We start from the raw sequence: 144,179 nt of genomic DNA, 5'->3' as shown, positions 1-144,179 counted from the left end.
CCTGCTTCCGTACATTTAAATGCCTTAATTTTCATAAAATTTGTTTGTTTGGGTTGTAGTAATGGTTCTCCCACCGGAGGGTTTGTGTGGGTGCCAATCACGACGGTCTGGGTCGTGACATTTATGTTTGATTTCTTTACTTGAGCTATTGTTTTTTTTTAGTGACAAATTTGCATTAGCAGATACTTAATAAGCTTGATCACTGCTTTGGTGTTGTTTTGTTGGCACTACAATTAAATTTTTACCGATTATACCCAGAACTTGGAGCCAAGTTGCAACAATAATTGGTCATCCACAATTATATCATGCCTAATCTGGAATTCATGTTTCGTCTTCATATGTTTGCACCTTTTTTATTGTGTTAAGTTATTATGATCCTTTTTCATGTCCTAATCGTTATCATCTTGTCTTCTTTGCATGATTTCCCTCGAATCGAGTCCATGGTAGGCATCTCCTCTTTGCATTTCCGAGTTGAGCCATAAAGGCTCCATTTTTTTTCTCTTGAGTCAGCCAGGCCATCAGGCCATCGGGGGGAGACGTGCAGGTCGGAACCATACGACAAGTCTCGGAAAGCAGAAAAATGGGTTGTATACATACCGATATACACTGGTATACACTGTTGTATACATACCGATATACACTAGTATACACTGTTGTATATGCAGTGATACATGGACAGAAATAGGCTGAAAAGGCCCAGGTGCAACAGCAATCCAAAAGAGGACTAAAATTGGCAAATTTCAAAATAAACATGGATTGAAAAAGGGCCCAAATGATGCAGCCTTGATAGAATTCAAGGCAGGTGGAAGAGTGGACATATTTGCCCAATAGCCTGAACATGGGCAAAAGCCTAATTCTGTTCTCTCCTTTACTTTGCATTTCTTATTATTATTGTTCAACTCTAACTTTAAAATTGTTAATTAACTTAATTAAATCCCCAAAAGATGAACTACATTCTTTATGTTAGTTTATTTTAATAAAATTTCATTATTATCAACTCTTGTATTTTTTTATTAACAATCATTCAAAACTTTTTTACTTATTCTTCAATCAATTTAAAATGATTTTCATGCATAAATTAACCAACTTGGTTTAATTTATTATGTCTAAAAAGGTTAAAATAAATTTTAATTAATCTGGTTTTGTTAAAATCACTTGTAATTAAATTTGAATGTTTCAATTTAGGTCCCTTTCTCTTGAAAAAAAAAATGTTCTTTATTTAACTACTTTTTCAAGTTAATCGAATGTTGTAAATTATTATCATTATTATTATATAATAAACCATTTTCATAAAAAATAGTCAAAATATATTCTAACTAAGTCATAGGATAATCGCGTGTTAGCAGACGCTTCAAATGCTTTAAAAACCTTCTTGAAGCATAAATAAGAACTTCTTACCCATTTTTTCTAAATTTATAAAGACTTAATCTGTTAGAGTCTTTTTTAAATTAAGTTTTTTAATTTCTTTAAAAATTAAGTGGCGACTCTTTTCTAAGTATTTTTCAAAATTGTTCTATTCTTAGAACATTTCAAAAAATTATTTTTCTATAGATAGTAAAATTACGCATAACACTAATATAATGTGTATATTCACTTGCAAAGTTTTTTTAACTTTAGTTTTTTCTTTTTTGAATATATATAGATGACACGCAGAATCCAATTGACCAAACAGTCGGTGGTGTTTCTAATGTTGACATACCTGGATCATCCGCTTCAAAACCACCAAGCCTAGATGATTATCCTGATTTGACCATGAAATAGATTGTTCAACTTGATCCAATACTCAATGTGACAACTACTCCAGATGTGCAACCAATAAATAGGAGTCCGGGCAAGTATGACACATCTCCGTACATTCGGTTATCGAAAGGCGAAAGCAGTGCAATAAGAGGTCTTATTTTCCCTCATATCAAACATTCATTTGAAAGTCACAATGGGTTTGAGGTTGAAGCTGATTTGATCGATGAGTTTAACAAATGGGGTTTCAAAGATGTTTCATCTAGGTGTGGCAAGTATATATGTAAATAAAGCCAATTTTATTTTTGCAATACTATCCAAACAATGCATATATAATGTTTTTTATTTTATATTTTTAATGTACATAGGAAATCTGCTTATTCCAAGGTCAAAGTTAAGTTTGAACCTCAAATGAATTTTGGTGGTGTGAAAGTTTCAGAAATGAATTTTTTCAACATAATGGTTAAGATAGGCCATGGGAAGACGAAGTAAGTCATATCTATTAACTTTTTTAATAGTTAATTTGTAACTCATATTCCAGATTTTTGTAATTACTTTTGGAGTTTTTGTTTTTAAATTTGTTATGAAATGTATTTTATTTTAAATAAGATTTTACATATTTAGTTGGCATGAAATTGATATCCATTTTGTATAATTTTCTTATACAATAGCCATCATGTATGCATTTTGAATAATTTCTGAATAACTTTGGTATAAAATGTTCACTAATATGAACAGTACCTTATATATTAAACTGACATTAATTTGATATCCAATGGGTATTTATGTATGCAATTGGTATGATTACGAAATGAATTTGGTATAAAATGTCAACTTACATGAACAGTACATTTAACAAGTAGCTGGAATGAATTTGATATCCATTTTGTATATATTTGAAACCTCTTTTTGTGGCTTGTTTTTGGTAACAGCATGTTAATATCATTATATATTATCTGTGGAAGAAGGCAAAGTATTCTCCATAACCACTATCATACAATATAGTTAATTGTTGATATATGTCGTGGGTTGATAACATTGAGAAACAGTGGAGAGATTCCAATTACGACATAAGATCCATTTCTTCCGACCACGATGTTGGACAGTGCATTAGAGGGTTCAAACTACTTGCCAACATTTCTTGGGACAGAGTTGACGATGTCATTATTCCTGTCAATGTTAGTACCGCATTTCATTGGTTTTTGGTTGTCTTCCGAATCATGTTTAGATGTCTACATGTATATGATTCGAAGAGGGAAGGAGCTCTTCACAACGAGAATGTCAACATAGTTGTTGACAAACTTGCCACAATGATACCACTATTTTTAACGAGCACAAAATTTTATGGTAAAAGGCTTGATCTGTATGCCAATAAACTCCCCGAATATGTTGACAAGTCTCAATCCGACCCACTTGAAGTCAAGCATATGACGAATGTGCCTTAACAAGATGAAAGTTCAAAATATGTATTTCTATCATTTAGTGATTTCATCAGAAAAGTTAACTCAATTTATTTCTTAAAATTATTTTTCTTTCAAATTATTTTTCAGTGATTGTGGCAGGTACACATGTCTATTTGTTAAATACATCAGCAATGGAGTTTTTAATATACGTTCCATTGATATCAATTCAAAGTACCATCGTCAGAGGTCTGTCACAATCATATGACATTATGGAAAAACAAAGAACAATGATGGCGCGATCAGTGAGAGTGAAGTAACTGAAACTGTTGCTAGCAAATTTGATGGACCCCGCATAGCAAAAGAACATGCTCTGGATACCAGCAATTATCCTACACCAAGACCACGGAGATCAAATTTGAAATAGTTGATTGCAGCTTAGACTCTTTAGTATTACATGTTTTTTTTAACTTTTGGACGATCTATATTTGTGTTTGATACAGTTTTAAGTATTGGATGATATATAATATGCATTGTTTTCTTCCAGTCAGATATCAACTATATATGAATTACAGATTAACTATTATAATTTTAGGATACTAGTTATATACAGACTGCATACCAATTGGATACACCATTCAAAAGATAAATTACACATTGTCTATAATAATTTCGGGATACCAGTTATATACAAAATGCATACCAATTGGATTCAACATTTAACAGTTTTAGTTTTGTTATTAACGCGAAACCAAATGAACACCAATTTAGAGTTCATGAACTAAAAGTGTCTTATAATTGGTATCCAAGTTGTATACATTTGGTTCCAAATTCACACATGATTGGTATTTTTTACTTCATAATCTAAGACAAAAAATTAAAAAAAGAAAAAGAAAAAAGGCATGAAGTTGGTATCCAACATGTATAAATACCTTTAAGAAATGATTCTAACAATGTAAAATAGTGATCATTATATCTTGTACCAACCTCAATTATATCTTGTTTTATATTATTTTTCTTACAGTTGGACACCTTAATGGATATCAAATTAATACTAATTTTAAATTACATTGTCTTAACAAGTGTGGATTAAGTTTTTAAAGATGTATGAAGTTGGTATACAATATGTATAAATACTGGAAGAAATGAATCTGACAATGTAAAACAGTGATCATTAAATTTTGTACCAACAACAATTACATCTTGTTTTATTTTTTTTAGAGTAGGACACCAGTTGGATACCAAATTAATACTCATGGTAAGTTCCATTAAATAATATCAGTGTGTATTCAGTTGCATATCAAATGGATACAATAATTACCTAATAAATTACTTAATAAATATTATTGGAAAACAATGAATACACTGTCACAATCAAAACAAAACATGAGTCTAAAAGACAAAATAAAATAAAAAAATAATTTTATCACAAACAAATAAACTATGATTTTTTTGGCGTAGGATAATTTGAACATGTCTTCCTGTTATGGCATTCTCAGCGACATGTACTGCAAGTAACTTTAGACCTTTTGAATTTCACATCAACAAACACCTTTCAGCGTTCAAGTTGCAATCTTTCTAACTAGACAACATCAATTTAGGCTCAGAAACATAACTTGGTATATCCCATGTACTCTCACATGGGAGAGGTTCAACAAGGATCGCATATGCATCTTCAAAATTCTTCAAGCTATATAAGGAGAGCAGTAATCTGTTTCATGCATTCTGTACCTAAGAACTGCTATTACATGCCCACATGGTATCTCATCATTTTAAAATCTTCCGCAACTACATTTTTTGGTTCTTATGCACACTATGTACCGCTTTGGTCCATCAACAACAGCATGCAAATAAAGCGTTGATGGTATTACCTAACACACATAAAAAAATGGATTTAAACATAAAAATGTCCAAGTTTATCCAGCATAATGAATAAAGGAAAAATCATACCCTCATACTGATAGACAAAGCAACACTTTTCTGGAGCTTAAGATCATATTTTTTGTTAGCTCTGATCTAGTTTTTGCAACCTCCTCGTTGTGCTTATGAATCCATGTTTGAACTGTTGTCCTCATAAATTCAAGAAGTGATACGACTGGAAACCTCTTTTCTAACCTGTTAACATTATTTAAAGACTATGTTTGAAGTCATGGTCCATGTTTGCTTCCATTATTAATGATCCCTTGACCACTTACTATACCTGATATCGAATAAATAACCTTTTATCCTTGGATTTATCTGGTCTATTCTTGACATAAACTCCTCAAATTGTTGTATTGTATATGCCTTTGCCATGAAAAAAATTCTTCAAATCTTCAGTATTCCTATGGAAGTTCTTTGAAACATTGCAGCATAAGTGTCATATGCAAGCATAATGTTCCAATCCAAGATATACTCTTGCAGTTCCTTTTCATATGCTCTCATTTCTATCTGACATAAAACACATGTGTTCCCTTTCTTCATACGCGTCCCTAAATCGTTTAAAGAACTAGGTCCACAATGCATCATTCTCAGAATTCACTATGGCGTAAGCAAGTGGAAGTATGTGACCTGATGCATTATTTTTTTAAAAAATCATATAGATTGGAAACACAACTTATATCATAGTTATATTTGCATATAAATATAAATATTCAAATCATACCTCTTGGATCCATGGTACTTGCAGTCAACATTGTACCACCATATACGCCTCTTAAGGCTATCCCATCAACCACTACAATTGGCCCACAATACTCCCAACCTCTAATACATGCTTCTAATGCAACAAATGTATATAAGAAGCTCTCACCTTCTTTTCTTTTCAAGCTCAAAACATAACCAAGATAGGTCTGCTCCAATATGTATAGATAACCTGAAAGTTGTTCAATTATTACAATTATTTTTATAATTTGATAACTACATATCGCAACACAACAATATATTAACATAAACAAAATGGATACCAATTAGATTCAAATTGGATACAGTATGGATATCAATTGGATACACAATGGAAACCATTTGAATACATAATGGATACCAATCTGGAAACAAACTGTATGTCAAATGGCTACCAATATTTTGCTTTGCTAAAATGCATACCAATTTAGTTTCACTATTAATTTACATTTTGATATCAATTAGAGATAAAGTAAAATTAAAATTAAAATTCAGAAAAAACCTGGTAGTTTAGCATATGATTCAGCCGGATCTCCACACAGTATTTTTAGTGTTTTTTCTTTAGTTCGCCAGGCCTGCATGTATGTTAGCGAAACATCATGTAATTTCAACATGCCTTTGACTATATCTTTCAGAGTGTATACAGTTGTTGGATCAACAAATGTATCTAGTATCATAACAGCTACAACGTCAGTGATTCCTTGTAGCCTTGCATAAACTCTATCTCTAACCGAACAAGTGTGATCCCCACATTATTTTTGGATCTTGAATAGCTCCGATTGATTCAAACTTGATGAACTCATTAACCAGGAATAATTTTCAGAAGGACGCTTTAGGTAATAGTTGTTTCAAAAAATAAAAGAATATTAATGAAACATTTATATACCAAATTCATACAAAAATAATTACACATACAAATAAGCAAATATATTATTACCAAGAAGAACTAGAACGAGACACAATAAATCAGAATGTTTGGACAACTCCATAATGTCACATCACCTCCATAAGTGTTCCCTTATCTTTGTAAATTTGATTTTCAGTAATTACCATATTAGTAAGGTCATTGAATACTTCATGTCCTTCATCATAATTTTCATCAACAATTCCACCAGAATTCATTCCTATCAAGCGGATTGAATTATTTGAATATAAATTCACATTTGTTAGTGGTCTACTAACATCACAATCTCTTCTATCCACACTACTCTAGAGTATGAATTATCCATGGTCATATCCTTCAAAGTTATGCACAATGGATATTTTGTAAAGACATCAACATTAAATTTCTTTTGATCCAAAAATACTTGCACACCCACATCATTATGGATACAAATCGGTGGGCATCGATCGCTAACAATATATTTAATCTCAATGTCATTAATAGTAGCATCTATTCTAAGTTGCGAAATTATCACATTTATTAGCCTACTATATAGACTTGAAGATTAAAAAATAATTCCCTCCATCTGAAAATCAACATAGTTCCTTGTTTCATTAAGAAATCACAGTCAGTTATACACAACACATAAGTAAAAATAAATGTATTGTATTTATATTCAAATTTCATATCAACCTAATACAAAGTTCATACAAAACATCATACTTCTCATACATATTTTTTTACGATTACTTATTCATACCACTATCATGCCAAATAAACTACCAAATTCATTCCAACTTATACATTTTAGTTATATTTTCATACAAAAAAACAGTATCCCAGATTATACTTTTAAACAATATAAGGAATCTATTTCATTATTATTATTATTATTATTATTATTATTATTTATTATTATTATTATTATTATTATTATTATTATTATTATTTATTATTATTATTATTATTTTTTATTATTATTATTATTATTATTATTATTATTATTATTATTATTATTATTATTATTATTATTATTATTATTATTATTATTATTATTATTATTATTATTATTATTATTATTATATTATTATTATATTATTATTATTATTATTATTATTATTATTATTATTATTATTATTATTATTATTATTATTATTATTATTATTTATTATTATTATTATTATTATTATTATTATTATTATTATTATTATTATTATTTATTATTATTATTATTATTATTATTATATTATTATTATTTTATTATTATTATTATTATTATTATTATATATTATTATTATATATATTATTATATTATTATTATTATTATTATTATTATTATTATTATTATTATTATTATTATTATTATTATTATTTATTATTATTATATTATTATTATTATTATTATTATTATTATTATTATTATATTATTATATTATTATTATTATTATTATTATTATTATATTATTATTATTATTATTATTATTATTATTATATATATTATTATTATTATTATTTATTATTATTATTATTATTATTATTATTATTATTATTATTATTATTATTATTATTATTATTATTATTATTATTATTATTATTATTATTATTATTATTATTATTATTATTATTATTATTATTATTATATTATTATTATTATTATTATTATTATTATTATTATTATTATATTATTATTATTATTATTATTATTATTATTATTTATTATTATTATTATTATTATTATTATTATTATTATTATTATTATTATTATTTTTTTTATTATTTTATTATTATTATTTTATTATTATTATTATTATTATTATTATTATTATTATTATTATTTATTATTATTATTATTATTATTATTATTATTATTATTATTATTATTATTATTATTATTGACTAAAACTATACCAATTTCATACCAATGTTACAACACATTTCATACATTTTTTATCACAAATTTCATAACTTTACAACGGTAACACTATTACTATTTCATACACTGTTATTTATCAAGAAAACAGTATACAAATCATTCAGATATTAATCCAAAATCGCACACATCCATGGTATAAACAATATACAAAATAACCAAAAATAAATAAATACAAAACAATTTGTACCAACATTTATTCCAGTTTCACAAAAATGATTACGTATTATGAACAAAAAAATGTTCATACAAAAAACATCAGAACTTAAATCTAGTATACACAAACAAAATCAGAAAATGTCATTTACAATTTCATTGTTCTTATTTTTTTTTACGTTTCATTAATATATAAATATAAATAATAAATCGTAAAGAACACTAACCAGAAGGATCTCATCTACCAGCATGTTTAATCAATATAGATAAGAAGTCGTCCAATAAAACAAAATGAAGATTATTGAACCAAAAAAATTTGGAACTAATCATGAATGATGCCAATTTCAGAAGAAAAAAAATCGAAGAGAGAAACGTTTGAACAAAAAGAAGAAAATCTGTTTTTTGAATTACTGTCAACTAATTTGAGTAAAAATAAGAAAACAAATATTCCTATTTGTTTTGAATCTCCTAAATTTATGACAATTATTAATTATCATTAATGTATTCAAATTAATTACTATACCTTTATCCATTTTTAACTTTTTATTTTTAAAAAAATCAATTTTTTTACTATTAATTAAAAACTTTTTTTTATAAACTGTTAGTACCTGAATTTTTTTATTGTTACAACTTGAAAGAATTATTATACTATCATAACTTGAAATTATTAGTATTATAAATGTCATTTATAAAATTTTCACATTAAAATTTAACAAAATATTTATATTTTATTTATGAATACTATATAAATAATTATAAAATTTATATATCCAATTTATGGTTCGATTTGGTTATTTTTGTGGTTGTTTTTTAGTAAAACTAAAACCAAACCAAATAGTATATGTTTTCAAAACTCAAAATCAAACCTAACTGAATATTGGTTTTTTAATCGGTTTGGTTTAGATTGCGGTTCGATTTGTTTTTTTAACCATAACCATGAACAACCCTAACCACGGGTGTACACAAATCGAGTTGGTTTGAATTTTTCAAATACCAAATTAAATAAGGATAAACTACATTTAGACATACATCACTCCTATACCACATTACCACTTTTAATATTTTATATCATATATTAATATATTATTGAAGATACAACTAGATACTCACATCTCTTAAAACTAGGATTGATTAATTATCTGCTTAATTAACTCTTTCACTCCAAATCAACCACTCTCTTAATTCTCCCCTCTCATATTTATCACCAGTTATCTCTCCTCCTTTCTGACCAAGATTTCATCGTACAATTTCATTCCAGCAATGGGTAATCTATTTTCTTCTTCTCAATATATCATCACCATGACCGATAAAATACGCTGAATCCAAATATTATTCCGTATTTTATTCAGTTATAACGGGACCAAATCAAAGTAAATGTTACAAAGAAAACTTTTGAAGTGGATCTTGATTGTTTGTCTCTTGAAGAATTGGATCTTTGTTTTGATTATGTTATTCCACGGCACAAAAGGATCAAAGGGAGTATTGTAGAGAGTTTTTATTTGTTGGTGTTCTTCTAAGGCTTTCTTGGTTATTGTGACATGGATGTGGTAGTACCAATATTATTGTGATATAGCCCTTGAAACATGTGTATCCAATAAGTAGTAATCTTAATTAAGATCTAAGTTGTATTTTTAGTAATGGGATATCTGAACATGTATATGTATCCATCATTAAATTTTAGATACATGATTTTTAACAACACAATGGTATTAATGATACAACAGATACTCTACCGTCGTGATTTGTTCCTAAATTCATGTTAGACACATTTCATATTTAGATACACATAATTAAATGTATATGCTTATTATGTATTCATGATACATGTTTTTGGATATAACATATGAAATTTAGATACACATAATTAGATGTATATGCTTACTATATATTCGAAATATACTAGATACATCAAATTAATATTAGATACATATAAAAGATACATGAAATTAATATTAAATCATAAAAAAATAGATACATGGAATTAATATTAGATCATATAAATAGATACATAAAAACTAATACTAGATACATATAATAAATACACGAAATTAATACTAAATACTTCTATGATACATATGAATTGAATGTACTTGTATGACACTCATGTATCTACGTGTTTAGTTTGTTCGATATATCATATATTGATAATAGATACATCAAATTAATAAAATTATTATTTTAAGAGTAATAATTTGAAATTAATCAAATTACATCACCAAAATCTACATGTTTTGTCTTTTATTAATAATATATTAATGAATTTATTTTCAAAAGAATAATAAAATGGAATTAATTAAATATAGATATACTCCTTGATTTCCATCTTATATTAAGAGATTCGATTAATTTAAATTTCCAGATTTAATTGTTTATGTATGTTGAAAATCCTCAATTACTCCTCTAATTAAGGAAATAAGTTACAACCAATTGATTTAAATAAATAACATATGTTTTTTGATTTTAAAATTTGACAAATACATGTATCTCATGGATTCAGACTCATGTATCCTAAGCACGAAATATGGCAAAGAAAGTAATATTTGAAACTATCGGGAATCTTAGTAATTAAGACCTAAACTAGTGAGATTTATGTAGTTTGTCCTTTAAATAATTTGTGTCCAATTTTTAAATTTATAAACTCAAACAAAGTAATAAAATTCGGGGTTTTCCTGAAAAAGTATTTATACAAATATATAATTAACTTGTGTGTCAAATATTTCTTTAATCCTTACCAAAATATAACTATCTAATATATTTCTTAAAAAAATAATACAAGATATAATATGAGTGATGACACTGAAATATTCAACAAAAATTAATAATGAAATCGCATAAAACAATTATTGCAAATAAATAAGATATAATGAAAATAATCATAATTTTGAAGAAAAATTAAAATTAGATTATGTACTTTAATTGTCTAAATAAATGTAAAACTAAAGAACAAATACTCAACATTATTGTTATTTTTAGTGTTCAATTGATTTTTTATAACAATAGTATTGCTTTGATTTTGACTTGACTTTTATTAGAGGTACCAATATTCTATGAGTTATAACATTTATTGGACTATTTAAAATTTTAAGTCAAACTTGAAATAACATGTTAAAAGATAAAAATTATGAAAAGTACAAAAAATATTTATAATTATATCAAAATAAATAATTACATATATAAAATAAATTTTAACAATTATATATAATGTCGGGTTGATTTGATCTCGAATCGACTTTTTTAAAATTAAAATCAAATCAATCCAAGTATAGTCCGATTCTTTTTTCAATACCAAAAACCAAGTCAAATCAAACTGGTAGTTGAATTTATTTTTTCTCAATTTGTAGTTTGATGCGATTTTCGATTTGATTTTGTTCACCCCTATTTTTTTGTTCTAATATTACACTAGTGTTGGGGAAATGTTGACTCCTGGCGATAAGGGTCAACATAAAATAATTGGCTAATGTCTATAAATTGATCAGAAGTGCAATGACAGAGGCATAGAGCTATATTTTGAATAGGAAATGGGAGAGAAGTAGAACAAACAGTTCAACATCCAAAGAATTTTGTTGGCATAAAAAATACTTAAGTAAAAGGGAAAGGCCTTTCAATTCAAAGTTAAAAAGTATTACACACCAAGAAAATGTTCATGTTTGCTGCATTTGCTTCTTGAGACCTCCAAGAGGACCATAACCTTTCTCCTCTACCTTTTGCATATGACAATTACACCTACTGACATTAAGATTAGCACCACATTTCAGACACAAACCTTTGCACTTGGGATCACACACAGCATTAATGGTGATTTCAATGTGCACCAGATCTCTAATTTGTTTTGAAATGTCAATCATTTTTTCTTCACCAGGAAAATACAGCTGGTCTTCTAAAGGTATCCAACCATCATTCTCCTCCATTTCCTCTTCCACGTTTACAAAACTTTTGAATTTGTCCTCTCCAAACATTATACCCATATCCAAGGTCTCTGGTTCCTTTATAGGTTCTTCACTCAATAGGAGCGAAAAGTTTGAAAAGATACTTTCTGCAGCTGGTTCGCCGCACCTTCACAAGTACAATATTCACCCATGAGACAAACACCAATATTTGTGCTTTGAAGTGAAATGAAAATGGAATTTGACAACAAACAAATACTGAACATTATAATTAAAAGGAAGAGTTTTCAGGTTATATATACGTGTAAAATAAGAATATTTTTATTTTCTGAACCATTTTTAAGACAAAAAGATTATCTAAACAATACAGAGAAGACCTTTTTTAAAAGGTGTGTTGAAGTGTGTGATCATCTCATCTAAAGGCTTAAGTGGTTAGAGATAGCATACATTTATTACTTAATTAAGTCTTAAACAGGCCCTTCACGTGCGGGCTTGATTCATTTTTTAATGAGTAATGAACATGAAAATTCTTTTGAATAATAGGTGGTGGGGAGACTCGAACCTCCACTCTAATACCATGTTGAAGGCGTGACTGTGTGAGAATCTCACCTAAAAGCTTAAGCTGTTACAAAGATCACACTCTTATTTACTTAATCATGTCTTCAACAAGGCCTACATTCAACTAAACTGCACGAAAAGTAAATGTCATGTCAAGAAAATCTTATGCGTTTTGGTCCCCCTGGAGGCATTGTAAGTTTTTGGAGAAATGGGGGATAGTTCAGGATTATTTCAATCTTTTAGTTTTGGGTTAAATGGGACTGTTTCGTCCATTTCAGTCAGTAGCCACCAGTTGACCACCTTACTCAGATGTAAAACTAGGTACTACTTTTACAATCTCTAGGTAACACAAATTATACAATTTCAACGCTAGTCATCATAAGAGACTCTCTTCTCTTCTTTTTTTTTTTTTTTTTTATGGATGAACAAGAAATTCCCAAGGGCCAGCCCCTCTACCCTTCTCCACCTAAATACCAACATGTCTATGGCACGGTTTGAAGCCGTGACATACACCTGACTCACACATCACACGGATGTGCTGGCTCTTCCCACAAACCAAAGCCATTGGGAATTCGAGGTTGGACATCATCAAAGACTCATGCAGCATTTCTTCCAATTTGATGTACATCAAACCTTTTTGGCTTCCACCATGGCAGTGTTGTCAAAGGCGCCCTTTAAGCACGCTTAAGCCCTGAAGCGAGGTTCAAAACGTGTTGAGCACTTCACTCGCTTAATGTGTGCTTCAGTGCCATCATCAAGGTTCTAAGACATACTTATCCTTGCCAGTGAAAACAATTGATATTTCACTTTATTGTAATTTCTTCCCCTTTTTTACATGTATTTGTCATTCACGCTTATAATTATTAATAAATTAAATCTTGGAATAAACATCTATATATTTGTATTTTTACTCCCTTTGCACCTTTTTTCTTTAAAGTCCACGCTTTAGTTGCGAGTTGCGCTTAAAGCCCCAACATGCCTTGGACCTTTTTTGTGTTTTTTGCTTTTTATAACACTGCACCATGGCTAGTATTATCAGAGGCCATATACTTGGAAGTCATTCATCAAATCATTCATCTGTCCTTGTGTGTTGGCAGAAGAAGTTTTATATGAACTTAGGAAGGAGGAATCAATTAGCAGGATCATATATTGATTTCCAGGCATTCACTTCAGCTCAAGAAACACTAGGAACTCAACAGAAAGAAGTAAATCCCACGCAGGTCATCAGAACTACGAAAGTTGCAGAACTCACTTTTTTGCTTTTTTGTGACAATCGTGTCAAAGAAAATCATATAAATTACCAAAATGAATGGATCAGGGCAGGTTTTAAGAAATGAATGTGAAGGACTGACAGTTCAGAGGTTTAAGGAAGAAGCAAAACTTCTCATGAAGAATTTTAGATAGAAGAAAGGAGTATCTCCCCCCCAACCACCACCACCCCACATGCAGAAACCCCCTTCTCCTTCTTCTGATGGCTACAAATTCCTGCCTGAATCAGCTTCGCCCTTGGAGTTCAAGGAAGAAGCTTGGATACTACTAAAATACAGTCTATCTAGGTCAATATGGGGCTAACCTACCAAATGGAGGAAACGAAGAAGAAACAAGTTGAAAGACAAAAGGAAGGCAGTGCGCGATCATGCAGCCAACCGCACAGGTGAGGCAGTGAGCGAGAAAAGGCTGCAACTGCTGCGTGGTCAGCCGCGCGTTTGAAGTTCTAGCTGAGCGAGCGTACAACTTAAGGAGTGCAGTTTTAAATCGAGGGCAATTCTGGAATTTTGTTTGACACATCCCCATGCTATGTAAATTACAAACTCATCCCAATTTAGAGCATCTGGGTTTGGAGTGGAAAAGATGAAGAATGCAAGGAAGATGAGGTTTAACGTTTTCTCCAATCCAAAATGGAAGTTTGGGGTTGAGAGATCGGTTGTAATGTCTTCTTGCTTTTGCTATCATTTTGTGAACTCTTCCTCCTCTATGGAGTAAACTTTTTATAGGGAGTTCAGCCGAAACTATATGTAATCAATAACTAGATTTTATACGCTTTGATCGGTTGCTGAGATTTTTCTATTGTTTAAATTACATTGTGAATTTGTTCAGCATAACTTTCTATTCGAAGGAAGGATCATTAGATAAATTAATTCATATACTTGGTTAAGTCTTCTTGCCCATTTCTTTAAAGTAATTGAAAGAGCTTGATGATTTAGACGTAAAGATTTATTGATAGAAAACAATTGGAAAGCGGTTTCTTGGATCAAGACATGTGACATTATAGAGGCAAACATATACGTTTTCTTGGATTAAGACATGTGACATTATAGAGGCAAACATATACAGTTCTAGTACTATTGTATTCATGAAGTGCAGATTATTTGAAAGAAGATCTTGCTTCATTAAGATACGATAAGTAACGATTGAATTCGCATGAATCAATCATAGCTTAGAGTGAGCGTCGATCTAGAGATACTATTTCTGTTAATGAGAACATATATGTTGATTGTCAGTCTCCCTCACTTCTCATATTGATCAGAAAATTCAGGAAAATCTACCTAAATAATACTGAGCAAGTTTTGTTGATGTTACTTACTCCAATCCCTGAGGAAACGGTAATCTATATATATTATGTTTGACTAGCGAAGTGCTTAAAGCTATTGTGTGTTTTGCGCTCGTCAAATTTTGGCCTCCATTTCAAAAAGAATCTTGTGTATTAGTTCAGACTTTTTATTTATTAACATTTCAAGTTTGTCTCTGATCGCTAAGGCAACCAGTATTAGTCTCTAACTTTGGTGTATGACACGATTGTCATCAAAAGAAATCATTCAGTACAACCCCCATAGTTGGAAAAGTTTTTATGCCTGCTTAAGAAGGAACTTGCAGAGTGAGTCTCAGGGCAGTCCTACAGTCAGACCATCATGGCTGAGGATGGTTGACATGATGCACTTGATGATCCACTCAACCCCAATCATCAAAATCGTCCTCCTGGCATGGAGGATGATGTTGAAAATCAGGGAGTCGTTAACCGTAGAAACCCTCACCCTCCTACAGAAGTGGAGGACCAAGTGGATCAAAACAATGGCAGGGCAGGGAGATTGTTGGGAGATTATGCCAGGCCGAACTACAATGGGATACAGTCTAGTGTAAGATGACCTGCTATCTCGGACAATAATTTCAAGATCAAGCACAGTGTTCTCCAAGCAATTCTAAACAATTGTGTGTTCAGAGGGAAGCAAAATGAAGATTCAAACAGTCACTTGATGGATTTTGATGAAATCATGAATACTTTCCATTACAAAGGGGCATCCGACAATGCCATATATTTGAGGGGCATCCTCTTCTCTCCAAAAGATGAGGCAAAGATCCGGGCTAAGGAGCCTACCAACAGGATCAATCCGCACCTGGGATGAAATAACCACAAAGGTTCTGGATAATATTTCCCACCAACAAAAACGACAAGAATGAGAAAAGAAATCAGCAATTTCGGACAACACGAATTAGAAACTCTGCTTGAAGCATGGGAGAAGTTCAAAGATTGTTGAGAAAATGGCCCCACAATGGGATAGAGCCATGGATGTAGTTGACCAATTTCTAGGAAGGGTTGTCACTGGCCTCACGGAGGATACTAAATGATGCAGAGGGAGGGTCCTATCATAAAAAAAGACAGTCGAGGAAGCAATTGGTATACTGAATGAACTTGCAGAGGATGATAACCAAGTGGGTACACCCAGAGGATGCGTACACTACATTACAGACTCAAATCGCTTCAATTGTGAAGGATGTTAAACAGCTCACTATAGCTCAAGTACAGGCAGCACCAACATCGAGGTATGAATTGTGTGGACAGGGACACCCTACTCACAAGCGTCAACAGGGACCCATGTCAAAAGAAGAGGTAACTGAGGCAGGTAATTTCAACAGAGACAACTATCAAGGAGGGAACAACTTAAATTATATGGGACAAAGGCATCCTCGATTTTCTTGGAGCTCTTTAAAGGGTAGTGCTAATCCGTGACAACGACAGCAAGCATTCTCAGGGTTCCAGAATCAGCAGAGGCAGCAATATCAGCCTCCACAACATAATCAATCAAGTCTTGAACAACTGATGAAAGCTTTCATCACCAGAGTAGACGAGAAATTTGCTAATCAGGATGCAGCTATACAGAACTTCGAGAAGCAAGTAGGGTAGATTGCTACCACTCTATCTGAGATGGCACAGGGAACTCCTAGAGGTGACTCAGACAAGACTGCACAAGAAATTGTGAATGCAATATCTCTAAGAAATGGGAAGTTGTTGCCTACATGTAGAATTAGGCTTTTCTTCTCCAATAAATCGTCAAAAAATTGTGTCATTTACAAGTACTACTTGCACCCTCTGTCAAATGTGATAATGATCATATAAATCATTCTTGTGTGATAGCACATCCATCGTTGTTTATATCGGTGGTGTCTAAACTAATTTGTTCACACCTCGACTAATCAAAACGGGAAACTTGTGCCAATAAATAAATATAGGTGTTGGATAAGCCCTATGACCAAGGGTAGCTCTAACATAGGATCTCAGATTATTCTTAAGCCTCGACCACTCAGCCATCTCCTTGGGGACATGATGATACATCTCTCTCAACATTTGCACCTATTGAACATTCATATGTTGGATCTTAGAAGTCCAATATTTTTCTCTCAAATAAGATTGTTGGCCTCATAATTGTTTTATACCTTTCACATTGTCGCATATCTTGTTATAATGTATCATTTATGTTATTTAATTTCATGTGTTTCAGCCTCAATTATCATTATAATTGGAGTGTCAATACAAATTATGCTAGGCTTGTCCAGTTGTGTATAACCCATCTTGCTTTAACTGACTATAAAATACAATTGAAAATTGTGAAGGAAACATAGAGTTGAATTTTGCAATAAAAGGAGCAGTGAAGATGGTGGATTGATAAATAAAGTAATAGATAAGTAGAAACAGACCTGTTGCAAGGGAGTGCAATGACAGTCCTTATGATTCCGTCGAGCCTCAACTTGTGCTTCTTCCTTGTGACATCAAAGGAAACTAAAACTGGAGTTCCATCAGGATAATCATTGACTTGTTTTGTGACCCTCAGTCCCATTACCGAAGCTCGACACTTTGAAACCTTTGTGGAGAGCTTGCCCAACCCCAGCCTTTCTAATGTCGTACAATACTCCAAATGTGTAACCGAAGAATTTCTTTTATACACAACTGCGCCTTCCCACGGCGAATCTTGGTCTTCTTCCTCATACTCATCCTCATCCTCATCCTCCCAATCAAAATCAACAAAATTACTTTTCTGCTCTCTCACTACAAACTTTGACCCCTTCTTCCTAAAATTAAGTCGTCTATGACAATCACAGATTTTCCAAGGGTTCAAACGGACCTTGGTTATGTGCTGAACATTCTCTAGGTTAAGGATACCACACAAGGGGAAAACTGATGTTGACAATACAACACTCATTTCTAACAACTACTAGGCAAAACCATCAGCAATAATCAGCCCTCAAAATTATTACAAGGTTATCACTTCATCATTATCATATCATACACAAAATGACAAAATGTATTTACTTTATTTGTATTTCTTTACTCTATAACAAAATATGGGATCATTTTGATTCTTTATTCTAAACTTCACATATTTATAAAAAAAATATTAAATTTAATTATAAACCTCATGTGGCTAATAAAATAAAGCATTACTCATACATGACCATTTTTGTCATTTTCTCTCATATATATATACACTAGACATCGGGGCCCGTGCTAGCACGGGTCCAATATGTATCATTTTTTGTTTCAATTTATGTGACAAAGACAAAATTAAAGAGTTAATCAAATTTGAATATTAATTTAAAATAGTTTAAATTTTTAATTATTGTTAACTATGGTAAAAAAAAAATTATGTCTTTTAACATTCTAAATTGCTAATTATTGTTGTATGATTTGTAATATCTTTTACGCAATTTTCAAATAATAAAGGTTATTTATTCTTTCTCAATTTATGTGGTACTAATAAAATTTTGAGATTCAATCAATTTTTTTTGTCTTTAAAATATTCTATTGTTAATTATTGTAAATTATTGTACTTTCTAAGTAATTTTCAAATAATATATATTATTTCATTTGTCCAATTTATGTGTCACCGATGAAATTTGAAGAGTTAATCAGATCTTTTACATATTTTTATATCTTTTGAATATTTAAGTATATAATTATTGTGATTTATAATATTTTATACAATTATTTAAAAAAAATTAAACAACAAACAAAACGAATTCAGCATAGGAAAATTACCAAAGCATCCTTCAATACATCAATAATGGGTCCCACTTTTTATTTTAAAAAATATGCATATTGGGAGGATATTTTTGTCCAAAGTGGAAATAGAATAAGTATAAAGCATTAAAGTATTTTAAAATTTTAAATTGTTAATTCTTATTGTATGATTTGTAATACTTTTATGCCATTTTCAAATAATAGAGGTCATTTCTTCTTTCTCAATTTATGTAGTACTAAAAAAAATTTGAGATTCAATCAATTTTTTTTATCTTTGAAATATTTCTAGTTGTTAATTACTGTAATTTATAGTACTTTCTAAAAAAATTTCAAATAATATATATTATTTCATTGTCCCAATTTAGGTGTCACCGGTAAAATTTGAAGAGTCAATCAGATCTTTTATATATTTTTATATCTTTTAAATAATTAAGTAATTAATTATCGTGATTTATAATATTTTATACAATTATTTAGTATAGTAAAATAAATTTAAAAGAAACAAACAAAACTAATTCATCATAGGAAATTACCAAAGCATCCTTCAATACATCAATAATGGGTCCCACTTTTTGTTTTTAAGAAATTGCACATTCGAAGGATATTTTTGTCCAAAGTGGAAATATTGTGTAAAAAATGTGTATTTATTGTGATTTTGTATGTTTTGTGGGGTAATAGGACGCACGCAAAGCTAAGGTGTCTTTTTGAAAATCTAGGACAACTTCAAGTATCACTTAATGTTTTTTCTCAAAATCTAATTTACTTTCGTAAATTATGTGTCAGATCAAAATCAGATTAACAAATTCAAAAGAAATGAGTAATAAATAGCTCATACAATAACATATTTATTATTTAAAAGAAGTACTCCTTTTGGTTGAAAGCTAACAAGATAGTTACAATGTAACTAAATACTATAAAAATCTTTTCATTGTAGCTTATTATATATAGATAAAATGAGACGATTCAGCTAAAAGAAAGGTACAAATATTACATAATTTAGTTAGTCTTTGCTACTTTGGAGTTTTGCGGAGAGATGGAAAAATAATATCAATTTGAATCTTTTTTTTACTTTTCGATCATCATAATATTATTTTGATTTTCTGATATTTATTTGATTTGGTTATATGCATGCATCCAGAAAATACGAAGAAAACATATGGATTTATGAAATTTTTAGTTCGAAGTTTTTTCATGAAACAGGTGACATATGATATGGGAAAGATATGTGAGTTATGAAAATTTATGAAATCATATGGTCTTCCACTTTTCCTCTATATGTATTTATATAAGTTTATATCAATTGAAATCTTATTCAGTCTATCAAACACGTATTCTTGAGTAAGCCACTTTTTCTCACATGAAATTTACTTGACAAATATCAAACTTCAAGTGAGATGACTGATTTAATTTAGTGTATTATTTTTTTTGTTGGTATTTTCATTTTTTATTGTGAAAAAGTTTGAAGTAGATATTTGCAGAAGCACATTTGATCGATGGTAATGGGTTACTCAGTAAAGTATGCCATTTAAATTATAATTCATTTTATTATTCGAGATGGTTCATTTGAAGCTATAAATTCTTGCAACTATTTAATTTCTTATATATCGAACTATACGAAGATCTTATAATATATTTTTTACATAACTAGACAAACCCGACTTTTTTTTGTTGCTATTATTATCTGGTAAACTGAGTCTAAGACTTAATCCCAAATCTTTAGACAAACTCCACTTAGACCCAGTTTGAAATGATTTATTTTAAGTGTTTTAAAGGTAAAATAATTTTTAAGCTCTTTTATAATGTTTAGGTAAAATAAACAAAATGTTTTACTCATAAAGACAAAATAAGTCATAATTTAGGATTTCTAATTTAAAAAATTATAAGCACAACCATCTATTTATTTTTATTTAATTCGTCTCCTAAACTCACACTTCTTCATTATCATAATTTATATTCTTAATTAGTATTAGTAATATCTATAATTCCCAAGTTTAATAAATTTGTAATCCCCAATTACTCAATGTTCAAGTTTATAACATCTTCAAATCACATGAAAATAATATTTTTATCCAAAAATATTTATTTTGAGCTTAGTTATTCTCTACATTAATTTTGTAGTGCATCAACAAAGACTACTTTGTGTAGTTAATTTTATTTCTAAGGAGGATACAAAATAAAATATATATAATAGCGAAATCATTTGAAACTTTTCAATGAAATTATAAAAGCAAGATCATTAATAAAAGTTAGCATCAAGAATAATTCTTGAAAAAACATTAAATTACGTTCGCTGGTGCACTTACTGGTGAGAAATAATCAAAATTATTATGAATTTATTTATAGATTTTTAATATAAAACATGAATCATGAAAATATAAGAAATTTTAATGAAGAGAACTGATTTTTGACATTTTTCATAAATTAGTAAAATGTTAAAGATAAGCTAACTTGATTATTTTAAGGTGCGATGCTAATTATTGATGTTTTCTTGGTGGAATTAAATAAGAAAGATGCAAAAAAAAAAAAGAAATGAAGGAAAAGGGGAGAATCAAAAAATAATGTTGGCATGAATACAAAGAAATTTTATTAAGGATTTTGCTTTTTTAAAAAATAGACTAAAAAAGGGGAAATAATCAAAAAGGTTAATCAAAAGGAAAAGAGAAAAAAAAAAATTCAAAAAAGTAATGTTGCGGATGTTATAATTTATTTATTTTTTTAAAAAAGATTTAGTTTATTTTTTGTTAATTGAATTCCTAAAATTGTGAAACAACTTTTTGACTTATAAATATTTCCTATATCTAATAAATAATATACAATAAAACCTCACTAAATTAATATAGCTGAGACCATGAAATTTTATTATTTTGTAGAGGTATTATTTAATCGATAAATTAATATTTATTAATTTAAAGAGTGTTTTGAGATTCAACCTTGTGATGCTAGGATAATAAGAGCTTTCAAGATGTATTGTCGCAATAACTTTTATAGTAGGATATTCGAATGTCAGGCCCCGAGTCTACACCCTGAACGTAACTGGCACTCGAGAACCATTATTGGTCCCCAAGCGAACCCTTGGCCTGACTCAATACTCAACGGAAGACTTACTCAACAATATATGAACTCAAAAGTATAGGTTTCTCAAAAGTCTCAAAATAATTAACTCAGAATATTTAAAAACATTCATCTGGCCGAAAGATGCAACTCAAGTCTTGAATATTAACAATTGAAAATGAAAAAGACTCCTCAAAACACTATTGTCTACGAAGCCTTTAATAACTATCAGGGAATTCGGGACAAGACTCATGACCTCCTAACAAAACTGAAAGCAGATGGGTAACCCTCCGAAGCAAGGAGGCTCAACAAAGCAACTCTGGAACTGCAAGTGGTATCAACGGAGCACCTATTGATGGCCCTGACATGAAATATGCAGGCCAAATGGCGTTAGTACATGGAATGTACGAGCATGCAAGGGGAATTCTAAAGCACAGACATAAGCTTGAACTGATAAAAAGGAAAAACATACTCGCCTCATCTCAACTTAACTCAACTCAAGGATACTCAAAGATACTCAAAATCAGAAATACTCAACTCAGTTCAATATAAAAGCAACAATAGATATGCATCATAAAGAAAGCTTTTAAAACAGCAGATAATAATTTCATGTATTTAAAACTATAATAATAACTCTTACTCTTATTTGGGAGATTCTCTAACCGACAACCATCATTATGAGCTATGTGATGATATATCGTCTCTCCCACGCTGTTAGAACTGTCTTATACCTTGTTGGAGTATAATACATCCTCAACTAAGTGAATCAACTAAGCTATTCTTAAAAGCAATTAGAAATCATCTAAAAAGTATGACCCTTTACCCATGTTGACATACATGGTTTATAAGGACTTTGAATTGTCTGAACTCATCCCCATATCAATGTTCAATACTACTCTCAATAATACAACCCATGTTCATATGTTTAAAAATATTTCCGCATCCTCAAACTATGAGATTATTACTCAAAAGGTTCTCTTGAAAGAGATAGTGCTCAAAACTTCTCATGAACTCATTTGGAAATCAAAGTTTCCTCTCATTTTAAATGTAAAAAATTTACTCTTGGGAATACTTAGTTCCCTTATATTCATTTTAAAAACATGAATTCAACTTTCCTCATCCTCATCCTCAAGTCTTAAATCAAGTTTTAAAAGTTTGCAAAAGACTTATCAAACGACTTGAAAAACTCCCTCGAACTTTATCTTTAACTCTATCTTGAATTTGTGATGTGAATTCAAGAATTATGATTTTGATATATAGGATTTCTCATTAATTAGATGTAGTTTGGATAGTTAAAATCTGGAAGAGAGCGAAGATACATTTTAAAAGAACTTAGACCGAACGAACGACGGAAAATGAACGGGGGCAGATGACCCTGACGCAATCCTAGCGCAAGGCGCCAGCACCACATCAACTGCAGCCCATTTATGGCACACTGCAGGCGTGGCGCGCTAGCCCTCCTGAAGCATACATCACGCGTCGCACCACCCCTTCCCTAGAATGTTCTGACGAATTTTTCTTCTTGATTTTTTACCCCTATTCACCTAGAATCGATTGATTTCTTTCAAACTCTCTTAGATTCGTATACCTAACATAAGTAAACAAAAACCTACTCAAATCTCCTCAAGAACAACCCTGGCCTCAGAACTCATCAAACTCCAATAATAAAGATTGAAGAATGAAACTTCAAGAAAACTCATCAAGAACCTCATTACATGGATATTCATGCACGGAATTTAATCAAGAAACTCATGATTGACGTGAGGGTGAACGAACCCATCACTATGAAAGCTTACATAACTTGAAAGAATCAAATTCTTGGTGAAAATCCTCAAAGCTTGCAAAAAAATTGAACGTTTGAAACTTTACTCCTTTTTTCTCCTCTTGAACTCCTCTCAAGAACCCTAAGTGTGTTTTAGAAATAACTAAAATTGATTCCAATCAGTTTATATCCCTAAAATATTTAGAAAAACGAGTTAGGCTAGTGGGGGTAACGAAAAAACAAAATACCCCTCCTTAAAATGGATGAATTGCCTTAACTAAGACAAGCTGCACTCAAACAGACATATCTCCTTCATCCGAACTCGAAATTTAGCAAAATCAACGGCGTTGGAAATATGACTCAAATATATTATATTTGATATCTCATGAGCCACCTAAATAATTCTTTACTAAAAGTTATGATTGTTTGAAATTGACCAAAAATTCACAATTGAAGTCTAACTTGCACAAAACTCAAATTAGCTCATTCCAATTTAGTTCTTTATAAAATTAGCTCTTTCTAAGACCAAGGTGTTACAATATCACCCCTTGGGAACATTCGTCCTCAAATGAGATCACTCTAAATAGGACTAAGGGTGGCAACATCTAACACCCAACATGCAATTCAACACAACATAGCATATCAATTTAAAGAGTGTTTTACAAAATGTCATTACTTTGGTCTGGAATTTCTCCGGAAGAAAAGAGATATGGGTATCTATTCTTCATATCCTTCTCAGCCTCCCAAGTAGTTTCCTTAACAAACTGATTCCTCCATTAGACCTTGGTTGATGTGATCTTCTAGGTTCTCAACTTGCGAATCTAACGATCAAGTATCTTGATGGGTATCTCCTCATAAGATAGGCAACATATAAATGTGAAACATCGGATGGGCTGCTGCTAACTTTAGCGGTAGCTCTAATTCATAAGCTACATTGTCAATTCTCTTGGATATCCTGTAAGGAAAAATATATCGGGACTAAGCTTCCCTTTCTTACCAAATCTCATAACACCCTTCATGGGTGAAACCTTCAAGTACACCCAAATATCCACCTCAAACTCCAGTCTTTTCTCCTAACATCTGTATAGGATATCTGGCGACTTTGTGTTGGTTTCAAGCTCTCTTGGATGATCTTTAATTTCTCCATAGCTTGATGAACCAATTTTGGTCCTATCAACCCAGCTTCGCCAACCTCAAACCATCTAATAGGAGATCTATATCTTTTCCCATTAAGAGCCTCATAGAGAACCATTTGGATGCTAGAGTGATAATTGTTGTTGTAAGCAAACTCTATTAGAGGTAAGTGATCATCCCAATTACCCTTGAAATTGATCACACACGCCCTTAACATATCCTCTAAAGTCTGAATCATGCGTTTGCTTGACCATCAGTCTGAGGAAGGAAAACAATACTTAAATCTACCTTGAACCCAAACCTTTCTAGAAAGACTTTTAAAATTTTACGGTGAATTGCGCACCTCTATCTCAAATGATGGACACCGGAACTCCATGAAGTCTGACTATCTCTTGAATATATAATCTGGCATAATCTTCTATTGAATAGGTAATCTTTACCGGTAAGAAATGGGCTAATTTAATCATCCGATCTACAATCACCCAAATCGAATCATGCTACCTACGAGGCCACAACAAACTAGTAACAAAATCCATGTTGATCATCTCCCACTTTCATTATGGAAGATCTATGTTCTGAGAAATACCACCGAGCCTCTGGTGCTCTACCTTGACTTGTTAGCAATTGGGGCACTTAGCAATAAACTTTGCAATACACATCTTCATAATACTCCACCAATAGACTTCTCTCAAGTCACAATACATCTTTGTTGAACCAGGATGGATCGAATATCTGGAGCTATGAGCTTCCTCCATGATCCTCTCTTGGAGTTCATCCACATTTGGTACACACAATCTACCTTTATACCTCAATACACTATCTCCCCCTTGTTTAAAAGTCATCACTTTCTACTTATGAACATTCGCCTTCAATTCAAGAAAAACGTTTCTCTTTCACTTCGGACCCTAGTGATGACTTAGCCTCATTCATCACCACCACTCCACCTTCATTGGAATTCAATAATGGAATTTTCTAATAATGCATCATAGCCCTCTTAAGATAAGACACAAATATCTCTGCACCGATCCACAAAACTCTATTAAGCACTTGCTCTCATATCAATGATACCGACAAATCTAGAGCTCTGATATCAATCTGTCATGACATTTCTCATTTCATGATGACAACTACTACATTCCATCAGTAGGTAAGTCAACTCATAGCCTGGAACTAGCAGTAACGAGCTATCACAAGGAAGGAAACATAATGGGAACGGGGAACAATATCAAAATAGAAGAAGGAAAATAAAAAATAAATAAATATTATATATATATATAACAACCCCAAGACCTGTCATCATTCGGTAGTTGAGTTTTTTACTTTTTGTTATCTTCTATCTTTGCTACTATTACTTTTTCTTTTTGTTTTGTTTCCTTTTGTCCAATTTGTGTTTTGCCAAAGGATGCTTCTACCCATGGCTTAGAAGTTTCTTTTCTACTATGTTATCTTCTTGGAGTTTTTCCACCTTCTTTTTTGCATCTTGTTTCTTTTCACCTGTTAAATCTACTAAGGGCTCAAATTTTTAGGTATTTTCTATCGCTTTGTCTCCTTTAATATCTATGCCTTATTAGTTTGATCTTGTTGAATGTCATCCTCTTTTTGATTATTTACAGATTGTTTGCCTTTGTTTTTTTTTTTGTGTTGTACGACGTTCTAGTTTTGTTGAATTAGCTTTCCGTTCTTATAGACTCTATTTGTGTTAGATAGGTTTTCTTCTTGCTTTTATTTTGTCTCCTCCTCTTTAGCTTTGCCTTTGTCAATAGCCTTTTTTTCTTCTTGTTTCTCCTCTTTCTTTGGTCTATGTTCTAGATGGAGCACCCAATCCTTGTACACCATGTCCTTGAAGACTATAGTGTGTGTAATATTTTGTGCAGATAATCGTATTGAATTGTTTTCCATTTAGATCTTATTGTGCATGTCTCTTCATCTACACAGTTTATCTGAATCCTTTTTGGTAACTCTTTTAACGGGTCAATTTCCACCTTGACTCTAACACAACTAGGTCTAGTTTGGTTATTCATGGATTTGTCAATCACCAAAGGCTTTCCAACTGCAGCTGCCATAGAAAATAATAATTCTTTGTCAAACAAATTTCTCGAGAGTTCAGGGAAAGACATCCAGACCATTGCAATGGTTGTTTCCACTTATAGGTTAAACCATGGGTCTCACTTCAAGAAGCTCAAAGGATAATACCGATTCTTAACTCGAAACTCCCAAGCTTTGGACATTAGTGTTGCATAATCCTCGAGTAAGGAAAGTCTAATCAATGTGTCTTTCCTCTATCTAAGGTGTTTCTTAAGAAAATAACACAAAATATGAAATGGTGATTACACTAAAATATTCAATAAAAAATAATAATGATATCGCATAAAACAAATATTGCAAATGAATAAGTCATTATGAAAAGAGACAAGCGTCGAAAACACACCTAAACTATCTCCTTTTTTTGAGTTTCATACCCAAACTATAGGAAGTGTGAATTTCATATCTAAACTATCACTTATTAGTTTGACAAATGCATCTCTCTCTTTTATTACGCTCGATTCATGATGTGTGTTCTACACTCTCATTTTATTTAAAAAAGTTTGTCACATCACACTCTACATGGACAAAAAATTCTATCTTGACAAAAGTTAAATAAATTAATAGTATTAGTTAAAATTAAATACTAAAGAACTATTATCCCAAAAAAATAAGATTTTTTTGATAAAATAAAATATAAAATATTTTTCTTACCCCACTCCATCACTTTCTCTCATCGTACCCCCCTCAAATAATAATTAAGATATTATTATATTTTTTAAAAATAATTCCACCACACTTAACTCTGCACTTATAAAAAAAAAATACCATTTTGTGTTAGATATATACATATATTTTTTAAAAAATGTTTTTTACTTGCCGCAAGATTTTTTTAAAATAAATAATTTTTTTACTTATGTTATATTCGGTACGCAAAAATAAAAAAAGATTTTCCTAAAAATATAGTGGGTGGTTTGGGGTTGGGAAGGGGGGGGGGGGGGGGGTTGGGAGGAGGTGAAGTATAATTTAAAAAAAAATATTTTATAAAAGAAATTAAAAAAATAAAAGCACGGAGAGATTGTCGCGGGGCGGAGGGGGGGAGGAGGAGGTGGTAGAGTGGGTAAGAAAAGTAATTTTTTTTTTAATTTTCTTTTTAGGGATAGTAATACTTTAACCTTTAATTAATACTAATAGTTTATTATTTAATTTTTGCCAAGGTAGAATATTTTATCGATGTGGAATGTCATGTGGCAAGGTTTGAAAAAATAAAAGATAGTGTATTACACACTACTGATGTATGTTTCTTAAACTAATAAGTAATAGTTTAGGTACGAAACTCACACTCCCAATAGTTTAGGTATGAAACTCAAAAAATGAGATAGTTTAGGTGTGTTTTTTATGTTTATCTCTAGTGAAAATTATCATAATCTAAAAGTACTAAACCATGCTAAAATAAGTCTAATAAGTATTAATTACATGATTAAACATAAAAGAAAAATTAAAATTAGGTTATGTATTTTAAATGTCTAAATCAATGTAAAACTGAAAAACAAATATTTAACATTATTATCATTTTTAGTGTTGAATTAAATTTTTTTGTTAGCATAAGTATTGATTTGATTTTGATTTGAGCTTTATTAGAGTTACTAACATCTATACACTATAACTTTTATTGGACCATTTAAAATTCTAAGTCTCAAAAAACTGACATAATATGTTAAAAGATAACATTTATGAAAAAGTATAAAAAATATTAAAAATTATATCAAAATAAATACTTCTACGTATAAAATAAATTTTAAAAGTTATATATATAATGTGGGGTTGGTTTGATTTTAGGTTCACTCTTTTTAGTTTAAACCAAACCAATCCAAGTATAGACGAATTCTTTTTCAATACCAACCCAACTCAAACCAAACTATTAGTCAAATTTTTTTCCTGATTTGACTCAATTTGTGGTTTGATTTGATTTTCGATTTAATTTTGTATACCCTATTATGAGGGATGGAGGGTAAAACATAAAATTTGATCCTTTTATTTCAGATTATGTCACAGACCAAATAGGGACAAATCAAAGCATCTAACTAGAAAATAAGCTACCATCCGCGTGAACAACTTATGCTACCAATTTATACCAAAGTACTAGACATCTCCAAGTTTTCACTACTTATGCATAAATCAGAGGAAAATAGAAAATTCCATAACTTAATCGAATTTAGATAGAAGGGAATAATATCTACTCTACTGAAACTAAAACATGTTAAGATTTTGAAGTTGAGGAATGGTAGAAACAAAACAAAACAAATCAAAAAAAACTTACTAATTTAAACCTTTGACTTCCAACTATTGAAGGAAATAAAACATCTAAGAAGCAACAAACTGCTAATCTGCGTAACTAGTAACCTTAATTGTTGAATCTAACGCACAAGCTAATCTAAAGCCTATTCAAAACTTAATACATGAAGGGAATACAAATTATAAAACAACATACTTTTATGATGCCAAAGAGTCTATACAACGTCAAGTTTCGAACATATATCTGAAACCGCGATATGAACAAGAATCAGATTTTTTAACATATCACAACAAACAATTCTAGGTAATAATATGAACAACAAACACCAAAGAGAAACAAGTTAATACAAACACCGAACTAAGACGAGCAGTAAAGATTACCTGCATACTCGATCACTACTTTTCTAATATTAGTAACTTCTTTTAATTTTTGACAAGTTGATTTTTAACCAAAACAAAATGAGACATATTCCAGTACACCTCTAAAGCAGAAAATTAAACGAAAGGTGAAAACATTCATATTTTACGTTTAATTGTTAATTCAAATGCAAATATATAAAAGTAAGTACAAGGATCAAGGTGTTGAAAAAGAGTACGAGTGAATCCATTTTACAATAGAATGAGAAATCACGATCTAGTTTAAGTTTTCAATAACTAAAGATATATGTTCCAATAACTAGAAAGCAGTAGTATATATGCATACTATTACAAAATAACAGGAAGCCAAGTAAAACCCTTCACAGGAGAATGGACAAATAGGAACAAGCAGCAAAACCTTATCCAAATTTCCATTTGCCGCAAGACACCTCCCTGAAATGAAGGATGCAGCAATGAATTAAGCTTCTTTGTTCAGTAGTCAGCAAGTTTTAGTAACCTAATAAGGCAGCAGATGCAAAAGAATGAATCCTACTATATAAAAAAACACAAAGTCCTTGAAAATTAAACAAGATTTGTTTACCTTTATATGATTGTTTTGATAACTTTCATCAATTTATACGTCTTGAAACCCAATAAGATTTTCACTATATCCAAAATAAACATTCTGGACATCCACACTATTTTCCTTGATCTCAGTGCTGAACATGTATGCGGTGTGACTCATGCAGATCACTAAAATAGTCACTACTAACACCACACCAAACTTAAAAAATAAAGCTTTTCTTGTTCAACTTATGGATAAACCTTCACAAAAATAGAAGCATTGCCAAATCGTTATTCCACTTCACAGGATCATTATTTTTTAGGTAAAGACATAAGATCACTTGATAGATTGCTAAACGGATGCCAACCAAAAACATGCACTAAATGAGAGATGATTATGAAAGAAGTAATTAGCTACTTCATCCCAAAAGAGAAAAACGAGAGTAATGAGCTACAAAGCTGCAGTTCTCAAGCAATTATCCACTGCCAAGAAGGTGGATTGTGAGCAAGCAGTTGCCAGCCATAGCTACTAGCCTACTATGTACGTGAAGATATCAGATGATAATTATTTTTAAGTGAACCTGGTAAAGCAATGAAATCTACATACCTAGATGAATCACTTCTTAATGGCAAATCCCTGTAGCACTAGCATTCCGAAAGTGATGGTTGAGAAGCAGCTTATAGTTGCCATTCAATGGGAGGCATTCCCATCTTTTCCAAAAGTTGGTTTGTCTGTGAAAAATGCCTGCACAAGTAATCACCAGTTGAAGGCAAGAAAAACAGTTTAATACTAACTTCCTAGTCAATTCAAGCATGAAACGTGATAATGTAAACAGAAAACACTGTCATTTAAAAAAATTGCAGAAATCTCATGTTAGAAGGTGGCATCTACTCAAGCACAAGTAAATGGCTGGATGTTGACCACTGTGACACCATATCCCACTGCATTCTAGCAAAAGAAATTTCATCCAATCACACTACTATTTCTGGGCATCATGTGAGCAGCCTGCTCCATGCAAACAAGATTAAAGGTGTCAAATGGGTGGATTGGGCTGAATTTGTGCGGGTCAAAATGGGTTGAGTCAATAAATGGCTGGTTTATTGACCTGCCCTAAAGTTGTTTGGGCTGAAATGGGCTAAAAAGGTCATAACCCTTCCCGCCAAATTCTTACTACGTTTTAATTTTTTTATTTGTTGTTATATAATTTTTTTAGTACCTAATAGAACCTTTTTTTTCTTTATTATGACTATATATGACATATCAAATAAAAAATGTCCTTTCAAAAATATGTGACAAAATTTTCAGGTGTCAATTTGGGCTACGTATCAACCCATTTTTGATGAGTTGAACTAATAAATGGGCAGGTCAATGACCAACCCAAATTTGGGTGGGTCATGTTTACATGGGATAATTTTGACACCCCAAAACAAGACCAAGAAAAAGATAATCATTTTACACTGGAAGAGTTGTGATCATAAGCTGATCCAGAAATTTTTTATTTTTCTTGCTCAACACAGAAAACGATTGAAAGAGAGGAAATGGGAGAAGGCAATCACGATGCAGACACATCCATGGTTCACAATGGAAACAACCTAGTTTTCAAATTCATTGTTATACTGGCTCCCGTTTGTTCCTGAGCAGAGAACTTGTGACTTCAGAGGAAACCAGGCCCTTGAAACAAATAAAAAAGGCTAATTGGTTGCTCGTATGCATCAGTCATGTTGTGCATGCCTCCCCCTTCTATGAGCATATTTATTACTCCCTCCGTCCCATTTTATGTGGCACCGTTTGACTTGACGCGGTGTTTAAGAAAAAAAGGAAGACTTTTGAAACTTTTGGTCTAAAACAATCCTTAGATATTTGAGTGAATATAAATCAATTCATTAAGGGTAAAAGGGAAATTTGAAAGTTAAATTGTTTCTCATTATAGTAAGGTGACTTTCTTTTTGGGATGGACTAATAAGGGAAATGTGCCACATAAAATATGATGGAGGGAGTATTATATAACACAATCCATAAAAGTAAATAGGGAAAATAATATATTTAATGCAATATAACAACTAAACTCATATACTATAACTACAGCACTATAATTATAAAACACGAAATGCTTAAGAGTATTTCAGTTGAAATGAGTCTGTTGTCAAGGGAACACACCGGCATCCAAAGAAACCTCTGTTTGCAGACAATCCAGAAGGGTGTGCTGATTTGAGAATATGGTGCTTTGTTTCATCAACTAACCTGTAAAACAAAAGGGTTAATTGGGAGGGAAAAGGAATAGTTCCTGTTTGAACCTCGTCTGCACAATATCGAATCAATTTCAAGAAAGTAGAGCTGAATAACGCAATCTCATTCCCAGTGTTTTTACAGTTAAATTTGATCTTTTTATAGAAATAAAAAATCTTTTATGGAATCTTTCATTAGACATCCAAAGCAATTACCTAAATCATAAACTTTAACCTCTTCAGAATATTGGAGAATCACTATCTAGCATCTAAAGTTGTACCAAGGATAACTCACTGGGATGTCGCTGTAACTAGCTGCAGGTATTGCTATTTATTTCTAAGTGAAGGAAACGAAAAATCACAAAGTACTGTAGGGAGCGAATAGGTCTGACAATCCTGTGTTGATGGGGTAACTGTTGCTCTCAGAAAAAGATTAAACAGAATTGCTGCAACTCAAGTAGAATAAGGCTGACCAACTATTTTTCCAAAATTACGAGCATGTAAGAAGAAAAATATAGTAGTTTACTTTACAAATAAAATATGTTTCTTTTATCTTCAAAAAGTAATGACTTGAAAAAAGAACACTAGTTCAAATGATATTCTGGTGGACCTTGTCTGTAGGGTGCCTTATGCAGCTTTCACTATAGATAGCATACTATGTTTAATATAAAAAACTCAAACTTGGGAAAATACTGGTGAGAAAAAATATTCAGTGAAATATTTGAGATGCCATCACTTTAAGTACACATAACAAGTCCGACACAAAAAGTGCAAACTTATAAAAGAAATCCTTGGCAACAGTAGTTTTGATAACAAATCTTGAGTTAAGAAGTCATAAAACTTCTAGAGTCAAATGAAATGGCTCTCATAAAGTATCAGCAAGAAGCTGAAGATGGAAGCAAAGCAGAGAATTTCATTCATAGGAAATTTAACCAGAAATCTACTACTGGACATTCAAAAAATGTTACCACATCATCCCCTATCCTCGTACTTTCGCCTATTGAACACTTAGCTTGCAGGTATAATTCCAACAAGGGCAAAGGTTACAAGTGATGCCCATAAAATAACTAAGTCGTCTTCAGACTAACTATTATAAAGCCGGGATTCCCAATCAGATATTAACAAACTAAATAGAGTATTTGCAGCCCTGTAATGAATCACCTGGCTTTTGCTTGGGCATAGTTTCCCCACAGAATGAAAACAACTCCTTCTTTCTTTTGAGAAATTGTTTTGATGATAGCATCTGTAAATTGCTCCCAGCCTTTATTTGCATGTGAATTTGCCTGATGATGCCTGACTGAGAGTATATCAGGGAAAAGAGAAGGCTCAAAATGCTATTAAATTGTAGAAGATAAGAAGAAGTGTCATTCCATCTCTTCAATGAAAAAGAAAAGCAAATAATACCATAAAGCATTCGAGAACAAATGAGAAGGAGTGTCTTCTTCAAAACAGGGGGGTAACATTCCACCATATATCCTCAGAAGTTTAAAAAGGACAGACACACAATATCCGAACAGCAGATCTTAATTTTTCAAAAGATCAAAATGTAGTTGACAACACTAACTTGTGAATTAAGGTAGATAGAGAAATAGAAGAGACAAATATTATCAACTATTAATAATTGGATAGGAAATCAAACTATGATGCAAGGTTTTCGTTTTGGTTCTTTCTTCTTTTTTTTGGAACAGCAACTCTGGTGCAAGTGTTTTGCCCATATAATGTCAACCATCTGTATACATATACTAATAGAAACCTATTTGTATAATTGTGTACTTACTATTGACAGCAATCTCACAAGATTTTCACACATTCTTTTGCCTTGGATTTTAGCTTCTTTGATCTTTCTGCCTAAGCCGGTCCCACAGGTTGTTTTTGTATGTTTGATGAATGGCTGAACTTAACATTTTCCCTGGAAGGCAAAACGAGTAAACGTTGCACAGTCGGCCTAGATCAAGTCTACGGTACACCCCACTTAACCTAGGCAGCACTTATAATGCTATGCTTTGCTAATGAGTACTAAGCTCAGTATTATTGACAAAATAGACCTATAGCAAATTGTTGACTCGGTTAAGTCAAGAACAAAGAAGCTATTAGCTAAGAAGACAAGAGAATGCTGGAAATTTTGTTGTATTGCTGATAACAGAAATATACACTATTAAAATGACCTAAGCTTGTCTAATTACAAATGATGAGCTAAACCCCTATTCATACAAGTACAAAGGTGATTGGTTGTTATTAAATAAAGGTGGTTGGCAACTACTAGCAAGATCTCCTTGCATGCTGCTCTCTAAAGCTTCACTTGCTTGTAGAATAATACATCGTAAAATACTGGTTGTTGGTCGCTGAAGGCACACTACAGTCGTTATTTGTGGGCACTGCATGTGCATTGGCCACTAACAAGTGGGCCAATGTAGGGGCAAGAGTAATTGTAAGTTAGTGCAGCCATGGCCAAGGCACTCTATAGTACATGGCATTTAACAGCTTCCGATAGTATTATGGAGCACCATCAACATCATGGGATAGGACTAGAAAGCAACAATATGGATGCAAGTTCTATATGATAGGTTTCATGTCAGTAAATCTTTATGTTTCAGTCATGTGTATGCAATCCAAAAATTAGGAAATAAAAGTGAAGCATACAGAAAGTCTGAAATATGACAGATATGATGTCTAACAATAAGATTACAAAATACAGCAAATTTCACATCGCAGGAGATACCTTGGTACATTAAGAAACTTGTCAGATGCCTTCAAATTCAAACCTTGAACAAACATCTAGATACATTGAGATTGGTTCAGAATCACTCCTCTCTACCGACTTAATGATGACTTTCTCTTCTTTTTTTTTTACCTAAATCGAATTCTCAGATCTTATAAATAAACACACCTTAATTGATTTATGTAGAGAGGAAGAGAGAGAGATACAGAGATATTCTTTCAGTTAGTATCTCCTTATTAATCTTCACAAGCACATCGCGATAGCAATAATATCGCCCTAAAAAGCATATGAGAATAAACGAATCCAAAAGGAACGTGTCCAGACCAAATATATAAAACCATTGAAGACACAAATTCACCTGTTAGAACAGCATTGAGAAGCAGAACGCCCTGTAAAGCAATGTGGTGTATGTCAGACAATTACTTAAAGGAAGAAAAAATGAAGTCTATATAAGTGTTGTCAACACTGATAAAAAAAAAGGGACTTTGGGATAACTCAACCCGAAATCTAGCTCATGAGGTGAGGATTGCCCAAGACCATATAAATAGACCTTCCCATCCCTAAATGACCGATGCAGTCAATCAACACCCCCTCACACACCCAGGCCTGGCAACGGAGTGTGGAAAATATAATATTGGGGCCCAACATCGAGTAAAAGAAATGGGATGGGTCTAGCTCCGATACCATGATAAGAAAATGAGTTTGGGCCTAACTCAACTCAAAAGCTAGCTCATTAGGTGAGGATTGCCCAAGACCATGTAAAGAGATCTTTCCATCCCTAAATGACCTATGTTGGAACTCAACAAACACAACTTATAAAGAGGAGTACCTCAAGGTTTACAAAGTTATTTTTTGCTGATGTGAAAGCATCGTTTCATTTAACAGAAATTCCACATTGAACCATGAACTACTCTAATTTCCAGCTCAAACTAAGTATAAATCTAGGTTAGGTATGCTCTAAATAAAAACCTTCTTACATTAACAAGAAACAAGCATGCTTTCAAGTATGCAAGTGAGCTAGTGCTACAGGGGAGTGGTGTAAGTTGAGAACTTCTATGATACACATCTTTGTGCTACAGTTTAGTTCTAAATGTTCCACCAGTAGTGTACAAAAGTGACACGTTTCAGATTTCAAACTACTTATAAAGTTATAAACTGATATTTACAGATTGTTATGTATTTCTATCAAATAAGCTTGCATAAATATCAACTTGGTCCAAGTCAGGATCCACCATTATTACATTAGAAACCACTGGATAACCATGTACTCAATAGTTTGCCCCAACTTAAAGAAATGATGGGCAGTTGATAAAGAAGAGAACATTGATCTTTGATTAGCTGACATTGGAAATTAAAGTTGCAATCATTTGCAGCTTGTTACACGGTCAATAATTAGGAAATGTAAAGATCTGACTTATAAGTAGCCATGTAGGTTCAGTGAACAAAACTGGCATAAACATTATGCAGCCACATTTTGTTTAAATATCAAATATAGATTTCCATGAATTAACGTGAAAGAGATCAGAAATGGTAGTAGTTTTAATGATGGTTCATGCTTCAATAGCACTTCATGTGTCAAATGTGTCACAAATGACTGCAAAAGTGAAAATTGTAAGGGTAACAAGTCATTGATTTTGACTAAATAAACTGATTTACGAAAAGCACAGTAGAAATTCTTTTTAATATGAAACCCATATAAACTAGATGACAAGTTCCACCAAGAAGTTCAGAAGCACCTGCACAGCCCATTGTTCCAGATTTCCATGAAGTGGTATTGAACAGCCCAAATCTTCTTTAAGTTCTTTATATATATTCATCAGACTAGAAGGGACTTTCACACCCTTAGGCACCGAGAAAGAGAGGCCCATTGCCTGACCTGGTCCATGATATGGATCCTGAAATCACATTGAAAAAGGATGATGCTTCTGTAAGTTAGAAAAATGCTTCCAGCAAAGGCTAAAATATTTCCAAAAAGTGTAGCTTCATTACCAAATTCCTAAAAGGTCATTGGTAGATTGTAAAAGAATAATGCTAAATGGAGTATATTAGTAATGCTTGTATTAATTATACATAAATTATTTTGTATGCATTGTTTGGTTTGGTGTATTAAGAATAGAATGCATTGCATAAAAATATTTATTTACAAATATATCCTTCACAATTATGGCAGAAAAGATGTAAAAAAGATTATGAGGGGCAATGGGCTCTTTAACCATGCTAATGTAACCTAAAAATCCATGGTATTAGAAATACACACGTTAATACATAATAGTGTTGAAAAAATTGTACCAAACAAGGTATTACTAATACACAGAGTTAATGCATGCATTATTTTTTGCTAATACACTATACCAAACGACCCCTAAAGGTGATATCTGAGATGAATAAATACCAGATTGCTCCAGTAAGGAAGATGTCAAAAGAGAAGCAAAGCAACTTGTGTATTTTATTTTAAAAGAGAAATTTGGTTTTTATATTTTAGATGGTTGCATTTCAAAACTAACTTATTAACACAGGTGCACATCCTGCGTAAATATTTTAAAGAAACTAATTATCACAGGTGCACATACTGCGTAATATTTTACCGTCTCCTTTTTGGGTAAGGTTGTAAAGTTTTCAATACAAAAAACAATTTTATACAGGTTGTGATTCCTTGAGAACATACTGTTAGTTACATGTGAATGCTACCATAAAAACTAGAAACACTACCTGTCCAATAATGACAGCCTTTATCCTGTCAAATGAAGTAGTGTTAAGAGCATTAAAAATCAGATGTAGTGGAGGATAAATTGGGACACCACCACTAATTTCCTTTTCCACAAATTTGCACAAGTTCCCTGCATAGGGCTTCTCAAATTCCCCTGGCAATGCTTCCACCCATGTCTCCTCAATCAACAGTTCCCGTAACTTCACATATCCGCCCCCTTCACCTAACAATTGGTACACAAGAGATGTTTTTTCAGTGCCTTGCAAGGAATAAGTAGTTTAACCAAAGGCTCTGTAAGTAGCAATCTTACTTTGAGTTTTAAAACTGAGGATCTACATTGCTCTTTGGCATGAAAATATAAATATTATAAGTAGAAAACATTCAGTTTTTATACTTGAGTGTGTCCGCATGAAAAGATATCAGTGTGTCCGCATCCTCTAAGAGTTCTTCTTTACACCAAAAAGATGAAATAGAAAAAAAAGTACATTTCAACTTTCTGCACATTACTATACTTGTCTAAAAATCATCTTAAATTTCTTTCCATCAAATAGTCCAAAACATCTGACATAATTTTTAAAATTAATCCAATTCAATAACTTTTTTTAGATCTTTTAACAACATCCAAACATTAAAGAACAACAAAAAGGATACATGTAGCACAAATTTATGTCCAAAAATCAAAACATTATAAGACACAATTTGCCACATCAATTTACTTGTCCACTATTAATTTGGAACGATTATAACCAGAATATGTGAAAATATTTGCACAAGTCCTTAGTGGGCAAAGTAACCCAATACATGTGCTAGTGTGTCATGGCATGAAAATGGTGGAATAGTCAGAGGTGAGTGCAAGTTGTACCAACAATACCATCATCAAAAGACTATGTTGAAATATAAATTGGTCAATTTCTTATTTGAAATTTGTTTTGCTTTATACATTTTTTTTAAAAAAAAACTACTAGACGAAGCTAAAATGAGGTCCTTGAAACCTTTTGTGGTATTGAAAATGCATGGCGATCTTTTTGGATAAAAAAAAAAACTCAGTCGTAACACAAAGTTAAGGAACCAAAAATAATTTTGCCATAAAAGTAAAAGGAGCATTGTTTAACAGACCGTTTGCGTTTAATTTGGAGATTTTATCAGAACATAGTTTGAGGTTTCTTTTGGCCTTTGCGAGTGATCTGTTGAACTCCATTCTCGACTTTTGCTCCGGCGTAAAGGATACTACGTCTTTGGGGTCTTCGTCACAGTCTTTACGCGAAGATGAAGATGACAAGGCGCTAGAAGTGAAGTTATCGGTAGAAGACACCTGTTTTAGACGCTTTGCTGCTGGTTGCTTCGATAGATCCATTAGGGTTTTGGATGAAGAAGACGCCATTTTAGTCAAAGTACTAGTAATGAGCAGAGAGGAAATGGAACCCAAAATCACCCAACTCACTCTATTCTCTGGCGGGAAACCACGGTGCATTAAAACGGCGTTTTTAGTCCCTGTATTATTACCTAATTTCACTTTTTAGTCCCCGTGATATTTGACTGTGAACATTTAATGTTCAATTAATAGCGATTTTGATCTACTTATTAAGAAACGCTAACTATGTGAACAGATCATTTGTTGACGGAAAAGACAATTATGGTACTATAAGCTAAAATACTTGAAAAAAACTAATTGTACAAAATTTTAAAGTATTTCTATCGCATTCTTGCTTCATAACCATATGTTGTCTTCCTCTCTTCTTCCATTTTGATGCAAATTAATCATTTGATCCATGAATAATTGAGAGACTTTGTATGTGTTGGTTGATGATAACTTTTCTTTAGTTATTTTTCTCTTGCGCGAGTACAGTTCTAGGACATTTAAAGTTTGCTCACTTATACCTATTGAAAAAGAAAAAGGATGACAATGAAATTGCTTTATATGAATGGGAGGAAATGGTCTCAACTACACACTCCAACTTCACGGGTGTCCTATCACCCTTGAACATTTTATTTCTCTATTTACTACACAGTTGAGTGCTGCCCTGTCCACATAAACCAAATAAATTGTCCCACGTGATTGCACGGGCCGGGTGCCCCACCCACTTCAACCCCCGATTCTTGTTTTTTCTCCATTTCCCTCCTAAAAATGTAAAAAACCCAAAAATTGTCCTTTCTCCTTTTCATCTCCTTCTCCATTTGCATATACATTTCTGGTGATGATCGAAGGATTTTTTTTAATGTATTTTCTACTTGATTTCGTAGTTTATCAACTGATTTAGTAAAAGGTTACTTCTTTATCCATTATTTTGAGTTTGTGCTTTATCCCTTAGGGTTTCTGTTGATTCGTGAAATTAAGAGCAACATTGTGTGAAATATTATGTGTGGCTTACGATTGTAGTGTTAGGTGTTCATTTACACCATACTATACCACAATTTTTATGAAATTAGGCTTTTCCCTTTCTCGTCTAAGTCGCGTAATTTTGTATTTTATATTCGTCTTAATATTATGTTCATGGAGTGTTGTATTTATGTTGGTCTTAGTATTATGTTCATAGAGAAGCTAATGCTACTATGTTGTATTTATGTTCGTCTTAGTATTATGTTCATAATGCTACAATGATAATATGTTTATAAGTATTATTCTAATTTTTTATTGCCTTCAAGTAAGAGTATGTCTATAATTACTATTTTGTTATTTTGATTGCCTTCGGGTAAGACATGTATGGATTACTGTGATTACTCTAAGGTGGTACCATGGTGGGGTGTTAGATTTAACTAGTGAGGAACCAATATATAATGGTAGAAAAATTACATAATTTTTGGATGTTGATGTAGATAAAATGTCATATTTTGATTTGAGAGACCATATTAGAGAATTGAGATATAGTACAACCTGCACCTTTAGTATTAAAGCACGTAACAGTGACATTTTGGTAGATGTTAATGATGATAAGGATATTTTAGACATGAAGTGTTCATTGGAAGATGGGGATGTAGTGGAGGTATTTGTTAAGCATTTGGTTGATGAGCCAATTGTAGGGTCCATGCTAATAGAAAATGATAGTCATGTGCAGTGGCGGAGCCAGGATTTTCAATAAGGGGGTTCAAAATATGTAGAAATAGACACACGAAGTAGCTGAAGGGGGCTCGACATCTACTATATATACATAAAAATATATTTTAACCATATATAATTAATATAATTTTCCGCCGACGAACCCCCTTCGTACAAGGTGGCTCCGCCCCTGGTCATGTGGATATGGGAGAATCTGGTTCAGCTTTTAATACAAGGACTAGTGAGAGCGAAAACTTTAACTTTGGGGTAGGTGAAGACCATTTAAACAGTAAGAACCATTTTGCTACTTTTTCAACCTCACCTCCTTTCAATACTGCATATGGTGCTACTTCATATGTTATAGGAGATGATGATATAGATGTTGGTCCTGCTGGACCTGATTTCTAAGAAGAAGAAGTAGAGGATTCTGATTATTCAACTGAGAATAATGATGAGTTTGAAGCTGAATTAATTGGAGAAGATGAGGAGGAAAATTATGGTAGTGATGTACATGAGAAGGTTAGGGAGTTGAGGGCTGAACATAGAGCTTTTCAAAGGTGGAAAAGAAGGGAAAGAGTATCAGCTGACAATGAAGAGGTACCAGTAGGTGAAGATGGACCAGATCAAGGTTTTGATGAAACTGGAATAGGTAAAGTGAGTCATGAGGGAAGGCTAGGAGGTGATGAGCCTTACTTTGCAAGTTCTGATGAGGATTGTTTTGAGTTAGATGAAGATGAGTGTTGTGATGATGATGAACATGAATCTGGTAGAGCAAGAATAGTAAAGTTGTCAAGAAAGAGGAGGACAACAACTCAAAAAATCATTCATGATCCTACTGCAAAGAAAGTTGTGTGGTTGTTGGGTATGGTGTCTAAATATGTGAAAGAATTTAGACAAACAGTAACTAAATATGTAGTTAGAAGGAGGGTTCAGGTGGAGAAGTGGGTGAATGAGCCAAACAAAGCTAGAGTTAGATGCAAAGATGGTTGTCCATGACTTTTGTACGGATGCCTTGACAAGACAACAAATAATTTCATGATAAAAACTTACAATCCAAAGCATACTTGTAACAAGACAACTAGAAATTACTTGTGCAATGCAAAGTTTTTATCTCAAGCCTTCAGAGAAAGAATAACTGAGCAACCAAACATAAGAGTCTTCAAGTTGTAAGAGATGATTAGGAAAAATTTTAAACTTTATATTAGCAATACTACTGTGAGAAGAGCAAGAGCTAAAGTGTTGAAAGATATAATGGGTGATCATGTTATGGAATTTGGAAGAATACTTGACTACAAGGATGAAGTGTTAAGGACCAATCCAGGGATCAGCTGTGTTGTAAAAGTTGGTGAACCTGATGCAAAATACAAATCAATATTTCAGAATTTTTACATATGTTTTGATGCTTTAAGGAAGGCATGGATACATTGTAAGAAGTGCATAGGCTTAGATGGTTGTTTCCTTAAAAGTGTTTGTAAAGGTCAACTATTAATTGTTGTGGCCAATGATGGTAAAAATCATATGATGCCACTTGCTTGGGCAGTAGTTGAAAAGGAGAACAAAAACTCATGGACCATGTTTGTCAAGTGCATAAGGGATGATCTAGGACTTGGAGATGTGAAGGTCTCACCTTGATTACTGATATGCAGAAGGTGTGTAAGCTTATTTTATAATTTTTAATTTATATATGTAATTGTGACCTAATTATATCTATTGCAGGGAATATATGCAGCAACTATAGATGTATTACCTAAGTGTAAACATAAAATGTGTGTTAGGCACACATTAGCTAACTGGGCTAAGGATTGGAGGGGTATTCAAAGAAGACAACAATTTTGGAAGGTAGCTAATAGTACATTTGAGTCTCAATTAAGGAAAAATATAAAGAAGATGAAGTTGTTAGGTCAGTAAAAATGATGGATAACTTAATGTACTACAACATTAATTATTGGTGCAAAGTTTACTTTAATGCATGGATCTTGGCTACTAGACACAAGACCATCCTTACTATGCTTGAAGAAATAAGAGTGAAGATGATGACAAGAATAGCCAATTTAAGGGAGTTCCTAAGTACTTGGAAGAGTAATTTCTCTCTGATGACTCTGAAGGTGTTAGAGGAGAACATTAGTAGGTCTATGGATTGTACCATTGAGTTTAATGGAGTTGCTGGATTTGAAGTGAAATAAGGGCTTTGTCAACACAAAGTGGATATTGCTAGGAGAACTTGTAGTTGTAGGATATGACAGTTAAGGGGCATACATGTCCACATGTTGTGGCTGCATTATACTTTAAGAAGTTTTCTCTTTATGACTATATAGTCAACTGCTACAGTAAAGAAAATTACTTGAGGACTTATGCCAATGTTATTGAACCACTCACAAACATGGATATGTGACCAGTTTCTACAAACCCCACTATTAAGCCACCAGAAATCACAAACATGCCTGGTAGGCCACCTAAGGCTAGAAGGAAAAAAGTTGGAGAAACTAAGAAATTTGGGAAGCTTCCTAGGACTGGACTTGCAATGACCTGCAGTAGATGTATGTCAGAGGCCATAACAAGAGAGGGTGTCCTCAAACAAAAGGTGTTGAGTCATCAACAAAACATAGTGCACCATCACCTATTGCATCAGTAAGGGCAGAACCAATAGGTTCAGGCAGGGGAAGAGGCAAACCAAAGGTAATTTTTGAACTTGTTTTACTTTTTCTTAATTTATAACTTACTATTTCTTTATATGTATAGAAAACTCCATTAACACCATCAGAAGGTGAGCCTCCACTAAAAAGAGGAAGAAGAAGACAAAAAAAAAACATCATCAATAGCACTGATGAGTCCACAAATTGAACTTATTTAGGGATATATTTTGATAGAATTAGTGTCCTCAAATGCATATTTTATCTCAACATTTGATGAAAACCCTTAAGTTTCGGGTATTTGGAGTTTGAGGGAAAGCATGGACACTACTTAGCAAAAATGGAACAAAGGCAGTTGAAAGAACAAAGAAATGAAGATCTGAGAATTGCCGAACCCATTCGGTGAGTCGTAAAAAGGTCTTATCCTCACCTTTTGTTCCAGTGTGCTGAACCCTGAAAGAAAGGATCAAATCGGCGACGAAAAGGAGCAGTCGGCGTGTTGCCAAGCAGTTTCACAAAGTAGTACTATGTCACCCAATGATCCAAAGCACGACGATGCTGAAGGATAGAGCAAGACGACGATGAAACCTACCAAAGGGCGGATCGCCGAGTTGATCGGCGATCTCGACTAACTACACCGAATGATCCGCTGCAGCACAGATTTTTGAAAACTATAAATACTCGTTGAGAGTTGTAGCTTAACATCAAATTTTTAATATAGAAATTTTTATCATTGAATTTTAAGTTCTAAGTTTGGAGAGGGTTTTGAAGAACTTCAAGATTCAAAGGGTTTCAACTCCGAGAATTTGGACTTGGGTCTTGTGGATTCTTCACTCTTTGCTTATTTTGAGACTTAAATCTTCATACTCATTTGAATGCAAACTCATATTGGTATAAATTTCTATCTTTTTTACATGTTTAGCTAAAACCCCAATTCTTGGGGTGTGATTTTGTGAATATGGGTTAGATTATCTATTGTGTCTTGCTTGTTGATGGTTTATTTGTTATGTAAATGTGATTTCATTTAGTAGTTGTAGTGGAACTTAATGAAATTGTAGTTGCAAATACGATTTCACCTTTGTGTTTTTGGCTTGCTCGAGAGAGAGGTCGTAAAACTAAGACTACTAAATTGATGGCCGGTGGGATTGGATCGACGTGAGGTTCAGCTCGAGAGAGTGAACCCTAGTCCTTCTCCCACACACTCAGATCGAGAGAATGAGTAGGCTAAGGCGGAGGTTTTTCTTCATGCGGCAACTCGGTGTTCGAGATAAACTGAGTTGATTCGGGGTAAGTTGCTCAAGAGAGAATTTACCCCTATTATAGTCTAACCTAGTCACAAATATTCAACGGATTTATTATCAAAAGCATGTACCCAATAGTTTAGTATATCTCGTATTCCTTTCACATCCCAAGAATTCTCTCTCCTTGATTAGTACTCTTTGCATTTTTGTTGTTTTTGCTTACTTGTCACAAACCCCCATTGATAATTGACGCTTGCGTCACCCCTTATATTTAACATGTTTATATTCGATAATGTTTTTAGGTATGACTAATTAGAACTTAATTTTATTTTTCTATTAAGTCTCAAGCCCACTCCCTTGGGACTCGACCCTAACCCTTGGTTGGGTTACTTTACTATTGTACGATCGTAGACACTTGCATTGGAAGTTTTGACTTGATTACGCAAACATCAAAATGGCGTCGCTGCCGGGGAGTGGTGTTATTTGACAATTCTTAAATTAGTAGAATTTTTGTTCTTGATAGTTGTAGTACTCACTTAACTTTCAGTTTTTTATGTGTCACAACAGGACATATGAGTGCAAACGGGGAAAATAGCTGCCAAGCAGGCCATCCAGTGGATGTGCTCTCCATCGAGACAACATCGATGATGTTAATAGTGTTTATAACCTTAGCCACGTGGGTGAGATGGGTGCAATTCGCATGCCACAAGCCGACAGAAATGCAATGTTTGAAGTTGCTAGCGCGACACTCCGGCTCATACATTCAAGAGGTTTATATAGAGGGTTAGAGCATAAAGATTCACACGAACATATAAGAAGCTTTGTGGAAGTGTGCACCCATTTATCATTCAAGAATCTATGCAAGAATTCATACGGCTTCGCTTATTTCCATTATCATTGACCGGGGGAGTTACTAAATGGTTGGTCGAGCTTCCAAACAACTTCATCAAGTCATGGGAGGAGTTGGTTATGGCCTTTCACGAAAGATTCTTTCCTCCATCAAGAATGATGAAACTGAGGGACGACATCCAGAATTTTAAGCAAAAGGAAGGCGAACCAATTCACAAATCATGGACAAGGTTCAATAGATTTTTGCGAAAGTGCCCAACGCATGGACTGCTAAGTGAATTATTTCTCCAATACTTTTACCGTAGTCTGGACTCGGTTAATAAAGGGATAGTTGATCAATTGGTGCAAGGATGAATAATGTTATGACTAAAGTAAACCAAGCATTGTACACCAAAGATGATCAAGTTTCACCAATGTGCTTCAGATTAACGCAAGAACAAATCGATAAAAAGAAGGAGAGAGACAAAAACATCAAAAAGATGTTGTCTCAAATGGAAATTATACAAGAACACATGAAGGGGACACATGGAGTATTTCGAGTTTAGGAGGCTTTTTCTCTCGGTTACTCAAGATCGGGGGAGAATCAAGGTTGGAACTCCAAAAGATATGAGGAGGGTTTCCACCCACGCTATCAACAATGGGGCGGAAATCAAGGTTGGAACTATTACAATGGTAAAGAACCAAGGAGATGTTAACAAGATTGGGCTGAGCAAGATGATCATGAGAAGGACCATACTCACTTGAGTGAAGGCTCGAAATCTAAAGAGAGTGCAAGTAGTCCTCGGGTAAATCATTTATTGTCACGCATACTTGATAAAGTTGAGGGCTCTGATGATTTGCTAAAGGGGATGAAAGATGACTTTTTATCATTAAACAGTAAAGTGAATTCTCATGTTGATGCCATCAAAATGCTGGAAGGTCAATTGAATCTATTATCAGCTCAATTAACGTCCAAAACACTGATGGAAGATAATGAAAGAGGGCTGGTTGTAGTTACCCATAGCGAAAAGGTGGCAATAGGGAATGCGATAGAAGATGAGGATCCTCAAAAGAATGACGAAAGCCAAGGTATGGAAGAACAAGAATTACCTATTCAACAAAACCTTACCAAAGAACCACAGGAGGAAGCGGAGCAACATGTTCAAGTTCCAAAAGTTATGTAGCATTTACTCAAAATACCTCCACCATTTCCCCAACGCTTGAAAAGGAAGAATGAAGATGAGAAGTTCAAAAAATTCTTGTAAGTGTTCAAGAAATTATCAATTAACCTTCCTCTAGTGGAAGCATTGTTGGAAATACCGGGATACGCCAAATTCATGAAAGAATTAGTTACAAATAAAAGGAACTTGGACTATAAAACTATTGAAGTGCCCCATAGTTGCAGCGCAATTATGACAAAAGAGTTAATCACTAAGAGAGAAGATCCTGGGGCATTCACTATCCCATGCACTATTAGCATGCTCCAATTCGCTAAAGCTTTGTACGATTTAGGAGCAAGCATCAACTTGATGCCCTATGCAATATTCAAGCAACTTGGTTTGGGTGAACCAAAGGCAACCACAATGAGACTCTTTATGGAGGATCGATCAATCAAACACCCAGTGGGGATACTCTATGACATCTTGGTAAAAGTAGATCGATTCATCTTTTCGGCTGACTTTGTGATTTTAGATTGTGAGATCGATGTTGTAATCCCCATTATTCTGGGAAGGCCATTCTTAGCAACTACGATGGCATTGGTGAATGTCGAAAGCGGGAAATTGAAGTTCCGAGTGAACGATGATGAGGTAACCTTCAATATTTGCAATCCATGAAACAACCAAGCGATATCTATGTGGTGTCTACTGAGGATGTTATAGATGAGGTGGTGGCAAGTGTGAGCCATTTGATGCGAAAGAATGAACTTCTTGAATCTGTGCTTGCTAATTATGATGAATCCGAAGTTCAAGGCTATGATGAAGTGGTAGTTGCCTTATCGGGGTTAGGAGTATATTCAAGGAATCCAATCAAGCTAGATATCGACCTAAAAAATAGAGAAAGTCCTCCTGCAAAGCCATCAACTGAGGAACCGCCAAATCTAGAGTTAAAAGCACTACACTCTCATCTCAAATATGCCTTCTTGGGAGCCAATAATACTTTACTAGTTATTATCGCAGCTGACTTGCTTGAAAGGCAGGTGAAATTGCTCATTGAAGTACTTCAAAAGCATATAAAAGCTATAGGATGGACCATAGCTGATATAGTGGGCATTCCTCCTGGTATCTGTACGCACAAGATTCGGCTTGATAATGAATGTAAACCTAGTGTGGAACATCAACGGAGATTGAACACACCAATGCAAGAGGTGGTGAAAAAGGAGATTATCAAGTGGTTAGATGCGAGAGTAATCTACCCGATTGCAAATAGTAAATGGGTAAGCCCGGTACAATGTGTACTGAAAAAGAAGGTATCATTGTAGTCCCAAATGCAAAGGGGGAACTCATTCCGACTAGACCAGTGACTGGGTGGAGAGTATGCATGGACTATCGAAAACTTAATTCATGGACCGAAAAGGACCACTTTCCAATGCCTTTCATGTACCAGATGTTTGACCGGTTATCGGAAAAGGGGTGGTATTGTTTTTTAGATGGGTACTCCGACTACAATCAAATCTCTATTGCACCTGAATACCAAGAGAAAACCACTTTTACTTGCCCTTATGGAACATTTGCATTCAAAAGGATGTCATTCGGGTTATGTAATGCCTCAACGACATTTCAGCGTTGCATGTTGTCTATTTTTATGGATATGGTCGAAGACTCTATGGAGGTATTCATGGACGACTTCTCAGTCGTAGGGGATACGCTTGAAGAATGCTTGACACACTTAGGTCAAGTGCTCCAAAGATGCATGGAAACAAATATGGTTCTGAATTAGGAGAAATGTCATTATATGGTGAAGGAAGGGATTGTTCTCGGGCACAAGGTATCGCAAAAGGGTCTGGAAGTTGACAAGGCAAAAATTGAGGTTATTGAGAAACTAGCCCCGCCGATTTTAGTGAAGAGTGTTTGCAGTTTCTTGGGGCATGCAGGGTTCTACCGAAGGTTCATTAAAGACTTCTCAAAGATTGCACACCTATTATGCAAACTCTTGGAGAAGGAAGCGAAGTTCTATTTTGATGACGCCTGTATGGTTGCCTTTCAGTGTTTGAAAGAGAAACTAGTATCCACCCCGATTATCATCAGCCTTAATTGGTCCGAATAATATGTGATGCTAGTGGTATGGCATTGGGGGTAGTGTTGGGGCAAAAGCGCAACAAACTATTTCACCCAATTTATTATGCAAGCAAGACTCTAAATAATGCCCAGCAAAATTATACGGTCACTGAACAGGAGTTGCTTGCGGTAATCTATGCATTTGAAAAGTTCTGGGCATACTTTCTAGGCACCAAAGTAATCGTACATACTGATCATGTTGCACTCTGTTAATTGATGGCAAAGAAAGATGCAAAACCAAGATTCATAAGTTGGGTGCTACTATTACAAGAATTTGATTTTGAGTTAAAAGATCGAAAAGGTTGCAAAAATCAAGTGGATGATCACTTATTGAGGTTGGAAGGAGATGTTGAGCATGAGGTCGACATAGACAACTCCTTCCCCGATGAACAGGTGTTTGCAATATCTCTCAAACATACACCATGGTATGCAGATTTTGCAAATTACATTGTGAGTGGACTGATGCCGGATAAGTTGACCTTTTACCAACAAAAGAGGTTCATGTTCGATGTTAAAAAATACTTTTGGGATGAACCATACTTGTTTCGAGAGTGTGCTGACTATGTCATTAGAAGGTGTGTTCCTGAAAAAGAAGCGGTAGAAATTTTCCATGCTTGTCATGCATCTCCAGTAGGAGGTCACCATAGTGGTATTCGCACGTCCGCTAAAGTTCTCCAAAGTGGATATTACTGGTCGTCCTTCTACAAGGGTGCACATGAATTTGCGAAGAAATGCTCTCAATGTCAACAACAAGGTGAGTGTCTAGAGGACACGAACTACCTCTCACTCATATTTTAGAGGTCGAGCTATTTGATGTATGGGGGATCGATTTCATGGGCCCATTTGTGAGCTCATTTGGAAATAAATATATCTTGGTGGTTGTAGATTATGTTTCCAAATGGGTGGAAGCCATTGCACTTCCAAACAACGAAGGAAAAAGTGTTGTCCAATTCTTGAAATGTTACATCTTTGCAAGATTTGGCACTCCTAGGGCAATTATTAGTGATGGGGGATCCCACTTTTGCAATAAGTGGTTTTCAATGGCAGTGAGCAAATATGGAGTGAAACACAAAGTAGCAACCCTATACCATCCCCAAACAAATGGCCAGGTCGAGGTATCAATTCAATAGATCAAAAACATCTTGGCAAAGAGAGTGAATTCCAATAGAACTGATTGGTCTAGGAAGATCGATGATGCACTATGGGCATATCGGACCGCTTACAAAACACCTATTGGTATGTCCCCATATCAATTGGTTTTTGGTAAGGCTTGTCATTTGCCCATCGAGTTGGAACATAAAGGATTGTGGGCATTGAAAACTTTAAATTTGGACTGGTCAAAAACTTCAAGGGGAAGGGTAGAGCAATTGAACGAATTGGATGAATTTAGACTCAAATCTTATGAAAGTTTAATAACTATTCATAGCTATTACCTTGACACCAAAGAAGGTTTTCGGGGTTGGTTCCTCTACTAGAATAGGTCCCGAACACCCTCATTTCTCTTACTTTCGGTGCTTATCATGGTGAATATAAGGTAAGGCTGTGATTCTTGCTCAAAAAGTAGACCGAACGCCTTCAAGTTATTGGCTCGTCCAACCTGGCAGCATTCACGAGTCGCTAGTTCAACTGTCCCTAGGAGACAGGGTCAAAAAGTACGAGAAGATGAAGAAATGGCATGATGCTCAAATACTCAAGTGGGACTTTAAGGTAGGAGAGTGGGTGTTGCTATACAACTCTCAACTTAGACTCTTTCCCGGAAAGCTCAAATCCAAATGGTCTGGACCTTTTAGAGTAACGCGAGTGTTCACCAATGGTACCATAGAAGTTGAAGATCAAGAGGGACCTACATTTAAAGTGAATGGTCAACATTTGAAATTATATTTTGGGGAATGTCAAATGATTTCTTTGGTCGATGTGGTATATCTGGAAGATGCTTGAAGTCACTTCCGCGTCGTGCCACAACGTTAACTAAGGCGCTATTTGGGAGGCAACCCAAAACCCTTTATTGCTTTATGTTGCTTTGATAAAATAATGGTGTGTTGATTGTGCAGATGGAAGTGTGGAAAGTGATCGAAAAGTGCAGATTGGCGAGCAACAGGTCCAATCAGTGATTCGCCGAACGGTTCGGCGACCATGAACTAGACCGCCATTAGACTCAAGTCCAACTTACATTGGAGTCTATAAAACTCAGCGAGCATATGAAATTACTGGCGAATCGCAGACCATGTCGGCGATCCTGGCGGAGACCGCCATTTGGACTCCCCAATTAACTGGGGATTCGGTAAAAATTGGCGAAGAATGTGATTGCTTGACGTGACGCCGAATGGTTCAGCGCTCACGACTAATGTCGCCGAGTGGTAAAAAACTGGACGATTTTTCAAGCCAAAGGTTTAAAAGTTTCAATTTCCTACGCTCTCCGTCCTTTTCAAGCTTTGCAAACTCACACCTAGTTTTATTTTCAATATCGTTGCATCTCTATTGTATTTTGGTTGTTGAATTGTGCTCGAATCTGGATTGTGTTGCCGCCTAGCAACTTAGTAGCATCTTAATCGGCGTCTAAGGTTGGTGTCCGAGTCCTAAGTTCCTTTTATTAAATGTTGTGCTCAAATGCAATGACATTACTTCGATAATGTGTGTTGGTTCTCTCTTATAGGATTAGAATTTTTGTTTGCTTGCTTTGATTCGATAATATTGATCATACTGAGTTAAATAGTTGATCCTTGAAAATTGTGCCTTATAGTGGATGAAAAATCATAGATTATGCATAAGTGTCGTTGGGTCTGAGCCTAATTTTACTATTGCATATTTTGATTTTTCTTTCGGGGGTTGCGGGGTTGAATTTGAGAAATGGGTTGAAAATAGGTACGTTGAGCCGTTTGGTGAGCTAGGTTGAGCTCGCCGAACCACTCGGCGGTTCGCCTAACGTCCCCATCTAGCCTTTAATTTAATGATAAATGTGTTGTTAATTTTGTAACTTTTGGTGAGAAGCCTGATGTCGCCGAACGCATTCAGCGTCTCACCGAAAGACCTCTTGTTCACCCTTTGTATGCACCCTTGTATCCTCTGTGCACTGCACTCGGCGAATCGCCCAAATGGTTGCGCGTTTCGCCAACTGGTTCGGTGGAGTTTTCCTACAGCTGAACTTCTATGTTTTTGTTGAGATATTTTCTAACTTTTTCCCGATGTTTTGTGGATATGGCTAGACCAAAAGTAGCTGGAAGAAATAGGCCACCCTGACAGATAAGAGCAAAAAATTTCAGAAAAGGTACAAGTGAAGCGAATCCTCCCAAGACGGGAAGAGAGGGCAAAAAGCCTAGTTCCAGCAAGAGATCTATCCCCCGAGATCCCAATGTTCCTTTGTGGACTCGTGGATTCTGTACAGCTATACATTCCTTCTTGGAGGCTCATAACTTGGACAATTTCAGCAAGCCAGTTGCCGCTGAACCTTCTGAAGTAGCTCCGGGGACTATTATTCAAGCCCAGACTAATACATCAGGCACTTGTTCCCAGACAAATAGAGCGACTGTGTAGACAGGATTTTTCTCTACCTTCCTCTCTATCTTTCTTTATTCTAAATTCTGGATATTATGTTAATAGCATTTGAGGACAAATACTTTTTAATTGTGGTGGGGTGAGGCTCACCTTTTTTGTGTTATTTGTGACTCGTGTTTTTTGTTTATATTTGGGCTTTGTGCTTAAATTGTGTTTACACTACTTTCTGTGGATGTTTGAGCTTGTGGCTCCTTTTATTTTTACACTGCTTTCTGTGGATGTTTGAGCTTATGGCTCCTTTTATTTTAAATTGCAAAATGATTTTGACCCGTTCAAAATTTTTTACCACTTCTCGTGTGTTGAAGTGGTTGTTCTTTTGCGAAATTTGAGTCTGAATTCCGATCAATACCAATGACTTGAATAGTGTTATCAATTGAACGAACATGAATGCACGGCTACGATGAGGCCAAATGAAGTTGCATAGACAATATGTGAACTCTTTGCATCTCGTTATGACTAGCCTAGTATCGAATTGAGTCTCTTGTGATGATCACTGCACACTAGCGAAAGTGTGGAGTCTTGTTTGACTTATAGTGTCAATGCCTAGTGTGATGAGCTTACTTGTGAACTATGCATGATGGATCCTAGAATTTGCCCCGTTGGTCCGGTAAACTAAGTGATGTTATCTCTTGATATGATCTTAGGCAACTTCTAAGAGTGTGAGCCAATTTGATGTAAACCTCTTTTGTGACCTACCTTGTGAGTGTGTGAACCGCTTTTAAACACCCCTTGAGTCTTACCATTCTTTGGAAGACACTTGATGAAAACAATGACCTTTCTTTATCCATCACCCATAATCCTTATAAAGTTGTGGTTCATTGAATAGTCAACTTAGGTCAAAAGCCTAAAGTTGGGGGTGTGGTGAAAAGATAAGAGCAAGTCAAGATGTGCAAGGAAAGTCTCCTTTTACCCATGGTTTTGAGAAAAATGAAATCCCTCCATATAAAAAAAAAAAGAGAAAAGAGAAAGAAAAAGAAAAAGAATGAAAAAGAAAGTTGTGGAATAAAGTACAAAAGAAATGGGGTTTCCACACAATTCATGGAAAGTGAATAATAGGATGACTTATGAGCACTAAAGAAAATGATGAAGGAAGAGGAAAGGAAGTGTTGTGGGTACCATACTTCATGAGGATGAAACTCACTGAGCCGAAATGACCATACTTGTGCACTCAGCCCCATTACAAACCTTGAAAGACCTTTGTGATTTTGAGTAAGCTGAAGCAAGTGTTGATTGAAAAATACGGGCAAACCTATGGGTGAAATTATGCATTGTGTTCATCTTTGTGAGTGTTGCATCTGATTCCGAAACTTTAAATGATTAAACCTTTGTGTGTGAATATGGAATCATTCCTTGTGTGAGGGCATTTGCACACTTTGGTTGAGCTTGAACTTGCATTTGAAGTAACTATTGTGAGCATGAGATTCTTTGATAGTGGTGAGTCACAACTTGAATCTTTGAGTACACATTTGATCTTTGCATAAGTAAATTGAGTCTTGTTGTGTGCATTCATGATTAAGTCTTGTGTAGCACTGCTCGATATACCCTTTTTGAACGGTGGAACTTGAGTTTGCTTGAGGACAAGCAAAAGTTTAAGTTGGGGTGTTGATGAGTCCACAAATTGGACTCATTTAGGGATATATTTTGATAGAATTAGTGTCCTCAAATGCATATTTATCTTAATATCTGAGAATCGCCAAACCCCTTCGGAGAGTCGCCAAAAGGTCTTATCCTCGCCTCTTGTTCCAGTGTGCTGAGCCGTAAAAGAAAGGATCAAATCGGCGGTGAAAAGAAGCGGTCAGCGTGTCACCGAGAAGTTCTGTGAAGCAGTACTGTGTCGCTCAATGATCCAAAACACGACGATGCTGAAGGATAGAGCAAGACGGCGATGAAACCTACCAAAGGGCGGATCGCCGAGTTGATCGGCGATCTCGACTAACGACGTTGAATGATCCGATGCAGCATAGATTTTTGAAAACTACAAATACTCGTTGAGAATTGTAGCTTGACATCATATTTTTAATATAGAAATTTTTAACATAGAATTTTAAGTTCTAAGTTTGGAGAGGGTTTTGAAGAACTTGAAGATTCAAAGGGTTTCAACTCTAAGAATTTGGACTTGGGTCTTGTGGATTCTTCACTCTTTGCTTGTTTTGAGACTTGAATCTTCATACCCATTTGAATGCAAACTCATATTGGTATAAATTTTTATCTCTTATACATGTTTAGCTAAAACCCCAATTCTTGGGGTGTGATTTTGTGAATATGGGTTAGATTATCTGTTGGGTCTTGCTTGTTGATGGTTTATTTGTTGTGTAAATGTGATTTCGTTTAGTAGTTGTGGTGGAACTTAATGAAATTGTAGTTGCAAATACGATTTCACCTTTGTGTTTTTGGCTTGCTTGAGAGAGAGGTCGTAAAACTAAGACTACTAAATTGATGGCCGGTGGGATTGGGTCTACTTGAGGTTCAGCTTGAAAGAGTGAACCCTAGTCCTTCTCCCACACACTCAGCTTGAGAGAGTGAGTAGGCTAAGGCAGAGGTTGTTCTTCATGCGGCAACTCGGTGTTCGAGAGAAACCGAGTTGATTCGGGGTAAGTTGCTCAAGAGAGAATTTACCCCCACTATAGTCTAGCCTAGTCACAAATATTCAACGAATTTATTATCAAAATTAGCATGTACCCAATAGTTTAGTCTATCCCGTATTCCTATCACATCCCAAGAATTCTCTCTCCTTGATTAGTACTCTTTGCATTTTTGCTGTTTTTGCTTACTTGTTACAAACCCCCATTGATAATTGACGTTTGCGTCACCCCTTAGATTTAACAAGTTTATATTCAATAATGTTTTTAGCTATGACTAATTAGAACTTAATTTTATTTTTCTATTAATTCTCACTCTCTTGGGACTCGACCCCAACCCTTGGTTAGGTTACTTTACTATTGTATGATCGTAGACACTTGCATTAGAAGTTGTGTCTTGATTAAACAAACATCAAGTACCTAATGCACCTCCCTTACCTGCTGCACCTACTAATTTTCCTGCATCCTCTTCTGCTCCTCCTAATTATCATGCATCATCTTCTGGTACTACTAAAAGAGGAAGAGGTAGGGGCAGGGGAAACACATCTCCAGAGAAAAGACCAAGAGTCATGGGAATGAGTGTGTTCCAAGCTGCAAATGGCTTCAAAGTCATGAATGTGAGTCTTTGCTATATCTTAAACTATTTTCTTTATTTAAACAGCTTAAATATTGAATAATATTCCTAATTTTACTGTAGCTTGGCATGCCAAGTAGTAAGATCTACTCCATTGGACAAGTGAAAGTGAAAAGATCTGATGTAACTGGTGGCATTGGTTATACGTCAAGTAATACAAGTAAGCTGAAATGAAATGGTAAAGCAGCAATCTTAACAAGCAAACTTCATGAGCTTATAGAGAAGCAAAGAGAGAAGACAATGGGAAGTAGTTCAAATAATCCAAGTCAAAATAACACTTCTTCACAGTCAAAGATGCCATGAAAATTGTAGTGATATTTATGTATTTAAGCACTTTTAAGTTAGTCTAGACATGCAAACTATTTCATTAAGGGCCTAATATTTTGGGTTTTGTTTGTTGGTAAATTTTGCCTTATGAATATGACTTTATTTTGATAAATTCTGCCTTATGTGAGGCCTTATGAATATGAATTTATTTTTGTAAATTCTGCCTTATGTAAGGCCTTATGAATGAATGGTGATGTTGTGTTATGAATGATGATGTTATGTTCAAATGTGTTTAGAAATGTTGTTGTGTTGTCTATCGAATTGTATTGGCTATTCATGTGTGTTTACATATGGTGTTGTGTTGGTTCAATTGACTATATAAATAATATTGTATTGGTTATGTGTTTTATAAATGGTGTTGTGTTGTCTATGTTGAAGTAGGAATGAATGACTAGGTTGTTGGTTGTTCAGTTTACAGATGAAGTGCAATTTATTTATACAAGCTTCAATTGACATCATAGTTATAAAATTTGTCACATACATTGACAATTCTGATTAAACATAAAAACAATACAAATCAAAGAGAAATTCAAATCAAATACTACTTTCGAATAGATTGGTTGTTGATGAACATAGCAACAACACAAATCAAAATACATTTCTATTGAACCTACACCATTTCCACCTTCTATTGATTCTCCTCTCCAATAACAAATTAGAGTTACTCAAGTTGTCAATATGAACCTGTCTAATCCATAATCCTTGCTCCAACTCATTGATTTTGTTCACCAATCTTGAAAGGTTAAAACTTGATCTTGGATCCACTTCTTCTTTGTCCCTCCATCGAAATATTTTTCAATTTTTGGATTGAAAATAATTCAAAATTGTACATTAGCATCGTTCAATATAAAGCGAAGCAAGAATACAAGGAAAACACATACACCATAGCATAGGCAAGACCAAAATCTTCTTCCCGGATTTAATTTTGACCAAGAAGTTTGCAAATTCAGCAAAATTTCATGTTTACATCTCATTACGGCATTGAGCATTGGGTCTGATTCATCCATACAAAGCTTATTCAAGTTTTCATTTGTCATTTTTGACGAATTTTGAGAAAATTCAAAATTCAAATTAGAGACCTAAATAAGAAATTAGAGCATATTACAAACCCTAAATTCAAGATTTTTAAAGTAGAAATGAACATAAACAACTAAACCCTACCTATTTTTGAAAGAAAATCATGATTTTTTTTTTTAAAAAGGAACAAGGATTAATGGTGGGGAAGAAGGAACAATGATTTATTTAAGTTGGGGAAGATGACCGTTGGAGAAATAAAATGTTTTTGTCAAAATTTAAAGCTCTTGCCACTTCTAACGCGCCTAGAGGAGGTGAGAACATTCAAGTGTGTAGTAAATAGAGAAATAAAATTTTCGGAGGGTGGGGGGGGGGGGGGGGTAATAAGACCCCCGTAAAGTATGAGTTTGGGATTTCGGGTATAGGTTGGGGGGGGGGGGGGTAGACCATTTTCTCTAAGAATGGACTACAATTCACACCAATATGTAAGTGCTCTATCTAGTTAATTAGACTATAACTTTGATATTGATTGATGAAGAATAAGATTAAATGTTGATGTGGCAAATCAAGACATAAACACATACATGATAAGTATGCATTATAACTTTTTAGAAATTGTTCATGTGTTTATATTAATATATCCAGTACTGCTATTACTTAAGCTACATAAAATCAAAACTATATTGTTCTTCAGTACTTGATAGAGAAAAAACTATATCAAGAAACTAAAATGAAAAACAAAATTACAAATCAACATGCAATTGCATTACAGTAGTATTAGAAAGCATAAAAAGAACATGTTTATAGTATAGATTCTGAATTTGAATGATTACTTACTTTTTTTATATTGATACTATTTATTAGAGTTGCATGATATACCGTGAGTTTACGGTATTTCTAATACATTTCACTTACAAGTTGTGTGTGTCTAGGGCCTTTTTATATTGGTTTTTATGGTTTGTATCATGTTTTGCAGGAAAGGTGTTCAGGCGCGAAAGTTTAGAGACAGCTGAAGGAAATGCAGAAAAAAGGCATCTACGGAGGTGATCTACGGACCGTAGATCCATCCACGGTCCGTAGGTTATGACCGTAGATCAGCAGGCATGCTATTGAGGACAAATCAGGGAAGTCTGACCAAGTGTGGAACCACGGTGCCCATTGACGGTCCGTAGATTGATCTACGGACCGTACTGTTGATCCGTAGAGTGAGACTGCGAGGGTTCTAATACCTGATTTTTGAAGATTCTAAGTATGGAGCTACGAAGGGGATTGACGGACCGTAGGTCGATCTACGGTCCGTACTTCATTTGCTTCAGAAAAGTTGATTTTTGGAAGCTGAAATATTTTCTAAGTCTCGAGTGACGGAAGGGACTTACGGATCGTAGATCCATCGACGGTCCGTAAGTCGGTCTCGTGGATTGAAGACGCGTACCAGAACAAAACTTTCCTTAATTTGTTTCCTTTTTTATTTAGGATTTGTTTTCTATAAATAGGACATGTAAACCTCGTTTTGGGGGGTTAGACATTATTATTCTATTTTTGCTTTGGAACTTTGGAGATTAATTGACAACTCTAGCAATTATTGATTTCCCAAGTTCGTTTTGAAGATTTTGGCTTTGCAATTCAAGTAAAAATTTCTAGGTTTATTATTCTCTCTACATAAGTTCATGATTTCCTCATCTACAATTATGAATTGTGTTCTTGCCAGTATGAGTAACTAAATCCATAACTAGGGTTGTGGGAACCATGATCGATTAACAAAGTATGAATAGTAAATAAGCAATTCTTGAATAGTGTGTTGCATGCATTGATAATTCTTTCGTTTAGAAGTCTTTTTAACGGTGGCCAACGTTAGAACTTGCCTTGTTACTACTTGCCGGACCAAGGAGGTAATTAACAAGAAAAGAATTATCAACATAGATTTAGTGTGATACTATCTAATAGGCTAGTGTCGATTGGTGCGAAGTAATAACTAAGCCAAACATCGATTATGATGTCTAATATGAGGTGAAGGTAAGGGTTAGTAAATTATACACACGTAGCCGGACCAAGGTGCTGGGTGAAATTCTCTAGATGCCAGACCAAGGATTTAGAGATACCTAACTTATCACTTTGCATGTAATACACTAGAAAAAGGATTGCTATTACTAGGATTGCTGCGTTATGAGATTGTGGGGAACACGTATACCCTAGTTATTTCTCTTATCTTGATAACAACCAAAGTTGAGTTTGATTATTGATTACTTATTAAGTTCTTACTATTTGTTTCACACAAGCACAACCCCCCTTTTATTACCTGTTTCTGGAAATAAGTTGACTAATTGAATATAATTGTTGGTTAAAAGTAAAGTCTAAACCATTTTCCTCGTGGGATCGATCCCAACCTACAAGTTGGGTTCTTTACTTGATAACGATCGCTTATGCTTCTGAAAGGAGGTATAATTTGAGCGTATCATTGCACATAAAATATTTTTATCTCATAATAGATAAAAGTGAATATTATTGTTGCTTATATGGCTAATATGAGAGAACACACAACAGTTTTTTTCACACATGTTCTCGAAGAGTTAAAAACAATATAAAAAGAGACATGAAAGATTTACGTACCATTATTTTGTTTAAAAGCACAAAGAGAAACATTTACTTTTGATTATGGTAGGAACCTATTCTTTTTGGTCTTCTGGTTACTTTGGACAATGTCCAGTGATTAACTTGTAAAGGAGAAGGAGTCTTACAAACTCTCTCATTTTGATTTCAACTTTTGCTACTTAGTTACAACATTTACTTCACTCGTTATATTGTACGCTAGAATATATGTCAACCTTCAAGTCTTATTTTTTATAAAATACACAAAGGTCAGTCTCACACCTAAGACTGTTCCACCTCCATGTTTTCTGGAAAAGTATATAAAAATTAAAGAAGCTTTCAAAAATTGAATAGTAATCATAAACATCATACAAGAGAAGTTGGCAATTCCTTGTTTAAGGACTAGTTACATTCTGTTGTCGGATTTGTATTTTTTTTATTAGTGATACTTGTCATAGTGACACTAAATATTGTATTTTTCCCCATAATAGATGAAGATACAGAAATGTACACTCTTAAATTGCACTCGAGTCGGAGATGAACTACATTTGTGGACAAATAGTCTACTACGACTATTGTAAGGGAGGTAAAAATTCTATCATTCAATGAGATAATGTATGAAAAAGTTGAAATTAGATGATAGAAAAATGAAATTTTGGTTTAAGTTTGGGCCTTATTTTGAAATAAGCTTAAGACTTTTGTCAACTGATATAGATATATATAATCTTGTTCATGAAATTTTTGACATTAGAAAGGAAGAGATATTTGTGGAGCGCACAGATGAAGATCAATGGACCTATGATGTGGTTAATATTGAAGGGCTCAATTTGAAGGTGAAGAGAGCTTGGTAGATGTTGATGTAATAGAGGAAAGTGACACCACAAGTGAAGAATGTAAGTCATTTCATGACTTTGATTGTTCCTTGGAAGGAGATGACATGATTTTTTATAAAACTGTAGACTCTATTGCTGAGTGGATTGGTGTTAATGGGAAAAAAACAAAGATAACCAATTTAAAGAAAAAACTATTGAATTTTACATTGCCTTCGACATTGTTAAGATTCCAAGTGACATTCAAGCAGATGTTTGTGATGCATCAGATGATGAACTAATGAGTTTTCAAGGAGATTCAAATGATGATAATTCAAAAAAAAAAATTAATGCAAGAAGAGATCTAGAGGATCCAAAATTTGAGTTTACACTTAATATGATTTTTAGTAGTAGTAAAGAGTTCAAATGGATAGTGGAAGTACGTGCAGTGATGAAAAAGAGGACATCAAGTTTAAGAAAAATAAAAATAGGAAGGTGAGAGCGATTTGTAAGGTGTTAAACTGCAAATAATTCATATACGCATCAAAGGATAATGAAGATGGACCTTACATAATCAAAATAATAGCCATGATCACTCATGTGGCAATCAAAGAGAAGATAGAACTAATGTCTCTGAATTTTTGGCTAAAAAATATGCAGATGAATTCAAAATTAATCCAAGTTGGGGTGTGAAAGAATTTGAAGCTCATGTAATGAGAAAGCATAGTTACACACTCAGTAGGCATCAATCTTATAGGGCAATAAAAAAGGCTTTAGATCTGATTACTGATGAGTTCGTGATTTAGACTCATTTAGGGCTTTGTTTACATAGATTTAGTGTCCTCAAATGCTTAATTTGTGTCAATAACTGATGTTAAATCCTTGATTTTTAGATATATGGATTAAGGAACAAAGCAAGGACACTACCAGGAAAAAAGGAAAACAACAAGTTGAAGGAACGAAGAAGGGAAAGTCTGAGGATCGCCAAAAGCACTCGGCGTATCGCCGAGTGGCTTATCAGACCGCCTAAAGTTCCAGTGTGCCAAGCCCAAAAGGAAAGAACTAAGTTGGCAATGAAAAGGAGCAATCGTCGGATTGCCGAGTGATTCCGCAAAACCAAGATAGATCGCCCAAGGTTACAGACCTTGAGGATGTTGAGTACCAAGGCAAAAGGGCGACGAGAAAGAACAAAGGGCGGCTCGCCGAGTGGTTCGATGAGCCCAACTTACTTCGCCGAGTGACTCTTCATAGCACATTTTTTACGACTATAAATATAGTTTTGAACATTTAGTTAAGGATCACTTATCATTTTACTGGTGAGAAAAATCTATTTTTAAGTTTTTAAGAACTTAGAGACATTCTTCTCTAGTTTTCCTTAGCTTTGAAGTATTCAAGAAATTCACTTTTGAGAAATTGGAAGTGGGTCTTTGGGATTCTTCAAATTGGAGCATTGTAAGGACGAAATTACCCTTACCCAGTTGATGGAGAATCAATTTGGTAACTGTTTTTACCTTTTTATAATGTCTAGCTAAAAACTCCAATTATTAGGTTGTGGTCATGTGATTATGGGATAATTTAGTTTATGGGTATTGCTAATTGTTAGTTTAAGTGCTATATAGAAGTGAGTTTAATCATTAATTGTGGTTTAATTTAAGAATTGTAGTTGCAAATGCAGTTTTATGATTGTGTTCTTGGCTTGCTTGAGAGAGAGAGGGGTTTTAGAACTAAAATTATTGATTGATGGTTTGTAGGTATTGGGTTGACCTGGGTTCAGCTCGAGAGAATGAATCCTAAACCCAATCCCATCCATTTAACTCGAGCGAGTGAATGGATTAAGGTGTGGGCTGCTCTTATTTTGCATGCTTGTTGATATTTGAGAGAAATCACTTGATTAGGGGTAAATTGTTCGAGAGAAAGTATACCTCCACTATAGCGTAGCCTACTCACTAATATCTAGTTGTTTACTAATAGTTGCAATTATCCATTTGTCTATATTTGCCTATAATCGATCACATTCCAAGAACCCGTCTCATTATTGTTAATTTGTGTTATTTGTGACTGTTTGTAGCTACTAATCAAAACCAAAATCCCCCATTTGACATTCGTGCCACCCCCAAATTTGAATGATGTCTTTATTCAATAATTTGTTTTCCTATGACTGATTTGACCATGTTCATACTTTCCAATTGAATCTGAAACACGTACCGCTCCCTGTGGGATTTGACCACAACTCATTTAGTTGGGTTATATACTGATTAACGATCGTTGACGCTTAGAATTAGATGAAGTGTCTTTGATAACGTTATACCAATCAATTAGAGGGACTAAAGAAAAACAATTTGATATGTTATGGGACTATTGTGCAGAGTTAAGGAGGAGTAACCCAGGGACTACATGTATTTTGAAGTTGAATGATAATCCAAAAACAATGGTCAAAGATAGAAAAAGATTTTTAAGACTCTATGTATGTTTTGCATCTTGCAAACAAGGATTCTTAGTTGGATGTCAACGTATAATATGAGTTTATGGATGTCATTTTAAAGACTGCCAAAAGGGAAGGCAACTATTGACTGCAGTAGGCATTGATGCCAACAACAACATGTATCATGTTGCATTTGTCGTAGTGGAAGGTGAATTGAAGGAAACATGGAGCTGATTTCTTACACTTCTTGACGAGGATCTAGGAATCTCACAAAATTCTTTTGCTTGGACTTTAATTTCTGATAAACAAAAAGGTTTAATTTCAGCATTTGATCAGACAATTTTAGATGTCGCACATAGATTTTGCATGAGGCATTGCACAATAATTTTAGAACTGAAGGTTTTAAAGGACATGTTGAAATAAGTCCTATGGAAAGTTGTCAGAGCAACTACAGAACCTGAACTTTCCAAGCATATGAGGGGAATGACAAAGATAGATATAGATGCCCCCAAGTGGTTCATGAATAAGCCTCTCATTCACTAGTCAAGAGCTTGTTTCTCTTCATTCACAAAGTGTGACATGTTATCTAATAATATGTGTGAGTAATTTAATAGCGTACTTCTACCTGCAAGAGACCAACATATTCTGACGATGCTTGAATCAATTAGGATATATGATGTCAAGACTTCATAAGAATAGAGATAAAATGATGAACCATAGCCACATAATCTGCTTACAAATCTTATTGAAGCTAGAGCAAGTTGACCATTTTAATGGCCCATCAACCTCACCACGAGCCGTCTAGGCGTCCGTCAAAGTGAAACCAGCGTGGGGCAGGTTCTAGAAACCTACCATGAGCCCCTTAATGGATCGTGGTCCCCTTCAAGTCCCGTCTGGGGCTCCGTGGAGGTTCCATGGTCCACTTTTTGGGCTTGTGAGTTCCCCACTTGACCCATTTCTAGCCTTTCTCGAATCGGAGGTGATACAATATCTCCCCCTTGGAACCATTCGTCCTCGAATGGAACTCAAACTAGCATGAAAAGAGTTGGAGAGAGACTAACAACCCAATCATTAATGCAATTTTATCAAAATGCACAAAACCAAGGAGGAACCTTGGCTCCAGGACAAAACATATTCAAAACATCAAAAGGAAGATATGAACTAGACCTAGCAGCCCAACGTAAATGCAATCACATAAATGCACATATCCGAGGAGGAAATTTCAACTCCAAGCTATAACATATTCAAAACATCTTTTCATAAGGTCTATATGCTCATACTCAAATTCATATAAGCATTAAGAAATCAGTCAAGTAAACTTTTTTCCTTTCAATTCAAGCTTTTCATGAACATGCATAAATAAGGAAATCATGGGAATATCTAAAATACATGACACCAAAGAGTAAAGCATGAGTAGCTAAATACCTCGAGCTAGAGTAGGAACAAAGGGAATGAGATAAGATACCAGGACATCATATCGGCCTCGCAACTTCTTTATTTCTCAACTTCTTAACTTGTCGGTCTAAAATCTCAATCGGAGCTTCCTCAAAAGAAAGATTCTCCTTAACTTCCAAACCTTCTATGGGAACTATGATGTCGGATCTCCAACACATTTCTTCAACACGAAGACATGGAAAACTGGATGTACCAATGCCAACTCATTAGGCAGTTCAAGTTCATAAGCAACCTTGCCAATTCCCTTCAAAATCTGATATGGGCCCACATAAAGGAGACTAAGCTTCCTTTTTTTCCCAAAGCTCATTACACCTTTCATGGGTGAAATGTTCAAGTAGACCCAATCATGAACATCAAATTTAAGATGACTTCTTCTAACATCGGCATAGGACTTTTGTTGACTTTGAGCCGTTTTCAACCTTTCTTTAATAAGTCAAACTTTCTCCATAGACTCATGTACCAATTAGAGACCTATCAAATAAACCTCACCCACTTCAAACCAACCTATAGAAGATCTACATCTCCTACCATATAAGGCCTCAAATGGATCCATGCCAATACTTAAGTGGTAGCTATTGTTATATTCAAACTCTATCACAGGAAAATGGTCATCCTAATTACATTTGAAGTCAATTACACATTCTCTCAACATATTTTCCAAAGTTTGGATTGTACGCTCTGCTTACCTATTGGTTTGTGGATGAAAGGCCATTCTAAGCTTAACACGAGTACCAAGACCTTTTTGGAAAGATTTTCAAAACTGAGAAGTGAATTGGGTACCACGATCGGAGATAATGGATAAGGACACTCCATGCAACCTCACTATTTCACTCAAATACAACTTAGCGTAGTCCTTCGCTGAATAAGAAACCTTGATGGGAATGAAGTGAGCCAATTTCTTCATTCGATCCACAATAACCCAAATTGAATTATGTTGTCGTCGGGTGCGCAGTAACCAATAATAAAGTCCATATTTAAATATTTCCACTTCCAAGTAGGAATACTTATGTCTTGGGATAAATCTCCCGGCTTCTGATGCTTAACCTTCACTTGTTGACAATTTCAACACTTATACACAAATTTTCCAATATCCTTCTTCATCACATTCCACCAATAGATCTCCTGCAAGTCACGGTACATCTTGGTGGTTCCCGGTAAATGGAATACCGAGAACTATGTGCTTATGCTAAAGTTTGATCTCTCAAGTCATCTACATTAGAGACACACAAACAACCTTGATATATAAGTACCCCATCTCTCCATTGGGAGAAAGCCTCTACAGACTTTTTAAGCACTACTTTCTTCAGTTCTACCAAAGTCGAATCAAGACCTTGCTTGGCTTTCACATCTGCCAAAAAAGACGATTCTGAACCAGAGTCAACTAGACGAACACCCAATTGGGACAATCTATGAACATCTCGAACTAATTCATTTTTATCATCATCAATATAAGCAACACTACCCATTGATAATTGACTAAGAGCATCTGCACCACATTCACCTTACCGGGGTGATAGAGAACACTCATGTTATAAACCTTTAGTACCTCAAGCCATCTCATTTGGCGAAGATTTAGATCTTTTTGGTTAAACACATATTGCAAACTGTTGTGGTCTGTAAATACATCCACATGAACACCATACAAATAATGCCTCCAAATCTTTAAGGTAAAACCAACCACCGCTAGTTCAAGGTCATGGGTAGGATAATTCTTCTCATTAATCTTAAGTTGCCTTGAAGCATAGGTAATGACTTTCCCATTTTGCATAAGTACACATCCTAAGCCAATTCTTGAGGCATCACAATATTCACCAAACCATCAGTCCCTTCCGATAAAGTGAACACAAGAGCGGAAGTAAGTCTATCTTTCAATTCTTGAAAACTCGTTTCACACGCATCAGACCATATGAACTTAACCTTCTTTTGAGTCAATATTGACAATGGAGAAGCAATCGAAGAAAAACCTTCAACAAACCTTCTAAAGTAACTAGCTAAACCCAAGAAACTTCTAATATCTGAAGGGGTGACAGGTCTAGTCCAACTCTTGACCGCATCCGTCTTCTTAGGATATACCTAAATTCCCTCACCAGAAATAATGTGACCAAGAAAAGCCACGGACCTTAACAAAAATCATATTTACTAGACTTTGCAAAGAGTTGTTGGTCCTTGAGGACTTGCAACACAATCCTCAAATGATTGGTATGCTCGTCTTCACTCCTTGAATAAATTAGTATATCATCAATGAACACAATCATAAACATACCCTATTCATCAAATCCATAAATGTCACCGGAGCATTAGTTAAACCAAACGACATTACCAAAAACTCACAATGACCATAATGAGTTTGAAAAGCCATCTTCAGAATGTCATCTTCCTTCACCCTCAATTGGTGATAACCCGACCGAAGGTCAATCTTAGAGAAGTAATTTGCTCCTTGGAGTTGGTCAAACAAATCATCTATATTTGGAAGATGATATTTGTTCTTAACGGTAACCTAATTCAATTGTCAGTAGTCAATACACATACGAAGTGAACCATCTTTCTTTCGAACAAACAAAACTGGAGCACCCCATGTAGAGATACTCGATCAGATGAAACACTTACCCAGCAAGTCTTTCAATTGTCCCTTTGATTCCTTAAGTTCCGTCGCAGCCATACGATAATGAGGAATAAAGATAGGTTGTGTATCTGGGAGAAGGTCAATACCGAAGTCCATTTCCCTTTCGGAAGGAATACCGAGTAAATAATCTGGAAATACTTCCGAAAAATCATTAACGGGGACCGACTCAAAAGTAGGGGTTTCAGAATCTATATACCTCACCCTAGCTAGATGATATATGCAACCCTTAGAAATCCTCTTTCTAGATTTAAGACAAGAGACAAACTGACTCTTAGGCATCGAATCCCCCCCATTCCACTCTAGGATGTGTTCATTTGGAAACTAAAACTTGACTACACAGGTCTACAATCAATAGAAGCATAACATGAATGCAACCAATCCATACCAAGGATAACATTAAAATCTAGCATATGCTCTACAATGTCAACATGAGTGACACTATGGGACAAGGATGCGGGACACTTTCTATAGACCCTCTTAGCCACAATCGAATCACCAACAGGAGTAGAGACGGAAAAAGGATCTAACAACACATTTGGAAGAATATCAAACCTCATAGCCACATATGGCGTCACAAAAGACAAGGTATCACTGGGGTAAATTAAAGCATAAACATCAAGTTGGAAGACTTTCAACATACCGGTAACCACATTGGGCAAACCCTTTTTCTCTTAACGAGTCTGAAGTGCATAAAATCTATTTTGCTTCTGACTCCCACTACGACCGAATAAAGGATTAGTTTGAGCCCGTCAACAATCATCTCCCACATTCTTAGCAACTGAGGGACAATCCCTTATCTTGTGGTCCATCTTACCACAACCAAAGAAAGCATCGGAGACCGCAAAACATTTACGCTCATGCTTATTTCCACACTTAGCATACGTAGGCAATGAAGATCCACTACAATTTCCTCCTGAGGATCAGGGTTAGACACCCTATATTTGTTGAACTTAGGAGGAACATTGGATGAACCTTGGTCGAAAATCCTTTGTCGGAACTTAGAATAATCATGTCCATCGGACCTTGAGTGTGAGAAGTTACCATCCCCGGTCTTAGCCCTCTTTGCCTCCCTAGACCTTTAAAAAAATTTAGGTTCAGACCCTATCCTGACTTTAAACTGTCGAATTGGGTCACTAGAAGCCCAAAATGGGTCATCATCAACACCACGGCCCATCAAACAGGTCATGAAGAAATCTTTCCTGACAGGGCTTTATTATTGTGGGCATAACTTTTTACTTTGAGCTTAGAATTAGGCAAACTCGGTGACGTTGGAAAGAGGACTTAAAGATCTTTGATTTGATAGGTTATAGGCCACATAATTCTTTTTGTGCTAAAAGATATTATCGTTGGAAGTTGACCGTAAACTCTTAAATCTGATTAAAACCCTTCACGAACGACTTCACAATCCATGTGAAGCTTCACAGACCATTTTGACACCCGTGGTCCTTAACTAGTCGCTAGGGGAGAACCCTTTCTGATTGGCCCACTTTTGACCACTTTGACGACCCGTCAACCTCACCACGGGTCGTCTAAGCATCTGTCAAAGTGAAACCTGCATGGGGCAGGTTCTGGAAACCTATCACGAGCCTCTTAACGGACCGTGGTCCCTTTTACGACCCGTTTGGAGCTCCGTAGCGGGTTCCATGATCCACTTTATGGGCTTGTGATTTTCCCACTTAACCCATTTCTAGCCTTTCTCGAATATGAGGTGTTACAATTGCATTCATGTTGGGCTGTTTAATCTAGTTCCTACACTCCTTATGATTTTTTGAGTTCCATTTGAGAGTGAATATTCCCAAGGATGAGATATTGTAACACCTCAGATTGAAAAGAAGGAAAATTGCAGGTTTTCTAGAATTGGTGTATGTACCAACAGACCCACCGACTGACCGTAGGTTCACTTACGGGCCATAATTGGAACCGTATGTGGCAAGTCAAATGATTTTCAATGTCAAGTTCCAGTACCCTTTTTATGGTTCACCGGGATGGTCCGTCGTTCAATGGACGAGTCGTAGGTAGGTCTCGTAGGTGAGTCTCAGACTTAGTGAAATTATAAGGGCCAAAGTTGGACTTACGATGACTATGTACGGACCGTAAGTTGACCAACGGACCGTACATGGGTTCCCGGTTCCGTAATTCGAGGGTCCAGAAACAAGTTCCTGAACCCACCGACGATTGACCAGTACGGTCCGTAAGTTACGGACTGTAGGTCCCACTGTCGATGGTGGTCGATAGTTCTTTTTAAAGGGGCGATTGGGTTTTTTCCTGATTATTCTAATCCAATACTATGTCATTTTATTGTATATTCTAGACATTATATAAACGTTTTTACCCCCAAATTACCCAATTGAACTCCTCCTATATTCTCAAAGTTGATCAAAGTTCTTCTCCAATGTTTCTCTCTAAAGCTTGAAGAAGAAGTCTAAGGTTTCAAGATCAAGTCTCCAAATTCACCATTAATTGTGAGCTTTTGGCATCAAGGTATGATAGTATTCACCTATGGAGTCATTTCCTCCATAGGGCTCCTAAATTCTCCAATTTTACAAGTTAGAATCTCCAATTGAAATTATATTTTATTCAATCTCATGGGTTCTTTTCAATTATGATCCAATTGATTGTTTTATGTCTTTTTATGCATGAATTGAGATAATTACATGTTTTTAAGCTGAATTCACTTGAACCCATCCATGATCCATTATTTCTAGATTTTGATCATATGATGAACCTTTTGAACTACGAAAGATGAAATTACAAAGATATGCATGTTTCTTTATGAAATTGATGAAAATGATTTAAGGTTGCTTTAAGGGTAAGGCATCGATGTTGTTGTTTTTATTGTGAAAGGATTTCTCACATACTACTCATAATATGATTGTGAAAGGATTTTCTCACATAAAGGATTCATAAGGTTGAAAGGTTTTCTCACCTAAGATGAATCGAGATTAAGGGGCTATTCTAATGAAATCTAGCTTGGATTGGCTACTTGATGTTCCCTTCTGTGGATAATAAGATAAGTAAAGAACATTGACAATTCTGTGGGATTTATGCTTAGCACCGAGAGGATATTGAGATGGAAGCTCTCCCATAGTTGAAGTTGGGTTTCTAGTAGCAATCTCCATATCTCATAACTATGTGCCACCATAGGTTGTCTTAGATAGGCATCAGCTAGTGGATCCACCTAAGCTAGAAGTTTATGGTTCTTACCTTGGCAAGTAAGGACATCTCTTTTCGGTGTGGGATAGACACCGAATTCCATGTTATAGCTCACATGGTCTATGTCTGTTAAAGGTAAATCTCCCACGTAAAAGTATCTCAAAGGTATGTTTAAGATGTTTAGCTTGCATTAACCATGGTTATGACTTATGTTTCTAACATGTTATTTTATGATTTAGCTTGGTCATTGCATGTCATATAAATTCCTTGTTACCATGATTTCATGACTCAACTATTCTCACTTGGTGATTGATAAAGTGTTTAATTGTCAAAAAAAAAAAAACTTGAAGGTGGACGAACTATATTCAACTTGGCAGAGAGAAATTCAAATGTGGCTGAAGCAAGAGGCTTGGTGAGGACATTGGCAAGTTGATTTTTGGTGGATAGAAATTGGACAGAGACCTTGCGAGCAACTTTGTTGTGGACGAAGTGATAAAAGTTCTAAGTGCTTGGTGCGAGCAGGAAAGACATGATTTATGAATAGAGAGAAGCACCAAATTTATCACACTAAAGCACACGACATAGCTACCCACCCACCAAATATTGTGTTTTTCTCTTTAGTGGAGCTGGTAGACTCAAAGAAAGGGGGAGACGAGTTGTTTAGGTGCAAATATTGGTCCATAGAATAGACAATGTATTATTACATTTAATACAACACATAGAGCTGAAGTTTATTAGATGAAATAGAGACAAAATTACGGCGTGCTACTGCCTTTTCTTGGGCCAAAAATCGCTAAAATACAATCAGTTTAAGAAACTATTCATATACATGCTTCTATCATGAATTTAAGTAGGAAAATTTTCTTTACGCATAAAGTCTAACAGAGGAAAATTTCCTATACGTGCATCATGGAAGTATTCATATCATGATAATAGGGCTCTTTTTTTTTTAGTATTACCAATCGAATATTAAGCTTTTTAACGTTTGGGTTTTATTCCCTCACCAAAATTAAATTGGAAATTGTTTTTTCACGGTAGACAAAAAACCTGTGTCGCTATAAATACACTTTTAACGACCGGATTCCTATCCCTTCATTAAGAGTTTGGACTTAAAAAGTCTAATTTCCTAGCTCTTGACATAAAGGAAGTTGGCACCTGTCATATGCAGAGATGATATATTAATTAAGCTGTTGCTTAGGCAAGTACTATACACCACAAAAAAGGTCCAGAGGTTAATCTACCAAAACTATGCAACTGACCCCCAAAAGATACCCCTAACTATGCATCATCTTCAGGTAAATACAATGCACCCTCAGGCCGAGCCATTTGCATGCAGGAATTCCCAGTATTTAGTTAGCATATGATCATTTGGATGAACTTGATCCCACTTGCCCGTACAAAATATTGCATATGCATCAGCTGCATACCTGGAAAGAAAAACACTTGATCAAATCGAGCTAAAATCCATTTACTTGGGTGCAAAAGGTAGAATTCCCTTACTTGCCAATACCATGCAGCTGTGTAACATGAGTCCAAGTTTTTCCAAGATATTCTTGAGAGAGTCGTGGAATAGCCAGTGACCTCTTCGTATATAATCCTAAAGGTCGTAATAACTTTTCAATATCCTCTACAGCAACCTCTGTAGCAGCCACAGCATTTGGACACAGAGTGAAAAACTCATCGACCACTCTCTTAACCTACATGCATGTGCTCACTGTTAGTATGTGACCTCAAAATCAGAATAAAGTCATTACAAAAATTTAAGACAGACATAACTATGTCGCTCTCATTGCTTCACTTCTGATAAACAAGAAGCCCGAACCACAGGAAAAGGGGAAATGCCCCATACAAAATTGGGTGCTCCTTACATAAATAGGTCCACCAGTACTTTTAAGCTAATGCAAAGCAATCAATTAGCTGATACTTCAGCACAATAATTTATCAGTTAGCAACTGCCTGTATATACCCTTATTTGACAATGAGAAATCTTCCTATATCACTTGTTAGGTCTAAAATTTGTTTCCTAATTGCTCATAGGATGTTGCAGCTTAAAATGTAGGAAACTTAAACTTGTCAAATAAGCCAAACATCTCAAGAATTATAAGTTTGTTAACTACTTAAGAAAGAGAACAGTGGCAACAAGTACCTGCACGCCGGTGGTGCAATTCAGAAGCATGCAAATAACCAACACCCTCCAAGGATCATGAGCATGGTTTTCTTGGAGGAGATTAAAATGGGATCGCGGAGGTACCCACGTGTTATCTTCACTCCTCCTTAAATAAGCCTCGTCTCTTTTCTGGAAAGCAGAGAGACAAGGTTTCTGCCTTTTTGAACCTTTTCTACTCTTCTTGTTTTCACGATATGCATTCTGAAAGTAGGGAGAAACCTTTCTTCCATTGAGACAGTTCTTCGAAGGGTTTGATCTATCCTTACCTACCTTTATTTCTTCTCCCACTATTAAGTTAGCAAAGTAAGGGGAAACCACTCGAACTTTGGTTCGTAATTTTTTGTCACTTTTTCCATTTCCTTTAGTCACACATTCTACAGACCTTCCTTTTTTCATTTCAGTTTCTCCATTCCTTGAGTTCCCAAAGTAAGGGGAAACCACTCGAACTTTGGTTCGTAATTTTTTGTCACTTTTTCCATTTCCTTTCATCACACATTCTACAGACCTTCCTTTTTTCATTTCAGTTTCTCCATTCCTTGAGTTCACAAAGTAAGGGGAAACCACTCGTGCTTTCTGTTCAATCATCTTCTCATTGATCTGATTCTGAGATAAGCAAGGCTCGAACACAGTTTTACCAGCTTTCGGTCCACAACCTCCTTCCCAATGTGATAAATGACTCTCATTTCCAATCATAGAACCAGATTCTGAAGACTTTTGCATTGTCCTGAGCCTTCGAGAGAGAGGGCCACAAACATGTGACTTGACGACTATCTTCTCATCTTCATTTCTCCTTTTACCTGAACTAAAGTTTCCACCTTTGCATGCAAACTGTGAAAAGAGATCATCGAGACTATTGGCCACTGCATTATCACCACGAACAACTGAAATTGAAGCAACACTAGAACATCCCTCATCTAAATCACCAGATTGTTTATTCTCCTTCTCATTAATAACTTCCAAATTTTTAACAGGAGGACCAATCAGGACTGGTTTGGCATCCATTTCTCTGTAATCATTTCCCGATTTCTCATCATCACCACGTTCAGAATTCTTCTTTCTCTTCCTTCTGTTACTCCTCTGATGTGTTTCAACAGTAACCATGCACTCACTCTTGATAGGCTTCATATACAAATCAGAAATAGCTTCAACGGATTTACTACTTCCAATATCCTCATAGTCAGGCACTTTCTTAAAATACGGGGAAGATTTTACAATTTTTCCTTCCTCTTCACAATATTTCTCCCTCTGCTTCTTCCTTTTCTTCTTTCCTTCATTATCCTGCCTCCCATCCATACTTACATCCTGCATATCATGACCAACTTTTGTTACAATAGAAGCATTATCACAACTCTGAATCAGCATTGGCATTGACCTTGATGAATGTGCCATAAAGAGAATGAACTACTAACAGAATGCCTTTTTGCAACGGAAGAGGAATAAATATGTTGAGAAAAGCTTGGCAAAGTTAAATAGTGAATTACAAGTCTCTAGAAGTATCTGCACACAGACTTCCAACAAGCTTTAGAGTTTGGAAGCACAAGTGCATGGAAAGACAGCTAAATCTGAATGAAAAGACAACTTGAATGTGCTATCAATTTCTTTGATCCTTGAGAAATACGGATCTAAAAATGAGCTTGATTTTATTCCAAAGGCAATAGAGTTCATGTCTTCTAGATGCTGAACTGTACAATACACACGAAATTGAAGTTAAACTATCATATTCAGCCCACTTCGCTAATTCAATAGGCTAAAGTTTAGTTATATAGAACGACATAAGGTTGGAACGAAGGTATAAAAATCACTTTTTCTATAGAAAGGGAACTGTGAACTTAGAGCTGCCCCTTGTACTCTTTAAGTTTTAGATAGATCTAAAACAGTATGACTGCTTAATTTTGCACAACAGACACAAGCATGAGCTAATAGAAGGGAATTTTATATATATGTTGGTTATTAAGGAAAACAAAGAGTATAGCAGATATATACATATACACATATATCAACACTGGTTATACTTAACTAAGAGACCTAGCTACAATAAACAAGCTATTACTAGCTAAACTAGGGGCTGCAGTTGAAGCGGAAGTGGATGATCTACGACATGCTCCAATACTCACTTTTCTAGCTGAAGGTGGAGGTAATTGAGTCTAAGCTGATGAACGAAAGAGAAGTTTGAAATAATCAACTTAAGAGAGTAGGTTAAGACTAACAAGCACTGAATAACAAATTAAATCTCAAATCTATTATTTAAAACAAATCAAGAAGTGATGGCCAAGTTGATTTTTCAAACAAAGAGAATTGTAGCTGTGTTGTGGCGCAAATTGATTATTTTACACGACCATACAACAACCTAGTAGTAGTTAGCATGGACAATGGCTAGAAGGAAGAATTACAGGCATGAAGATTCAACGCAACTAGAAAGAAAAATCTTAGTAGTTACAACTATTTTGGAAGAGTTATTTGCGTATGTTTCAAATTACTTTCAAGTTGTTTAGGTGCAAATATCAGTCCATAGAGTAGCCAATGTATTATCACATTTAATAGAACACAAAGAGCTGAAGCTTATTAGTAGAAATAGAGACAAACTCCGTATAAAACTGAAGCTTATTAAGTTATGCCACTGCCTTTTCTTGGGCGAAAATCACTAAAATACAACCAGTTAACAAAACTATTCATATACATGCTTCTATCCTGAATTTAAATAGAAAAAATTTTCTCAACCCGCAAAGTCTAACAGAGGAAAATTTACTGTGCATCATGGAAGTATTCATATTGAACATTTTTAAGTTCAATTTATCAATACAAGAGCATGAATTAAGCACATAAAGCATTAAAACCCTCTGAAACTATGTAAAATTAGAACGTTGTGAAACTTGACCACAATTATAGAGAAAACATATCAAAGTATTCAGTTAACCTAAAAAGTCCAACTGGTTCATTGCAAGGCAATCGGCAAATCGTCAACAATGATTAGGCAGATAAAACAAACAAACAAAAAAAAGATTAAGAGAAAAAGAAACCTGAATGAAATCATACTGCTAAACTTGGAATTGGGCGAAAATAGGTAAAATAACATAAACTAACCTTGAAGAGAAGCGAACTCCAAAAATTTGTTGTGATCTAATCAGTAGAAACGATTAGGCCAGTAAACAGCAGGATCTCCTTTTTAATTTATAGTAGTATTTCCAAAACTAGTCTTCCACATTTATGAAAAATTGTGATTTTTACGAAAAGTTACGAATTTTATGAAAAGTTGAGACTTTTATGAAAAGTTGTGACTTTTATGAAAGGTTGTGAACTTTCTGAAGGGTTGTAACTTTTCCAAAAGAGTTATGACATTTCCGATAAATCACAATAAACATTTGTTCACACTACCCTTTGTTGACTATAAATAGAGGAATTTTCTCTCATTTTAAAACAACGAAATTCTGCACTTCTTCTTCGTCTTTTGCACAATTAAATATTCGTTTACTTTGCTCTTGTTGAGTGACTTATTGACACTATTATTTTTGTATCAATACGTTAGTGAATAAAATCGTTTCATCATGAGAGAATCTAATTCTTTAAACCTCAAGTATTAGAGAGGAATAATTTTCTTTAGGAGACACTGTGCATTCAGTGGACTCGATTTTTTTCCTTTCTATTTCATTCTATTTTACATATTCTGGTATGTTTTTTTACAATCATTAATTTATGCTTGTGATATTAATTGTTGTTTTTGAGTACATGTTTTAAACTCTTTTGTTTATATTTCTGCAAAATTATTGTCTCCAATTATATTGAACATCTACACATATAGTTGGTATATTCATTGTGCAAAAAATAATTATTGTACTTAGTTCCAAGAATTCATGTTTTAATATTCTATATTAAGTAACTTAAAAGTATTATATATAAGCTTACATATTAGCAATTTTTACATAGATATGAAGTTTCTCACTTATTAATTGAAGAAATTCATTATGCAAGTTCAAAAGTTATAATTGCTTTCACGTTCAAGCGTAATTTCTTTTTTGAATTTGTTAACAAATATTTGGATTTTATCCTGAGACATATATCACAATTGTATAATCTATGTAACGCAAATGTGTTCTTTTTCTTACGAAATGCCTTTGTATATATATTCTTATTTTCTTCTTTATTTTCCTTTTAATGTTGATTAAAGAACCAATGATTTATTATTTCCTAAATAGTTCATTCATGAGTTATGTGATAACGACAAATAATCATATTCATGCTGAAATATTGCTAATATTTTTTAAGAACCTATTTTTTCCATTATTTTAATGTATGGATATTAATAAAGAAATATTTACAAGTTCAACGTAATTATTATTTATGATCGCGCGGAGCGCGGACAAATTACCTAGTATATATATATGAAGGGGGAACATAGAGAAGGTGATGTGACACTTCTCTGTGGCCTCCATTCATATTAATCTTTTTTTTTCAAATTTTAAATGTCTAAATAATTTGATTAGTGTTTTATTCTTTATCTATAATTGCTGTAATTAAATTAAATTATATTAAATTGATTAGTAAAACATTCAACCCTCCCTCTCCCCCCACGTCTAAGATCATGACTATTTCATTAAATCTTCTTATACAAATTCTTCAACTTTTCATCTTCTCTTTTAATTATTATTTATACTCATTCATGAGATATGACATTAATCGTTTTTCCTATCTTAAAATCAATTGCAGAGGTGAATTTATTGTCTCCTTTCATAATTCCTATAAATCTCTAACTAATGGAGACATATTTATTGTTCACCAATTGCTTCATTTTGATGAGATTGTTTAGGCAATTTTCAGGTACCATTTTATTTTTTTTGTTTTTGTTTGAAAATAATAATATTATATAAGATTTTAATAATGATATTTTGTATCCTACTTTTTTCAGTATCATTTTAGATGACTATTTTTTCAACTGGTTTGCATAAATTTTCGAATTTATTTGAAATCTTATATTTGTATAATTGTATTTTGGCATGTTGTCATATTTGCTTTATTCTTGTGTTTATTTCTATTATAATGTTGTTATTTATTTAAATTTTGATTTCTCAATTAATGAGTTAAATTTCTTCTCGGACTATTTTCATATTAATGTGTAAAATATCATTTTTTTCTAATTCATATTATATTAGGTTATGGATTATCATAATATGCATTGTTCTACTTCTTTTATTAATGTGGATTTTAGGGACAAGTACAAAAAAAAATTGGTTAGTGATGGAGTAATCCATTTTTCCTTGAGATTTTAGTAGCTTTAGTTAATAATTATAGCTCATGCACGATTCTGCTCGATCTCATGTTTATTTATAATTTATGTTTACTTCTCTTTTAATATCATTTTTATTTAGATTTTAATTTCTTAATTGATAAATTAATTCAAAAAATTGAAATATTTTCAAAAAGATTAAATATTATATCCTTAAGATTCTTGAATTTGCTTTATTCTTACTATTTTCTTTCTTTCTACTTTACGGCAACATTTATCTATTATAATGATTCATGCTATGATAAATTAGGACTGCAAAAGCAAAGAAATCAATTAATCAAATATTGTCATTTGAATTGAAAATTGGGAAGAAAAGTTTACGTTGCTAATCATTTATAGGCGGTGAATTTAGGAGGAAGGTATATATATATATATATATATATATTTCTTGGTCATATTATTGCCTTTTTTAGTTTAATAACATAGTTTTTTAAAATATGGTATTAAAACTTCAAATCATCTGAATTTTAATAATTCTCCTAAGAGTCATTTAGAAGAAATTTGGAAAGAGAAGAATAATAATTGTTTGTCACTAATATTGACTTTGTTTTCTCTATGCATACGTATGTTGTTGATTAATTGCAATTTGATGACTTTTCTTCATAATATATAATTGAAAAATATTGTTAAAATTCTTAAGTATATGATCTTAATATTTTTCTTTTATTTCAAATAGTTTCTCTAAAGGAGAGGTTCCGAGGCTAAAATAATCGTGTTTTTAAAATAAAAACTTTTTTTTTGTAGTATATTTTTCTTCAGCAAGATCACTAACAATTGCATTTGCATCAGAAAATGACTTGTCATAAGCATTTATTTTATTACTTAAAGTGTATATTATAAAATCGTGTTAAAACGAGTTAGAATTTAGTATTTAATTTATTTGAAGATTGAAACTAAAATATTATTTGAAAAATCATGAATCTAATATTTTTTCATACCGCGCAAAGCGCGGCCATGTTTACTAGTTAATAAGTATGAGGTGGCATACAAAAGTTGTATGAACCTTATTTCATAATTTGACAAGTGAATTATTGAGTCTCATTTTTAGAAAAATGGACTAAAGTTCCTTCTCTCTTACTTTTTAACTTTTCAACTTCTTGTACACACTCATACTTTGCGGTGGTCCTATTACCCCTGAACTTTTTTTTTACATATTATCTCACCCTTATTTGCTGACATGTCGAAGAAGGTAAGAACAACTCCCTTAGGCGCGTAAGAAGAGAAAATAAAACGTCAAAAGCTGAAGAAAAGTACACATGTGAGTCCAAATCTCATTCTTTCCCAAAATCAAACTCTCTTTTTCTTCCTCTTTTTCTCAATTTTCAATTGTATATTCTTTCATTTTCTCCCAAATTAGCTTAAAACTTGAATTTACTTGTCAAAGCAAGTTTCAATTTCTAAAAAGCTTGAAGCTTTAGGGCTTGTAATTTCTCCGATTTCATAATTAGGGTTCAAAAATTGTTCTTCAAATTCATCGTTTTTTGCTTTGTTGGGGTAAATAATGACAAATGCGGACTTGAATAAGCTTTCATAGTTAGGGTTCAAAAATTGCTCTTCAAATTCAATTGGGACGAAATCTCAGATCATGAAGAGAATGGGGGTGAATATGGAGTGATCAAAAAAAGGTTAGAGTTTACAGAAAGAAAGAGGAAAATGAAAAGATTAAGGAAAATTTTAGAGTTATGGGGTTCATTAAATACTTGGCAGCGCATGTCTACAAACATTTTATTATATCTGGTTTATGTGGACATGTCAGTAAATAAGGGTGAGATAATATATAAAAAAATTGTGTCATGGGGGTAATAAGACCCCTGTGAAGTATGAGTGTGTAGTTGGGAATCCGGCTATAGATTGGGGGAAGGAGGGGGGGGGGGGTTTGGGTTTGGTCATATTCTCTTTTTTTTTTAAACCATTATTTCAAATTTTGCTATTTTCCTTTATCTTTAAATAATTTTAAAAGTATAAAATTTAGCTTAATTCATCGTACTCCTAACATTTGGTATTATTTTTCTATCCTATATTAACTATCTAATTTACAAAAATAATTATTAAAAGTATTTATCAATTAACAAAATTAAATATCGTTTTTTATTCATTACCCTAGCAATTATTCTTTTTGAAAGTATAAAAAATATATCTTAAAGAGTAAATTAGTAAATTATAATTTTTATCAATAATTTCTTAAAGAATGTGTAAAAAAAAGTAAAATAACTAATACGAAGAACGAAAGGAGTACAAAATCAATTTTTTCTCTTCTCAATAATTTCATAATTTTCCAAACACTTAAACATATCCAATATTCTCCAACAAGAAAATATAACAGAAAGACCATCTGTAATCTTGACAAATAATTACATAAGTTTTGTTTCTATTTTCATGTAATCCAAAATTAAAAATCATCCATAAGCTCCTACATACATACATACTCTCTCAATTTATATGATATAATTTATTCTTGAAGTTCAAGCTATGTGAAATTTAATTAATATTTTCAAAATATTTTTTTTTATTATTATATTAACATGATAAGATGCAAAATATAACCTTCTCACTAAGTTGCAATTCAACCTAAAATATTAGAAGTTGCAATTCTTATCATGTTAATATAATAATAAATAATATTTTATAGCTTGAATTTCGAGAACAAAAAATATTAAATTACTAGAGAGAGAAAAATGATTTTTTTAAAATTATATATTGATTTTATTGATTTACAAGTAATTTTAAATAACTATTTGTTTTGTCCTAAAAATAATACAATTGATTTTGTATGAGGTTAGGAGGACAAATCTTAATTTAACTTTTTTGAAATAATACAATTGATTTTGTATTTGACTTTAAATCTAAATTATTATTTAATATATTTATCTCTATTTTATTTTTAACAAATGAACATTAAGAATTATCAAAACAATAAATAAAATAAATTACTAGTAATTTAGGACATTACTATTTTTCTATTGAAGAATTGGAGAAATAATGCGCAAAAGAGATAATAAATTACTAATTTTAGGATATTATTATTTTTAATGTGTAATGAAGTATATTTATGTTACAAAGTACTCTACATAGATAGAGGGGTTAAATAGAAAGAAGGTGGGGTTGAGGAGAGAAGAGAAATGGAAAAGTTATAAAGATATGGACTGACAATATAAATTTTTATCTATTAAAATAATCTCTCATACAACTATGACATGGTATGCCTCAACCACCTTAAATTTTTTCCGAAAAGTGATAAATGTATACAATTTTATCATCGTGTGTTTATTCTACACATGATATACTCTATCCCTTTGAATGATGTGCCTCAACTTCAGCCTTGTTTTGAGACCTTAGTAAGGTGTTGGAAGAGGCATCATTGTTGATCTGAAGATGTAATATTGAAAATGCAGCAGTTGGATAAATTCAAAGGCGTCTTCCATTTTAAGTGAAACATGAACAGCCATATCTTCTTTTTTGGAAATAAAAGTGTCGTTTCATCAACCCTTGCGTTACAATGAGAAAATACATAAATGACTTTCCTGATCAAATGGAGCGCCACATCATGCGGCATACATACATATTCATAGATTGCTTGCTAATCAGTCGCCTACACCTCTATTTCAAACTAGAAGCAAGCACTTGGGCAAAAACAAAGAATGAAATTTAGGTGTGTAGTAATCTGTTTGTTGTGATCCACAAAAGAAATCTACCATGTGTTTCCATTACACATTACTATGCCCGTAAGTACATGTGTTTCAAAACAATGAACGAAGCAGCAAATGCACAAGGTTTTAGTACTAACACGCATACCTATTCTGATTAATAAAGGCAGGGATTCTGCAGTGGAACACAAGCTTTTCTACTAAACTAGCTGCTCTTCTTGCACAGGGATTTACAGAAACAACTGATGATTAAAGGAAAATGTCATGCAACAGGAATTTTCGGTTCCCCTAAATTTACAAAGGCCTGTGCTCGAGCCATGCGTCCCAATGCCGCATCCCAAGAGACAAGATGATTCATAAACACATTAACATAGTTTGCTTTATCATTCTGTGAAAACAGAGGAAACAAAGACACGCATTAGAAAAAAATCTCTGTGCAGAAAGAAAGCACGAGGGAAGAACTGTGGGTTACCTTGTAATCCAGATAATAAGCATGCTGCAAAATAGGAAGAGCAAGTATTAATGAATATCTTTATTCAATATAAAATTGTATTAGCACGGGAGTGCAAATGCTAAAAGGTTTGTGAAAGGGTACATGGGGAAACAATACTGCCTACGAACTCACCTCCCACAAGTCCAAACTGATCAGCGGCTGCAGAATCAAATAGATACCAAATGAAAATGCAAGTACTGGGTAATCAAGAAAATGTAATTTCTAAGAAAGTGTTACAAATTACAGAACATTAGCAAAAAGAATCCTCACGATATCATTCCACACAAGAGGATTGACAGCATTTGATGTTTTAATAATTGCAAGACGCTTCTCCTCTCTGCTCACTGAAATAATCAAATTGAAGGTGTTACTAAAGAACCTTGCATGGACTGTTCAAATGTGGTCGACAATGGCTATAAAACATCCCAAAAGATGAATCAGGAGGTTCATGCGATGAAAACTTTAGGGATCTAGAGGAATATTCAATATTTAAAGGTTGCAAAAAATGAGCATGTATAGACGCCGGTTGATGACTAGAAATAACAATTTTGCTAAACCTTTAATCTACCAAATTGTCATGATTATACGAGAATTGAGTCGACACACAAGATGAAGTCCAGAACTTCATTCTGAACTTGGTCTTTACACACTCTGTACAAGAGACTGAGGCCAAAATCTAAGGTTGATCTCTCTCATTTTTTAACTGTCAAACATACTGAATTAAAATTAATGACGGGAACAGGAAATTTAATGTACGAGTTTGAGAAACAAAAAGCACAAGTTATCCTTATGAAATGGTTTAGTTATACGACTGACCACAAGCTGTCCCTCAATGAAGTTGCTTATTGATTTGGTTTGGAGAAAAACATATACAAGGAGAAGTGAAACAACGAGTACAGAAGCACAACAATTCTAGTTCCCAAAATACTACAGCCTTTTCATATACAAGCAAGTAAACAAGCATAAAACAGATATAGAAGATTGGCTATATTTAGCAACTTACAGACGAGCCAAATCCACCCAGAGCCAAATAATGTGAGAGCTGCTTCGATAAACTTGTCCTTAAAGATGGTAAATGAACCAAAATCCTTGTCAATCTGCTGAAGGAGTCCCAATTTAGGTATGTCACCACCTCCCGGTTGCATGGATTCCCAGAAGAAATCATGATTCCAAACCTGGGATAAGAAGATCCATAAGTATTGTCCTTGTTAGAATTCGGTTCACAGAAACTAGGCAAATGAGAAGCTCAACTTCTTTTTTATTGGAAAAATTCAAAAAACTAAAAGAGAAAAACTGAATGACATAATATTTTGGGAAATCAGAGATATGAATCTGATAAAAATTGAATGGTTCTTTATCAAAATCCAGCTCATAATATTTCCATTTTATACGCCACTTGTTATTGGTAGCACATAATAGTGAAGTTTACATATGTAAATACAAATCCAAAAAATTATTCCTATGTCTGAAATATGGCTAAGCCCCTCAGTCACCTACTTGGAATATCTCCACCAACATATAGATGATTAAGAGATTGACAAGACATGTGCTGATTTGAAGCACTTAGAGGAAGAGAAGCATACGAATGTTTTAGCTGAATTTAGGACAAATGGAAAATCTTATTAACTATACTGTTATGAAATTTAAATACCACAAAGGCGAGATTCATAAACAATGTAATAGAAGCATGGTGTATTACCTGGGCAGCATCAGCGAATTCAGGTAATGGATTACCATTGTTGTATGTTAGCTTGATAAGTTCGTCCATGGTGCATCCATAAAATATGTCATTCTTTTCAATTTGTTTGTTAAGAGATTCAACATAACCACGATGATGCTCTCCCCAATGTATCTCAACCATACTTTGGCTCATATATGGTTCTAGTGCATCCTACAAAAACAACAGGAGGGGTCAGTCACCATATTATGTTTGACAAACAAAAGAAAACACTTACGAGCTTATAAGGTGGGGTTTTAAGGCCATAATAAGCAGAAACGCTTCTCTTCTGCCTCAAACCCTGCAATGTAAACACAAACCAGAATTAAGAATTAGTAATACATAAACAGAAGAGCACGCTGTAGAGTCCAAAACACCTACAACATTTGATATTCTACACGGTATATTGAATTGCCTCCACAAATCACTAGTCACCGACGAACTTGAAGTGGAAAGACGATTACAACAGCACCAACTCATTTCTTTACAATTTCCCCTTATCCAACTTAGGTTAGGTTAGGTTAAGCCCCCAAATATTCAGTTTCTCTTTACTCACTCCTCCCCATACCAATTTATATTATACTCCCTCCCTCCTCTTTTCCGAGTCAAAATAATTTTAATTTAAAAATATTAGTCCCAAATTATTTGGTCACTTACTAAATTAACTAAGATAAAATTAATTAAATTTATTTCTATTTTATCTCTATAGTTAATATCATCATAATGCTTAATTTTTCATAATTTCTTTTTGAAATCTTAAACAAAATTAAAGTTCTTAGAATTTATTTTTCCAAAGAGTTCATTAAATATTTAAGAAAAAATGGTCAAAAATATCCCTCAACTTTAATTTATTAGTTGATTATACCTTTATCATTAAAACAAAGTTAATTATACCCTCACCGTTATCAATTTCATCATTTTTATCCCTCAATTGACCCAAATTTTAAAAAAAGACCCATTCCTCATTTTAAACCCAATGCCCCGACCCTCTAACGCATAACCCATATATCCCACTGATTTCAACCCCAATATTCAATACTACAAAAGAAATCTCTTTCACAGCAAGAGAAAAGTAATTGATGATGGGTGCTTGAACAAAAAGTCGAAAAAGAATCATGCTCTGTTTTGCAATGATCAATCTAGAGAGTCGAAAGAAAGTTTTGTTGGTGAAATTGAATTCGAAATTAGAGGCGGCTGTGGAGAAAAGGATTGAGGTCTTGAATATGGTGAATAATGGGCATTGGGTTATTGGTGATGTTGCAGGTTCAATTTCAAGTGGAAGAGAAATTCTCCATCAACTTTTCTGAGCTTTTAATCTTCACTCAAAAATGCAAGATCCGTCAAATACAAATTCCATTAAGCTGCCGACGAAGACGTCATTTTCAGCTGCATTCCGTCCATCGCACCACTGACGAGCTCACTCGGAGGTGAATTTTCGGTTGGCGGAGGATCTAGATCTGGTGTCCGACCTATCAGATTTTGAATTATGGGGAAGTAATGTTGCAATCAATGGTGATCAACTGACAACTTCAACGGGAAAGGAAGTTTTTGGGGCTAATCAAGAGAAGTGTAATTCAGATTCCGAGTTCCAGGGAGTGTTGAAATTAATGGTGATGCTATGGCGGCTGAGTTCTGGGGGAGTTTTAGTACATTGGTGAATCAACAAACACTTACTAATGATTCTTTCATGGCTCTCAAGCCTAACTATGATTATTCCATTCCATTTTCCACTGGTTCTTTCTAGGTTTTTGAGGAAGAGGAGAGGGTCCAAGTACATGTACATGTATTCATGAATTTTTTTTATTTTTTTTTGGTAATTTAGCTGCTCTATCAAAATTGTTTATTGACCGGGTTGGTACGGGTTATGCGTTAGAGGGTCGGGGCATTGGGTTTAAAATGAGAAATGGATCGTTTTTAAAAATTTGGGTTAGTTTGAGTCAACTTGGGAATTTTCGTCAATTGAGAGGTATAAACAATGAAATTAGTAACGGCGATAGTATAAATAACTTTGTTTTAACGGCGGAGGTATAATCAACTAATAAACTAAAATTAAGGGGTATTTTTGACCCTTTACCCAATATTTAATTACTCTTTTGTACTCTTGTTCTCACCCACTTTAAAATACTTATACCTTTTGTATGTTCTATGTTAGAGAAAATGATCAAAATAGTCCTTAATATATAAGGATATTTGTCCTTAATATATTTTACATGATCTATATAGTCCTTAATGTATTATAAAAAGTATTCAATTTGATCCTTTGTCCTAAATATAACAAATCTCACAATTAAATTTAACGACGGGCCCACTAAACAAACCAAAACTTTCCCTTTCTCCTTCATTAGTCGCGTGAAAAGTTTGATCCAATTTTCCCCTTCCCCTTCTTCTCCAATGACCACATCGGTCTAGGTCGCCGACTCACCGACGCTCGTCCACCAACCAGCCTCTGCTCTCCACTTCTGCCCCTCCTCCACCACCCTTCTGTTCCCACTGTTTTAGCCTTAATTCAAAGTTAAGATTTCTAAAAAAATAATTTTATTGTTAACTGAAAAAATTATTTTATTTTTTTACACTGTTAATATTATTATAAGATTTAATCACATTGTTAGATTTGTTAATGTCCATAGTGAGGTCAGTGGTATATATCTGATGGTCACAATTTTTTTTTTTAACTGCTCATGTGTTTGAGACAACATTTTTCAGCACTAAAACTTGTCATATGAGGCTAATGAAGTATCAACTGAGCAAATTTTATGTTGGAGGCATTTGTAAAAACCAATTCACAACTTATATAAAATATAAGATGAACTCGATCCTTAAATATTTATCAAAAGCAAAATTCAACTATCTAAACCACACTTTTGAGAAGTAATATTTTTAAAAGTGGAAGAGGGAAGTTCCTCCTATGGCTGAGGCAAAAACACCCATAAGCTCTTCAAAACAGAGGTTTTGACGGGAGGACTAGAGAATGAAGGAGAAAGGGAAATATTTTGGGTGGTTTTATTTTTCAGTGAGGTCCAACGTTAAACTTAACTCATGTCCATGTTATATTTAGGACAAATGATCAAATTGAGTACTTTTTATGATACATTAAGGACTATATGGATCATGTGAAATATATTAAGGATCAAAACAAAGTAATTCATATACATTAAGGATCATTTTGATCATTTTCTCTTCTATGTTATCATAAATTATCTTGATATCCATCAATATGAATAAATGGTAAATTAGTTAAATTAATTATTTTATTTATGATTTCTTAATTATTGCGTAAAATGACAAGTTATCAGTTATTATAGCGAAGGGGGGAAGAAAATTTATGTGTGAAATTTCAATTTTTTTTTTTAAAAAAGTAAAGTTATTAAATTTCAAAATTTGAAAGAGAAAGTAGCATTCTGTTTTGGAAATGAACAATTTTAAATTTTACAAACCTTTTTTTTCTTTATTTCCACTCATCTTCCTCGTAGTTTTATATTATACTAGTTTCACAGCACGTGCGTTGCACGTGTGTATCGTATATATAGTATATGATGTTGTAAAATATAATTAATATTACTAAATTAAAGCTTTTTAGTAAATAATTAACTGAACGAACATAGGAAAAGTGTTTTTAAATTATTAATATATATTGTCATAGAGTTACTTGTATTTTGAGATCAAAATGACCAAATATTATTAAAACATTTCAAAATATATTAAAAATTTAAATATGAGAGAAAAAGACATTTCTTCAATGATATTATTTCTTACTTCACTCAATTTTGTAAACAAATCTAACCAACAAAATAAAATAAAATGTCCATTCAAAAAATGTCATCAATAGCCTTTCCTCTTGAGGTTATGAACATAAATGATGTACATCATTTAAGTACAAATTTTGTCTTAAATATTCATACTTGAAATTAAGTATGTGCATGACACTAATAAAGATTACCATAAAAAAAATAAATTACCATAAGTATTTCAATATTTTATCTTTTATGTAACAAAAATATTATTACTCAATTAATATTTGAGTAAGACTATCATAGAGAGGTAATTTTACCAAAAAAAGTGTACTTGGTTGTTATCATGAATGATAATTATATATACTTCAGTAGAATAATTTAATTTTAATATATGAATAACATCACTTATGGTGAAAAATATTTCATTTAATTAAGTTTCTGTCTTATCATTGTGGAATTGTAGTCTTCTCCTTTTTTTTGCCGCATACATAGTATCTTATAGAAGTTGTATAATGATATAAAATATTTAAATTTTTCAATAATAATATTTAAAGTATTATTTATAGAATCATTAATTTGATTTAAGATCATTTTATGATCAATCGCTATTTTCTTATCTATTTATATATAGCTAGTAATGAGTGTATCTTGTGACATAAAGAAAAATTATATGGAACAATACATAGTCAATGAAGAAGGAAGATGAAAATATATGTTCATACTGTATTCACTCTAGTGTTCCATTTGATTTAAATCTATTGCCACCAACACTTTACTTTCTCTGTTCATTTTTACATACATATCTATTAAAAATAATTATTATCATGGCTATGATATCATATTATAAGTAAAAGTGAAAATTTATTTTTGAAATAGTGAATTTAACATTAAAATTAATAATTCAATGGACTACGTTGATACCCATTGTTTTAGAAAAATTAGGAAGAAACTCCTTCATTTGAGGGAAAAGAATAATAATAATAAAAAAAAACAAAGAAGAAATATCTTTTTTTTTTAATTTACAAAGAAGAAATATCTTACCTAAATCATATGCCTCTTTTCATATATGTTTAATATTATTGTCTCTCCCACAACTTTTCGTTACTGTTAACTCATGAAAATGGTAAGAAAAAATACGATTGTGATTTGATGAATGATTTACTACAATTTTTTCACCAACTCTTTCTTATGAGTACCTCGAATTTCGAACTTAATCAATTTTTGCAAATTACAATTGAGATTTTTTAAGAAGAAGAAGAAGAGTAGAAAACTTAAAGAAATTGTAGTTTAAAAGTGTGAGGAAATCCCTCTATTTATAGCTACCAAATAGTAGTATGAATATGTGTTAATTGTGCCTTATCAGAAAAGTCAAAACCTTTCAAAAAAGTCACTGCTTATCAGAAAAGTCACAACCCTCTAAAAAAGGCACAACTCATCAGAAAAGGCACAATCCTTTATAAAAGTTACAATCTTTCGAAAAAATCGCAACCCGTCAAAAAAGTCACAATCCTTTGGAAAAGTCACAATTTATTGAAAAAGTCACAATCCTTTAATTTGAAAAGGTATCTATTTTCAATATAATTAAATTAATTAAATTAATAAATAAAATAAATTGAGTATTTTTAATTGGGGCTATTATAGTAATTCAATATTCAAGTCTGATAGTTCATGTTTTTAAGGTAGTGTGTATATATATATATATATATATATAGATTTACCTCTCTCTACAATAATTTTTTTAATATATTTATTATTAATATAAAAATTTATGCCTTGACCAAACTGCCCCTTTTAATGCACTCTTTTTATTTATTTATTTTGTTGATATTCTTCAAATTCTATTTATTGTCAAAAAATTTCTATAAAATTACGTTGTCGTCTACCTATTTTTGTTGCTTGACCCATTTATCTAACTTATGTTTTCTATCAGCAGTCCACTACAGAATTGTAAATCTTAATTTTATGGGTACTAAACTTAAATCTTGATTTCTTTATAAGAAAAAAATTGTAGAAATTTGAAGTTTGAATTGGTTTAATATAATAGAATTAAAGATTTTGGAGTTTGATTACTTGAAAATATTGAGTTCAAGTTTTATTATTTAAAAATATTGAGTTTTATAGAATACCACAAAATTAAAGATGAGATTCAGATAATACGAACAGAGAATCAAACTTATTATTGGGAAATATTTTTGCAGATTAAAAGAACCCTAATGCAGTTCTTCTATTCTAAGACTTCATTATCTATTTCTTCTGAAAATAATCATAGAGTATTAATATATATTTAAATCTGCAAACCTGACTTTGGGAATATTTTAAATTTGCAAACCTGACTTTGGAAATACTAACAATGACGAAGGATGAAAATTATTTAATAAGAAATTTACACATTTAATTAAATAAACTAGTAGTATCTTAAAATGGGGCAAAATAGTTCGATCATAACCTTTTTACTAGTAATAGATAAATTATAAGAATTATCCCCTAAAAAAGTTAAACGAGGGAGGTAAATGTAATATATATCAAACACCAAAAGGGAGGTGAGTGAAATGGAATAAAGCCCGGAGGGAGGTTTATGAAATGTATAAATTATAGGAACCACATATTATAAGTACTAAATAACATCTTATCCCTTCTAGTTTTCTATTTACCAAAAATCCCTTAAAAATGATGTTTGCGGGATACATAGTGTTGTGCACGGGATACATTAGGTTTGATACATTCCACATAGCGGAATACATAGCATTGTGCATGGGATACATTAGGTTTGATACATTCCACATAGCGGGATACATAGCGTTGTGCACGAGATACATTAGGTTTGATACATTCCACATAGCGGGATACATAGCGTTGTGCACGATATACATGCGGGATACATTGCCTTGTGTACATGATACATAGAGTTTGATACATTTCACATAGAGGGATACATATCGTTGTGCACGGGATACATGTGGGATACATAGGTAAATAAGGGATTTTTGAAATTTTTGAAATAAGTAGGGATAAATGGATATCAAGGTAAGTAAAGGAGTGTAGTTAAGTAATTTGTCCTTATAAAATTATTCGTATAATATATCATTTAAAATAAATTGTGTGATTATATACTATTTTATTAAAAAAATTATTTGATTATAAATTATTTTATTAAGGCTAAAAGAGAAATTTAAAATTATAGAAACATAATATTACTTTTGGACGGATTAAAAAATAAAATGTGTCATGTTGCTCTCAAATACACACACAAGTGTACATGGTCACCAACTAATATAGTGACTCAAGACTCGAATTTACTAAACTAAACTAATGTCAATTAATTATTACACCAATAAACTTTAAAGTTATTATTTTGGACTAACTAAAAACAAATAATGAATAGTTAATCAAACAAAGAGCATATTTTTATATGATCAATAATATGAATGTTCAGTGGCGGACTCAGGATTTTTGCTCAGGGGGTTCAAAGTATAAAGGAGAAGTTCAGGTGGTAATGTAAGTGCGCGGTGAGCGTAGTAGTCCCTCGGCATCCTCTTTGTACAAGAACCATAGATATTTCATTGGTTCATAAAAGTAAAGACTAAACTAATCAAAGGTATTGATAACAAAGATACATTCATAAGAATTTTAGTAAATCGATTGTATTACATAAGTTAACTCCTAAAACAAGTGAAAATTAAATAATGAAAAAGGGAGCAAGACGGGGAAGAAAGATATTTACCTTATCATGTTAAATTTAACTTACTTTATCACACCGTATTAATCATTTCTTTCTACTTTTATCATGCTCCATCGAGCATTCTTAATATTTCTTGTGCTTTTTATTACTTTAATTTTTACTTTTTAAAAATAAATTAGCATCCATTCAATCACTTATTACTATGAAAATCGTCAAGATTCTCAAAAAGTGTGTAAGAATAGAGTTACTAAAATTATAATGCATATTCAGAAGATAATAAATAATATCAATTTTTTTAGTTCATATAGTTCAATTTACTAGGTTAGTCATAATTTGTAAAAAAGATAAATAACGAATAAATCAAATACAAGTAACATCTCGCAACTAGAGAGAACTAGAGGGAAGTTTAAAATCTGAAAATAGTTATTTTTGGAAAGTATAAGGAAATCTGGAAAATTGCAAGTAAGTTAAAATTTAGTTTTTGGTCAACTTCAATCGGCTATAACTCCTAGATCAAGATGAGTTAGGTGTAGTTCCAGATATGTTTAGAAAGCTCTTGGAACGATCTTTCCAACGCAGCCAAGTTTGCGCGATTCCGAGTTCGTATGAGTGAGTTATTTCCTTTGGAAGTTGAGATGTTGGATTAAGGAAATGTCCAATTTGGAATTTTAAGGGGTATTTTAGTCTTTTCATTGCCCTATTATTTTAATCCGTTTTTAGGAGTTTAATATGGGTCAAATTAGATTTTAGTCAGTTTTAGAATTTGGGATTTCATGCTAGGGCTAAGGAGAAAGGAGAGGAGAAAAGAAGAAGGAGAAAATGGCAAATTCATCAAGATCGATCAAGGAAGTTGGTGTTTTGCCAAGGATTTGCTTCTATCAGGTATATGAGGCTCTCATAACGTTGGGATCGTTCTCCCACGTGCCAAGCATATTTATTTCAGTTTGGATTCGTCCTAAAAGCATATGAATATTAATGATCTTGATACCTATTTTTGAATTCATATATTGTTCTTGAATTTGACTGAGTTGGGAAGTTTCTGAGTTCATTACGTCGCATTATAGGGTCGTTTCGAGTTAGGTTCTTAGGTACATTTACTGGGTATCTATATCTAAAAGTAATCTGGAAAAAAGAACCAAGTTTGGGTGATTTGAGGTTAGAAAACGAAGAAGAAATTTTGTCGGACGAAATAAAAGGGTGGCCGCGCGTCGCGTGCCTAGTGCCCAGATTTGAACATTTCAGCTTTGCGTCGCGGAGCTGAGATGAGGTGGTCTACCTCAAAAGACGTTTTCGGAATCAAAATTTAATTATGCCTCCGCGTCGCGAACCCACCTTCAAATCTTGAGTTTCGGTCTTTTCTCATGTTTAGCTATCTAAAATCATTCTGAAATTGATACCTGTCTAAATTTTTTGAAATGTGCTAGATCTATATGCTGAATGTGTTGGATCTTCATATGACAAGATAAGGAACCGGTATGATAGCATGAATTAAGCTAAAACTTGAACTGGGTAATTCAATAATCCAATAATGAAACAATGTGCCAAGTGTGTGTGAGAAGAGTTTGAATGTTCATATAATGTGTGCCAATCTAGAACTTGCCCCGTTGGTCCTGCTAAGATAATCTAGGCTAGAAGTTGGAAAATGATCATAGGCCCTTGTTTAAATAAGTCCACTCAAGCCTAAAATGATTCAACCAAAAGAAATAAATATTCCCTTTGATCCAACTGTTTGAGCCTAATGTAGACCACTTCTTTTAATACACCTAATCCACCTTCCCTAAAACAATTGTCTTGGCCCCGGCCCCTCTTTGGACATGTGCACCTTGACTTAGGTGAAAAGCCTAAGTTGAGGGTGGCTAATTCAAAATGTTATCTTAATCTTGACCCTGGTCCGACATCGGATATTTTGCACCTCAACTCATGCAAAATACATAAGTTGAGGGTGTCTATGAAAAAGGAAACCAAAAGAAAAAGGGTACGAAAAGAGTTTTGTGTAGAAGAAAGAAAAAGAAAAGAAAAGAAAAGAAAGAAAAAGATATGGTTGAAGTCAAAAGAAACAAAAAGAGCAATGAAAAAGATGATGAAGAAAACAAAGAAAAAGAGGAATGTGAAAAATAAGAGCGATAAATGCAATATCACATCTGTGTTGAAAAGAGTCAAGGTAAATAGCAGAAAATAAAAAGATGTCAAGAATTGGTTGAGAAAAGAGGTAAAAGTCAATGTAATGTCAAGGAGGGCAGAAAGTCACTAAAAAGTACCCAAATATACCCTACCTGACCCTGAGCCTACGTTACAAGCTAAGAAATTCCTATAGTGATCCTATCGACTAGTTTGGAGAGTCTAAGTAGTGAAAATAAGGGCAAGCCTATGGTATTGAGCACTACCTGTACTTGAAGTCACTTTTGAGCGTGAGTGTTGAATGAATCCTAAAACTTGAAATTCATATCTATTGTGTGTGAAAAAGGATTTCTTTTGAACTGAGGGCACTAGTTACATTGTTGGAGAATTGATACTTTGGTGATTGTGAAAAGTGTATGTTGTGATGTCTATTGGTCGATCTATGTCATGTTTTGATCCGTATGAGTTAGCTTGTTGAGTCTAGATAAAAAGATTTGCACAAATGTGATGAAATTGATTGAGAAAGCCATGTGATTGTTTGAGTTTGTATGTCTGCTTCTACATAAGTGTCGTTTAGAGTTTAGTGTGCCGCTTGAGGACAAACAACAAGTTTAAGTTGAGGGTGTTGATATACTGTGAGTTTACGGTATTTTTAAGGCGTTTCACTTAGAGTTTGTGTGTGTCTTGGGCTATTTTGTATTAGAAATAATGTTTTGTGTATAATGTTTGCAAAAAATAGGTTTGAATGCGGTTGATGGAGATGCGAGCTAAGGTGCTGAATGAGTCACCAACAGGGCAACCCATAGACCGTAGGCCCAATGATAGGCCGTGGGTGGGAAGTCATAGGTCTTGGTCTGAGAGTTGAGTTTTAGAATTCAAACTTCATCGTAGCCCAACCCACGGACCGTAGGTGATGCATCGTAGGTGAAAAATCAGGGAAGTCTGACCAAGTGTGGATCCACGGGAGCAGATGACGGATCGTAGGTCGACCCACGGCCCATCTTGCACAACCATCAATGAGATCAGAGAAGTTGAGGTTCCAGTACCTGATAAAGTTTCTAAGTGTTAAACCATGAAAAGTGACCTATGGACCGTAGGTCGACCCACGGTTCGTGGGTCGTGCCATTGACAAAAGTCGCGTTCCAACAGTTCATTTCTTTATTTTGTTTCCTGTTTTATTTAGGATTTGTTTTTTATAAATAGGAGTTGTAATCCTCGTTTTTGGGAGTTAGACATTATTGCATACTTCTAAGTTTTGTTCTTTGGGAATTAATTTGCAAACTCTTAACAATTAACTTTTTGGTTTTTGTTTGATACAATTTTCTCTTTGAAATTCAATTGAGGATTTCGGGTTTCATCAATTCTTCTTGTAAGTTCATGAATTCTTTTTACCCAATTATGAATTGTGATCTCTCAAGCATAAGTAGCTAAATCCACAACTAGGGTTGTGGGAACCATGAGCAATTAAAGTATGAAAGTAATTAAGTAATTCTTGAATAGTGTTTATGCATGTATTATTAATCCTTTCATTTAGAAGTCTTTTTAACGGTTGTAAACTTCAGAACTCGCCTCGTTCCTACTTGCTGGACCAAGGAGGTAATGAATGAGAAAAGGATTAAACAACAGAGATTTGGTGGATGCTATCTAATAGTCTAGTGTCAATTGGAGTGAGGTCGAATACTAAGCCATACATTGATATGATGAATAATTTGAGGTAAAGGTAAGGGTTAGTAAAACATACACCCATTGCCAGACCAAGGTGCGTGGTAAAATTCCCTACTTGGAGGACCAATCACTTATGGATACCTAACTTACCAACTTTGCATGTAAAACACTAGGAAATGATTACTATTATTAGGATTATTGTGTCACGAGCTTGTGGGGAACACATATACCCTAGTTTTTCTCTCATATTGATAACTCAAAGTTTAAATTTTGTTTACTTGTTACTTAATTAACAATATGTTATTTTAGATACAAAACCTCATGTTTACTTTTCTTGGAAATAGTTTGACTAAACGGAAATAATAGTGAGTTAAGTTTAAGTCTGAACCATATTTCTCGTGGGATCGACTCTAACCTACAAGTTGGGTTCTTTATTTGACAACGATCACTTATACTTCTTTAGGGAGGTGTAATTTGAGTGTATCACCTTAACATTTTGTCCTATCGGGACATCAACTCGAACTTGAGCATTAGCAGCTAGGATATATGATTTAGTAACCCGTGGAAGGTTAGTAAATGCATCCGGTAGTTGATTTGCAATATTCTTCAAATAAATCATCTTTTGAACTTCTTGCTCACATTGATTTGTTCGAGGATCTAAATGAGACAGTGAAAGTGAATTCCAATCTATCTCATTTTCCAACTGTTTTTGTTCTCCCCCTAATGTTGGGTATACTGATTCATCAAAATGACAATCAACAAACCTTGCCGTAAATAAATCTCCAGTTTTAGGTTCCAAATATTTATAATAGAACGAGATTCATACCTAACATATATCCCCATCTTTCTTTGGGGACCTATCTTTGTGCGTTGTGGTGGAGCAATTGGAACATATACCGCACAACCAAAGATTCTAAGATGAGAAATTTTTGGATCCTGACCAAAAACCATTTGTAATGGGGAGATATTATGATAACTGGTTGGCCTTATGCGCACAAGTGTTGTTGCATGCAAAATAGCACGCCCCCATACTGAAACATGCAACTTTGTCCTCATCAACAATGATTTAGATATCAATTGAAGACGTTTAATCAATGACTCTGCTAAATCGAGTATGAACATGTGCAACGAGATGTTCAACTATTATTCCAGTGGACAAACAATAATCATTAAATGCCTGAGATGTAAACTCACCAGCATTATCAAGATGAATTGTTTATTATATAATTTGGAAATTGTGTTTTTAACCTTATTATTTGAGCCAACAACCTTGCAAAAGCCATATTGTGAGTTGACAATAAGCACACATGTGACCATCTTGTAGATGCATCTATTAAGACCATATAATATTTAAAAGGTTCACTTACAGGGTGAATAGGTCCACATATATCACCCTGTATCCGTTCTAGAAATGTAGGGGATTCCATCCGAACCTTAGCCACTGATGGTTTGATAACCAACTTTCCTTGAGAACAAGCATCACAAGAGAATTTCTTTGATTGAAGAACATTTTGGTTCTTCAAAGTATGCCCATGTGAATTCTCAATTATTTTGCGCATCATATTATAACCGAGATGGCACAACCGATCATGCCAAATGATAAAATCATTAGAACCAGTAAACCTTTTGTTTACCACGGCATGTGATTCAACCATACCAATATTTGTATGGTACAACCCAGAAGAAAGTGCAGGCAATTTTTCATGCACAGTTTTCTTCTCCGCATTTATAGTAGTAATATCAAGGTATTCCACATTTCCTTCATGTGCAGTCTCAACATGATAGCCATTTTGGAGAATAGCCTTGAAACTTAACAAAATTCTTTGAGACTTATTACAATACAATGCATTATTGATTACCAATAATGTTCCTCCAGGTAGTAATAAGGTCTATCTTCCAGAGCCCTCAATCAATTTTGTGCTACCAGATATTGTATTAACATGTCATTTTCATAATCAAATGATAGAAATATTTCTTTTCTCTTAGTATTGTATGAGTTGTGGCACTGTCCAGAAGACACATATCTCCATTACTCATCTTGGATCCAATTGAGGACTGGAAAATTTTATTTATCTTCATAAAATTAAGGGAAAAGGGCTTGATTTACCCCTGAACTTTATGATTTGGAGCTAATATACCCTCCATTTAAAAATGGCCCATATATGTCCCTGCCGTTATAGAAATAGCCCATATATGCCCTTTTACTTAACATACCAATATTTAATAAATTAAAAATTCATTTTTTTTAATGCTTTAATTTGAGAAAATGCCACGTGGCTCTTAAAATACCCCACCCAATAACTTTTTACCAACCCGACCCAATTGAAAATAAGAAAACCCCACCCACTTAAATAAACCTAACCCATTTCATTCTATGGTCTCCACTCTCTACGCTCAACAAGGAAAAAAATCAAAAACTTTGTTAGGTTTCAGTTAGCTCTAAATTGACGTCAATCAGTTTCAATATCATTCAAAATCTTACGTAAGTTTCAATTACTTTCTTCCCTTTTCTTTTAAGGATCTTTGGTGTTAGAATTATAGGGTAAAATGTGAGAAGAGTGTTACTAATTTTGTTTTTGATATTCTTTGCTTGAAGTGATATTCTTATGTGTTTTATTTTGTCCATTAATGATGCAGGAAATGGACATATTTGAATTGGTTAAATTGTTTCTGCATATAGGTGTAGACGTTGATTTGCGAAGTGATGTTGATGTTGGAACACCATTTATATGCGTTGTAGACCGTTGCTAGAACACCATGCTAATTTTGATGCTCAAATAGGAGATGATAATATGTGTCCTCTGCTCGCAGTTGCGGCAGCCAATTCTTTTCGTTGTGTGGTAAAGGCAGGGGATACTACCAATGTTAAGGTTGGTGAAGGAGTATGGTGTGGTGAAATAACTCCTTTGCTCGTTGCTGCTCGTAAAGGTTATGCAGAAATTATTTAATGCTTACTACAAGCTGGAGCTGATCTTACTGTCGTTGATTAGGATAATTACATGCTAATACATATTGCAGTTACAAGTGACAATCGAGAGTCTGCTGAAGTTTTATTGGCCATCACACCACAGATTCAGAGTGTTCGTGAACGGACTGTGGACGGAGTCATTGCGTTTGTGAAATCTTAAAATTCGAGAGATGTAGTTATTTTACATTCAGTTGCTTAGTTGGGTTCTTTTCTTCACTCACTGAGGCAAAAAACTTTGTAAATTTTGGAAATATAGTAGTACTTTGTAGGATCATATCTTTTATGGGAATTTAAATGCTAGATTCCAAGGCTATATTATGCGACTAAAATTTTTCATCTCACTTTCAGTTTTGTGACTTATGTGTAATTAACTTTTGGTTCATTGTATTGATTTATGACTACTTTTGATTCACCTTATTTGGTCTTGTGTAGTGATTTTGTCAACTTATGTATTATTTAGTAATGAAAGAGAATCAAAAGCTCAAGGTAAAATGATAGAGAATCATCAATGACTTATTGACATTCCACGTTTTATCATTTGTGAGCTATCTACTAGTTCAAAGAAGTTCGTGAACAATGCTAATTTTAGTCATAATTTAAACAACGCTACCAATCAAATCACATAAATTTACTCTCTCGCACAAAATACAATCAACAATAATTACACTAGATGCAATAGAATATAATTCTCAATTTTCATAAAATTATCTTAACACATGTTACCAGCAAAAGAAGATTAACCTTCTGGTGGTTAAACCAACCACGAATATCTACTATATGGTTAGCGACAAAAGAAATTGTTTGGATTTACATCATATAATACTATCCAAAATAACCACCTAATGTCAAAAAATTATCAACCACTTCTAAACTAGATCACCATCAGTATCCACGGGCAATTTGCCCTTCATTGCCATTTGCTTCACTCTTTTCTTCTTTACTTCAGCTTGTAATTGACCAGTCGTGACTGCTTTCTTGCCCTTCCAAGTAGTCTTTTTTGGTGAATATGGTAGATCCAAAGGGGTCGAGATTCCTCTCACATCCCCTTTAAAAACAATCTTCCTGCTTCCTATTCCTTCAAATATTCGAGACCTCTTTTCCATCCTTGTTTCTATCTCAGAAATTACCATTGGTCGCAATGCTGGATCTTCTTCATTCCCGATCTCAGGACCATAGGCAGTCGACTGTTGTGTCTGAAATTGTTGGGGTGAAGCTTCACGTCTCATACTCTGCAGTGGCACTAAATGTAGAGTTTTTTCCTGCTCGACTCCTCGACTTTTGACTGCTTGCTTTCTTATTTCTTTCATGTGAACTTTCACCATCTTCATGGTCCTTCAACCCAAAAAAATTGTTGTGATTAACAAAAACGAACACCTTTTAACTAAAAGAAAAAATTAAGAGAGATTACCTTATAACATCCCTTAGCATTGTAATTGAAATCACCACACTTGTTGCATCTCATTATAGTTCCTTTTCTGAACTGCTTCCATGCCCCCTTTCTCAAACTTGCCTCATCAGTTTCTCTATTTTTTTTCATCTTAGGTCTGCCAAGAAGTTTTACCATTTCTGGAGGTTCCATTGCTTGAGTAGGGTCGATTTTCCAGAATTGAGAACCCCTAACTGGTTGCAACTTGTTCTTGTATGTTAACAAATAAGCCTCTTTTCTGTACCAGTAATGAACCTCTTCCAATGGTTCAGTTTTTTATTGCAAAAGTGCCTTGATGGAATGGTGACATGGTATTCCACGCCAAGTCCCATAATCTACAAGTGCATTTCTTCAACTCCAAATTCATTGTATGTGTGTCCGTGTCTCCATCTTTCACTTCATAACCATAATCTCCATTGAACTCAATTGTACAATTGGTAGCCATTAATCGATAGTCATTGTACAATTTCATAGCCATTGGACTGATAGCATTTTGCCATTTTCTGCCCACTTTTTCATTTTTCACCAACATATTCATCACCTTCACTCTAATTTCCTCCAGCATTTTAATGATTGGTTTTTGTCTAGCTTCAAGTATCCAACTGTTAAAAGACTCGGTGAAGTTATTGTCTACCATTAGATTCTTACATTGAGTATCAAAATATGCCCTACACCATTTAATTACAGGAAAATGAAGAAGATCACTAGCTGAATCTTCATCCACCTTTCCTAACACCTTTAAAGTGTCTTTGAATTCTTCTTCATAGGTACTCCATGCACACCACCACATCAATTTTTTCTCTTCACCACTCCGCCATTTCTTGCACCAGTTAGATTCTATATGTCTCACACAGAACCTATGGTGTGCTTCTGGAAGAACATTAGCTACAACATCCAACAAGCCCTAAAAATCGACAAGAAAAAAATGACAGTAAGAAAAAAGATAAAGAAAAGGCAATCAGAAAAATATATATTTTAAAACTACCATTTGCATATCAGACATAAATGTCACAGTTTCACCATTTTTCAGCTCCAACGAAATCCTCAACAACTGAATAAACCATGTCCATGTTCTTGTGTTTTCCTTTTCCACCACCGCCCAAGCTATTTGGTAGAAATGATTCATTGAGTCTTGCCCAACAGCTACTAATAGTTGCCCCTTACATTTTCCTTTGAGAAATGTTCCATCTAAACCAATTATAGGCTCAAACTTTTTCATCCGTCCTTCAAAGCCTTGAAGCAAATATACATTCTCAAAAACCTTCTTATGCCTTGTTCAAGTGCATCTTTAGAGATATTAATTACCACATTAGATCCTGGATTTGATTGTCTAAGTTATTGACCATAAGATTCAAGCCTATTGTAGTCATCTTTGAAACTACCTTCCAACTTATTGAGAGCCATTGTTTTGGCTCTTTTTAGTTTGAATCTTGAGACATTCAACTTGAATTTTTTTTCAAGAATTCCTCTCATATCTTTGATAGGGTATTTTGGATTGTTTTGAACTTCATCCTTAAAATAAACAGCCAAGGTATGATAAATTGCCAATGGATTAAAGAAAGAATCACCACAAGTATGCTTAGGCTTCAATGTTTTAACCTTAAATGTTGCTGATTTTCCATCCTTAGATATGAGAAGAGTAAAGGGACAACCATCATAACACTCATACCTAATTCTTTTTTTATCACTTTTTTTTGTTTTCAATTTCTTTTTGTTAGCTATTAGCATAAAAGCTAACAACCTGCCTAGCTTCTTGAATAGTCTTAAAGGTCATACCCATTTCTAATTCCTTTAACTTTTCAAGTCCATCACTCACAACTCTCTCTTTTTCATGTTCATAAAGTTGAAGCACTTCAGCATTATATTCAACAATTTCATAGTTGTTGCCCATTTCATAAAGAGTATCATCCTCCACTCACTATAAACACAAACAGTAGCAACTTCAACATCCACCGAATATGATTCAGTATGATATATGATATTTGTGGCAGAAACTCTCAATTCATGAGCATCTACAACATAAAAATTTATTACCTTGAAATCTTTTGAAAATAAGTATTAAAGAGTTTTAATTCCATCATTATCTTCAATTACATAATAAGTACCAGATGGACCAGTGACCAACAATTGTTGAACTTCCCAAAATCCAAATTTGGAAGTAAAAGCTTCACACAAATCATCATAACAAACTAAACAAGTATTATAATACCAGGTGTGCTGAAATTTTATATTGTATCCCAACTTTGGGGAAATTACCCAATTGCCCCCATAGTTGAAAACAATATCCACTTCTTCAATCATCCTTCAAAATGACACCTGCAACAAGCAAATAACTTAGACATAGGGACTACCTTAGCATTTAACACCAACCAACTGAAAAATGAATTTTAAAATCTTAAAAAGACTAACTATTTGGGGACCAACAAAGATTCCATCTTTGCATACAAAGAGATAAACTCATGTATTAAAGTAAGAAAATAAACCTTCCATGGACAAAATGTCAAGGGAAAAAGCACATAGGTAAACTCAGTTACACTTTTCTCACATTTTACCCTGTATTTTTAACACCAAAGATTCTTAAAAGAAAAGGGAAGAAAGTAATCGAAACTTACCTAAGATTTTGAACTATATTGAGACTGATTGACGCTTGTTTAGAGCTCACTGAAACCCTAACAAGTTTTTGATTTTTTTCGTGTTGAGCGTGGAGAGTGGAGACCATTGAATGAAATGGGTTAGGTTTATTTAAGTGGGTGGGGTTTTCTTGTTTCCAATTGGGTCGGGTTGGTGAAAAGTTACTGGGTGGGGTATTTTAAGAGCCACGTGACATTTTCTCAAATTAAAGCATAAAAAAATGAATTTTTAATTTATTAAATATTGGTCTGTTAAGTAAAAGGGCATATATGAGCCATTTTTATAACTGCAGGGGCATATATGGGCCATTTTTTAAACAGAGGGTATATCAGCTCCAAATCATAAAGTTTAGGGGTAAATCAGGCCCTTTTCCCTAAAAATAAAAATACATAATAAGAAGTAAGAAACTTAACAAAAGAAAATTTAAGTACGTGAACTTTAACTAAGACATTAAAAACACATAACAACATTATTCATTTCCAGTTCAATTATCAATCTTCAATTGCAATCCCCAAAGAAGTCCTCAGCTTCTAGATGAGTAATATCATCGAGACCATCAAAAATATCATCTTTCAATGCTAAATCTGCCTTAACATTCTCATAATATTTTTGAGAAGACCTTGCCTTAGCATCATCTTTGAGAGTCAAATGTGACTCCACCCGAGTATTAGAAGAGAAGGCACCGTCTTTATTTCGTTTCCTTTTAAAGGAATTTTGATACAGCTTGACAAAATGCTCATGAGGTGCCCGATATTCATTTTTCCAATGACCTTTAAGGCCACAACGATGACAGTGATCACCCTTTCCTTTAGAAGGATTATTTTGAGAACCTATATTGTTTTCTCTTTTGTTATGACCACCACCTCGAAGATTATTATATTGTATTTTGCCTTTGCCACGCCCGCGCACATTATTATGGCCCCGATTATTTTGTCTTATTTCAAATTGGTCGTGTGCTTCTATCCCGTGTGCCTTCGATAATGGAGCACTTCCAGCAGGACGAACATTAAAAGGTCATTATGCTGCTCATCCATCAGAAGGCATGAGATTAATTCATAGTATTTTTTAAAACCATGGAAGTATTGTTGTTGTAATATCATATTGGAGGCATGGAAAGTAGTTAGTGTTTTTTCCAACATGTCGTCATTTTTTATAGTTTCCCCACATAATTTTAATGTCGAAGTGATTCTAAATACAGCAGACTTATACTCAATTATAGTTTTATAATCTTGAAATCGTAAATGCATCCACTCATAACGAGCTCTTGGCAATATTGTTGCCTTGAGGTGTTCATACCTCCATTTCAAACCTATCCACAATTCAAGTGGATCTTTTACTGTCAAGTATTCAACCTTCAGGCTTTCATCAAGATGATGACGAAGTAAAATCATAACCTTTGATTTATCTTGACTTGATGCCTTATTCCCTTCAATTATACTATCACTAAGACCCTTAGCGGTAAAGTGAATTTCAACATCAAGTACCCATGACAAATAATTCTTTCCAGAAATGTCAAGTGCCACAAAATCAAGTTTTGGCAAATTTGACATGATGAAAACTATCATAAAATAATTGAATTAATATCATGATGTTTATTTGTTTTTTATAAATGACAAATTAATACTTTAAATAATGAAGTATAGGATGAGTATAAAATATAGGATCCGGCTCCTCTCCATTTTCTTCGTCTCCATTTTCCCCAAGTTCTAGCCTTGATTAATGACATATGGTGTAGATTAGATTTAATGGCTAAGATTTAATTAATTAAAATATATCTCTAACCATGATTTAGATAATAAATATACTATTATATTAATTAAAAATAGTCCTATTATTTCTTTTTTGTTCTCCTTATTCCCTCCAAGTCCGATTGTTTCTCTCTTTTCTCCCCGTTCCCTCCAAAAATTTCTTTGCTGTCATTTTGCAATACTTAAAATTATGGATGCACAAGATATCTTGCATATTTTTAGAAGGAAAATCAATAGAAAGAACACAAGGAAGAAGAAAAAAAAAACAGAGAGCAAGAGAACAAGACGCATAACTTTTCTTTTGCTAGATTTAAACTAACTATCATCGTTAGGTTCTTTTTGATCTATTTTCATTTATGTAGAAATCAAATACTTATTATTTGTATGTTTTCCATTGTGGTAATTGATAGGTAGAAAAATTACCACTATGTGTTTGTGAAAATTCCCCAATGAACTTTTTGGGCTACGAAGACTTGACTTTGATATTCTTTTTTGTTGGAAATATTAAAATTTATATTTGACATCAATTACAGTTAAATGTGGATTGCCCGCTTTAGTTAGCTAGTAAATGAAATGAGATTTGAAAGTCTTATAAATCTGTCAAACACAAAGTGAGTTAATCGAATGTATCAGTTTGTCAAACACAATGGGACATATTTCTTCCTTTATTCTTTTTTCGTTGTAGATCCATGGAGACTGTGCCTCAGAATGAGAATATGAATATTTCTCATTCATTTGCCAATAAAATTAGGAATGAAATTTGATTCATATGATCATGGATTTGAATATTACAATGAATATGCTGCTAGAATTGGTTTTAGTGTTAGAAAGGAATATGCTAACAAAAGTAAAATTCATGGATACGTGACTTCAAGAAAAATTACATGTTTTAAAAAAGGTTACAGAGCACTAGACAAGCGAGATATGCTGGTCAAGAAACCTAGAAAGGAAATAAGGACGGGTTGTTTAGCTCATATGGTCATAAGTCGTCAACCAAATGGAAAGTTTTCTGTCATTTCATTTGAAGAGAAGCACAATCATCCACTTGTTCATCCATCTCTATCTCACTTGTTACCATCACAAAGAAATGTTAAACTTTCTCAAGCACATGAAATTGATTTATTGGATGATTCGGGAATATGTCCTAAATCTTCTTTTGAATATGTTGCTTGTCAAACGGGGAGGGGGGGCGAAGCTTCTTTAGGTTTTACAAAGAGAGACACAAAAATTATCTTCGAGATAAAAAAAAAGAAAGTCTACAGTATGGAGTGGCTCGTAGTTTGATAAATTATATCGACGAAAGAGTAATACAAGATCCTTATTTTCTATTTTCTTTACATTTAGATGTCGATGGTTTGATAACAAATATTTTCTGGGCTGATGCTAAAATGAGAAGGGATTTTTAGATTTATGGAGAAATTGTATCGTTTGACACAACATATAGAACAAATAATGACTATCATCCATTGGCATTGTTTGTTAGATTAAATAATCATAGGGAGATGGTTGTATTTGGTGCTGCCCTTTTATATGAAGAAACAACTGAAGCATTTGAATGGCTTTTTATGTATTTTTTAGAGCTATATCGGTAGGTAAGCCACAAACATTCATCACAGATTAGTCTCATTAGTGATGCCACAAACATATCACCATCTATGTATATGGCACTTGGGACAGAACGCATGTAAACATCTTAACCATATCTTTAAAGCTCATAAATTATTTTCAAGTGAGTTTAGCAAATTATTTTTTTGATTACGAGTATGAAGCAGATTTTCTTAATTCATGGGAAGAAATGCTTGAAAAATACGATCTTAAGGATAATAATTGGTTGAAAAACACCTTTGCTATAAGGGAAAAATGGTCCATGGCATATGGTAGAAATATATTTTCAGCTGGTATGCAAAGTACACAACTGAGTGAAAGTTTCAACGGTTCACTAAGGGGCTACTTGAAATCTGATTTAGATATTGTACAATTCTTTAAGCATTTTCAAAGAGCTATTGATGATAAGCGTGCTAATGAAAGCAAGTCAAATTTTGACATGACCCAGCGAATGTCTGTCTTAAAGGTTAAGATTCCTTTATTGATTCATGCAAGATATATATATATACTGCAACCATATTTAATTTGTTCGAGAAGCAATGGGAAAAGTCATTACTTGTTTCAATAAATGGCTTTCATGATGAAGGAGAATTTCATAAATACAATGTTAGCACACATGAAAGTGGCAGGGAACATGCAGTAGTTGTGAAGCAGTCAACAAAGGTACTTTCTTGTAGTTGCAAATTATTTGAATTTTCAGGTGTGTTGTGTGGTCATGCTCTAAAGATTTTGAACACTTTAAATGTCAAGGATAAGATTTTCGACCATTATATATTAAAAAGGTGGACACAAAATGCTACTAACTTGATTGAAATGGAGATTAAAGATTTTACAAAGGGAAGTGATCCAAAAGCTGAAGTTAGTACAAGGTACATGCATTTACGCAAAACCTTTGTCCAAATTGCGAGTGAAGCTTCTGAGTTCAAAGAAGGATATGAATTGATTGTGAAGTATGCCAATGGGATAATTGTGAAGTATGCCAATGGGATAATTGTGAAGTTGAAGGAAATAAAAAATAAACACGAATCTCATGAAAATCCATCAGTTCCAAATGAAGTTATTCATGATGAGACAATATTTGTTGATAGTCTAAATGTCACAAAGGTGACAGTATTAAAGAAGAAGCAACCAACTAGTCGCTCCAATAGTCATCCAAAGAGTTTTCTGGAAAAGGCCAAAAAGAAGAGCAAGATTCAATCACCTCCAGCACAAACAATCCAACATGATGTAAGTTGCCTTACAGGTCTTCAAACACCATGTCCATCATTCTCAGCTTTCACGATGACTACGGTATATCATAATAAATGTATTTTACTTATTTATGTGGTATTATGTTAAATCCTACTTTTTTATTTACATGATAAGTATTGGGAGATGGAAATTTTTCACCATGGCATTCTTCAGAACTCTCTCAAGTATCATCTCATGGAAGTCTATCTCAACTCCTAAGAGTTAGTATAATTTTATAAGTAATACTTTTATATGAATTATTTCATTTGCATTACTCATTAACTACTATTATATACCACTTTATTTATTACTTGCAGGATATTTCATTTCATGACTTAAACAATTACTCTCAAGGTGGATCGTCAATATCATGAATCGCGACACTTTAGTTGTTCTCTACTACTTTTAGCCTCGATTTTCTTTACAGATAAATATAGCGACAACTCTTATTTGTGGTGAAAGTTTAGATTAATATTTATAAATTTTTCAGTATTGTTGTTCCTTGTTAGCCATATGGACCATAGGTTGAAGGGTAAAGTTTTCTGCCAACTAATGTTATAGTCGGTTTGATAATTTCGAGTATTCCTTAATGTGGTCAGCCAATTGGGATTGTCATGGTTGGGATTTACACAAGGGATTTGGTGACTGTTAGCGTAATTGTTATTGAATTTTTTGGCATTGACACGGTGGATAAAGATATGTCTGTATCTATTGATTCATTTAGTCGACAATGAATAATCCTTTTGTCACTCTAGTGGAGTGCGGCTATAGCAACTTGTCTTTGAAGGAGGCAACTTCTTTGGTTTCTTTAGTTAGTGTTTGGATCTTCGTCTAAGATCATTGGTGTAGTATCTGGGGTTCGAGAGAAAAATTTAATTTCAAAAAGATTTGTTCATATGGAAAGTTGCACCAATTTAAAATTGGTCACTTAGGAATTTTTTTACTGTAAAATATGCATATGCTCTTGGATGAGTACTTATTTGAAGTACTTGAATTGTATGATTTACTTTTCACGTTTAGGCCTAATGGAACAAATAATTTCTACGTGAGGTTGATGTTCAACTATGATGCTTTGGATGTGGCATACAAAATCGGAATCATCTAAATGACATTAAATAGTTTGTATTATGCGTATGAGAATTTAGAACTTTTGAATTGAAGTACTCAAATATTGTTCAATTTTGATAATTGAGTCACAAAATGATGTATTCTTTCATATAATTAAGATTTCAAGTAAGGCTATTTATTGATCGGTTCAATTTGATAATTGAACTTCTCTTTTATATATTATGTATTATGAAATTTTAACTCTCCAGTAATTTGAATTCGTAGTACATAATTTTTATGAGTATTTTATATAGGTCCATATCTAACCTGATGGTGTACATTTTTCATCGAATATAATTTTCTCAAAATGAGTGAAATGATCTCGTCACATACCCCTTTCCATTCCATGATAGTGTTAAATTAATGTTCTGGTGCAACCGGAGGATGACGAAGAAGGTGGGAGGAGAAGGAAGAAAGGGTTGAAATTAATAGGTGGGAAGCATAAAGATGAAGAGCCATACCATCACGGAACTTGAATTAATTAATTAGATGACAACAAAGAAAATTTTGGAGCGAAAAGGGAGAAACAACTGGACTTGGAGGGAATAAGGAGAAAAGGGGAGAAATAATAGGACTATTTTTAATTGATATAATAATATATTTATTATCTAAACCATGGTTAGAGATATATTTTAATTAATTAAATCTAACCTATGCCACATGTCATTAATCGAGGCTAGAACTTGGGGAAAATGGAGACAAAGAAAATGGAGAGGAGCCGGATCCTAAAATATATTATACGCATGAACATTAATGTTACAAAAACATGTAAACTCATGAAGCATTGAAACGGTAAATTTAATAGATTTTCTACTTGTTTTAAGTATTTATAACTAGTTTCAATTAACGTCAAAGTTTAGTAATAATTTCAAGTTGTATTTAATACAATATTATTATTCTTTATGACACACAAAATGTATGACAAGAATATACTTACGAGTATTCTAACTAACATGCTATCATATTGCTTAGTATTTGATTTAGAGTTATAAGTTAGTAGCATAAAAATAAAATAACAATATAAACCTGAAACATATTGATTATTATGCATAGTAAAGTATCATAATAATACCTAAAGCAAGTTATATATGCAGTAATTAAATTACAGATCAAAAATTTATTGCAAGTCCTATTAGAGATGTTATAAACACATAAATTTATACTGGACTCTAAAAGAAAATTGATTAACTTTTAGGAAAAAAAGATAATCCCGAATTGCAATACCCTATATTAAAAATAAGGGCATTTATGTCATTAGCTCTTGTTCCAAAAATAAATAAGCTAATTGGGTGTTGTTTTGACCAAAATGAATTTGTTTTTTTTTTTAAAAAGAAAATAAAAGAAAGGAAGTGAGGAGTGGGATTTAGCCCAGCTCACGTGCAAAGGGCTCCAAGTTGCTGTTGAAACTTTTCAAACCTTCCTGGGGCTTTGAGTTAAAGGTGACATTAAGGTGTCAAAATAAAGGGGCGGTGACATAAGTCTTAATTATTGAGTGTATGTGTCACGACCCGATTCCTCGAATCATGATGACACCTACTATAACCCACCAGTAGGTAAGCCAACCCGTAACCCGGAACAACAAGTAATGGGTCTGAGGGCAGAAACTAAACAAGAGTAGGCAAGATTTAAGATAACAACATAAATAAGCGGAAGCAAACTAAAACATATATACAAATAAAGATCTCTCCCAGAACCTGGAAGTCACTAGTACAGAGCTACTAACAAATTGAGTACAAATCCCAAAAGTGGACAACAGAGATTGGACTGTCTCGGAAGGTAAAAGACAAGTCTATATATACAGATGGAGACTGAAATAGTACAAAACGCCGTGTGCTCACTCCCGTCTCCAGATCAGTCTTCTCCAAGCTCAATCAACACTGGCTACTAGTGCCCAGACCTGCATCACGAAACAGATGCAGAGCGTAGCATGAGTACCAAAACAACAGGTACCCAGTAGGCATCATAGGCCGACTGAACTTGAAAAGTAAAGGCAGTATGAAAAGAAGGAATAACACAAACCGAAGTCAAGAATGAAAATCTAACTAACAATGGAATGCACACGAGTGTAGAAAGAACTAACTAAAGTAATCTATAAGCTAACTACACCTAACTGGACCCCCATAAGCCCAGAAGGTATCCTCGTGCGCAAGTTAAATAAAAACCCGAACGGACCCCTATAAGTCTGACGAGTACACATAATAACTATAACTAAAGAGAATTGCATATAAGAACCCAAGAACGGAGAACATCGAACCAGAGCCTCAACCCTAATTAGTAGAATCTGACAGTACGGAGGCCAGACCTCGAACCAGATGCTCACCAGAAATACCCAAGTAACCAATCACAAGTATCAAGTATTTGAGGCCGGAACTCTAACCGGATGCTCTATATAAGTATCTGAGCAATAGAGGCTGGAACTTTAACCGGATGCTCTATAAATGTGCCAATGTAGCTGCTGAAAGAGTCACAATTGATCTATTCTCATAAATGTCCGTGGATCGCTGTCCACACCTAGCCAATCAATGTAAGTCCTTGGAACCGAATCGAAAATCAAAATTCAAATCGCGAAGCAGAACTAGTGTTGCCGACGTAACTCTTGAAACTGTAACATCAGGGAAATAAGGATAAATATCATCAGAGCAAACGTATCGCCTAGCTAAGGCCCAAACTATCAGGCTCAAGTCTGCTACACCAGTCTACAGGGATCTAAGCTGGTTGAGCGGCGTCGGGGCAAAACTAAGGCTTATCGAATCCGAATCATGTATTTCTAAGGCAAGCCCTAGTCAAACCTAAACTAAGGCCCAAATGCTTCAACAAATAGTCATCGAGCATACAAGTACTCCACATAGCAAAGAGGGACAATTAATAACACAAAGCATGCTCACAGTTACCCGATAATTCTCGAAATAGGCTGAAAACATAATTTCTAAACACCTATACGTGATTCAATAACTACCCAACCCAAATCCCAACTAATCAACATGCATTTACATTCTCGAGCTCAATCTAATAGAGGGAAACCGTAGTCTACCTGTAGGCCGATCACACGCGCTCCAAAATCACTTCTCCGGAGCTTTCCCTATCTGAACGGCCTCAAAACGCTGCCCCACTATCAAAAATAGAGTCACAACGTTATTACGGTCATTTAGACACCAAAATCACAACAAACGAAGACAGACCAATTTTGGGGTCAAAACTGGGAAAGTGGGACCCGCGCTGGAAATTCTGGAATTAACCCCAAAAGTAGGTCCTAACCAGTTCCCCAGCTCATGTCCCAAAATGGGACACAATTCGGGGCTCGGGAACAACACAATATCAACGTGCAACCAAAACCCAATTTACACTAAAACGAAACAACAATAGCAGAATCTATTTACAAGTAAATACCAGAAACGAGGGACCAGATGCTGAAACCAATCACACCACAACGATCCTCACAAAAAACCCCACAATCTAGGCTTTTGAATCACCAGATTCACACCTAAATTGACCAAGAAATCACCTTCTAAAATTTCCCAAAAATTGAGCTCGAAATGAGCTAAGATAGCAGCTAAAACACAACTTTTTACCTCCAACAAAATTTAAATACAAAATCTAACCACGCCAACGCATTCTCCTTGAAAAACCACTCAAGATAGCCCCAAGAATCACCGAAATCGGATCTAAAATGACTGAGATATCAAGTCTCAAAAATTCCCAAAATCAAGCTCACAGAAAGGGTGTGGCAATAGGTATTTCACGAAATTCACCTCAAACGGAGACCCCAAATCAGTTTTCGAGCTCACCAATGTTCCTTACGAAAAACCCCACAAGATGGATCTTCGAATCACTGAAATCGGACTTGAAATTAGAGAGTTATAAAGGTTTGAAGTTGAGAAATGGGGGCTGAAATGGCCTGCACCAGCTATATATATATATCAGCTGAAAAGCTGATTTTTGCCAACTTTAAAATCTCTGACGGGGTGTTCGGGATTCGTTCGAAACCCGGTAAAAATAAAATAGATATCCTATCAGCGCAGTTGAAATTCCCATCAGAGGTCATCTCGATAAAAAGTGGATTCCACTTCCAAATGCCATTTTAACCAAAATCCACTAAGGGGCTCGAAATGAGTCCGGAGGCCTCAGGAGTCGAACGAAAGGTCGTTCTAGACCAAAGTCAACATTTCAGAGCTAACCGCGCTGATGGAATTTTCTTCTAAGCACGTTTTCCAAAAATCTTGACCAAAGTCAACCTTAGGCCAAATTTCAAAGGCTAAAACGCCTAATGGTCCAAACTCACATCGAAGGCCTTGATACTTGTTCCAACTATGCTACTAGCCTAATTTGGCCACTCCGGAGCTGATGGAACCGTTATAATTCTCTTCTGAGGTTGTCCTCTTGAACCTTTGATAAAAAATGATCGTTTTGGTTCATAAGCTCCAAAACACAAAAACTCGCACCAAGACCAAACGAACGACTAGGTGACCGAACTGTCAGTCCCAGCAAGTCATAAATGACTTGGGGTCGCTACAGGAACGCTCTAAATGACACATAGAATGGAAGACACAAAAATGACCAGGAGGGTCATTACAATATCCACTACTAAAAAGGACTTTCGTCCGCGAAAAAAAGGATCAAGAAGTACCTGAAGGCTCAAACAAGCTAGGAAACTGCTCTCACATCTCCTGCTCGGTCTCCCAGGTAACCTTCTCGACTGGACAATGCCTCCAACGGACCTTAACAACAGGAATGGCTCTCGACCGCAACTGTCTGACATCTCTGGCTAGAATGGCAACCAGCTCCTCTATAAAGGTCAAACGATCATCCAACTCAACCGAATCATACTAGACCACATTAGACTCATCTGGAACATACCGGCGCAACATTGAAACATGAAACACTGGGTGGATAGCCGATAGTGCTGGAGGTAAAGCTAACTCATAGGCAACCTCGCCAATTGCTCTCAAAATCCCAGAAGGGCCTATATACCTGGGGCTAAGCTTGCCCCGCCTCCCAAATCTCATCACGCCCTTCATGGGCGATACTCGAAGATATACCCGGTCACCAACTGCAAACCTCAACGGCCGACGCCTATGATCCACGTAACTCTGAGCCGTCCTGAGCCTATTCTGAATCACCTGCACCTGATTCCAGGGCCTTCTGAAGCAAATCTGTGCCACGCAGCGTAGGCTTTGTAGACTCAAACCAACCAACTAGAGAGCGACAATGCCTACCATATAAGGCCTCAAACAGGGCCATCTGAATATTAGAGTGGTAGCTGTTGTTGTACGCAAACTCCGCCAAAGGCAGGAACTGGTCCCACTGACATCCAAAATCCATAACATAGGCCCGCAACATATCCTCAAGGATCTGAATAGTATGCTCTGACTGACAATCCGTCTATGGGTGAAATGTTGTGCTAAGGTGGACACGGGTGCCCAACTCCTCCTGAAAAGCCCTCAAAAAGCTGGAAGTGAACTGTGAACCCCGGTCTGAAATGATAGAAACAGGCACGCCCTGAAGACGGACCACCTCCCTAATGTAGATACGAGCCAACCTCTCGTCACTGAAAGTAGTATGAACAGGAAGGAAGTGTGTTGACTTGGTCAATCGATCCACGATGACCCAAATGCTGTCAACACCTCTAGAAGTCCGAGGCAACCCCACAATGAAGTCCATAGTGATTCGCTCCCACTTCCACTCTGGAATGGGTAATCTCTAGAACTCGCCACCAAGCATCAAATGCTCGGCCTTCACCTGCTGGCAGCACAAACAACGGGATATGTAGTTGGCAATATCTCTCCTCATGCCACTCCACCAGTAATGCTGCCTCAAATCATAATACATCTTCGCTGTGCCCGGATGGATAGAGTATCTAGACTCATGGGCCTCAGAAAGCATCAACTGTATCAAATCTCCAACTCTCGGAACACAGATGCGGTCAGCGAATCTCAACACTCCATCAGGATCTAAGGTAGCCTGACCACCATCACCCGCTAACACTCGATCTCTAAGGGCCACCAAGGCCTCATCCTCAAACTGGCAACCACAGATCCTATCAAGCAAAGAAGACTGAACTCCCATATTGGCCAAGACACGTCTAGAATCTAAGATATCCAATCGAACCATGCTATTAGCTAAGAACTGAATGTCCAAAGCTAAGGGTCGCTCCTCAACAAATAAGAAGGCTAGATTACCCATACTCACTGCCTTCCGGCTCAAGGCGTCCGCTGCCACATTCGCCTTGCCTGGATGATAGAGAATAGAGAGGTCGTAGTCCTTCAGGAGCTCAACCCAACGACGCTGCCTCGAATTAAGGTCCCTCTGGCTCATGATGTACTGAAGAATCCTATGATCGGTATAGATCTCACATCGAACTCCATACAAGTAGTGCCTCCAAATCTTAAGCGCGAAAACTACTGCCGCCAACTCCAAGTTATGAGTGGGGTAGTTGCGCTCATGGATCTTAAGCTGCCTCGACACATAAGCAATAACCCAGCCCTGCTGCATCAATACACAACCCAAACCAATGCCGGATGCGTCACAATAAACTGTGAAGCCTTCGCCCTCAACTGGAAGAGTCAATATATGAGCGGTGGTCAATAACTCCTTGAGCCTCAAAAAGCTCGCCTCACACTCCTCTGACCAAACAAAGGGAACATCAACACGAGTCAATTGAGTCAACGGGGCTGCAATAGTAGAAAAGCCCTCAACAAAGTGTCTATAGTAGCCTGCTAGTCCGACGAAGCTCCGAATCTCAGTAGCTGAGGTGGGCCTAGCCCAATCACGAATAGCCTCAATCTTCGCAGGATTTACCATAATGCCCTCTTTGGATACAACATGCCCCAAGAATGCTACAGAGACTAACCAAAACTGGCACTTTGAGAACTTGGCATAAAGTCGCTGATCTCTCAAAGTCTGGAGTAGAACCTCAAATGCTGCTCATGCTCACTCCGGCTCCGCGAATATACCAGTCTGTCATCAATGAAGAAAATAACAAAAAAATCAAGGTATGGCCTGAACACACGTGTCATCAAGTCCATGAAGGTAGAAGGGGCATTAGTCAACCCAAATGACATCACCAAGAACTCATAATGGCCATAATGGGCCCTAAATGTAGTCTTAGGGATGTCCGCTGCCCTAATCCTCAGTTGATGGTACCCAGACCTCAAATCAATCTTAGAAAACACGGCGGCACCCTGAAGTTTATCAAACAAATCATCAATACGAGGCATGGGGTAACGGTTATTCACCATCACCTTGTTCAGCTGCCTGTAGTCAATGCACATCCTCATAGTCTCGTCCTTCTTCTTTACAAACAGAACAAGAGCACCCCAAGACACACTCGGATGGATGAACCCCTTACCTAAGAGGTCCTCTAACTGAACACTGAGCTCCCTGAGCTCTGCAGGAGCCATCTGGTAAGGCGAAATAGAAATAGGACGGGTGTAGGGCTCCAAATCTATGGCAAAATCAGTGTCACGATCTGGGGGTAGGCCAGGTAGGTCTGTAGGGAACACATCTGCAAACTCTCTAACCACATGAACTGAGTGAACTGAAGGGTCCTCCCTACTCACATCTCGCACATAGGCCAAATAAGCTAAACACCAAGAAGCACCCAACTGTTTAGCCCGCATAAAAAAGATGATCCCCGTCGGTGTGTGACTATAAGCACCCTGCCACAACACTGGGGGAATGCCAGGCATCGCTAAGGTAACAGTCTTGGCGTAGCAATCCAAGACCGCATGGTAAGGGGATAACCAGTCCATGCCCATAATCACATCAAAATCAACCATATCTAGCAAAATAAGATCAACTCTAGTAGCATAACCCTGGATAGTCACTAAGCAAGATCGTAATACCTGATCCACTACTAAGGACTCACCCACCGGGGTCAAAACATGAATCGGCTCTGCCAAAGACTTAGACCTCATACCCCATCGGGGAGCAAAATAAACAGATACATACGAGAACGTGGACCCAGGATCAATAATACTGTAGCAGGCTGATGGCATAATAAAAGTGTACCTGTAATGACATCGTCAGATGCCTCAGCCGCCGCCCTCGACGGGGCTGTATAGAAATGGCTCTGAGCACCTCTGTCCGATGCATCTGATCTACTACCTAACCTACCTCCCCGAGCTCCGCCTCTGGTACCCTGTCGGCTGTCTCGATGATCCTGGCCCTGACCACCACCTCTAAATGGAGGGGGCACTGCTGAAACTGGTCTAGGTGCAAGGGGAGCTGGTACAATCACCCCTCGCCCTCGCCGGGGGCACCCACTGGACCAATGGTCAAGTGCACCGCAATCAAAACACCCTGAAACTGAACGCCCTGAAGTAACCCGACAGCGGTAGGAAGGGAGGGAATCTGATCCCCTTAAACTTTGGCCTGTACTAGGAATAGCATGCTGATGCTGGCCTCTCTCAGAAGCAGGTAATGCCGTTTCAACAGGCCAATTGGACTGACCCTGTTGGAACCTCTGGCGGGGCCTATCATAAGAGTCTATACCTCTAGTCTGGAACCGCTGTAGCTGCCCTGGTAGCGTACCCTCTTATCGCTGTCCCCTTGGCCCTCGCGATGAATATGCTCCATGGATCGGGTATGATCGACCACATCAAGAAATGAACGGCCGACTGAAACCAAATGCTCTGTGTCAACCCTTAGACGGTACCGCAACCCACGTACAAAACAACGATCTCTCACCTCCTCCATATCTCGGGCTGATGCTGCGGCCCTGGCTCGACCTCGGTGTCAACGTCTACCCCAAGATGGGGATCTGTCTGCAGGCCCAATTGCATCAGCCCCGACGGTGCCGTCTCGCGTGCGAGCCATCCCCCGAAAGAGTGAAACAAGTGAGATTTCAAGGAACCAATAAGACACAAGCTGCACGAAGTGAAACAAAAGAGGAAATCTTCTTAAAGACATCATGTAGCCTCCCGAAGATAAGTTACAGACGTCTCCGCACCGATCCGCAAGACTTTACTAGACATTAGGTCTGTACAAGTGAGACCGGTGAACCTGAGGCTCTGATACCAACTTGTCACGACCCGATTCCTCGAATCATGATGGTACCTACTATAACCCACTAGTAGGTAAGCCAACCCGTAGCCCAGAACAACAAGTAATGGGTCTGAGGGCAGAAACTAAACAAGAGTAGGCAAAATTTAAGATAACAACATAAATAGGCGGAAGCAAACTAAAACATATATACAAATAAAGATCCCTCCCAGAACCTGAAAGTCACTAGTACAGAGCTACTAACAAAACGAGTACAAGTCCCAAAAGTGGACAATAGAGATTGGACTGAGTCCGGAGGCCTCGGGAGTCGAACGAAAGGTCATTCTAGACCAAACTCAACATTCCGGAGCTAACCGCGCTGATGGAGTTTTCATCTAAGCACGTTTTCCAAGAAGGTTGACTTTGGTCAACCTTAGGCCAAATTTCAAAGGCTAAAACACCTAATAGTCCAAACTCGCATCGAAGGCCTCGATACTCGTTCCAACTATGCTACTAGCATAATTTGGCCACTCCGGAGCTAATGAAACTGTCAGAATTCTCTTCTGAAGTCGTCTTCTTGAACTTTTGATCGAAAATAATCGTTCAAGGTTCATAAGCTCCAAAACACAAAAACTCGCACCAAAACTAAACGAATGACCAGGTGACCGAACTATCAGTCCCAGGAAGTCATAAATGACTTGGGGTCGCTACAGGAATACTCTAAATGACACATAGAATGCAAGACACTGAAATGACCAGGAGGGTCATTACAGTAGGTGATAATTATGTGATTAATGATTAAGGATTGTGGAGTTGCCCTCAAGTTTATAAGTTGGCAATTTGGTCCATTGAATTAAATGAGGGGTAAAAGGGTAAATGACTAAAACCTAATTTAACCAATTTTGGTGGGAACCAAAATTGGAGGGAAGCCACCAGCTGTACCAAAAAGAGGGAAATAAAACATTTTCCCCCGTATTCCTCTTCTTATTCTTCTTCTGCTATGTTCTTGCTCTCTTTCTCTCTTCTTGCTTGGTTGCTTGCCTTTCTTCTTCCCGTTCTCTTCATTTTTTCTTCTTGTTTTCGTACATTGTTGGTCTTAGCTGATGGTCCTTCTTGAGCTCTTTTCATCTTCTTGAATCCGATTTAGCTAATCTAATCAGTGGACCATATTTTGTTTTGTATCAATTGGAATTACCTCATAAGTTATTGGGTTCACACACCATTGTTTTGGTAAGTTAAATTAGCAGTTCTTTGAAATCATTCATCATCATTTGGGTAGCCGCAATTTTTTCGATAATTTGCATTTGCGTTTCCAACAGATGACTATGTATGTTGTAACATATGACTTATACATTTTGTCACAACATGTGATTTATGTTTCGCAACATAATAGTTATATGTAGCAACATATGACTTACATTTCCCAACAGGATAGCCATATGTTGCTACATATAACTTACACATGTTGCTACATGTGATTTATTTATCACAACATATCAGTTATATGTAGCAACATATGACTTACATGTCGCCACATAATAGTCATATGTTGCAACACATGACTTACACATTTCTTCATTAGTACTAATTATTTTTTTAATTAGTTTCTTCAGGTACAATAAATGGAGGAATTATTTGTAGGGATTGATTGTCGTGGTGAATGGGCCGAGAAGAAAAATCGATACATTTGGCGTTGGAAGAATGGTAAGAAACAGGAAGGGTCGGTAGGGATGACTGTCGAAAGAAATATTTTGTATGATGATTTTGTGAATTTAGTCATGGAAAAATTTGGATACAATTGTCAACTGAAAGATCTTGTCATGAGTTACATTCCCGATTTTTTTTCATAATGAGAAGATCTTACCTTTTAAATTAACTGATCAACCTAGTTTGGTTGTTTATTTGGGAGGAGCAGAGAGACCGCCCATATTAAGCGTCTACGTGGATGAAAATCCTATCGAGGAGGATCATAATCTAGAAGAAGACCAACAAGATATGTTAAATGATGAATTTGATAATGTGGACATGAATAATCATGATGCTGAAATTGGAAAAGATGACGTACCGGACTTTAAGAGCCACAATCCTCCTATACCTATTGTTGGCAGCAACATTCCATGTTCTTCTTAATCATCACGTGTGAATAATGTTCGAGATGATGAAATCGATTTTTATAAGGAAATGACATTCAAGAACAAGGAAGAACTGACAAATTCATTGAAAATTGCTTGCTTGAAAAAAGAATTTAGACTGAAAAAGGTGATTAATTCTCGTAATGTGTTTTCTTTTAAATGTTCATATACAGAGTGCAATTGGTGGCTGAGGGCTGTGAAATTTACAAGTAGCGACATGTTTGTCATTAGAATCTATGAAAAGTACCATGTGTGTGGTTCAGAGCATCTTACAGGCCATAATCCCTATGCCACGACAAAAGTCATAGGTAAGTACTTTGAAATAGGTTTCCCAATGGTAAAGGCCTATCCACAAGAGACATGTCAAATCAACTTCGCACAGAATTGGGTTGTAAGGTAAGCTATTGGAAGATTTATAAGGGCATGGAGCATGCTAAGTTTAATGTGAGGGGAACACATGAGCACGGATATGCAGTGCTTAATGCATACCGTTATATGCTTAAAGTTGCAAATCCAGGAAGCAAGACGACATTGTCGCTCGATGAAAATGAGAGGTTCAAGTACTTCTTTGTATCATATGCCGCTTGGATAACTGGTTTTCAAGAAATGAGAAAAGTAATAGTCGTTGATGGGACATTCCTAAGGAGCAAGTTTGAAAGAGTTTTGCTATCGGCGGTGGCACAAGATGCTGAGAATCATATATATCTAGTGGCTTTCTGTGTTGTAGACAAGGAATGCGATGCCTTATATGAATATTTTTTTCAAAATATGAGAAGCTTTGTAGATGATACTGATGAGTTGTGCATTATTTCTGATAGACATCCAAGTATTCGAAAGATGGTTTCGACTATCTACCCTGCATCTCATTGTGGTTGTTGCATGAGACACCTTGGGGAAAATATTCGAAATAACTTTCACAATTCAAAGGTAGTGTCCCATTTTTATAAAGCAGCAAAAGCGTATGATAAATGTGAGTTCAATGACCATTTCAATCAAATAAGAGATTTGGTACCAAAGACGGCTGAAACTCTTGAACGTATTGGATTCCACACATGGAGCAGGGCATTTTCCCCGGGAAATAGGTACATTATTGTCTATACCATGTCGTTTGATTTTATTGTAATTTTATGTGTTTTGATTGATTTTTTTTGTTGTGTAGATATAACATTATGACGTCAAACATCGCGGAGTCGGTGAATTCTATGTTTGATGTTGAAAGAGAATTTCCCATTGTCGCTCTATTTGATGAAATAAACAGGAGATTTGCACTTTTATTTCACCAGAGGCGTATGGAGCTGGTGAACTCTGCAAATAGATTTGTTCCTTCAATTGAAAAAGACATATCAAAGTATGTGAACACGGGCAACAAGTTGTTGGCTCATCAAATCGCTAACTACAAGTTCAGTGTAACTGGTCATGGTGATGTTGCTACAGTGGATCTACAAAGAAGAACTTGTACTTGTAGAATTTTTGACTTGGACAAAATACCTTGTTCACATGCCATGGCAACGCTTCGAGCCCAATATGGTGCCGATTTTGGAAATCAGATTTATGAGTACTTCTCTCCATATTATTCAGTGGAAAAATACATAATGACATATTGTGAGGAAATTCACCCGGTGCCACCTGAAGATTCTTGGATTGTCCCTTGGATGTCATAGAGAGAGAAATACCTTCTCCATATGTTGATCAAAGCAAACCTAGAAGAAGGAGATATAAGAGACGGCGTGGAGTTGGTGAATCATTTCCAACAAGAAAAATAAGTGTTCTGTATGTAGAGACTTTGGCCACAAAAGAACTACATACCCAAATCGAAATGCTCCATAAGTGTTGTTGAATTTTAATGAATGTTCTTTTTTATTTGAGGATGATGTTCCCTATCTTCTTATCTTAATTTGAATCAACTTATGTTATGTTATTTATGTAAAATGTGTGATTTATTTAATTATGTGTTGCTACTTACAACAGAATACTACATATATTCCAACATATGTCAATTATGTGTTAGATTTTACAACAGAATATTGTATATGTTCCAACATATGTCAATTATGTGTTACATGTACTACAGAATAACGCATCTGTTCCAACATATATTAATTATGTATTAGATCTTACAACATAATATTGCATATGCTACAATATATGTTAATTATGTGTTACAAGTACTACAGAAAACACATATGTTTCAATATATTTCTAATAAAAAATTACGTGTAAGGTGTGTGAAACATCAGTCAATAATTACTATCATTGGAACAACTTTCAAGAAAAATAATAATTACAACTCTTCATATTTTACCCTTTTTTCCAAAAAAAAAATAAGTCTTTTCATTTGAAAAGTCAAAAGTTGTGTCTCTTCTCTTCTGTTCGTCTTCAGAAGTTGCAACTTTTCACACATTTCATTTTCCTGGCATTATATAAGAAATCTTGAAAGAATAAGAAATCTTCAAAAATGACTATGAGTAAAAAAAAAACTACATTGAATCCCTTCCGAGGGAACTACTAATTGATATCGTTGAAATGATTGTTTCCTACTCCCTCAAAGATTTAATGAGGGTTAAATTAAGGTATGTATGTATTAAACAATTTTCACTTTTTAATTTGATTTCCTAGCCATTTGATTTGATTTCTCAGTCCCAGGGTCCTCAATGAAGTCGCTAATGAACCTTCTGTATATCAAAATGTAACATTAGTCAGCATTCCTTATCGTAGATGGTCAATAGTTCAAGAAGCCATTTCTTTCTTGGAAATGTGCAGAGCATCGGGGAATTTAGAAGCCTTATACAAAAAAGGCGTGGTAATTTTTTATGTTTTTCGTAAGTATTCACGTTTTTATCAATGTATTTTGCCTTCTAAATGTGTTATTTCTTCTGTAGTTTAATTTTTTCAACCGTAACGATCCAACTGCATTGGGAATGATTAATCAAGCAGCAGACGGTGGCCACATTGGTGTATCTTATGTGCTTGCCATAATTTCAATCTTCAATGGCGGTGAATCCATGAGAGAAGGTTTAATGTTCATTGCCAACATGAAAAAAAGGGAGCCACTAAAAGTCAGAAGATGTCGACATAATTTGCAAAATATTTTAGGTGGAATGTGGGTGCCAGAACCTCATTTGTTGGGAGGAAGACCCATTTGTTGCACTGTTCATCAATTTGAGCAAATCAGACGCAAGAATGATTGGCCCATGGGAAGCGACAATGAAGATGATATTCGTTGTGATTTAGAACTAGATTATGTAAAAAAAATTATGACTTATACCACTGTGTGGTATTAATTAATTTTCCATATGTGGCAACATATGTACATAACTTGCAAACCAAATTCATGGTGAAAAAGGTTGCCTTTTTGTGTTTTGTACTTATTTCTGAATTTGTTCTTTATAAAATGTTTAATCCAAAAATATATTTTTTTTCATAGTGTTCTCATTTTGACCATCCTTGAAATGTCATCTGTGGCAACATATGTACGTTCTGTGGTATAAAATGTTATATTTAACAGTTTAAACTTCAACAAATATGCCATATGTGGCAACATGTGTATATCCTAAAATGTGCTTTTTGGGGCTAATTCAATTGAATTACGGTCTAATATAATAACCTCCTTCATTAATTACAACTCTTCATATTTTACCCTTTTTTCAAAAAAATTAAGTACTTGCATTTGAAAAGTCAGAAGTGCCTCTTCGTCTTTAGAAGTTGCGACTTTTCACATTCATTACATTGGGATTATATTATATAAGAAGAACACAACAATAGAAGGTCCTTTTATTTAATTTTCTCCAAGATGGGAAGGAAGAATAAGAAATCTTCAAAAATGACTATGAGTAAAAAAAACTACATTGAATCTCTTCCGAGGGAACTACTAATTGATATCGTTGAAAGGATTGCTTCCTACTCCCTCAAAGATTTAACGAGGGTTAAATTAAGGTATGTATGTATTAAATAATTTTCACTCTTTAATTTGATTTCCTAACCATTTGATTTGATTTCTCAGTTCCAGGGTCCTCAATGAAGTCGCTAATGAACCTTCTGTATATCAGAAGGTAATATTGCTCAGCATTCTTGTATTTATATGGCCGTGTTCAGTTGTTCAAAGATGCACTTCTTTCCTAGAAATGTGCAGAGCATCGGGGAATTTAGAAGCCTTATACAGAAAAGGCGTGGTAATTTTTAATGTTTTCGAATGTATTCACGTTTTTATCAATGTATTTTGCATTTTATATGTCTTATTTTTCTGTAGTATGATTTTTTCAAACGTAGCGATTCAAATGGATTGGGAATTCTTAGTCAAGCAGCAGACGGTGGCCATATTGGTGCATCCTATGTGCTTGCCATAATTTCAATCTTCAATGGCGGTGAATTCATGAGAGAAGGCATAATGTTCATTACCAACATGACTCCACTAAAACTCAGAAGATGTCGAGAGAAGTTGCTATATACTTTATATGGATGGGTGCCAGAACCTCATTTGTTGGGAGAAAGACCAATTTGTTGCACTGTTCAAAGCCTCCACTTTCGTTGTGAATTATGTATGTGTGATTTAGAAATATATGAAGTAGTTAAATTTTTGTATTAATTTAAATTTTCATGTGTAGCAATATATGAACATTCTGTTTTTGAATTTGTTCTTTATAAAATGTTTAATCTAAAAAAATTTGACATTTTACCATTCCTAAATCGCTCAATTTATCGATTAACCGATCATTAAAGTGTCATATGTGGCAACATATGCACGTTCTGTTTGATATATCGCAACAGACATGCAATATGTGGCAACATGTGTATATCGTAAAAGGGCCTTTTTGGGGTTAATTCAATTAAATTGTCACCTAATTCAACATGTAACACTAATATATAGTCCTACAACATGTCTAAGTACTTAATTATGGTCTAATACAACAACCTTCATTCAATTCTATCAATTATTTTTACAAAGACTATCATCTCACTAGTTCATCATACAATGACCTAGTAACTCCATATGATAGTTATATAACACCCTTGTAAATCGTTGTTCCAAGTGTTATGACAATTGTAAATATGGATATGTAGTCTAGCCTAGCCTTGCATGTCACTAGTTCAACTAACAACTATCAATGACATGTTTATGCTTATGTTTAATGTTTCCCAAGTTTATGTGCTTGAACTCCTCTCTATTGATGGCGATACTACTTGCATGTATACATAATTGACATATGTTGTAACAACTTAAAAAATGTATGTACTTTATAAAAGTCATAAGCAAGCCCAACCTGTCCCTGTCCCTTCGGGGACATCCGATTAAAAATAGGCAAGCCCAACCTTTAAAACTGGCCCAATCGACTCATTATTTCATTTCTAGAAGGGATATATATATAAATTAGGGTTTTCATTTTCATTTCAAAAATAGGATTTTCATTTTCTTCCTTGTTTGTCACTTCACTTCGGTTCCTCTTTGCGCTTTCTCTCTCTCCTCTCTCTTTTGGGGGCATGGATCTCGAATCTCTAGAGTGCATGAGATATAATGATGTCTTTTATTTCATCAGTCTTTTCTATTTTTTTGTTTTTTAACACGCAACTAATTTGATTGGCCTTTGGTTAAACCAAATCTCAGCACTGTTATATATTGTCAAATCAATAAAATCATTAATTTTGAAATATAGACTAGGTTGGGTAAGAATTTCTGAGTTCTTTAAATATAGATCAGTCTTTAGATCTAGATCTAATGAATGAGTTTTGTTTGTTTTTGTTACTTTTGATATAATGTCAAATGCAATATTGAATCGAATTTGTAATGATGAAAATGATCCCATGTTGGGTGTGAAAATCTGTTGCAAACATAGAGACTTACTTTCAATGCAAACTTCACGGTCGAAGGACAATCCAGGTCAAAGATTTTGGTCTTGTCCACGCTATCGTGTATGTACATTTCTACATGTTAGTCTGGAGACTTCTCTTTATTTTTATTTTTTTAAAAAAAATTTACATTTCTTTGTGGTGTGTATTTTAGGAGAATGCATGCAACTTCTTTAGATGGAGAGATCGTGAAGACGTTGATATTCGATCCAAGTTCGTTATTCTGAGATTGGCGAACAGAATTAAGGAGTTAGAAATTGATGATGAAAATCATATTAAAAGAAGTAACAAATGTGTGATGAAAGAGAAGAAGAAGATCAAATGTTGTAACAACTGGAAGGTAATATTCGTGTTGTTTGTTGTGGTTTTTTTTCTATTTTTAAGCATTTCCAAGAAGAACACTGTGGATGATATGTAGTTGTGTACAACCATTAAAATTATCATAGTTGTGAAAATAAAATAAATAAACGTAGTTTTGCACTCTTGTTCCAACATTTTTACTTGTTCTTAACATAACATATGAGTCAAATGTTGCTACATATGAGACATATGTTGCTACAGATATCTCAAATATTGCGACATATCACCCTTATGTAGCAACGTTTGATCATTTGAGGCATATGTTGCTACAGATGACCCATATGTTGCTACATATGAGACATATATTGCTACAAATGAGACATATGTAACAACATTTGATCAAGTACTTGCTCTCAATATAACATCATATACTATGTACTTGCTCTCAATATAAGATAAAATAACATAAGTGATAAAATAAAACATTGTCTTTAATTACAAACACATTATCAAGACGCCAAGCTCTTAGATACTATCCTAGCAGCCCAAACCCATTGCATTCGATAAACTGCATTGTCACACAACAGGGTTTTGGGAGGTTGAATTATTGTTCTGGTAATCAAATGCTCAATAAATGCAAGTGAATATGACGCGCACGCGGCTTTGCTATCATTTGTTACCATGGGTTCCAATCGACCTTTAAATTCCCATGATTCATTGAGGAACTTATCTGGCAAATGCTTCATTATTCCACTTTGCTTCAACAATTTTGGCAGCAACTCGAAGACAGTTTGTATGAATGTCGAAAACTTGGCATGTTCCATACCCATCAGCATGTAGTCATAAACATTCATGCGACCCTCATGCAAAAGGATCTCAAGTGTCACAAAATGAGTTTTGTTAATGTTCATGACTGCCAAAAGCCTTTTTGCACCAATCCAATCCATGCCTCCAGGATATGGTCTAATGCCCCTGACATAGTTAATCATATCTTTATCCCATTCAAACTCATTAATTAACTGCGTAAAGCTTCTGCCACCAACTGTTGTTGCCTCCTCGCTCATTTCGTCATATCTTAGTTTGAAGTTGGAATAGAAGTTGAGATCCAGGATTCTATCTGTGGAATCATAGTACTCAGGGTATCTCACATGCCTCTCCCACATGAGGCTAAGGATTTCATCAACATACTGAAATAAAGAATAATATTAAAGAGTAAATAAGAGTAATCATTGAAAAGATAAAACAAATGAACATTATAAATTGAAGGTACTAGAAGAGAAACATTACCCAGTCTTCCCACCAAATGTCCATGCTTGTCATGATCCTGAAATCTTCTCCACGAAAACAATGCATGTCGTATTCTGCATGCAAATCCTTTGCTCTCGCCAGGTCCACCAGTTTGTTCTTTTCAGCTATAGTCACACGCTTATAAACATTCACATGCTTGAACTCCATCACTTCCTCTCCTACTGCCATTGGCAATTCTCCAAAAATCTTCTTCTTCAAATTTTGTATTGCCTTGATAAAGTATTTTTTCCTCATCTTAGCCTATGGAGTATATGGATGCCGAACATTCTTTGATGGAATGACCTTGACCCCCCTCTTGTTTTTAAATTCATTGACAGCCTGACTCAATGTTTGAAGATACATGATAGAATCTTCATCTTGTTTGTTGCACTTCTCACAGAGAAAGCCAGAGCATCTTCTACAAAAGGTAGCCCCTTGGTCTTGTCCAGCACCAGCACCAACATCAATACCACGACCATCACCCCCATAAAAAACAACTAATTCATTAACAACTCTGTCTCTTTTGATGGTTCTTACTCCAGCCAATTCCATTTTAACTTTATCCACAACAGGATCAAATAAGGTTTCAACCAACCCCAGAGTAATTAGATATGACATTTGCAATTCCTTTTCTGTTGGGACAAGCCTTGGATGCACAACCTAAAATTATAAACATGAGTCATCTGTAGTAATATTTGGGTCAGATGTTGCCACAGAGGGATCATCTGTAGCAACATCATCTGTAGCAATATTTGTATCATATGTTGCGATAGATGGATCATATATAGCAACATATAAGTCATCTGTAGCAACATTTGGGTCACATGTTGCTACATCTATGGGTGTAATATAATAATAACTTACTGCATCATGAGGAGGGTTTAAAGATCTAGAATATTTTTGGCAGTTTTTGGTTTTGATCTCAACCATCTCAATATCCTTGGAGATGAGATCTCTTCTTCTGCATTTACTTAATGGGTCAAATGAGGAATGACTTTAAATTTCCAAGCCTATAAAAAAGGAAAACATATCACAAATCAAATGTTGAATTATTCAATATAATATAAAAAGATTAAGGACATTTATGTTTACCATGAAAGCCCATGGAAAACCAAATAAGTTATTGGTCTTTGGTCCTAAAGGTTTCAACAAGTATTTGACAGTTAATTCAAAGCTCCCATGACCCCAAGGATAGTTGTTGAAAGCCTTAATATCCTGAGATAAATTCACCCATTTAAGGGATATGTTGTTGTTGAGATCTTTGGCCAAAAGTACATTATGTACAAACCAAAGTAAGCACAATGACTTCTTGTGCTTCCTTGGTGTATCCTCGACATTCAAAAAATATATTAAATCGAGATTTTTGAAGCTTGTGCCAACAAGGGACATCAAGTCCCGCTCCTCAGTTGACTGTCTTGTTTCTTCTTTTCCTCCTTTCTTTCATCTCCGTGGTTCTTTTTTGACTATGAATTCAGGGACTGGCTCAGAAGGAGGATGACATTTTAACCCTGAAACTATGGCAAACTCTCTTCTGCCAAAGAAGAGTGGCATGCCACAATAATTAATCAAAACCTCATTATTCTTTTCAGGATTCTGAAAAATGAACCTTATTTTCAGAAGTACATAGACCATGGTCATTTGAAAACGTGCATTATTATTCTCCAGCAAATCAAGAAAATGACCAAAACAACTATTTCGAAAAAAATCTTCCAAACCATTCCGCTTGAGGTGATCCTGAAGATGTCGAAAGGTTTTCTCATTGCTGACCTCATAATGCTATCACCAGTAGCATTAGGCTGCAAATGCACAGGAAAAGTGTGTGCATTGATAGTTTTGATCCCATCATCCTCAACTTCATTTTTTTCTTGTTCTTTTTCCTCAACTTCTTTTTGTTTTCCTTTGTCTTCATCAACTTCATTTATTTGTTCTTCTTCCTCCTCAACTACTTCTTTATTTTTTCCTTCTTCTTCCTCAACTTCTTTTTGTTTTCCTTTATCTTCCTCAACTTCTTTTTTATTTCCCTCTTCTTCCTCAACTTCTTCTACTCTTTCTCCATCATCATCTACTTCATTTTTTTCTTTCATATTCTTTTTGAGAAAATTCTGCTTCTACTTGAGAAGAAGAAACTGCTTCAGATGCTAGTTCTTTTAAAAGAGTGGTAGTTGAATTTTCATTCTTCTTCCTACAAGTTCTAGTCCTAGGCCTCTTTTGGATCTGGATCTTTGTATCAGTTGTTTCTTTTGTTAATACAATTTTTCTTTTGACAGGAGCCATTATATTTGTATCTGCAACCACAAAAATCAAATATTTCTTATAAAAAATAACACACATGAACAAACCAACAAACCACAAAACCCTCCCTAAACCCTAACCAACGAACTACAAATTAAGGTTTTTGAAATCAGATAATATTTCAAAAGGAATAACTATCCAATAATCCTACAAAGAAATAAGTGATAAAACCACTAAAAATGTCCTGATTTAATACCAGTAAGTATTTATCAAAACCCTAATTAATTTTTACCTGACAAGATATCAACGATAAACTAGAAATGATGAGGGCAACAACGCCTTGTTGTAGAAGAAGATCGCAACAGATTACCACTGATGTTGTAGAAAATATCGCAACAACAACCTTGATCTGAGAAGGAATAATGGAACGAGAGAAAGGAAGGAAAGAAGAGACAAGAAAACGGAAATTAGTAAAAATAAATTAAATTTGGAATATGAAATGACCTTTTATATAGGAGAGGAGAGAGAGAAAAATGAAGGGACGATTGTTTTAAACATTTTTGATTTTTTTTTTTGAATTTTGACAATTCAAAGTGTGACATATGTTGCCACATATACCCTTTTTATTAGGGCACATGCAGATAATTCTATGGTGTTTTTAACAACATAGGTTATATATGTTACCACAGACACCACATTTCTTCCTTTCCATCATAATTGACATTGGTTCCAACAAAATAAAAATAATATTAATAATCATTAATATTAATATTATCAGCAAAAATGAATAATTGATGACAATATAATATTGCCACATATCTCCTTTCTATGACATATGTTACCACATATCTTCTTTCTGTGACATATGTTGCCACATGTATCCTTTCTGTTAGGGAACATGCAGATAATTCTGTGGTATTTTTTACAACAGAGGTTATATATGTTGCCACAAACACCACATTTCTTCCTTTCCATCATAATTGACATTTGTTCCAACAAAATAGAAATAATAATAATAATTATTATTAATATTAATATTTTCAGCAAAAGTTAACACTTCACCAATTGTTTTATACAACTTATCAACAAAAAGGTAATTCACAATAGTATACATAACCATCAATCTAATCAACGGTGGTAACCACAACATTTTCATCTATGAACTTTGCTTTTTAAGGTCTAGGCCTCTATGGGTCTTCATTGTTACTAACATAGCCACTCCGAGCCTTTAAAATCCCATAATTCCATAGGAGTGAAGCAATCTCAAGCGAAGGGATTGAGAAATAATTCCATCAGATGGTATTTTTAGTCCATCACTCAAAAACTCAGCGTATGCAGCAACAAAAACTCCACAATCACTGTATGGTAGATCATCAATTAGAAAATATAATAAACCTAATGTTAACATCACATTTCGATAGTGGTAAGACTAAAAAAATAATGTGATACTACTTACAGACTATTGCTTGCTTGTTGGGCAATACCAGTAACATGTATGACTTCGAATGGGTGAGATTTGTTCTTGCCCTGGTAAGATTCAAGAACTGACCAGTTGGTTTGATCTTTTTGCTCATAAAATCCATTGGATTTAAGGTACTTTGGCAACTTTGTAGACAACTTTTGAATCTCGGCACACAATTTTCTGTTAGTCCTAGATGAGGACATCGAATCATACATATTTAAGTGTCGTTCCTTCAATACAACGACTGCCAAGACCCAATGAAACTCCCCATTACAATTTACAGGGACATAAACCTCATCTGTGAGGTGCCAAGGCAGTCTAGCAGGTATACCAAACCCTTTGATAGTGCCAACGATTTTATTCTTATATTCAGGAACAAAACTGGCATTGTCAATGTATGTTTTGATAGTAGTGTAATATCGATATTTAGAATGACTCTGTTGCTTCGACTTCTTCCGCAAATAGTATAAAATGACATCCACATACTACACAGATGCATCAACAAGTGTTTTTCTATATCAATTTATTTGTATGTATTCATGTCTTAATCAAAAGATAATAGTGGCATGAATTTACCTTATCAGTCCAATACTTATTAGGTTGAGACATTACGTAGAACCAATCCTTCTTCTTTGGAAATGCAAATACAAAATCAAGTTGTTTGAACTCAAGATCCGAGCAATTGGCTAAATAGTGATCATCCTTGTCTCTTCTGCAATTTTGTAATTGTTATAAATAAATATTTAGTCGACAACAAGAAGAAATACTAATAAGAGTTGAACAACTTTACTTTTTTGCATGATGCTTGTAAAGACCCTCGTTTATCCATTGAGAGAAGGATGACATTAGTTCAGTTGGACCCTCCGTTAATGTTAAAACCTTCAAATGTATATTGTTGCTTCACATCACAACTGACGACTTTGACTTTCTTCTCTTTATTTTTCTCTTTCTCTTTCGCTTTCTTTTTCACTTTCTTCTTCTCCTTCTCTTGCTCCTTCTCCATCTCCTCCTCCTCCTTCTCCTTCTCTTGCTCCTTCTCCATCTCCTCCTCCTCCTCCTTCTCCTTCTCCTTGCCTTTTGGGTTTGAGTGTGATACTGGAGCAGCAGTCATTGATTTTTTTCTAACACTAATTATAGATAGTGATTGGAAAATAGATTTTTTCATCCTCCTACACTTCAAAGGTTGTGAAATCTTCTTGGATGTATGAACATCAATATTATAAGTAATTTCCTTAAAAATATCAGTGAGTTCTTTAACACGACTAATAAAATAATCATGTTGCTGCTCACAATCTTCGCATAGACAAAAATAACATTTGATGTTAGAAGAGGAAGCAACACCAATAAAAGATTGAGTTATTGTCATGGATGAAGCTTCTTGTATCATTTCATCTACAAGGTAAATTAAAAAAGGTTGAGAGTTTACAATTGATTATAAAATAATAAAGGGTAGCAATTTATACTTATGTTAACACAGATGAATATTATGTTGACACAGATGTACCTTCTGTTACCACAAATGAATCTTCATGTGCATCAAATGAAGCTTCTGTTACTACATATGACCATTTTGTTGCCCTAACACATAGATGATATGTTCCAACATATGACAACTTTGTTGGAATATATACCAACATATCACTAAAATGTAGCAACATACGATACATCTTTCAACAAATGAAATATATGTTGGATAACTGAACAAGACTATATTTTTAAAATCATATGAACAAAATGGTCACAAAAAAATAACAAAAGCAACAAAAAATGATTTTTCACTGAATGTTAACAATACATATACATTTCCTCAAAATTAGGGATTTTTTGGGTTTGTTGATTTTCTTTCAAAAACAATAAATAATAGGTACCATTACACTATTAGTCAATTTTCACATCTATAGAACGATTTATTGTTCATTAACCCAAGAAAAAAACTTAGTATTGTTCGAAAATTGTAAAATCTTTCAAAAAACTGACTTACCCATTTTATGTCAAACACAATCTTCAGTTCAGAAAGAAGAGAGAGTCACGGCCGGAGATGAGGAGGAAGATAAGATAATGGGGGAGAATATTTGTTTTGATAGTTGGATTTTTGGATTTTCTAAGGAAGAAGAAGAAGAGAAGAGAGAACATTGGGAGAAGAAGAAAGAAAATTCTATTTTCTTTTACTTTTTTTTAAATGGTTTGGATAGAATTATAAAAGTTGAAAAATGAAGTGTTTTTGTGTATTTTATGAAAGATTAGAAAGTTTTGAAAATGTTAATTTGGTCCCAAATTTACTTAATTACATTTTATAGTAAATTTGACCATTTCTTGGTCAAAGTGTCACCAAAAACAAAACTCAAACTTAATTGACACCTTTCATTTAATTGTCTCAACCTTCCTTCTCCCATTTTGACGCAACAGAAGTTAAAAGAAGGAAAAAAATAAGAATAAATCAAGAGCTCTATCATCGGTCTCCAGTGAAGAAGCAAATAAGGGGGGAAATCAAGCTTTGTTAATTAGTTAAAGAAAGGAGTAGAAGAAGAAGGTAAGTTTCTTAACTTAGTTTAAAGATTGAAGTTAAATATTCCATGACTATAGATGGGGGTTCAGAAGTAGAGAATCATGAGTTAAAGAAACAAAGAAATTTGTTAAATTTCCAGAAATTAATGGAGTGCATTTAATTATTGGACTATGAGATTTTGTATTTTGGCATATATGAAACAAAAGTAATTGGACAGTAAGGTTATGTCGATCTTTTACAATGAGGATTAATCAAGAAGAGGGCTATTTTGTGTGATTAAAGCACTATTTAGGTGATTGGACAAATTTCGAATTATTTATGAAACCTCTAGGGCTGGGTTTTTAATGTAGTATGAATTACCTAAATGAAGGAGTTAACACGAAATTGTTATGAATGTGTTTATAGTTTGATCAAAGGATTTCATACAGACCATTCGAATGACGAACTTGGTATTTCAACACAAGTACTGTGAGTAGTAATATTACCACAATTGATGTTTCATAACTTGCATGATTTTCACATGGTTTATAAACTAAATGTGTTACCGAATGTTTTAAACTTGCATGTGGGACAAGTCTTTTACTGGATATGATACTGAAAAGATTATTTGAGATGATCTCATTCTTAAAAGATATGATTACTGTTATTGAAAAGGTTTTACACTTATTTGAGAAATTGTATTTTGATAGGTGATTGTTAAAATTTGAAATGATATAATTTGATAAGATTTATATTTTTCTTGTAATCAATAGAAGCATTTCAAAATCGAACAGAGCATTTAAATCTTATCAAATCATATCATTTCAAAGTTTAACAATCACATGTCAAAATACTATTTCTCAAATAAGTGTAAAACCTTTTCAATAACAATAATCATATCTTGGAAGAATGAGATCATCTCAAATAATCTTTTCAGTATCATATCCAGTAAAAGACTTGTCCCACATGCAAGTTCAAAATATCATGTAACACATTTAGTTTATAAACCATGTGAAAAACATGAAAGTTATAAGACATCAATTGTGTATAAGTATTATTACTCACTGAGCTAGCGTCTCACTCCTCGCTAATTGTTTTTACAGAGAACTCAGGTGGTATTGAAGAGGATTTCATTAACTAGCGTGTGATTTCGTAGCATCTGGTGAGCCTCGCATTGCTTCGCGTGGCAAGAGAACTATTGATTTGCTATGTTTATTTAGTTTCTTTTAAAAACTCTTAGAGTCGTTCCATTTGTCATTCCTTTGATTTGAGTCAAGATTAGTCCTTCGAATTGTAGTCAAGTGACTAGTTTGGAACGTTTTCTGTAATTTGCAGATGAATTGTTTTATTGAGTGACAATTAGATCATTGATGGATATTATGTTGTGGTTAATAGTTGCTATTAGTTGTGTTGTGAATTTCTGAGACATGAAAATTCAGGATAGGCCTAAAAACAAAGGAAACTCTGTCCGATTTTCTATAGAATTTTGGTAAGACTTGCTTTGGGATTCTCCCCCTTAGCACCGGTCACGTTCCTAACTTGGGTCGTGACAAAGTTAGTATCAGAGCAATAGGTTATTCTTATAACTTATGGAGCACACATTAGTAGTAGAATCTCAATTATGGTTATGTTGCCGGCCATTTCTATAATCACGATTCTGCGAGGATGTGATAGGATGTGTCTGGTCTTTCTTTCTTTTTCCTGCTTATGTGTGTGACGTGTAGGGCCAACTAGATTAATCTAACATTATTTGTTTCTGTTAACCAGATGGCTCGAACCCGATTATCTAATGACAAAGCTACGACGGATGTTCTGAGTCACCTAATGTCACTACGGTTAGGCAACCAACTTCCTCAACTTGGGGAGGGACAGAGCTCGCAGAACTGGTTGAGGTAAGGGCCGTAATTCCACCACAAGATACCGTAGCACCACTACTGGAACTTCAAGAGATGTCACTCCGAAAAGGAGCGCTAGTCCACCTTCATCATCACATAAGAATGCTACTAGTGGGGTGCTTGCCTCCATGCAGAAAGCCATAGAGAGTTTGGTCAATAGAATGGATAGACGGGAGAGGGATGGTCAACGTAATGTTGCTACTACTCAGACACATGCACCACTTAAGGAACCTGCACATACTTATACTTTTGGGAATAAAGAAGTATCCTTGCAGGAATTCTTGAAATTGAAATCACCAAAATTCATTGGTTCTAATAGTTCAGCTGATCCTCAAAGCTTCTTGGATGGGAGATTCAAGGCCCTCCGGGCTCTAGGATTTTCTAGTGAGAGATCAGTGGAACTAGTAGCATACAAACTAGAGGACATGGCTAACACCAGGTATGAGATTGTATTGCTAGGTTGACCTACTAGGGCAGCACCACTGAAGTGGGATGAGTTCAATAAGTTGTTCATGGATAATTTCATTCCTAACAGTCAGAGGCAGAAGTATGCAACTCAGTTTCAAAAGTTGGTGCAGACTCCAGATATGAATGTGGCAACTAATAACGCAAAATTTTGTAAGCTCGCTAGATATGCTCATTTGTTGGTATCCACTGAAGCAGATAGAGTTCAGAGGTTCGTGCATAGGTTGGTTGGTCATCTATTCAATTCCCTAGCCCCAACTATAAGTACCATGACTTATTTAGAAGCAGTTGATCTATCTAGAAAGATTGAAGACAAAGGACGAGAGGAGCCTACAACATATGATGTACGTAAGAAGGCCAAGATAGGGGGATCTTACAGCGGCGACTTGGGTGCAAATCACAAAATAAGGAATCAAGGAAGACAGCAGGGTTATCAGATATGGATGGATACAGTTTCACAGTCCACATACAAGTAACATCACAGACAGGGTATTCAAGGACAATCATCATCACAAGGACATCGTAATTTTGGACAAATGTATGCCACTGCTTCATCCTACCAGACTTGTGGTAAATCACATGTAGGCCAGTGTCGTGTTGTCACCAGAGGGTGCTTTCGGTGTTATCAGTTAGGGAATCACATTAGGGATTGCCCTCTACCTCCGAGAAACCCCACGCAGACTTTTGCTCAGATAGTTGCACCTACTCAGACCACTCATAATGGTTCAGGTAATACTGGTACAGGAAACAGAGGTAGAGGTGTTGGATATCATTTCACGGGAAATCAAGGACAAGGGAATACTGGTAGAAGTCAGTCAAGAGTTTCTGCACTTACAAGACAAGATGTTCAGGCTTCAAATGTGGTGGTTCGATGTATTCTTTCAGTTTGTTCCTTTGATGCACATGCTTTGATTGATCTAGGATCTACCCACTCCTATGTGTCCTCATACTTTGCTTAGATATTTGATAGACAACCAGAGATGTTGAATCATCTTTTTCTTGTTTCTACTCCTGTGGAGGATTCTTTGTTAGCTGAATATGAGTATCGTGATTGTCAAATCAGAGTTGAGGGTAGGGATACTCTAGCTAACCTAATTGTACTTGATATGATTGATTTTGATGTGTTTATGGGCATGTATTGGTTATCTCCTTGCTATGCTAGTGTTGATTGTCATGCAAAGATAGTCAAATTCGAAATACCCGATAAGCCTACTTTTGTATTAAAAGGGGGTCAAGTCCCTGAGGTTGGAAAAATCATATCCCTTGTGAAGGCTTAGAGATTAATATAGAAAGGTTGTATGGGTCTTTTAGCTATGGTAAGGGATACAACAGAAGGAGCACTTAGCTTGGAGAAGATACAGTGGTGAATTAATTTTTTAACGTATTTCCTGAGGATTTGCCAGGATTACCTCATGTTCGAGAGATAGGCTTCGGTATTGATTTGGCTCCTGATACATTGCCAATATCCATACCCTCATATTGTATGGCACCAGCAGAACTGAATGAGCTAAAACAATAGTTGCAAGACTTACTCGATAAGAGTTTTATCCGACCAAGTATATCTCCATGGGGCGCACCAGTATTATTTGTAAAGAAGAAAGATGGGTCTCTAAGAATGTGCATTGACTACAGACAGTTGAACAAGGTAACAATACGCAGTAAGTATCCTTTACCTCGTATAGACAACCTATTTGATCAATTACAGGGAGTTGTCCACATTTCAAAGATTGATCTTCGATTTGGTTATCATTAACTTAGAATCAAGGAGGAAGATATTTCCAAGACAACATTTAGGACTCAATATGGGCACTATGATATGAGTTCCTTGTGATGCCTTTTGGATTAACAAACGCTCCGGCTGCATTTATGGATCTAATGAATAAAATGTTTAGGTCATTTCTAGACAAGTTTGTGATAGTGTTTATTGATGATATCTTGGTATACTCTCGTAGCCAGGAAGAACATGAGAATCATCTAAAGACAGTGTTACAGACTTTGCGAGAACATAAGCTTTATGATAAGTTCTCAAAGTGTGAATTTTGGCTAGACTAAGTAGCATTTTTAGGGAATGTGGTGTCCAAAGATGGGATCAAGGTGGATTCTAAAAAGACAGAAGTTGTGCAGAAATGGCCCAGACCTACTTCGCCTACAAAAATTCAAAGATTTTTGGGTTTGGCAAATTACTACAGGAGTTTTGTGCAGGATTTTTCCAAAATAGCATCTCCATTGACGAAGTTGACACAGAAAAATGCCAAATTTTAGTGGATAGAAGAATGTGAGCAAAGCTTCCGGAAACTCAAAATGTGTTTGACAATAACACCAATATTGTCTTTACCATCGGGTTCTAGAGGTTTTACGATATTTTGTGATGCTTTGAGGGTTGGTTTAGGATGTGTCCTTATGTATAATGGTCATGTTATTGCCTATGCTTCAAGGTAGCTGAAGAGGCACGATCAAAACTATCCTACTCATGATTTGGAGATGGATGCAGTGATATTTGCTCTTAAAATTTGGAGGCATTATCTATACGGTAAAACTTGCGAGATATATACCGATCATAAGAGCTTAAAGTATATTTTTCAGCAGAGAGATCTGAATCTTCGACAACGGCGATGGATAGAGCTACTAAAAGATTATGATTCTGTTATTTTGTATCATCCTGGAAAAGCGAATGTTGTGGCTAATGCATTGAGTAGAAAATCTATGGGCAGTTTAGCACAAATAATTCCTAAAAAGAGACAGTTGGCAAAAGATGTGCAGAAACTCGAAGGAACAGGTGACAGGTTTAGTGTGGGAAATTCAGAGATATTGCTAGTTTGTGTGCAAGCCAAATCTTCACTTGTAGAGCTCATTAAGACTACTCAATATGAGGATGAACAACTTTGCATATATCGAGATGAGGTCGTAGCTGGTAAAAGTAAGCAGATGATAGTCAACTGCGCTGGTATGCTTCGACTAGGTAATTGGTTGTGTGTACCAAACATAACTGGGTTAAGACGAGTTATTCTTGAAGAAGCTCACAACTGTAGATATACTATGCACCCTGATTCCACTAAGATATATCATGACCTAAAGCAATTGTATTGGTGGAAAGGTATGAAGAAAGAAATTGCTAATTTTGTTTCTAGTTATTTGACTTGTCAACAGGTTAAAGCAGAGCATCCGTGACCAGTTGGATTACTACAAGAGCTCCAAAGTCCAGAGTGGAAATGGGAAAGAATCACTATGGATTTTATGGTTGGTCTACCCCGAACTCTTAGCGGATATGACTATGTATGGGTAATTATAGACGGACTAACAAAATCAATACACTTCTTACCAGTAAAGACGACATATGGTGGAGTGAGATAAGCCCAGATATTTATGAATGAAATTGTTCGACTTCACGGAGTGCCAATATTCATCATATCTGATAGAGGTTCACAATTCACTTCACGCTTTTGGAGATTCTTTCAAGAAGCTTTGGTTACTCGAGTAGACCTTAGTACTGCATTCCATCCACAGACAGATGGGCAGTCTGAGCGTACTATACAAATCTTAGAGGATATGTTAAGAGCTTGCATTCTTGATTTTGGAGGTAGTTGGGATGCTTACTTGCCTTTAGCTGAATTTGCCTACAACAATAGCTTTCAGTCCAACATTCAGATGGCTCCATATAAAGCTTTGTATGGCAGGCGATGTTGTTCTCCTATAGGGTGGTTTGAAGTTGGAGAGGCTAATGTGTTGGGACTAGACTTAGTACAAGAAGCCATGGATAAGGTCCAGTTGATTAGGCAGAGATTGCTCACAGCTCAAAGAAGACAGGAGTCTTATGCGGATAAGAGAAGAAGATATCTAGTGTTCACGGTTGGGGACAAAGTTTTTCTACAAGTTTCTCCTATGAAAGGTGTGATGCGGTTCGATAAAAGAGGTAAATTCAGTCTGCGATATATAGGACCATATGAGATACTTGACTGGGTAGGAGGAGTGGCGTATCGTTTGGCACCTTCTCCCGATATGTCCTTCATCCATCCAGTGTTCCATGTTTCTATGTTAAGGAAGTATATCTCAGACTCCTCTTATGTACTTGAAGCACTGACTATACCGATTGATGAGAACTTAAGGTATGAGGAGGAACCGGTGGCTATTGTGGACAAACAAGTAAGAAGGTTAAGGTCAAAAGAAATTGTGTCCGTGAAGGTCTTATGGAGAAACCATACCACGTAAGAAGCTACTTGGGAGTTGGAAAATGATATGCGAGTACAATATCCTTTCTTGTTTAAGTCTACAAGTACACACTTACTTTAAATTTGGGGACCGAATTTCTTAAGGTGGGGAGAATATAATACCCTATATTAAAAATAAGGGCTTATATATCATTTAGCTCTTGTTCCAAAAAGAAATAAGCTGATTGGGTGTTGTTTTGACCAAAATGAATTTGTTTTTTTTTAAAAAGAAAATAAAAGAAAGGAAAGGGGGAGTGGGATTTAGCCCAACTCACGTGCAAAGGGCTCCAAGTTGCTTTTGAAACTTTTCAGCCCTTCCTTCTCCCATTTTGATGCAACAGAAGTTAAAAAAAGGAAAAAAATAAAAATAAATCAAGAGCTCTATCATCGGTCTCCAGTGAAGAAGCAAATAAGGGGGAAAAATCAAGCTTTGTTAATTAGTTAAAGAAAGGAATAGAAGAAGAAGGTAAGTTTCTTAACTTAGTTTAAAGATTGAAGTTGAATATTCCATGACTATAGATGGGGGTTCAGAAGTAGAGAATCATGAGTTAAAGAAACAAAGAAATTTGTTAAATTTCCAGAAATTAATGGAGTGCATTTAATTATTGGACTATGAGATTTTGTATATTGGCATATATGAAACAAAAGTAATTGGACAGTAAGGTTATGTCGATCTTTTACAATGAGGATTAATCAAGAAGAGGCTATTTTGTGTGATTAAAGCATTATTTAGGTGACTGGATAGATTTCGAATCATTCATGAAACCTCTACGGCTGGATTTTTAATGTAGTATGAATTACCTAATTGAAGGAGTTAACACGAAATTGTTATGAATGTGTTTATAGTTTGACCAAAGGATTTCATACGGACCATTCGAGACTGTGAGTAGTAATATTACCACAATTGATGTTTAATAACTTGCATGATTTTCACATGGTTTATAAAGTAAATGTGTTACCGAATGTTTTGAACTTGCATGTGGGACAAGTCTTTTATTAGATATGATACTGAAAAGATTATTTGAGATGATCTCATTCTTACAAGATATGACAATTGTTATTGAAAAGGTTTTACACTTATTTGAGAAATAGTATTTTGACAGGTGATTGTTAAACTTTGAAATGATATGATTTGATAAGATTTAAATGCTCAGTTCGATTTTGAAATGCTTCTATTGATTACAAGAAAAATATAAATGGGAGTAGACTTTGATGAATCCCGTAGCTAACGACGGGTTCGTTAGACCTGGTGCACCTTGTAGTTACAGATTTATGATAAAGCTCTTGCTAGTGGGAAGGTAGAACTAGTATATTATTACTGATATCCCTTGAGTAGGGATCTACTGATATGAACATTTAACTCCTTTATGAGGAGTTCACTTTTATTGGTTACTTCTTAAAGAGAAGGCCACACTAATTACATGATTCATCCTTGGAAACCTTCCAACTATAAGATTTGATATGGAAATGTTTTTCTGAGTTTACTATTAAGGATTTACATTTATTTTGCTTATATGAGGCACATAAGATTGAATATTGTTATTGTTTCTGAAATAGCATTATTTCATTATTATGATTATTGTACTAGCATGTTTTCTGACTTATCCCTCATTAAAATGGTTGTGGTTAAGTATTATTACTCACTGAGCTAGCGTCTCACTCCTCGCTAATTGTTTTTACAGAGAACTCAAGTGGTATTGAAGAAGATTTCATTTTCTAGCGTGTGATTTCGTAGCATCTGGTGAGCCCCACATTGCTTCGCGTGGCAAGATAACTATTGATTTGCTATGTTTCTTTAGTTTCTTTTAAAAACTCTTAGAGTCGCTGCATTTGTCATTCCTTTGATTTGAGTCAAGATTAGTCCTTCGAATTGTAGTCAAGTGACTAGTTTGGAACTTTTTTCGTAATTTGCAAATGAATTGGTTTTATTGCGTGACAATTAGATCATTGATGAATATTATGTTGTGGTTAATAGTTGCTATTAGTTGTGTTGTGAATTTCTGAGACATGAAAATTCAGGATAGGCCTAAAAACAAAGGAAACTCTGTCCGATTTTCTGTAGAATTCTGGTAAGGCTTGCTTTGGGATTCTCCCCCTTAGCACCGGTCACGTTCCTAACTTTGGTTGTGACACGAATTAAGTAGGTCTCAATTGGTTAGAGACTCGTGCTGATAACATATTGTAAAACAAGAGGAAAAATATAAGAATACTTAAACAAGGAGGTAAGACAAATGGTGATGGAAAGTATAAAGTTGGGAGCTTTATTTATTCTCTTCAAGTGTGTCTTTCAAAAGGGTGAAGCATACCCTTTTATAGTATGTAGAAATCACCCGTTCACAATGTTAAACAAAATACATTAGAAGATATTTAAGTGATACATTAAATGAGACATTACGTTAGGTGTAGATTGAAAAGAAATATCCACACAATTAAATGGATTTGTAACAGGGTTCGTATTTTTCATTTTCTTTGGTTTGCAGTTATGTCTAGTTTTTTTTTTCTTTTTATTTTTATTAGATTTTCATAAATCGGCCTTCTATATATATATATATATATATACACATATATATATATATATATAGGAGGTATCGGAGAAAATTGGGTTTGCAATGGTGAAAATAGAGTTTCAGAGAAGAAGGGGAAAACTAACTTGCAACGGTGAAAACAAAGTTATCGTGCATATGCTTTCTCACGTGCAAAGAAAAGCTCCGTTAAAAAAATAGACAGATATTAGGAAGAGTACTATAAGTGTATCAATTCTTGAAACATGAAGGACTATTAGTGCTCCATGTTAAAAGATAAGGACTACTTTGATACTTAAGTCAAAGATAAAAAGAACAATTTTGATCTGTTTCAGACATATAATATTGTTTACCTCTTCTCTAAATCTACAGGTATAAACAGAAATTAAATTCTACATCTGATGGATTCCAAAAAAACGAACGACTGTTCATATGCAGGAAAAAGGAAGGGTGCTATGCAACTCAAACGGAGTCTGCTCACAAATAGGAGGCGTCGTTGCTATCTCGCCGTCTGAAAACAGATTCGACAAGGCATAATCTTCTTGAAAATCCCACTATTGACACGCCAATGCAGCAAACATCATCTTGGTACAGAGACGGTTTTCCAAAACAGACTGCACTTATCATCCGAGAACCTCCTGGGCTTTCTGAAAAGGGTTTTCATTTTTATTAGCTTAATACTGCCAACTCTGCCACCCGATTTCTAATGAGAGTAGTCCACACTGTCTATTCTAGACTTGTTGGTATCCTTTTAAGGCTAAAAAAATAACTGAAAGACATGAATCTGAAAGAATATTATGGAGAAACTATTACCTCACGCTCGAACCAAATTGAAAGAAAAGAGGAGGGGATACTTGACCATCATATCTGTTTTTACTTCTCAAGTTGCCCCTTACAGGAATAATGAATATGCATATGGACAATCTAACCCTTATCAGAATAAACCCAGGGTATATAAATATTACTACATTTTAGAGACATTAACTATTAGAGTCAAGGTCTTGCTGTTGTTTTATTTATTACTTGTTGTCTTGTATGCCTTCATTTTCTTACTATCATGTTATTCTTACTGCACATGTCTTCATATATAAATGTTGTGTTTTTTCTTTCCTTGTGACGAAGGTCTACTGAAAACAGCTGCCATATGTGAACTTATGTTCCATCTCCTCAGTTTGAGGCAGAGCTTGGTGTGCTGCAACTTGCATACTGGCTGAATTGAAAGAACCGAACAAGTGTTTATACATGTTTCTTGCTTTAATTTGTTTACATCATACTGCAGATGCTAATATGTTCTTTGCCTCTGCAGAGATAGAGTAGTCAGGAACTATCAACATGTATATAAAACAGCTAACTCTACTAATGGCATCTTCGTGGATGATGTTGTCCAACACGAAGGTCTCAGATGATCTCCAAACTAAATCAGCAAATGAGAGTGTTATCTAATATGATAGCGAAATAATATACCTTTACCTCTTATAATCCTCATATATATATTCATGTTCTTTGGATGCTGGCTTCGTTAGAGTGCTTCATACTGATTTTCCTTGGATAATTTCAGCTTCTGTTGTGTGTACTGGCCCACACTCTCATTTACTTTGAAATGGGATTTCTCTTTGGTTCCTCCTTCAGCTTCTTCTCATTCCCGTTGTGCTTTCCCTGCTCCTCCGTCCACTGATTTCAGGTAATACCTCTTTGGGATTTCTTGTGATGTGCCTTTAATCTGCTCAGATTGGTTTAGCTTTCATAACTTTCTCCAGTTTTCGTACCTTTCCCCAGTTTGCGTACTTTACTGTTGCCTAATATTATGTCGCTCTCCATTACTTGGAAAAGTCAGCTCATTTGCCTTCTTATCTGCATCTAGAAGCCTAAACTCTAACCCATCGCTTTACGCTCTCTCTCTCTTATTCAAAATAACCTCCTATTTTTGGAATATTCCTGGGCTTTAAATAGGTGATAGACAGTGTAAAACAGAATAAAGTAAAAAGTTTAATTTTTAACAGTTAAAGATTTTTGATGAAACATTTAAACATGCTTCAGCGTCATCTTTCCTCTATATGTACACCACTGTGTAATTCAGTTCTTAATATACATTCTATCTGATAATTAGGCTGTAAGGCGAATTGGTACTGATACATGTCGGTGTGGGAGTACATTTTGTGGAAGGAGAGGATTTTATTGGTGAGAACATCACCTTTGAAATATACTCTATATTTTTTTCCTTTTTGCTCTTTGCAATTGGTGCATGTAGATTCATCTTGCTTCCTTTCTTTTTGGTCTTCTGCAATAGGGATCAGGACAGGCAGTGGCAATCAGAATTACTGCTGATCGTTGTGCATTTTATAATTGCAGATTCCTTAGTTCGCAGGTGCATATAGCAAGAAATGCCTTAGCAGCACGTATACTGATTAAATACTTACCTAAAATTCTCTGTGGTTTCTCCTTCAGCTTTCTTTCATTCTCGATGTGCTTTCCCTGCTCCTCCATCCACTGATTTCAGGTAATACCTCTTTCGGATTTGTTGTGATGTGCCCTAAATCTGTTCAGCTTGACTCCGTTAATTAACATATTCTTTCTACTTCCGATGTAAATCAATTGGTTTAGCTTTTATGGATCAATCACATTTTAATAAGAAAAGAGATTTCCATTGAAATCCTGAGATGCCACAAA

The 144,179-nt window shown here is 34.5% G+C and overlaps 5 protein-coding genes, 1 non-coding gene and 2 pseudogenes across 10 annotated transcripts; 1 reads left to right on the top strand and 7 right to left on the bottom strand.

The window, feature by feature from the left end:
• Positions 1-12,309: 12,309 nt before the first annotated feature.
• LOC125829332 (large ribosomal RNA subunit accumulation protein YCED homolog 1, chloroplastic) lies at positions 12,310-18,733 on the bottom strand. The gene is made up of 2 exons (XM_049508569.1): positions 18,181-18,733; positions 12,310-12,820 (listed from the first exon to the last, which is right to left on the bottom strand). Exons 1-2 carry the CDS (start codon positions 18,681-18,683, stop codon positions 12,409-12,411), a joined length of 915 nt encoding a protein of 304 aa, XP_049364526.1. The 5' UTR covers positions 18,684-18,733; the 3' UTR covers positions 12,310-12,408.
• Positions 16,659-16,764, bottom strand: LOC125829371 (small nucleolar RNA R71). The gene has a single exon (XR_007443090.1). It is a non-coding gene; the product is annotated as a small nucleolar RNA R71 (small nucleolar RNA).
• An 11,728-nt stretch (positions 18,734-30,461) lies between the features above and the next one.
• LOC125829328 (uracil-DNA glycosylase, mitochondrial) lies at positions 30,462-39,813 on the bottom strand. 3 transcript variants are annotated; one of them, XR_007443086.1, is made up of 8 exons: positions 39,455-39,812; positions 38,341-38,561; positions 37,368-37,526; positions 35,990-36,020; positions 34,074-34,209; positions 32,845-32,928; positions 31,294-31,431; positions 30,462-30,575 (listed from the first exon to the last, which is right to left on the bottom strand). XR_007443086.1 is itself a non-coding variant. In XM_049508566.1 (7 exons), exons 1-7 carry the CDS (start codon positions 39,807-39,809, stop codon positions 31,365-31,367), a joined length of 1,053 nt encoding a protein of 350 aa, XP_049364523.1. In that variant the 5' UTR covers positions 39,810-39,812; the 3' UTR covers positions 31,003-31,364. The 3 variants fall into 3 exon arrangements, 2 of the variants coding, with proteins under 2 accessions (XP_049364523.1, XP_049364524.1); XM_049508566.1 differs by lacking the exon at positions 30,462-30,575 and having other exon boundaries at positions 31,003-31,431; XM_049508567.1 differs by lacking the exons at positions 30,462-30,575; positions 31,294-31,431; positions 32,845-32,928 and adding an exon at positions 34,690-34,821 and having other exon boundaries at positions 39,455-39,813.
• Positions 39,814-47,483: 7,670 nt separating this feature from the next.
• LOC125829311 (uncharacterized) lies at positions 47,484-47,906 on the top strand. Its single transcript, XM_049508550.1, has one exon. It carries the CDS (start codon positions 47,484-47,486, stop codon positions 47,904-47,906), a length of 423 nt encoding a protein of 140 aa, XP_049364507.1.
• Positions 47,907-71,661: 23,755 nt separating this feature from the next.
• Positions 71,662-75,754, bottom strand: LOC125829327 (methyl-CpG-binding domain protein 4-like protein). Of its 3 annotated transcripts, none has more exons than XM_049508565.1 (4): positions 75,749-75,754; positions 72,647-73,969; positions 72,001-72,197; positions 71,662-71,927 (listed from the first exon to the last, which is right to left on the bottom strand). In XM_049508565.1, exons 2-4 carry the CDS (start codon positions 73,958-73,960, stop codon positions 71,813-71,815), a joined length of 1,626 nt encoding a protein of 541 aa, XP_049364522.1. In that variant the 5' UTR covers positions 73,961-73,969; positions 75,749-75,754; the 3' UTR covers positions 71,662-71,812. The 3 variants fall into 3 exon arrangements, with proteins under 3 accessions (XP_049364522.1, XP_049364521.1, XP_049364520.1); XM_049508564.1 differs by lacking the exon at positions 75,749-75,754 and adding an exon at positions 74,149-74,361; XM_049508563.1 differs by lacking the exon at positions 75,749-75,754 and having other exon boundaries at positions 72,647-74,355.
• Positions 75,755-81,600: 5,846 nt separating this feature from the next.
• LOC125829320 (superoxide dismutase [Fe] 3, chloroplastic) lies at positions 81,601-84,388 on the bottom strand. Its single transcript, XM_049508558.1, has 8 exons — positions 84,181-84,388; positions 84,038-84,100; positions 83,782-83,973; positions 83,086-83,257; positions 82,353-82,426; positions 82,215-82,241; positions 82,062-82,085; positions 81,601-81,977 (listed from the first exon to the last, which is right to left on the bottom strand). The coding sequence occupies exons 1-8, from the start codon at positions 84,277-84,279 to the stop codon at positions 81,852-81,854; spliced, it is 777 nt and encodes a 258-aa protein (XP_049364515.1). The 5' UTR covers positions 84,280-84,388; the 3' UTR covers positions 81,601-81,851.
• A 14,438-nt stretch (positions 84,389-98,826) lies between these two features.
• On the bottom strand, positions 98,827-100,790 carry LOC125829310 (uncharacterized; annotated as a pseudogene).
• Positions 100,791-129,665: 28,875 nt separating this feature from the next.
• Positions 129,666-134,462, bottom strand: LOC125829308 (uncharacterized; annotated as a pseudogene).
• Positions 134,463-144,179: the final 9,717 nt, after the last annotated feature.

The sequence above is a fragment of the Solanum verrucosum genome, unplaced genomic scaffold (genome assembly GCF_900185275.1).
Source record: "Solanum verrucosum unplaced genomic scaffold, falcon-dt-bn FXZP01000157.1, whole genome shotgun sequence".
Classification (NCBI taxonomy): Eukaryota; Viridiplantae; Streptophyta; class Magnoliopsida; order Solanales; family Solanaceae; genus Solanum; species Solanum verrucosum.
Note: the sequence above shows the minus strand (reverse complement) of the source record. Positions and strands in the feature narration are given on the sequence as shown.

Excerpts from the sequence above, each read along its gene's own strand:
- LOC125829320 (XM_049508558.1), bottom strand. The coding sequence starts at position 84,279 with ATGAGTTGGTGCTGTTGTAATCGTCTTTCCACTTCAAGTTCGTCGGTG. Across the intron at positions 83,974-84,037 it reads AAACCCCACCTTATAAGCTC|GATGCACTAGAACCATATAT; the intron begins GTAAGTGTTTTC and ends TTGTTTTTGTAG. Across the intron at positions 82,427-83,085 it reads TGGGTGGATTTGGCTCGTCT|TGAGCAGAGAGGAGAAGCGT; the intron begins GTAAGTTGCTAA and ends TGATTATTTCAG.
- LOC125829311 (XM_049508550.1), top strand. The coding sequence starts at position 47,484 with ATGACAAAAGAGTTAATCACTAAGAGAGAAGATCCTGGGGCATTCACT.
- LOC125829327 (XM_049508563.1), bottom strand. The coding sequence starts at position 74,056 with ATGGCACATTCATCAAGGTCAATGCCAATGCTGATTCAGAGTTGTGAT. Across the intron at positions 72,198-72,646 it reads ATTGCACCACCGGCGTGCAG|GTTAAGAGAGTGGTCGATGA; the intron begins GTACTTGTTGCC and ends ACATGCATGTAG. Across the intron at positions 71,928-72,000 it reads CAGCTGCATGGTATTGGCAA|GTATGCAGCTGATGCATATG; the intron begins GTAAGGGAATTC and ends TTTTCTTTCCAG.
- LOC125829332 (XM_049508569.1), bottom strand. The coding sequence starts at position 18,683 with ATGAGTGTTGTATTGTCAACATCAGTTTTCCCCTTGTGTGGTATCCTT. Across the intron at positions 12,821-18,180 it reads ATTGCACTCCCTTGCAACAG|GTGCGGCGAACCAGCTGCAG; the intron begins GTCTGTTTCTAC and ends GTACTTGTGAAG.
- LOC125829328 (XM_049508566.1), bottom strand. The coding sequence starts at position 39,809 with ATGCACCGTGGTTTCCCGCCAGAGAATAGAGTGAGTTGGGTGATTTTG. Across the intron at positions 37,527-38,340 it reads AGGCTGTCATTATTGGACAG|GATCCATATCATGGACCAGG; the intron begins GTAGTGTTTCTA and ends ATGTGATTTCAG. Across the intron at positions 31,432-32,844 it reads AGAGGTTTCTTTGGATGCCG|GCATTTTTCACAGACAAACC; the intron begins GTGTGTTCCCTT and ends TTACTTGTGCAG.